General features: G+C 44.3%; 2 protein-coding genes across 3 annotated transcripts; both read right to left on the bottom strand.

Moving 5' to 3' along the window:
* Positions 1-25198: 25198 nt before the first annotated feature.
* On the bottom strand, positions 25199-53651 carry SNX15 (sorting nexin 15). The gene is made up of 8 exons (XM_056527065.1): positions 53438-53651; positions 50113-50148; positions 41192-41312; positions 40438-40553; positions 40166-40346; positions 36933-37073; positions 31515-31742; positions 25199-26359 (listed from the first exon to the last, which is right to left on the bottom strand). Exons 1-8 carry the CDS (start codon positions 53534-53536, stop codon positions 26253-26255), a joined length of 1029 nt encoding a protein of 342 aa, XP_056383040.1. The 5' UTR covers positions 53537-53651; the 3' UTR covers positions 25199-26252.
* Positions 53652-77487: 23836 nt separating this feature from the next.
* ARL2 (ADP ribosylation factor like GTPase 2) lies at positions 77488-95580 on the bottom strand. Of its 2 annotated transcripts, XR_008845317.1 has the most exons (6): positions 95423-95580; positions 93988-94098; positions 86163-86325; positions 83255-83335; positions 77992-78084; positions 77729-77865 (listed from the first exon to the last, which is right to left on the bottom strand). XR_008845317.1 is itself a non-coding variant. In XM_056527064.1 (5 exons), exons 1-5 carry the CDS (start codon positions 95485-95487, stop codon positions 77731-77733), a joined length of 555 nt encoding a protein of 184 aa, XP_056383039.1. In that variant the 5' UTR covers positions 95488-95580; the 3' UTR covers positions 77488-77730. The 2 variants fall into 2 exon arrangements, 1 of the variants encoding a protein (XP_056383039.1); XM_056527064.1 differs by lacking the exon at positions 77992-78084 and having other exon boundaries at positions 77488-77865.
* Positions 95581-137419: the final 41839 nt, after the last annotated feature.

Genomic DNA, 137419 nt, shown 5'->3' with positions numbered 1-137419 from the left:
AATTACAAAAAATTAATTAAAAGTTTTTTATATGCAAATGTGGTATCAAAAAAAAGTACAGATCATGGCGCAAAAAATGAGCCCCCATACCGCCGCTTATACGGAAAAATTAAAAAGTTAGAGGTCATCAAAATAAAGGGATTATAAATGTACTAATTTGGTTAAAAAGTTTGTGATTTTTTTTAAGCGCAACAATAATATAAAAGTATGTAATAATGGGTATCATTTTAATCGTATTGACCCTCAGAATAAAGAACACATGTTGTTTTTACCATAAATTGTACGGCGTGAAAACGAAACCTTCCAAAATTAGCAAAATTGCGTTTTTCATTTTAATTTCCCCACAAAAATAGTGTTTTTTGGTTGCGCCATACATTTTATGATATAATGAGTGATGTCATTACAAAGGACAACTGGTCGCGCAAAAAACAAGCCCTCATACTAGTCTGTGGATGAAAATATAAAAGAGTTATGATTTTTAGAAGGCGAGGAGGAAAAATTTAAAACGTAAAAATTAAATTGTCTGAGTCCTTAAGGCCAAAAAGGGCTGAGTCCTTAAGGGGTTAAAGAAGAACAATATACAGTGGTCCCTCAGCATGCGATAGTAATCCGTTCCAAATGAACCATAATGTTGAGGGATACGTGCAATGTAAAGTATAGGACAGTGGTCTACAACCTGCGGACCTCCAGATGTTGCAAAACTACAACACCCAGCATGCCCGGACAGCCAACGGCTATCCGGGCATGCTCGGAGTTGTAGTTTCGCAACATCTGGAGGTCTGCAGGTTGAAGACCACTGGTATTGAAGGTTATACTCACGTGTCCCCGCTGCTCCGGACCGTCACCGCTCGTCACCGCTGCCCTGGATATCGACTTCCATCGCTGTCACCGCGTCCCCGGGGTGTCCCCGAGGCTCCGGCAAGGCCTCTGCTTCCCCGGCATCCTCCCTCTCACGTCGCTTCCATCATCACGCCGCTACGCACGCCGCTCCTATTGGATGACGGGGTGGCGTGTGCAGCCACATGATGACGACGATGGAGAGCGCCGACGATGCAGGGGATCCCGAAGAGGACACGCCGGAGCCCCGAGGACAGGTAAGTGATCGTCAGCGGACCACACGGGGTACGGTAAACGGCTATCCGGTGGTAGCTGAAGTAGTCTGCGCTGCCGGATAGCCGTTTATGTGATGGTCCCGACATACAAAAGCATCGTATGTTGATGCTGCCTTCAACATGCGATGGCATCTGAGCAGGGCCAGACTGGGACCAAAAATAGGCCCGGGCATTTTACAATAAGCAGCCCATTTTATCCGTGGGTGTGGCTATGTGGAGGTTGAGCCACAAATGGGAAGGGACATATGTTAATCATAGTTGGGTATAATAGGGAACATAACGGGAGGGGGGGGGGAAGTACTGTAAGTGTATGCGTAAGTAGTTGTCTGTGCACACGATACGTAAAAAAAAAAGGACATATTTTTTAGAGCCGTGTGAGAAAGTGACGTCGCGGATTGTAAAATTATGTCCTTTTTAAAAAAATATTGTGTGCAAAACAACCACTTTTTCATAGACTTACATAGAGCATATTAATGTTAAAAATACTGACGCAACCTTTCTGTGATTTTGTGGACAAATTTTTTTATGAAATATGCCTGAAATACACTTTATGAATCTAGCCTGTTAAGATAAGACAATTTTCCATGATAGAAACACATGTCTCTTAACAAATCATACAGTTACCAAATAACACCAGTATATAAGGAGGAAAAATATCACCATATGTTTTACCACCATACTGTTACTGACCAAATCCAATATACTGAGATCAATATTACCAATAATACCAGTATACAAGGAGGTATATTATCACCATACATATTACCATCATACTGTTACTGACCATATCCTGTAAATTGAGAGCAATATTACCAATAATACCAGTATACAAGGAGGAATATTATCACCATACATATTACCATCATACTGTTACTGACCAAATCCAATATACTGAGATCAATATTACCAATAATACCAGTATACAAGGAGGTATATTATCACCATACATATTACCATCATACTGTTACTGACCATATCCTGTAAATCTAGAGCAATATTACCAATAATACCAGTATACAAGGAGATATATCGTAACCATACATATTACCATCATACTGTTACTGACCATATCCTGTAAATTGAGAGCAATATTACCAATAATACCATTATACAAGGAGGTATATTATCACCATACATATTACCATCATACTGTTACTGACCATATCCTGTAAATTGAGAGCAATATTACCAATAATACCAGTATACAAGGAGGAATATTATCACCATACATATTACCATCATACTGTTACTGACCAAATCCAATATACTGAGATCAATATTACCAATAATACCAGTATACAAGGAGGTATATTATCACCATACATATTACCATCATACTGTTACTGACCATATCCTGTAAATCTAGAGCAATATTACCAATAATACCAGTATACAAGGAGATATATCGTAACCATACATATTACCATCATACTGTTACTGACCATATCCTGTAAATTGAGAGCAATATTACCAATAATACCAGTATACAAGGAGGAATATTATCACCATACATATTACCATCATCCTGTTACTGTCCAAATCCTGTATACTGAGACTAATATTACCAATAATACCAGTATACAAGGAGGAATATTATCACCATACATATTACCATCATACTGTTACTGACCAAATCCTGTATACTGAGACCAATATTACCAATAATAATACCAGTATACAAGGAGGAATATTATCACCATTCATATTACCATTATACTGTTACTGACCATATCCTGTAAATTGAGAGCAATATTACCAATAATACCAGTATACAAAGAGATATATCATAACCATACATATCACCATCATACTGTTACTGACCAAATCCAATATACTGAGATCAATATTACCAATAATACCAGTATACAAGGAGGAATATTATTACCATACATATTACCATCATACTGTTACTGACCAAATCCTGTGTACTGAGACCAATATCACCAATACCAGTATACAAGTGAGAATAACACCGTCACATCATGACCACTACCATTACCAACACATATGTTCAGTGTATAAAGACCACAGAACATTGACCAATATCCCCCATACATAGCCCACATAGTAGTGACCCCTGCTCTATACAGGCTCTGCAAACCGTACAAGTGATTACAGTGCAGTTACATCGACTGACTCACAGGAGGCCTCGCTCTCTTCTCTCTTCTTCTCAGACCGTCATGAAGTCTTCTTCCAATCTTTCAATGAGTCGTCACCGCAGAATCTGCCAGACAACAAACATATTAGGCTTGCACTTTTTAAGATCATTCCCCACCTGTTCCCTACACTCAATGCCGTAGGTAATGCCCCCAGTAGACAGGGTAGAGAATCTACTCAATAAGGTAGAAGCCCCTAGTAGGGTGGTAATGCCCCCAGTAAGTAAGGCCCCCGGTAGGTTATGCCCCCATAGGTACCAAGTAATGCCTCCAGGTAGGTTGTAGCTTATGCCCCCAAAAGGTATGTAGTAGATAATTTCCCCAGTAGGTAGTGCCCCCCAGGTAGGTTATAACCCCAGGAGGTAATAGGTAAGGCTCAAAATAGGTAAGGTACCCATCAGGTAGTGCCCCAGGTAGGTAAGGTCCAGTAGACAGTGCACCCCGGTAGTTAATTCCCCTAGTAGGTAGTGCCTTCTGTAGGTAGTGCCCCCAGGTAGGTAATGCCCATAAAAGGTATTTTCCCTAGGTAGGTAATGCCCCCAGTAGGTAGTGTCCCCAGGTTGGGGTTAGGGGCTGGCGGTAGGCCACTTTTCTGCCGTTCAAGTAGGCTGAAGGTAAATTAAATTTAAAGGGAACCAATCAGCAGATTTTAGCATATATAAAGCTTGGCAATGCGTTATATATGATAAAATCGTTATCCTCACCATCCCCGGGGGACGTTTGTGCCCCTTACCAGCTCCATTCGCTGCGGCCATGCCCCCGCCCCACAGCTTGAATGACGGCCTGTGTCACAGCTCTGCTCACTAAGCAGACAGAGTGGTGATGTGAGCCATTATTCAAGCTGTGGGGCGGGGGCATGGCCGCAGCGGACGGAGCTGGTAAGTGAAAGTACCAGCCCCGGGGACAACTTGCTGGGTGCCTGGGGGGACTTTATAACTTAACATCTTCCACATCGTTGGGGGCACAAACATCTTCGGGGGATGGTGAGGATAATGATTTTAGCATATATAACGCATTGCCAAGCATTATATATGCTAAAATTTGGTGATTGGTTCCCTTTAAAAGAAAAAAGAAAAGGCTGCCCCCCTCTCAGGCACAGTCCCTCGGGTGCCCGGCTGCCCAACCTGTCAGTCTGCCCCTGAATATAAGATAGATAGATATAGAGGCATATAGAATAGATAGATATAGAGGCATATAGATAGATATAGAGGCATAGAGATAGATAGATAGATATAGAGGCATATAGAGAGATATAGAGGCATATAGAGAGATATAGAGGCATATAGATAGATATAGAGGCATATAGATAGATATAGAGGCATAGAGATAGATATAGAGGCATAAAGATAGATAGATAGATAGATAGATATAGAGGCATATAGATAGATATAGAGGCATATAGATAGATAGATAGATAGATAGATATAGAGGTATATAGATAGATATAGAGGCATATAGATAGATATAGAGGCATATAGATAGATATAGAAGCATATAGATAGATAGATAGATAGATAGATAGATATAGAGGCATATAGATAGATATAGAGGCATATAGATAGATATAGAGGCATATAGATAGATAGATAGATAGATAGATAGATATAGAGGCATATAGATAGATATAGAGGCATATAGATAGATATAGAGGCATATAGATAGATAAATAGATAGATAGATAGATAGATATAGAGGCATATAGATAGATATAGAGGCATATAGATAGAGATAGAGGCATATAGATAGATAGATAGATAGATAGATAGATACCAAGCAAGAAAAATTCTGCAGCACTCCAAATTGCAGTGAAAAAATGGTGGATTTATTTAGCCCAGCGGCATAGCTATGCCGTTGGGCTAAATAAATCCACAATTTTTTCACTGCAATTTGGAGTGCTGCAGAATTTTTCTTTCTTGGTATCTACAATTGACCCGTTACCTGGGACAACGACCTGCTGGCACCTGACACCTTCTTTCTATTTTGGGTTCAGCTGCTTCAATTTTCTACTTAGATAGATAGATAGATATAGAGGCATATTGCTCGATAGATAGATATGAGATAGATAGATAGATAGATAGATAGATATGAGATAGATAGATAGATAGATAGATAGATATGAGATAGATAGATAGATATGAGATAGATAGATATAGAGGCATATTGCTCGATAGATAGATATGAGATAGATAGATAGATAGATAGATAGATAGATATGAGATAGATAGATAGATAGATAGATAGATAGATAGATATGAGATAGATAGATAGATATGAGATAGATAGATATAGAGGCATATTGCTCGATAGATAGATATGAGATAGATAGATATGAGATAGATATGAGATAGATAGTTATGAGATAGATAGATAGATAGATAGATAGATATGAGATTGATAGCTGAGATATGAGATAGATAGATAACAAGAAAAAAAGAAGTTGCAGCACAGCTCTGCTAAACAAAAAAAAATGTGCCAGCGTCCAAACCTGATCAGGGTCATTCATAGACAAAAAGATTCCAATGGCGCAGCACTCCAGTAAAAAAGGTGCATTTATTCAAACATGTCTCAGTACAGCAACGTTTCTGCTCCTATGGAGCCATTTTCAAGCCTAGGCATTTGTAGATAGATAGATAGATATGAGATAGATAGCTAGATAGCTAGATAGATAGATATGAGATAGATAGATATGAGATAGATAGATAGATAGATAGATAGATAACTTCAAAAAAATGGTGCGGCACTCCAAATATCCAAAAAAATAACTTATTTATTCCACATGTCAAACAGTGCGACGTTTCAGCCCCTCAATGGAGCTTTTTTCAAGCATAGTGATACCACACACAGGCTGGGGTTATATACCCAGCTCAGTAATAAACAATAATTACATAATTAATCAATACAGTGATAAAAATACATAAAATGACCGTGCAATTTACAAAAAATAAAGTGCTTAAGAGTACCATAGGTACATATATAATGTGTACAGTGTCACAGTGAGAGTTTTAAAAGCAATATAGCTTGAATATACAAAACTCCATCATAATAATAGTTAATAATACACCACTGATGCATATAAACATTAATTAGATATACATATACAGAAAAGGCCTACCCGCTCTGTTGCCATGCCGTTCGCCACGTTTGGCTTGTATACAAACAGTATGCGCCTGCGTCAGAAGATCTCCTAATCTGTTAACATCCTGTTTCCGGGATGCCTGGCCAGTCACGTGGGGCGCCATGCGATCACATGACCACAGGAGCTAGCACGTGACCCTCAACCGAAAGTCTCCATGGCAACGGCGGCGCTGACAGCACCGCCGTCTCCATGGAGACCATCCACTGAGAACGCTTCTAACATGGATGCCCAGTACCCGTGTCCAGCCCACTGGCAAACAAACGCAGCAGCCGTGGACAAGGAAAACTAAATAAGTTAAAAAAATTAAAAAAATCCAATGTGCAATGAATGAATACATGTAGTGTGTCTGTGTCTGTATGGCTAAATATAACTAACAATGTGTGGGAAAGTGAAAAATGAAATAAATAAAATAGAAAAGAATTAATTCAGATAAAAAAAAAAATTTTAAAAAAAACATTTTTTATATATAGAAAAATAATGAGATAATAATAATAATGAAAATAAAACATAAAATGAAAATAATAAAAAAACACAAAATAAACAAAATAATATATATAAAAAGGAAAAGAAAAAGAAAGAGCTCTCTACATTATGAGAGCCGACTCCATTGGTCCCACAAGGGGTGTGGGTATCTATTAACTTATTAGCATTTCAGGATTGGGAGCCTCCCTGGTATAAAGAACCACCACTCCTCCCCCCCGTGTGTAGAGGGCATAGGTCTGGCAGTAACCGGGGGACCTGAGGCTGTGAGGCCATATAGCCCCCATGGCCCCTGGTCTACCCCCTGCATCCAATTCAGGAGTGTGCCAGCCATCAAGCAGCACCAATCCCATGCCTAGCATGAAGCAATTTACGTACCACATATGGAGGGCTATCTGAGGGGTAAAACACATCCCTACAGAACCCTAAGATGAATAATAATAAAAAGAAAAAAAGGGTAAAATGAAAAAAAACTTATTAATTAGAATGCAACAAAACAATATAATGATGATGAAATAAAAAAAGTTAATAATAAATAAATAAAAAAATAAAAAAATATGAAAATAAAAAAATAAAAAAATAAAATAAAAAATTGTTAAAAAAACAAAAAATGGTGAAAACTAAAAAAATACACTAGTGCAAGAATGTGTGTAGTCTTATCAGTGATATCCCTTCCACAGCAGCTGCGCTACATCAGTTACATGGGCTAGAACCCGAGAGCCGTAGCATCCATGAGCCCGGTCAGACTGGGTTACTACCATGAAAAAAATGTTTTTATTTTTTTAGATATAGAACAGTACACAAAACATAGTAATATAAATAGGCACAGAACGGGTGGCGTATTTCTTCACATTCCATCGAATCCTTCCTATCTTCCATATCTGAAAGGTATAAGAATAAGATATCAATATATAATATGGGTATCACCACCATATGTAAGAAGGAGGGAGTGAATGGCAGGTTAAAATGTCACTCAGGGTTCTATCTAAATGGCATTAAATTCAACGTTTAATCCATTGGGCTTCAAACAGTTCAATTGGTGTATCCACCAAAGTTCTCTTTTTCTAAGCTTGGCCAGTCTATTACCCCCTCTCGCTGGGACTGGCACATGATCAATGGCCATAAATCTGACCTGTTTTTCGTTGTGACCCTTTTCACAGAAATGTTTAGCAACTGGCAAGTCAAGTTTCGCTCGTCTAATTGAGTATCTATGGTTGTTCATCCTTGTCTTAAGGCTCCATGTGGTTTGACCCACATATAGGAGTTTGCAAGGACAAAACAACACATAGATAACCCAAGTAGAGTCGCATGTGAGATAAAACTTCAGAGAATAAGTCCGTTTGGTGAGAGGATGTATAAAGCTAGATCCTTTGACCATTAATGAACAGTTCACACACCCCAAACAAGAGAATGAACCTAGTTTAGGTGTGGCAAGTGTTGTTTGGGCATGATCAATATTAGATGGTAATGTACTCTGTCCCAGTCTGTCCTTGAGGTTCTTAGACCTCCTATATGACATTAGAACCTCAAGGACAGACTGGGACAGAGTACATTACCATCTAATATTGATCATGCCCAAACAACACTTGCCACACCTAAACTAGGTTCATTCCCTTGTTTGGGGTGTGTGAACTGTTCATTAATGGTCAAAGGATCTAGCTTTATACATCCTCTCACCAAACGGACTTATTCTCTGAAGTTTTATCTCACATGCGACTCTACTTGGGTTATCTATGTGTTGTTTTGTCCTTGCAAACTCCTATATGTGGGTCAAACCACATGGAGCCTTAAGACAAGGATGAGCAACCATAGATACTCAATTAGACGAGCGAAACTTGACTTGCCAGTTGCTAAACATTTCTGTGAAAAGGGTCACAACGAAAAACAGGTCAGATTTATGGCCATTGATCATGTGCCAGTCCCAGCGAGAGGGGGTAATAGACTGGCCAAGCTTAGAAAAAGAGAACTTTGGTGGATACACCAATTGAACTGTTTGAAGCCCAATGGATTAAACGTTGAATTTAATGCCATTTAGATAGAACCCTGAGTGACATTTTAACCTGCCATTCACTCCCTCCTTCTTACATATGGTGGTGATACCCATATTATATATTGATATCTTATTCTTATACCTTTCAGATATGGAAGATAGGAAGGATTCGATGGAATGTGAAGAAATACGCCACCCGTTCTGTGCCTATTTATATTACTATGTTTTGTGTACTGTTCTATATCTAAAAAAATAAAAAAATTTTTTTCATGGTAGTAACCCAGTCTGACCGGGCTCATGGATGCTACGGCTCTCGGGTTCTAGCCCATGTAACTGATGTAGCGCAGCTGCTGTGGAAGGGATATCACTGATAAGACTACACACATTCTTGCACTAGTGTATTTTTTTAGTTTTCACCATTTTTTGTTTTTTTAACAATTTTTAATTTTATTTTTTTATTTTTTTATTTTCATATTTTTTTATTTTTTTATTTATTTATTATTAACTTTTTTTATTTCATCATCATTATATTGTTTTGTTGCATTCTAATTAATAAGTTTTTTTTCATTTTACCCTTTTTTTCTTTTTATTATTATTCATCTTAGGGTTCTGTAGGGATGTGTTTTACCCCTCAGATAGCCCTCCATATGTGGTACGTAAATTGCTTCATGCTAGGCATGGGATTGGTGCTGCTTGATGGCTGGCACACTCCTGAATTGGATGCAGGGGGTAGACCAGGGGCCATGGGGGCTATATGGCCTCACAGCCTCAGGTCCCCCGGTTACTGCCAGACCTATGCCCTCTACACACGGGGGGGAGGAGTGGTGGTTCTGCATACCAGGGAGGCTCCCAATCCTGAAATGCTAATAAGTTAATAGATACCCACACCCCTTGTGGGACCAATGCCAATGGAGTCGGCTCTCATAATGTAGAGAGCTCTTTCTTTTTCTTTTCCTTTTTATATATATTATTTTGTTTATTTTGTGTTTTTTTATTATTTTCATTTTATGTTTTATTTTCATTATTATTATTATCTCATTATTTTTCTATATATAAAAAATGTTTTTTTTAAAAAAAAATTTTTTATCTGAATTAATTCTTTTCTATTTTATTTATTTCATTTTTCACTTTCCCACACATTGTTAGTTATATTTAGCCATACAGACACAGACACACTACATGTATTCATTCATTGCACATTGGATTTTTTTAATTTTTTTAACTTATTTAGTTTTCCTTGTCCACGGCTGCTGCGTTTGTTTGCCAGTGGGCTGGACACGGGTACTGGGCATCCATGTTAGAAGCGTTCTCAGTGGATGGTCTCCATGGAGACGGCGGTGCTGTCAGCGCCGCCGTTGCCATGGAGACTTTCGGTTGAGGGTCACGTGCTAGCTCCTGTGGTCATGTGATCGCATGGCGCCCCACGTGACTGGCCAGGCATCCCGGAAACAGGATGTTAACAGATTAGGAGATCTTCTGACGCAGGCGCATACTGTTTGTATACAAGCCAAACGTGGCGAACGGCATGGCAACAGAGCGGGTAGGCGTTTTCTGTATATGTATATCTAATTAATGTTTATATGCATCAGTGGTGTATTATTAACTATTATTATGATGGAGTTTTGTATATTCAAGCTATATTGCTTTTAAAACTCTCACTGTGACACTGTACACATTATATATGTACCTATGGTACTCTTAAGCACTTTATTTTTTGTAAATTGCACGGTCATTTTATGTATTTTTATCACTGTATTGATTAATTATGTAATTATTGTTTATTACTGAGCTGGGTATATAACCCCAGCCTGTGTGTGGTATCACTATGCTTGAAAAAAGCTCCATTGAGGGGCTGAAACGTCGCACTGTTTGACATGTGGAATAAATAAGTTATTTTTTTGGATATTTGGAGTGCCGCACCATTTTTTTGAAGTTATCAATTGGCTGTGATCGAGCCTGAGGAGCTGGCACCCGTCTACTGTGGTATAGTAGTGCTGCATTTTTTTGGAATATCTAGATAGATAGATAGATATGAGATAGGTAGATATGAGATAGATAGATAGATAGATAGATAGATATGAGATAGAAAGATGGAGATAGATAGATAGATATGAGATAGCTAGATAGATATGAGATAGATAGATAGATAGATATGAGATAGATAGCTAGATAGCTAGATAGATAGATATGAGATAGATAGATATGAGATAGATATGAGATAGATAGATATGAGATAGATAGATAGATATGAGATAGATATGAGATAGATGTGAGATAGATAGATAGATATGAGATAGATAGATGGAGATAGATAGATATGAGATAGATAGATAGATAGATAGATAGATAGATATGAGATAGATATGAGATAGATATGAGATAGATAGATAGATATGCGATAGATAGATAGATAGATAGATAGATAGATAGATATGAGATAGATAGATAGATATGCGATAGATAGATAGATAGATAGATAGATAGATAGATATGAGATAGATAGATAGATATGAAATAGATATGAGATAGATATGAGATAGATAGATAGATATGCGATAGATAGATAGATATCAATGTAGAAAGCAGGCAGCACAACCACGTATTCTGGCAAAATCTTGGGGTGCAAGCGAGAATAGCAGTCCCAATCGCAGACTGCACAAATAATCCAAGACGCAAAAAGATACATCAACACACCTGGTAGTAAAGTGCAAAAAAAATGGGATTTATTTAACCCATATCAAATCCGACATTTCAACGGCATCCCGCCATCTTCTTCAAGCATGGTACACAGGTTACAACATCCACATTATATCAGGTGTGCAATTAACAAACAATCAAATGTAAACATTGTCATAAAAGTGATCAAAAATACAATCATAAAATGTAAGTGTATACAATATATAAAGTGCATATATTACAAACCAATGCAATCATAACATCAAAATAATTGAGCAAAATCCTCAAAAAATACATATATATCAATTTTCCTAAACCGGAATCCCATGTGCGCCATATCAGCAGTCAATTAAAAACAAGTTAAAAACATGAAATCTACCTTGAGACAGATCCACATACTCCTGTACGCCCGTAGACGCCATATCGGCGTTCCTCACTTCTGCATCGGTACCCAGCAGTCACATGACCATGACATGATCACACAAGTCACATGGGCCTCGCCGGCTCCGGCCAGCAGATTCGGCGCATGCGCATATGTTGCTGCATATCGAGCATATTACTAGTGAATAGTTATAAAAACTCTATATATAATTCTCAAAATCTAATGAATATGTATAGATCTAACTACAGTGTGTATAGCTCTCTCTCATTTCAGTGTGTAGACTACTGGAGGTTTATGTGTGTCCTCCAACACTCGTGGGGAGCGCACAAAAACCGCAGTACAATGTGAACAAAGGCATAACTAAATAAACTAATAAAAGATTTATCAAATATAAAAACAGCGAATTAGTGTAGTGATAAGACACACGTGGATGAGCTCCCGACGCGTCCAACCAGATAGCTGGAAAAACGCATCGAAAGCGCATCCACGTGTGAATGATGTACAAATAAGGACAAGGGAAGGTGGAACTAACGATAGTGTTTGGGGGTATTTTATAACCCTGTGTTGATGAGGATGTGAAGATGAATTCTCACTGCGTCTCGCTAATAAAGACTAGAGACTACATGTGAAAAATAGAATTAAAAAGAATTTGCTACATCATGGTGATTAGTGAAAATGAATACTAGCTACACTACATGAAGAATCTAAATAAATAGTGTCAATAATAACACTGAATGTAATCATGACTGTAGTTGTGTCTTAAGATTATTGTAATTATAGAATTTCTTCACCAAATACAGGTGAACACCTCCTATAGCAGTTTGTCAAAGAATATATACATTTACAAAAATACACTCAAATCAATTTATCATCACCAACATTAAATATATCCAAGCGTCATAAAGTGATTATAGTTGGGCAGGAGAATTGTTGGATCTGTCTCTTCGGTATCATATTGCTTGAAATCTAGAAGAAAAAGAGAATAGTGTCAGTATACTGAGGTATCATCAATGCTTATATATACAATATATAGATTGGATTGTAATACATTCCTGTGAACTATTCTCCAATTATGGACACAGATTTAGGCTCTACAGATGGAGGGTGTAATGGCAAAGTCAACATTAAGTCCTTTGGGACGTAAAGATTCCAATTCAAATATCCAGAATAGCTCCCTCTTTTTTAACAGACTGACTCTGTCCCCCCCACATTTGGACAACAGGACATGATCTACCAGTATATATCTCAAGTCGCCCTCTGTATGACCCGTCTCAACAAAATGTTTCGACACCGGTAAGTCCATCCGGGCTTTCCGGATGGAGTACCGATGTTGGTTGAGGCGGGTACGGAAGTCACCATCCCCGCCCCATGGTTCGGTTCCTCCCATCAAGTCAGATGATGAGGGTCCGCCGTGTGGTGGGGATGGATGACAAGTTGGAACCTGCATTGGACACAATGATTTCTAACTTTACTAAAAGGGGTTATCCCCGTGACTTGTTACATGATAGCAAAAAGAAAGTTTTAACTATGGATAGACAGAAGCTGATACATGATAAGCAGAAAAGGGCTGGATCACCTAGAGTGGCTTTTGTATCCACTTACAATACCTATTCAGGCAGGATAGTGAATATCATCCCTAAACACTGGTCCATAGTGAGTGAGTGTCACTCGACAGTCCCTGAATTTAGGGCACCCCCATTAATGTCTTATCGTAAGTCACCTAGTTTAAAAGACAAATTGGTAAAAACTGATGTGTCCCTGAAACCAAGTGAACAACAAAAATATTTACCAGTCAAACAGAAAGGTTCCTTTCCAAGTCGGAGCTGTATTAACTGTCCCCGCATGCTCAAGGGACCGACATTTGTACATCCCCGCACTAATCGTGAGTATAAAATCAATCATTATTTGACATGCACTTCTAATTTTGTAGTGTACATTTTGACCTGTCCCTGTCGCCTTCTGTATTTGGGAGAAACAACTCTTGACTTCTGTACCCGCCTCAACCAACACCGGTACTCCATCCGGAAAGCCCGGATGGACTTACCGGTGTCGAAACATTTTGTTGAGGCGGGTCATACAGAGGGCGACTTGAGATATATACTGGTAGATCATGTCCTGTTGTCCAAATGTGGGGGGGACAGAGTCAGTCTGTTAAAAAAGAGGGAGCTATTCTGGATATTTGAATTGGAATCTTTACGTCCCAAAGGACTTAATGTTGACTTTGCCATTACACCCTCCATCTGTAGAGCCTAAATCTCTGTCCATAATTGGAGAATAGTTCACAGGAATGTATTACAATCCAATCTATATATTGTATATATAAGCATTGATGATACCTCAGTATACTGACACTATTCTCTTTTTCTTCTAGATTTCAAGCAATATGATACCAAAGAGACAGATCCAACAATTCTCCTGCCCAACTATAATCACTTTATGACACTTGGATATATTTAATGTTGGTGATGATAAATTGATTTTTGTAAATGTTTATATTCTGGCTTGCAGGTGCAGGCTGCTGGGCTAAATATACAGCAACAGGAGAATACAGCAGCACACTGCTAGCACAAAGATATAGATGAAACATGAGTATATAGATGAAACATGAGTATATGGATAAAACATGAAAAGCTATACAGCTGTAATGCAATAAATGAAGATATGGAACTATGAAATTATGAGGTACTTAGCTTGCAAATTTGGCGCCAAATAGCGTGTACCGTCCCACCACAGTAAGGTGACCTCATTCTGGGACGGACCCTACACTGTGAATATGCCTCTGTGTGAACAGTACAGCAGGCATTGCAAGGTCTGAAACATCCAAGGCACCTTATATACACCTGATAGAGGTGGGTGGGGTGCAGGAGCCAACATGGAGGTAGCCACTCCCCCATATGTGTAATACAACCTGTTGCTAGATAGATAGATAGATAGATAGATAGATATGAGATAGATAGATATGTGATAGATAGATATGAGATAGATAGATAGATATGAGATAGATATGAGATAGATAGATAGATATGAGATAGATAGATATGAGATAGATATGAGATAGATAGATATAAGATAGATAGATATGAGATAGATAGATAGATAGATATGAGATAGATAGATATGAGAGAGATAGATAGATAGATATGAGAGATAGATATGAGATAGATAGATAGATATGAGATAGATACATATTAGATAGATAGATATGAGATAGATAGATATGAGAGATAGATATGAGATAGATAGATATGAGATAGATAGATAGATAGATAGATAGATAGATAGATAGATATGAGAGAGATAGATAGATAGATATGAGAGATAGATATGAGATATATATATATGAGATAAATAGATAGATATGAGATAGATAGATATGAGATAGATAGATATGAGATGGACGGATAGATATGAGATGGATAGATAGATAGATAGATAGATATGAGATAGATATGAGATAGATATATAGATAGATAGGATCAGTGTTTCCCAACCAGGGTAACTCCAGCTGTTACAAAACTACAATTCCCAGCATACCCACACAGCCAAAGGCATGCTGGAAGTTGTAGTTTTGCAACAGCTGGAGGCACCCTGGTATGGAAACACTGAGATAGATAGTGACTTACTGTACATAGCACCAGCTGTGGGCAGGGGAAGGCTTCGTTTTCCAGTGGGCAGCTATATTGGTGAAGCAGGAAATACAGCATGGAACACAGGGGGTCATGTGGGGGAGGAGCTTCCATCTCTGCTGCTCTCTTCCTCTCAGTCTGTGCGGCCCCAGCGCTGATGTAAAGGACCTGAAGGGGAAAAATTATAACCTGTCAGTTGTTGTAAATCCCTGAGAGCAGCCCTGGGCACAGCTCTTAAAGCTGTGGCTGTAAACTGCTAAGTGTTCAGAGCAGGGAGGAGAACAGCCCAGCCCACGGACTGCTGCGGCCCACCGGGAAAATGTCTGCTTTGCCCAATGGCCAGTCCGGCACTGCCTCTGAGAGGCCATCGTATGTTGAAATGATCGTATGTCAGGGCCATCGTAGCTCGGGGGGGTCATTGTACATTTCTATCTGTAGGGGCGCTGCAGGAAAACATGTTTGAGTTTTGTTTGGTTATGGCTGGGCTCCATCTTGTTGGTATTACTGTAGTTTATGTTTTCGTCCTCTCAGATCGTTCTTATTGGACATTTTCTATCGGATTCCTATCAATGTCCTGTGTCCTATCACTGTTCTCCGACATTACTATAATACCTTTGTTCTGACAAGTAAATTGGCTGACTAGAAAATTGGTTTTATTGTCTTCACCTAAGTAAAATGGTGAGACCAACTGAAATTATTTTAACCTCTTAACGACAATGGACGTTGCAAAACTGGAACTCCCAGCAAGCACTGACAGACCATACATGCTGGAAGTTGTAGTTATGCAACAGCCGGAGGCACATTGTTTGCGAAACACAGAGTTTATTACTTAACTCAGTGTTTCGCACCAGTGTGCCTCCAGCTGTAGCAAAACTAGAACTCTCAGCATGTACAGTCTCTCATTGCATGCTGGGAGTTGTATTTTTGCAACAGCTGGAGGCACACTGGTTGCGAAACACTGAGTTAGGTAAATTCTGTTTCACAACCAATGTGTGTCCAGCTGTTGCAAAACTGCAACAATCAGCATGCATTGACAGTAAAAGGGCATACTGAGAGTTGTAGTTTTGCAACTGATGGAGGCACACTGCTACAACTCCCAGCATGCCCTTTGGTAGTCTGTGCATGTTGTGAGTTGTAGTTATGCAACAGCTGGATGCACACTTTTTCATAGAAAAAATGTGCCTCAGCTGTTGCATAACTGCAACCCCCAGCATGCACAGACTACCAAAGGGCATGCTGGGATTTTGATAGTTCGGACATTTACGCACGTGGACATACCAAATATGTTTATTACGTTTTTTATTACATCTTTTTTTTTTAACGCTTTTTGGGGATAAAATAGGAAAAAGGGCCATTAAAATTTTTATTGGAGAAGGGGCTTTTCCAAATTTTTGTAAAACTTTTTACAAAATAAAAAAAATAAACTACAACTCTCAGCATGCCCTTTGGCTTTGCATGCTGAGAGTTTTTGCTAAGCCTCACATCCTTCTGTATCCTGCCGTCGGGACCGCCGCCGCTGCTGTCACTGATCCAGCTACTCCTTTTGCCGGCTCCGCACGAGGGGACCCCCGCCGGACCATAGAGAGCTAAGAGACCCCGATTGCCTCCATGATCGCTGTCCCGATCACTGCTCAGCAGGGTCGTGATTGGTCAGTTATTCCGACCAATTAATCACGTGATTGCGAGGCGGCACCTGTGCCACCTCACTCCTGCTGGGTAAGGGTGAATGGGGCTGTCTGAATTGACCGGCGATTTCAGACATGGGGGGGTCTCAGGACCGCCCCCAGGGGTTTGCACGGGGTGCCTGCTGATAGATATCGGCAGTCACCCCGGTCCGTTCCCCGCTCGGCATGCGGCAGGGACCAAAATTCCCACGGGCGTACCCGTACGCCCTCAGTCCTTAACCCCGTAAGGACCAGGCCCATTTTGGCCTTAAGGACCAGACCAATTTTATTTTTGCATTTTAATTTTTTCCTCCTTGACTTCTAAAAACCATAACTCTCTTATATTTCCATCCACAGACCCACATGAAGGCTTGTTTTTTACGTCACCAATTGTACTTTGTAATTACTTCACTTCTTTTACCATAAAATGTACGGTGCAACCAAACAAATATTATTTATGTGGGAAAATTGAAAAGAAAACCGCAATTTAGCAAACTTTTGAAGGTTTTGTTTTCATGCTGTACACTTAACGGTAAAAATGACATGTTTTCTTTATTCTGTGGGTCAATACGATTAAAATGATACCCATGATATATGCTTTTCTATAATTGCACCCCTTAAAAAAATCTCAAATCTCTCGCCCTATTTTGACCACCTATAACTTTCAAATTTTTCCGTATATGGGGCGATATGAGGGCTCATTTTTTGCACCATGATCTTTAGTTTTTATCAGTACCACTTTTACTTAGGTTTTACTTTTTATACATTTTTTATAAAATTTTTTAGGAATAAGCAATTTTTGACTTTTTAAAATTTTTTTTACATTTACGCCGCTTACCGTACGGGATAATTAACAATATATTTTAATAATTCAGACTTTAACACACGCAGCAATACCAAATATGTGTATTAAATATTGTTTACGCTTTTTTGGGGGGAAAATGGGAAAAACTGACCTTTTATTTTTTTATTGGGGGAGGGGATTTTTCAAATTTTTGGACTTTTTTATTTTACATTTTTTTTAATTTAATAGTCCCTATAGGGGACAATTTATAGCAATCATTTGATTGCTAATACTGTTCAGTGCTATGCATAGGACATAGCACTGATCAGTGTTATCGGTCATCTTCTGCTCTGGTCTACTCGATCTCAGACCAGAGCAGAAGACCCCGAGACACAGCCTGAGCCAGGTGAGGGGAACTCCAGCTGCCATGCTGGATGATTAGATCCCCGCAGCAGCGCTGCGGGCGATCCGATCATCCATTCAAAGTACTGCACTGCCGTAGATCTGTATTGATCGCGGCATCTGAGGGGTTAATGGCGGACATCAGCGTGATTGCGAATATCCACCATTACCGGTGGCTGATAGCAGCCAGGACCTGCCGCGCATGACGTTCCGGTGCTCGCGGTCATGGTGGCGCATAAATGTACATCATGGTGCGTTAAGTACCACAGCACCATGAAGTACATTTACGTCCATTGTCGTTAAGGGGTTAAGGGCTTTAAAACGTGGGCGTATGGATATGCCCGGCATCCTTAAGGGATTAAATGAATGATCCCCCTTACCTGCCTCCGGCTGTCTCCAGGGTTTTTTTGCTCTGGTCTGAGATCGAGCAAACCAGAACAGAAGATCACCGATAACACTAGTCAGTGCTATGCATATGCATAGCACTGTTCAGTATATACAATTCAATGGTTGCTATAAATAGTCCCCTTTGGGGACTATAAAAGTGTAAAAAAAAAAATTATAGTAAAAAAGAAGTTTTACAAAAATTTGAAAAAGCCCCTTCCCCAATAAAAATTTTAATGGCCACTTTTTCCTATTTTAGCCCAAAAAAGCGTAAAAAAAAAAAATGTCATGAAAAAAATGTATAAACATATTTGGTATGTCCACGTGCGTAAATGTCCAAACTATCAAAATAGTGTTAATTATCCCGTATGGTGAACGTAAATTTTTTTTTTTTTAAAGTCCAAATTTGCAACTTTGTCACATTTTATGCCCAAAAAAGTGATTAAAAGGTTAAATATAAGCAAAAGTGGTACCGATAAAAACTACAGACGCAAAAAATTTGCCCTCATACCGCCCCATATACGGAAAAATTTGAAACTTAAATGGGCACGGTCACCAACTTTATTTTTTGATATGTACTAATATACTTTTATTATTATTTTTTTTTAAATTAAAATGGTTTAATTTACATTTGAAAACCGTCCACTAGGGGTCTCCCTCCTGAGGGAGACGGAGGGGACAGGCTAGCGGCGCAGCGCCGCCTGTAACTAACTAATAGTTTATCTACACAGGGTGCCTCCAGCTGTTTCAATACTACAACTCCCAGCATGCCCTGACAACCAATAGATGTCATGGCAAGCTGGGAGTTGTAGTGGTGAAACAGCTGGAGGCACCCTGTGTAGATGAACTAAGGGCGGAAGCCCCCCCCCCCCCAGCCAGGCATCAGTGACATGGTGCCTGCTGGGGAAGTCTGCCTGGTAGTGAGCACACTACCAGGCAGACAAAAGGCATTTTTAATATAGTAAAAATAAAAAATAAAAGCAGGGAGGGGGTTAGGGATAGATGGGCAATAGGCAGGGACAGAAAAAAAAAAAAATAGGATGGTGGGAGCTACCCGACAAAGTAGGGCAATTATAAACATACAAATTTTGGTCAAAAAGTTTAAGATTTTTTTAAAAGCGGTACAATTATTGAAAAGCATATAACATGGGTATCATTTTAATCGTATTAAATCTAATAAAGAAAATGTCATTTTTACAATAAAGTGTACAGCGTGAAAAAAAAACCTTCCAAAACGTGTTAAATAGCATTTTTCTTTTCAATTTCCCCACATAAGTAATATTTTTTGGTTGCACCGTACATTTATTGGTGAAATGAATGATGTCATTACAAAATAAAATTGGTCACACAAAACACAAGCCCTCATATGGGTCGGTTGATGGAAATATAAAAAAGAGTTATGATTTTTAGAAGGCGAGGAGGAAAAAACGAAAATGTAAAAATAAAATTGTCTGTGTCCTTGAGGCCAAAATGGAGTTACATTTATAAAACCACTCCACTATGCATTGTTTTCAATTAGAAAAAAAATATATATATCCTTTTTTTTTCCAGAAATAAAACCGTTTTTTTTCCATTGCTTTAAAATTTTCAGAAAAGTTACATCTCTTTTGTGGAAACCCTCACTGGTGGAGCAGAAGTGCAGCTTCTCCAAGCGCTCTGCTGTCTGCTCCACTGAGCACAGAGGGGAGATTTATCAAAACTTGTGTTAGGCTATAATTCCACTGAGGTTTTTGCCCTGTGTTTTTTTTAGGCTTATAAAGACCAGAAAAACTGCCACTGTTTTTCCCAGCGTTTTGGCGTTTTTTCTGGCGTTTTTACCTTTGTGTGGAATTTGCCATTTTTGGCCCCTTTGGCGTTTTTTTCCCAAATTTGTTGGGTACCAAAAAAAAAAAAAAAAAGGGTGCAGTAGGGATGGAAATTTTTTTTCTTTAACAAAATTTTTAATTTTTATAACAAGATTTTAATACATTTTTAATAAGGTGTGTGTGTGATTTTCACATGTGTGTGTGACTTTTTTTCTCTACTTTTCCATGATGGAAGGAGTAGTACCTGTACTAATAGAGATATAGCTCAATGCGATCGTACATAATATAGCAGAGATGCGGAGTGGCTCTTTACAGCGCTCACATCTCTGCTCTGTACTCCGGCCAGTGATGTGAATAGAACATCACTCATTAATATTTTCCGCCCAGAGTGGGGATTGGCCGGATGGTTGCAGCCAATCACAGCTCTCAGAGGGAAATCTGAACGAGTGATGTTCTATTCACATAACTGAGATTTATCCCCCAGCCCCTGCAGTCTATACATCCCCAGCCCCGTGCACTTTGTCATCCTCCCATTCAGTGAACACAGGCAGAGCAGGGGGAGGGGAGATGAGGAGCCGTGTACATCCTCTCTCCCCTGCTCTGTCTTCTTTCTTCCGTGCAGACCTGCATCCTCCAAAGGCAGAGCAGGGAGAGGGGAGATGAGGGGGGCATGTACCTCCTCTTTCCCCCTGCTCTGCCTTCCCTCTGCCCTCCCACCAGCTCTAACTTCAGAGAGCTAAGGGGAGGAGCGGAGGCAAGTCTGCATGGGGCACACATTTCCATCTCACACTGGCCAGAGTATAGTGCAGGGATGCGGAGTGCAGGAGAAAGCCGCTCCGCATCTATGCAATAGATAGGATGATCACAGTGGGTGTCAGGAGTGATACCTGCTGTGATCTGTCCTTTAAATGCAGGTACTACTACTCCCAACATGGAGCACACTCTGCTTCATGCTGGGAGTTGTAGTACCTGCATTAATACACAGATCACAGCGAGTGTCACTCCTGACACCCACTGTGAGCCTCCTGTATAATGTATAGATGCAGCAGCCGCTCTTCTATGGTCCCTGCACTGACGTATATATACACATATTCATATTTCCCACAGAATTGTGATTGGCTGGAACCATCTGACCAATCACAGCTCTCTGCAGGAAATATGAATAGGTGTATATATATACGGAAGTGCAGGGGACCATAGAAGAGCGGCCGGCCGCATCTATACATTATACAGAAGGATCGTAACGAACTGTCAATTAGTACAGGAACTACTACTCCCATCATGGAACAGTGTGTTCCATGCTGGGATTAGTAGTACTACCTAAAAAAAAAATGTGTAATTGATCCCTGTTTAAAAATGTATAAAAATGTAGTTATAAAAATGATACATTTCGTTAAATACTATTTTTTCCATCACTACTGTATCCTTTTTATTTTTATAATGATCCCTTTTTTTTTAATAACATTTCGTAGGGTATCTCCATCATTTTTTTGGTTCGCTAAAGTCCAGAAAAGAATAAAAACAGCTGGCAAAAGCGCCAAAGTTAAAACCAACATGGCGTTTTTCTTGTCGTTTTTTGCTCTCCCATGATCACCAATTTCATTTTTCACAGGCTTCTTTAAAAATGACAGAAGCAACCTGATTGGTTGCTATGGGCAACTGCAACCCTCATGACACCACAGGGATGAGAGAGGAGCCACAGCTAAAACAGAGGGTCTGCCATAGAAACCCATCGGCAATCATGCCATGTTTTGGACCCATTTCTGATATAGTCTAAAAATACTGAACAAATTACTACATGTAAACTCAGCCCAAGGATTGTGGTGTTTGGAAATCTCTATATAAGAAAATGTAAGCAGTCCTATATTTAGGGACCTAAGAATCAGACCAAACTTACACTACACATTACAGCTCCCACTAAAGTTTTAGAGAATTGAACAGTTGTAATGCACCTGTCCATGTGAATGAACACATACAGTGGGGCAAAAAAGTATTTAGTCAGCCACCAATTGTGCAACTTCTCCCACTTTATAAGATGAGAGAGGCCTGTAATTTTCATCATAGGTATACCTCAACTATGAGAGACATATTGAGAAAAAAAAAAAAATCCATAAAATCACATTGTCTGATTTTTAAAGAATTTATTTGCAAATTATGGTGGAAAATAAGTATTTGATCTTAATTAAAGGAGTAGTCCAGTGGTGACTCAGTGGTGAACAACTTATCCCCTATCCTAAGGATAGGGGATAAGTTGCAGATCGCGGGGGGTCCGACCGCTGGGGCCCCCTGCGATCTCCTGTACGGGGCCCCGACAGCCCACGGGAAGGGGGCGTGTCGACCTCCGCACGAAGCGGCGGACGACACGCCCCCTTAATACAACGCTATGGCAGAGCCGAAGCGCTGCCTTCGGCAATCTCCGGCTCTGCCATAGAGATGTATTGAGGGGGCGTGTCGGCCGCCGCTTCGTGCGGAGGTCGACACCCGCTATCTGGCCGGAGAGCCTGGCCCCTGTACAGAGAGATCGCAGGGGGCCCCAGCGGTAGGACCCCCCGCGATCTCAAACTTATCCCCTATCCTTAGGATAGGGGATAAGTTTTACACTACTGGACTACCCCTTTAAGTTCATCTAAATAACCTTTGTTGGCAATGATGGAGGTCAAGCCACTCCTTCGTTGCCCATGCTGAAAGACCCAGCCACATTTCATCTTCAATGCCCTTGCTGATGGAAGGAGGTTTTCACTCACAATCTCACTATACACGGCCCCATTCATTCTTGCCTTTACACAGATCAGTTGTCCTGGTCCCTTAGCAGAAAAACAGCCCCAAAGCATGATGTTTCCAATAGGTATGGTGTTCTTTGGATCCAACTCAATTCTTTTTCCTCCAAACACGACGAGTTGAGTTTTTACCAAAAAGTTCTACTTTGGTTTTTTCTGACTATATGAAATGATATTCTCCCAATCCTCTTTTGGATCATCCAAATGCTCTCTAGCAAACTTCAGACAGGCCCGGACATGTACTGGCTTAAGCAGGGGGACACGTCTGGCACTGCATGATTTGAGTCCCTGGCGGCGCAGTGTGTTACTAATGGTAGCCTTTGTTACTTTGGTCCCAGCTCTCTGCAGGTCATTCACTAGGTCCCTGTGTGTCGTTCTGGGAATTTTGCTCACCGTTCTTGTGATCATTATGACACCACGGTGTGAGATCTTGCATGGAGCCCCAGATCGAGGGAGGTTATCAGTGGTCTTGTCTTCCATTTTCTAATAATTGCTCTCACAGTTGATTTCTTTAAACCAAGCTGTTTGCCTATTGCAAATTTAGTCTTTCCAGCCTCGTGCAGTTCTACAATTTTGTTTCTGGTGTCCTTCAACAGCTCTTTGGTCTTGCGCATAGTGGGGAGTGTGACTGTTTGAACTTTTTTCCAGTATAAAAGACACCTGTCCACAACCTCAAACAGGTACCATTAATACAGGTAACAAGTGGAGGACAGAGGAGACTCTTAAAGAAGAAGTTACAGGTCTGTGAGAGCCACAAATCTTGCTTGTTTGTAGGTGACCAAATACTTATTTTCCACAATAATTTGCTAATAAATTCTTTAAAAATCAGACAACGTGACTTTATGGATTTTTTTTCTCAATATGTCTCTCATAGCTGAGGTATACCTATGATGAAAATTACAGGTCTCTCTCATCTTATAAAGTGGGAGAAGTTGCACAATTGGTGGCTGACTACTTTTTTTTTCCCCCAGTACTTTTGGATGGATTTACTCCGTGCCCTGTACTACTCTTTTTACTTGGGTTATTTCTAGGCGATTTTTTGCCTGGCAGAAATTCACTTAACCTTTTCCACAAAAATCATGTTTTGCAACACAAAGTTGCAAGGTGGAACTTTTGTAGGAAAACAATGACAAAAAAAAAAAAAAAATTACACTTTTACATTTGTCAGAAGGTCTGTGTTAAAGAAAGTTTTTAAATTTACGTTTAATTTTCACGTTGTCAAGTGGACCTTATTTATAGTGTCACCAAAGTTCTAAGGGTCTTAGATTACAATTTTGCAACCAACATAACTTGAAACCTAATTCAACACCTTTATTGCTCAAGTGCTCACACTGACCACTGAGGTAAAGAGGCTGGTAGACAGCTATGGTTTATATGCCCTTCATGGCTCTGTACCTGTGTCAGAATGAGCTCATCTTTTTGGAGATCTGATGAAGGTGGCTCTATATTTTTCTAAAAAAAAAGGGTGCATGTACCCGTATAAAACTTTCTTGAAGAAATGTATTCACAAGCAGCACAGCATAGTACAGCAGGTAGATCCAGAGGAGCGGCCTCACAGCGACACACTGTTTCCTGCGCCCAAGCACACTTCCTCGATGGGGCGCAGGAAACAGTGTGTCGCTGTGAGACCGCTCCTCTGGATCTACCTGCTGTACTATGCTGTGCTGCTTGTGAATATATTTCTTCAAGAAAGTTTTATACGGCTACATGCACCCTTTGCGCAGTCTGTCACTGTGAGGCCGCTCGTGAACACATTTCTTCAAGCAAGTTCATACGGGTGAGTGCATCCTTTTTCATATCTATTCATCGTGCCTTCAATTATATTGATTTCTGTGGAATGCACCCCAGTCTATGTCCCAAATGGTGTAGCCATTACCGTCTAGCTAATGGATGCTAGTATTAGCAGCAGTGCCGGACTCTTTTTCTACTGTGTTGGACTTCTATATTTTTTTGATCCACAATGTGTATTGTAAACCCTAAAGTTGTTTCTGTCCTCTACAAGTGATTGCAGCTTCCAGCAGCTAATTTGTTTTTATATGTATTAGGTTTCTGCTTTCTTTTTCTTTTGTCATTGACTAGGTTCCCATAGAGTAATGGTCTGGGATGAACATTGCAAGTTGAAAGCATTGTAACTTCAGAACAAATTCACATTGCCCATAGTAATTAGCAATCAATGCTGAAATAACCAGAACATTTATTATATTATGTTGGGGTAAATTCTCTTCACAGGTTGAGGCATAAGAGTTTTTAAAAATTTTCTTTAAATATGTATTTGTGCAAAATGTACACATTTACAAGTGCGTTGGATATTAACATGGCAGATTTAAATTGTCTTATATGAATTGTTCTGGGCGGTCAAAAAATGTCTTGGCCATCAAGAAATGTAATTTTAGCAGAAACTTCTAGAAGCTAAAGAGATCACATGAAACAGAGAATCCATATGAACTGATGATTTTCCATCTACAATAAGGCTGTGATACATTGTTACACCCCCTCATATGAAGTCAGATCCCTCATGCTTCTCTTAAAAAACATAAAATAAAAAAATGAAATATAATAATATTAGATTTTAGTCCCCCTGTGGGAATGTAAAAAACGCATATTGTGCTTTTTTCATTTGGTTTCAGACACTTTAAACAGGATTTTCTGTTCCAGTTATGACGCAAACAAGTATCACCAGGTAACATTCCTATGAAATAAATGTCCAAGCCCAAAAGCATGCAGACGGTAGGAGAAGTGTCCAAGAGGTTTTCAATGGTGATGGGCGGGCAACTGAGGAAGAAAATAAAATAGTATTGGAAGCACTCGGTTCACGATAGAAAGTGCACCATTTTCTTCTCTTAATATATATATATTATCTCTTCTGTACTAGCACAAGTCACTTAGTGTTTCCACCCATGTGATCCTGAAAAATTTGTTCTGCGTGATGAAGATATTCAGCTGTTCTGCATCTCACAGCATCTCGTCTGTCAGGACGGTGGTCATCTGGTGGAATAAAGGCATACACAGATGTCAGCATAGTACTAGTATATCAGTATAGATATTTTCCCTCATCTATTCTCAGCAAAATACACATTTAAAATAGAATAGCAAGAGTGGTACAAGAAAAGTAAATAAACAAATGGCTGCACAACCAAAAAAGTCTAAATCAGGTCACAACTTTAGATACCAAAATACCAAAGCACACGATACATGGACATACTCCTTTAATGGGAGCCGCATGATCAGACATTAAAACACAAGAATAATATAAACCAAAACATGTGCACTACAATTAAAAACATTCAGCATTATACCAAAAAGGTACTAACTAATACATTGCACAGGTTTTGGTTTATATCGTCCATGTAATTTAATGTCCATCTATATGGCTCTCATGAAAGAAGCATGTCGATATACACTGCTCAAAAACATAGTTGAACACTAAGATAACACATCCTGGGTCTGAAAGAATGAACTAATCGTATGAAATACTTTTGTCTTTACATAGTTGAATGTGCCGACAACAAAATCACACAAAAATTATCAATGGAAATCAAATTCATCAACCCATGGAGGTCTGGGTATGGAGTCACACTCAAAATCAAAGTGGAAAACCACACTACAGGCTGATCCAACTTTGATGTAATGTCCTTAAAACAAGTCAAAATGAGGCTCAGTAGTGTGTGTGGCCTCCACGTGCCCGTATGACCTCCCTACAATGCCTGGGCATGCTCCTGATGAGGTGGCCTCCTGAGGGATGTCCTCCCAGACCTGGACTAAAGCATCTGCCAACTCCTGGACAGTCTGTGATGCAACGTGGCGTTGGTGGATGGAGCGAGACACTCCAGCCACATGAGGTCTAGCATTGTCTTGCATTAGGAGGAACCCAGGGCAAACCGCACCAGCATATGGTCTCACAAGGGGTCTGAGGATCTCATTTTGGAACCTAATGGCACTCAGGCTACCTCTGGCAAGCACATGGAGGGCTGTGCGGCCCCCCAAAGAAATGCCACCCCACACCAATACTGACCCACCGCCAAACCGGTCATGCTGGAGGATGTTGCAGGCAGCAGAATGTTCTCCAAGGCATCTCCAGACTCACGTCTGTCACATGTGCTCAGTGTGAACATGCTTTCATCTGTGAAGAGCACCGGGCGCCAGTGGCGAATTTGCCAATCTTGGCGTTTCTGGCAAATGCCAAATGTCCTGCACAGTGTTTGGATGTAAGCTCAACCCCTACCTGTGGACATCGGGCCCTCATACCACCCTCATTGAGTCTGTTTCTGTCCGTTTGAGTGGACACATGCACATTTGTGGCCTGCTGGAAGTCATTTTACAGGGCTCTGGCAGTGCTCCTCCTTGAACAAAGGCGGAGGTAGCGGTCCTGCTGCTGGGTTATTGCCCTTCTACTGCCTCCTCCATGTTTCCTGATGTACTGGCCTGTCTCCTGGTAGCTCCTCCATGCTCTGGACACTACACTTACAGACACAGCAAACCTTCTTGCCACAGCTTGCATGAATGTGCCATCCTGGATGAGCTGCACTACCTGAGCCACTTGTGTGGGTTGTAGACTCCGTCCCATGCTACCAATAGAGTGAAAGCACCACCAGCATTCAAAAGTGACCAAAACATCAGCCAGGAAGCATAGGAACTGAGAAGTGGTCTGTGGCTTTATTGGGGGTGTCTTGCTAACTGCCTATAATTTCCACCTGTTGTCTATTCCATTTGCACAACAGTATGTGAAATTGATTGTCAAATCTGTGTTACAATTTAACTTGAAAATTTGAAAAGTACATTTTTTTTTATGTGCTATGCAAGGTTTGCAGAAATTTGAATGTGGTAGAACATAGGAACACCCCCCCCCCAAATGACCCCATTTTAAAAACTAGACCCCTCAAGGTATTCGCTAGGGGGTACAGTGAGTATTTTAACACCATAGTTTTTTGGCAGGAATTACTACAAGTCAGTGTTGAAAATTTGAAATTAGCATTTTTTTCACAAATGCATCATTTGTGGGGCATATTTTTTATACATCACTTCTGATATTGCAAGAAATGCACCCTATATTTTATTACGCTGCTCTGCCAGTGTTTGGAAATACCCCGCTTAGGCCATATTTGGTTCCTTGGCCGCGTGGTAGGACCCAGAATGAGAGGAGCGCCATTTGGCTTTCAGGGCATCATTTTAGGCACTTCATGCCTGCAAAGGGTTTTACCTGTCAGAACCATACAGAACCCCCACAAGTGGCCACATTTTGGAAACTACACCCCATAAAGTATTAATCTAGACCAAAAGTGAGCACTTTGAGTCCTTTTTGTTTGGCTGGAATGGATACAAAGTCAGTGGAAAAATAAAAATTCTCTTTTTTTTTCACAATATTTTTTGTACATTGCATCTGAAAAGTAGAAAATGCGCCCCATATTTTACTACGCTGTTTGTCCAATGTTCGGTAATACCCCCGCTTAGACCATATTTGGTTGCATGGCCACATGGTGGGACCCAAAAGGAGAGGAGAACCATTTGGCTTTCAGAATATCCTTATACAAATTATGGGCCGCACTTCATCTTGCAAAGCATTCTACCCCACCCCCAGATGTGACCCCATTTTCGAAATGACACCCCCTAAAGTATTCACCTAGGGCAAAAGTGAGTACGTTGAGCCCTTATTATGTGGTTAGAATCATTTCAAAGTCAGTGGAAAAAATAGCAGTTAGCTTTTTTCCCCACAAATTCTTTATTTGTGGGACATCATTTTGGTAAGTCGCTTTGAAATGGAGGAAATGCGCCCATATTTTATCACCCTGTTCGTCCTGGGCTGGGCAGTACCCCTACTTAGGCTATATCTGGTTGCTTGACCGCCTGGTAGGACCAAGGAGGAGAGGAGCTCCTTTGGCTTTCAGGGCATCATTATATGAATAGTCCCCATTCATACTGCGTTTCTGCAGTATAGGTCTCCGTTGTCATGTCAAAAAAGGGATGCCAATGTATACTGTATCAGTCTCATTCAGAAATAAATGGAGCTGCTACAGTATACGTCAGCATCACTCTTTTTGATGTGATGCTGACGGATACCTCTAACACTGCGGAAATGCAGTATGAACGGGACGCAGTGTAGAGTCACATAGAGTGCTCCCACAGCATATTTCACACCGCAGATGCCCCCAGCAGCAGTCACAAGGAGCGAGATCACTGCTGCGGCTGGGTAGCTCAGTGTATCCGCTCATGACTGCCATCGGGAAATCCGCCGCTATGGACACACAAAGCTACCAAGCCGCAGCAGTGAGCTCATTATTGTGACTGTTGGCAGGCATCCGCAGCATGTAATATGCTGCGGCTGTAAGGGTTAAACTGCCGGGACCGAAGTTTTCTTCAGTCCCGGCAGTGCGGCAGGTCCCTGGAGATTACACACAGCATGCCCCAATCGCGCTGTGGGGTGCTGCAGGGGTGATCGAGAGAGCTCCCTCCCTTAGAGCCAGCGGTCACTTCCGACCGCGGATGTAAGGGTTAAAGCTTCTTCAGGATCTTGTACAGTACACACAAGCTCCTAAAAAAGTACCATGGAGCCGCTCTCACCTGGTGTCCAAAGGAGCAACTAACTGTGTCATAGGTTAAGAGTACAGAACATGTAATACCTCCCTGTACTGTAGGGGGCGCTACCAGACACCAGTCAGTGCATGCATTTCAGTAATACAGGTGTTTTACCAGTGAATGTCCATTCTGATTGGTCGGTTCTTCCAGCCATTGACAGGTTTCACAGATCTGGACTGTCTGTACATTGTATGTTGAGTCTGGTTTCAAGTTACAATGGTCCAGAAAAGACCGTTGTATGTTGAAACGATTGTATGTTGAGGCCATTGTAAGCTGAGGGATCACTGTACCACATATACTTTGGGAAATATACTCAATGTATACTTCGAAAGGAACCAAAAAAATACAAAAAAATCTTGGGTAGTGATGTAAAACTATGTAAGCGATACATCATTCTGATCAGCATCTTTATAGCATAAACCTGGTGACGGTCTTGAAACAAAGCCAAATTCAATGTGCAAACAGCAATGGCTATCCTGTGAAATACTGTTGCTATAGACTTAAAGGGGTACTCCACTGGTCACGCCCCCTCCCATAGACTTGCATTGAGGGGGCGTGGCTGTGATGTCCTGAGGGGCATGGTCGACCCCCGCAGTGCCAAAATGGTGTTCGGATCATTTACTTCCGAAGGCTGGCCAGTGTTACTCCGCTGGAAAACAGTTTTTTTTTTTTTTTTTAAATCAACCGAAGTTAAGCAGAATTGTAAATTACTTCTATTAAAAATTCTTAATCCTTCCAGTAGTTATCAGCTGTTATATGCTCCACAGGAAGTTTTTTTCTTTTTGAATTTCCTGTCTGTCTCACCACAGTGCTCTCTGCTGACACCTCTGTCCATGTCAGGAACTGTCCGGAGCAGGAGAGGTTTGCTATGGGGATTTACTCCTACTCTGGACAGTTCCTGACATGGACAGAGGTGTCAGCAGAGAGCACTGTGGTCAGGCAGAAAGGAAATTCAAAAAGCAAAGAACTTCCTGTGCAGCATACAGAAGCTTATACATACTGGAAGGATTAAGATTTTTTTAATAGAAGTAATTTACAAATCTGTTTAACTTTCTGGCACCAGATTATGTCAAATTTTTTTTTCCCAGTGGAGTACCCCTTTCAGCTCTGTGCACACTGCCCCCTTGGCTTCCATTACAACGACAGCCATGATGGCAGTGCCGGACCCATTGAATGACAGACAACTATGCACAACAGATGCCACAAACTTATACTGGGGTCCATAGGGTTATGGCGCGGTGTCTGTCTTTGACAGGAAGAACAGCACAACATGCTGCACATTTTCTTTCCATCAAATTCAACAGAATTTTATTTTTTTCTGTCCTATTAAAAAAAAAAAAAAAAAAAAAAAAAAAAAGAGTCTCCCTTTGTCAATCCTGTATTAAAAAAAATACTGATAAAAACTTGTCAAATGGAAGCAAACACTTTAAAGCATGAGGGATTGAGGGATGTGGCACTAAAAACCAGAAGATCCTTGAAGGGATCCATATCAATAAATAAAGCAGGTAAGGCGGCATTTAACCAGGATGGCCAAACATCATGTGAAAAGGCCCTAATAATTCAGAGTCACCTTTTACTCCTTTTAACAAAATGTCCACAGCATTCCTGAAGAGTCTGAAGGCTTCTGGGTAGTCTCCAGCTGACTCGCTCTCCATTGCCTTCTGGACTTCAGCGGTCGCTTGTGAAAGATACAATGCTCCGTCTTCTTCAGTGATCGGGAGGGCAGGAGTCAGCTCCTCTACTTCACACCGCAAAGACAGCAGGTTCAAAGAGGACTCGGTCTCTAGCGATCCACCATCTACAGATTATATATAAAATCATGAGTAATAGTATCATATCCATGCACAGCAGATCAGACACTGGCAATCCACAGAGTCATTAAAGGGGTATTCCAGGAAAAAACTTTTTTTTATATTAATTGGCTCCAGAAAGTTAAACATATTTGTATACTTCTATTAAAAAATCTTAGTCCTTTAAATAATTATCAGCTGCTGAAGTTGAGTTGTTGTTTTCTGGCTGGCAACAGTGCTCTCTGCTGACACCTCTGCTTGTCTCGGGAACTGCACAGAGTAGAAGAGGTTTGCTATGGGGATTTGCTTCTAAACTGGGCGGTTCCTGAGACACAAGTCATCAGGGAGCACTTCATCAGCTCATAAGTACTGAAAGGATTAAGATTTTTTAATAAAAGTAATTTACAAATCTGTTTAACTTTCTGGAGCCAGTTGATAAGTTTTTCCCTGAATTACCCTTTAAATTTAGAGTTTTAGATGCAGTTTTTGAATCCAAAACCAAGACTGGATTTCGCAAGAGACATATCAGGCTTTTCTTTATATGTGTCCCCCATTTATAGTCCAGTGCATTATTCTGGCTTTAACCCTTTACCGCCCTATGGTGTATAATTAAGTTATAAGCAGGAAGCTATAAATAAGAAATGTGAAACTGTTAAATGTGAAACCATATATTTCTGTCATTTAGCGTTAACAGCCTATGAAGCGACATCTAATGCCGTACAGCGGCGATCGTGCTGATGCCCGACATTAACCTTTTAGATCCTATGGTCAAAATTTCTGCTGCCTGTGAGTTTTTTTTGGGGGTTGGGTTTAATGATCAGGACCACCCCAATCAGCTGGAATGATGGCCTCCACGGTGTTCAATTGGCACTGAAGATACAGGTGGCCTCAGCAGCCTGTATAAGCAGAGCACAAATATAACTAATCAATGCTAGGTCTAAGGCACAGCATTGAACAGTGTTAGAAATCAAAAGATTTCATGCAATAGTCCCTTCTGGGGCCTTGAAGGGGTTATCCAGTGGGAGTTCCCTCCAGCAGTGTCCCCAGTGTCCTGCTCTGGTCCCCAGCAGCACTCCTCTTCCTCTCAGAAATTGTGATGCCCGGGCCAGGAGTGACATCAGGGCCCACAGTGTCATATTGCCCCCTGCGGCAATCATGGCCGCAGCAACGTCCCATCTAGGCCAGTGATTGGCTGAGAGGCAGTGTGGCACCACTGGAGCAATGGAAAAGTTCGTCTTTTCATACACTATTAAGTGAGCAAAGTTGTAAAAACAATTTAAAAAAAAACTCCTGTTATATAATCCCTTGAAAAAAAAAAAAAAAAAAAAATCAACCTTTGGCAGAGCTGTATTTTAACCCCTTAAGGACCAGGCCATTTTATACCTTAAGGACCGGAGCGTTTTTTGCAATTCTGACCACTGTCACTTTAAACATTAATAATTCTGGAATGCTTTTAGTTATCATTCTGATTCCGAGATTGTTTTTTCGTGACATATTCTACTTTAACTTAGTGGTAAAATTTAATGGTAACTTGCATCCTTTCTTGGTGAAAAATCCCCAAATTTGATGAAAAAAATGAAAATTTTTCATTTTTCTAACTTTGAAGCTCTCTGCTTGTAAGGAAAATGGATATTCAAAATATATTTTTTTTGGGTTCACATATACAATATGTCTACTTTATGTTTGCATCATAAAATTTATGAGTTTTTACTTTTGGAAGACACCATAGGGCTTCAAAGTTCAGTAGCAATTTTGAAATTTTTCACAAAATTTTCAAACTCACTATTTTTCAGGGACCAGTTCAGTTTTGAAGTGGATTTGAAGGGTCTTCATCTTAGAAATACCCCATAAAAGACCCCATTATAAAAACTACACCCCCTAAAGTATTCAAAAAAACATTCAGTAAGTGTATTAACCCTTTAGGTGTTTCACAGGAATAGCAGCAAAGTGAAGGAGAAAATTCAAAATCTTCATTTTTTACACTCGCATGTTCTAGTAGACCCAATTTTTGAATTTTTGCAAGGGATAAAAAGGAGAAAATTTTTACTTGTATTTGAAACCCAATTTCTCTCGAGTAAGCACATACCTCATATGTCTACGTAAAGTGTTCGGCGGGCGCAGTAGAGGGCTCAGAAGGGAAGGAGCGACAAATGGTTTTTGGGGGGCATGCCGCATTTAGGAAGCCCCTATGGTGCCAGGACAGCAAAAAAAAAACACATGGCATACCATTTTGGAAACTAGACCCCTCAGGGAACGTAACAAGGGATAAAGTGAACCTTAATACCCCACAGGTGATTCACGACTTTTGCATATGTAAAAAAAATATATATTTTTTTTACCTAAAATGCTTGGTTTCCCAAAAATTTTACATTTTTAAAAAGGGTAATAGCAGAAAATACCCCCCAAAATTTGAAGCCCAATTTCTCTCGATACAGAAAACACCTCGCATGGGGGTGAAAAGTGCTCTGCTGGTGCACTACAGGTCTCAGAAGAGAAGGAGTCACATTTGGCTTTTTGAAAGCAAATTTTGCTCTGGGGGCATACCGCATTTAGGAAGCCCCTATGGTGCCAGAACAGCAAAAAAAAAAACACATGGCATACCATTTTGGAAACTAGACCCCTCGGGGAACGTAACAAGGTGTAACGTGAACCTTAATGCCCTACAGGTGTTTCACGACTTTTGCATATGTAAAAAAAAATTTTTTTTTTTACCTAAAATGCTTGTTTTCCCAAAAATTTTACATTTTTTAAAAGGGTAATAGCAGAAAATACCCCCCAAAATTTGAAGCCCAATTTCTCCCAAGTACGGCGATACCCCATATGTGGCCCTAAACTGTTGCCTTGAAATACGACAGGGCTCCAAAGTGAGAGCGCCATGCGCATTTGAGGCCTAAATTAGGGACTTGCATAGGGGTGGACATAGGGGTATTCTACGCCAGTGATTCCCAAACAGGGTGCCTCCAGCTGTTTTAAAACTCCCAGCATGCCTGGACAGTCAACGGCTATCTGGCAATACTGGGAGTAGTTGTTTTGCAACAGCTGGAGGCTCCGTTTTGGAAACAGTGGCGTACCAGACGTTTTTCATTTTTATTGGGGAGGGGGGTTGTATAGGGGTATGTGTATATGTAGTGTTTTTTACTTTTTATTTTATTTTGTGTTAGTGTAGTGTAGTGTTTTTAGGGTACAGTCGCACGGGCGGGGGTTCACAGTAGTTTCTCGCTGGCAGTTTGAGCTACGGCAGAAAATTTGACGCAGCTCAAACTTGCAGCCGGATACTTACTGTAATCCTCCGCCCATGTGAGTGTACCCTGTACGTTCACATTGGGGGGGGGGAACATCCAGCTGTTGCAAAACTACAACTCCCAGCATGTACGGTCTATCAGTGCATGCTGGGAGTTGTAGTTTTGCAACCGCTGGAGGCTCCGTTTTGGAAACAGTGGCGTACCAGACATTTTCATTTTTATTGGGGAGGGGGGCTGTGTAGGGGTATGTGTATATGTAGTGTTTTTTACTTTTTATTTTATTGTGTGTTAGTGTAGTGTAGTGTTTTTAGGGTACAGTCACATGGGCGGGGGTTCACAGTAGTTTCTCGCTGGCAGTTTGAGCTGCGGCAGAAATTTTGCCGCACCTCAAACTTGCAGCCGGATACTAACCGTAATCCTCCGCCCATGTGAGTGTACCCTGTACGTTCACATTGGGGGGGGGGGGGGGGAACATCCAGCTGTTGCAAAACTACAACTCCCAGCATGTACGGTCTATCAGTGCATGCTGGGAGTTGTAGTTTTGCAACAGCTGGAGGCACACTGGTTGTGAAACACCGAGTTTGGTAACAAACTCAGTGTTTTGCAACCAGTGTGCCTTCAGCTGTTGCAAAAGCTACAACCCCCAGCATGTACGGACAGCGGAAGGGCATGCTGGGTGTTGTAGTTATGCAACAGCTGGAGGCATACTACTTTGGCTGGGGATGCTGGGGATTGTAGTTATGCAATAGCTGGAGACACACTGGTTTACTACTTAACTCAGTGTGCCTTCAGCTGTTGCAAAACTACAACTCTCAGCAGTCACCGACAGCCAACGGGCATGCTGGGAGTTGTAGTTATGCAACCACCAGATGCACTACTACAACTCCCAGCATGCACTTTAGCTGATTGTGCAAGCTGGGAGTTGTAGTTACACAACAGCTGAAGGTACACTTTTCCATAGAAAGAATGTGCCTCCAGCTGTTGCAAAACTACAAGTCCCAGCATGCCCATAAGGGCATGCTGGGAGTTGTGGTGGTCTGCCTCCTGCTGTTGCATAACTACAGCTCCCAGCATGCCCTTTTTGCATGCTGGGAGCTGTTGCTAAGGGGCGCCGGGGATCGGGGTCCCCAGCACCCGGGGTGCACGTCCCGCACCCGCTCACGTCCTCCGGAAGAGGGGCGGAGCGGGTTGCGGGAGTGACACCCGCAGCAGGCGCCCTGATTGGTCGGCCGGTAATCCGGCCGACGAATCAGGGCGATCATGAGGTGGCACCAGTGCCACCTCACCCCTGCTGGCTCTGGCTGTTCGGGGCTGTTCGGATCAGCCAATAATTCCGGGTCACCGGGTCACTGGAGACCCGATTGACCCGGAATCCGCCGCAGATCGCTGGACTGAATTGTCCAGCGATCTGCGGCCATCGCCGACATGGGGGGTCATAATGACCCCCCTGGACGATATGCCCCGATGCCTGCTGAACGATTTCAGCAGGCATCGGGGACCGGCTCCGCTCCAGATGGTTGCGGGGGGCCGGTAAAACACATGACGTTCTCATACGTCATGTGTCCTTAAGGACTCGGAAATGGAGACGTATGAGAACGTCATGTGTCCTTAAGGGGTTAAGGAATTACAAAGAAATTGTGTAACATAAGAGTCGGATAGTATATATTGGTTACAATAAATCATGGCCTATATACTGCTGTGTCCCAGGATGGATATATATCCATATACACTCATCACCATACAATATTCTGCGTCTACTGTGGTGCTGCAGGAAATTTCCTTTTCCCTTTTCTCTTTATGAATAGAAAAGTTTTGAATGATACAGGAAGAACCCCGATAATACAAAAATATTGAATAGCTTGAAATAAGTTCCATAAATAAATAAGTAGGCCAATATATTTGAACAGACCATCCAGGACAGCTCGCCATGTTACAGAAATATAACAAGACATGTACCTTCTGCATAGCAAGGGTCAAAGAGTGCCAGGTCATTAGGAGCCAATGTTTTTGGAGCTGGAATTGCATTTGTTGTCTCTTCCTCTCTTGTCTGGTCCAAATCTTCAGTCAGCTCAAACAGTAAATCAAACTGACTTGGTTCTGCAAGAAATCACCTCCATTATAAATGGGCTAAATGTTAAATATTCTCATTGTCAAATACCCTATTAGTTCATTCCGAGTAAGCACAATTTTATCATTCATTGGCATCTATTAAGCGTCATGTTTTTTCAAACAGTGTGTTGCAATTCTACAACTCCCAGCAGTTTTGCAACAGCTGGAGACACACTGTTTGGAAAACACTATTAGCTAATGCATAGTTTGGATAACTTTGATGAAGTCATCCAGCCTTATAACCCATCCCCAAGATTAGAGCGGTGGGGGTTCAGTGCAGAGAAGTCTGTACTAACAGGTTAGTGTGGGTGACACTGATGACAGATTTCCTTTAAATGGTATTACAGCAGGAAAATAAAATAAAAAATATATGTAATTTTCTAATGTATTTTTCGTATCAGTTCTGTGATTTTGCTCATTACAAGATGCAGTTAAATGTGCCTCACATGACCAGGACAGATATTCATTCACTGCAAGAAAACATTGAGGAATTGATAAAGAAAGTGTAATGGAAAATTGTATAACATGTCATAGGACAAATAATGACAATGTCGAAATTGTAAGTGATGTACAAATAACAAAAAGCAATGTCCCTGAAGATCCCAGGGAAAATCAATGCTAAGTATTAAGGGGTTACACCCTGTGGGGAAGACCCCTTACTAGAGACCCACCCTAAAAATATGTCTTTATTGTGCTTCTTAAATTTTAATAATGCTTTAAATAAACTGTTAAAGTTACAGTGAGGCTTGTGTGTGGGTTATACAGGTGTGATGCTCTCACCAGCACCCAGTCTGTATTGTCCTATGACAGTGAAATGTAGGTCCATGGATTATTCAGTGCACTGCATCAACCTATATGACAGTCTCATTCCACTATCAGGATAGGCGCCCATCTCTGCCTAAGCTATTCACTGCATTTAAAAACATTCCTTTAACCAAACCACAAATGTGCACCAACTAATTGGGTGCACAGGGCCTGATACATCAGCACCCAGGTATGAACCTAGCCTAAGTATGTGTAAAGGTTACAACCCTCCCCCCCCTTGCCCATCTTTCATTGCCAGTTCTACCAAAATTAAAGGGTACCAGTCATGAGATTTTAACCCCTTAAGGACTCAGCCCATTTTGGCCTTAAGGACTCAGACAATTTAATTTTTACGTTTTCATTTTTTCCTCCTCGCCTTCTAAAAATCATAACTCTTTTATATTTCCATCCACAGACTAGTATGAGGGCTTGTTTTTTGCACGACCAGTTGTCCTTTGTAATGACATCACTCATTATATCATAAAATGTATGGCGCAACCAAAAAACACTATTTTTGTGGGGAAATTAAAACGAAAAACGCAATTTTGCTAATTTTGGAAGGTTTTGTTTTCACGCCGTACAATTTATGGTAAAAATGACATGTGTTCTTTATTCTGAGGGTCAATACGATTAAAATGATACCCATTATTACATACTTTTATATTATTGTTGCGCTTAAAAAAAAATCACAAACTTTTTAACCAAATTAGTACGTTTATAATCCCTTTATTTTGATGACCTCTAACTTTTTTATTTTTCCGTATAAGTGGCGGTATGGGGGCTCATTTTTTGCGCCATGATCTGTACTTTTTTTGATACCACATTTGCATATAAAAAACTTTTAATATATTTTTTATAATTTTTTTTTTAATAAAATGTATTCAAAAAGTAGGAATTTTGGACTTTTATTTTTTTTCGCTCACGCCGTTCACCGTTCGGGATCATTAACATTTTATTTTAATAGTTCGGACATTTACGCACGCGGCGATACCAAATAGGTCTATAAAAAATGTTTTTTACGCTTTTTGGGGGTAAAATAGGAAAAAACTGACGTTTTACTTTTTTATTGGGGGAGGGGATTTTTCACTTTTTTTTTTACTTTTACTTTTACATTTTTTTACATTTTTTTTTTACACTTGAATAGTCCCCATAGGGGACTATTCATAGCAATACCATGATTGCTAATACTGATCTGTTCTATGTATAGGACATAGAACAGATCAGTATTATCGGTCATCTCCTGCTCTGGTCTGCTCGATCTCAGACCAGAGCAGGAGACGCCGGGAGCCGCACGGAGGAAGGTGAGGGGACCTCCGTGCGGCGTTATGAATGATCGGATCCCCGCAGCAGCGCTGCGGGCGATCCGATCGTTCATTTAAATCGCGAACTGCCGCAGATGCCGGGATCTGTATTGATCCCGGCACCTGAGGGGTTAATGGCGGACGCCCGCGAGATCGCGGGCGTCGGCCATTGCCGGCGGGTCCCTGGCTGCGATCAGCAGCCTGGATCAGCCGCGCATGACACGGGCATCGCTCCGATGCCCGCGGTTATGCTTAGGACGTAAATGTACGTCCTGGTGCGTTAAGTACCACCTCACCAGGACGTACATTTACGTCCTGCGTCCTTAAGGGGTTAACCATATAAAATGTGTGGCAACGAGTTCTATATGGTAAAATCTTCTTCCTTACCATCCACAGGAATGGTGAGAATATGAAGTTAGTAAGTGTCCCTGACGGCTTGGTAAGTAGTTCCCCTGGGCAGGGAGCTATATTCACCTAATCCTGTCTGCTCCGGCTCTAATCACACCCCCTCAGCATGTTTGACAGTGTAGGCACCCCCTGCGTCATCGCTCTGCTCTGTATGCTTAGGTGACGCGGGCTGTTAATCATGCTGATGGGGTGCGATTACAACCCGAGAAGACAGGACTAGGTAAGTATTGCTCCTAGCCCAGAGAACTACTCACGCGGCCAGCGGGGGAGATTTACTATCTTCACCATCTCTGCCAGCAGGAACATCCCCCGGGGATGGTGAGGAAGAAGATTTTACAATATACAATGCGTTGCCACATGTTATATATGGTAAAATCTAACGAATCGCTCCCTTTATAATGAATCATCAGTGCAAGAACGCTACGTGTTGGATTATTATAAATAACATTGTCAAAATATAGCAATCCACACTAGGAATAAGGCAACAAACAAGAGAAAAAAGGAAGATCATGGAGAAAGAAAAAGTCTTCACCCTCTTATATCATAAGTATATGTCAATACCCTTACCAGCCCTACTGATGGTTTCATTGACTTCAGACAACACTGGTGTCTCTGTCTCATCAAAGCTGTCGAACTCTTCTTTTATTTCTATAGAAGAGCTTCTTACTGGTTCTGGGATTAAAGGTGGAGGCAACACTACTGTATCCCCCGAGTCCGGACCATCTGATCGCATTGCAACTTCTGCTGCCTGGTGATAGGACACACGCATCATCATAACAGAAGACACCAGACAGCAAATAGGCATTCATGAATTATTAGTCTATTCATAAGTGTTTTACCCTGAAGAACTCCTTTAGTTGTGGACTATTATTGAGGGCGGTGATGTTTACTGTGAACCTCAGCATATCTTCTGCAGCTTGCCTCCGTTCCTCTATAACAGGAGCTTCAAAACGTCCTAGAAAATGTACACCACAAATAAATAACATATTATAAATATTCATACAAACAGACGTGACATAGCTGTCGATTGTGAAGTAACTGTGGTAGTTTTTTTTTTTTTTTTTTTTTAAGTTAAGTCTCGGGAAACCCCTTTAAAGAGGTATTCCGGCCAAATACATCTTATCCCCTATCCTAAGAGGTTTCCAAGACTGGAGACTTGATGTCACGCCACACCCCCTCGTGCCGTCATGCCGCGCCTTGTGCAGTCACGCCCCCTCCCATAGACATGAATGGAGGGGGCGTGGTGTGACAGTACGAGTGGGCGTGACATGACGGCATGTGGCGTGACGTCACGTCTCCAGTCCTTGAAACAAAGACGTTTTAGAGACTGGAGACGCAGCCCTCGCATAGAATGCGGGAGCTGTACGGAGAAAGCAGGGGGAGGGGGTCGCAGCAACGGGCCCCCTGCAATCAGACATCTTATCCCCTATACTTTGGATAGGGGATAAGATGTAAGTGGCCGGAATACCCCTTTAACTGTAACTCTTTACACGTCTCTTTACAGAAACCACTGGAAAAAAAATGTGCAAGATCGGTTGGACTTCATAACAAAGTTACCATGATATTGTTTCACAAAGGCTTCTTACAACTCACCAAAAACCTGAGCACGGGGAAATGGAGGGAATTCCTGAGTGCGCTGGAAGAGATTTCTATGCGTATATGAGAGTTCTCCATGAAGTTTCTTAAAATCACTGTAGCGTTTCCAAACCACAATCTAAAATATAATGTAATGTAAAATATCATCAAAAAAATTATACATAATCCAGGGAATTTTGGACTCTAACCAGGGTTTCCAGCACATTATTAATAAAAGATAGCGCCTCCAGAGGTGAAATCTCAAAGAATATCTTAAAGGGGTACTCCGCCCCTAGACATCTTATTTCCTATCCCCCGTGATCTCTCCTGCAGCACCCACTGTCATCTGGTGCATGGAGCAAACTTCGTTCCGTGCCTGATGACTGGAGATACAGGGGCCGGACTATGCAACATCATGGCCCCCGTCCCCCTCGTGACATCATGCCCTGCCCCTCAATGCAAGTCTATGGGAGGGGGCATGACTGCTCTGTGCACCAGATGACAGAGGGTGCTGCAGGAGAGATTGTGGGGGTCCCCAGTGGCGGGACCCCTGCGATCATCCTTTGGAAAGGGGATAAGATGTCTAGGGGAGGAGTACCACTTCAAGTCACCCATAATGGATGGCCCATTGCAGTAGCTCATCTGCACATACTGTCAGCACTGAATGTCTACCAAAAGCACATTGATCGTGAGATGATCAATTTATAGGGCCAATAAAAAGCAAAAAAAAAAACATAAAACAAACAAAAACCTGCTCTTAAAACAGAAAGAAAAACAGCTAAAATAGAAAGGCAGCGTATTCTCCTCTTCTAAAGATGCCGATACACATAAGGCTATGTTCACCTCAGTTATGATATGTCCGTTATTGACACCTAATGGAGGGCACTCATAAATGTTAACAAAAGTAAAATGGTAACATTTTTTGAAAAACATGCATATAAAATAGCGGATCGTTATCATACGTTATTAGCCGATAAAACATCCGTTTATCTATGCTAATGTCTGTTATTCTTTGCCAGTTTTTTTTTCTCAGCATGCTCAGTAGCAATAATGGATGAAATAGCAGATAGAAATAACGGAGTATAATGAGTTACTTGCGTAATCATATACTTCAGTTTCAAATCACTACATCCATCATTTATAATGGAAGAAAAAACCTGCATGCCTGTCTTTTTTTCTGCTCAAAAATAAAGCAAATTTAAAGGAAAGGAGTTCTCCGGCACTTAGACATCTTATCCCATATCCAAAAGATAGGGGATAAGATGCCTGATCGCGGGAGTCCTGCCGCTGGGGACCCCCGTGATCTTGCACGCAGCACCCCAGTTAAAATCATGTTCGCTCCGGGTCTGATTACCGGAGACGACGGGGCCGGCGGCGTGTGACGTCACGCCTCCGCCCCCGTGTGACGTAATGCTCCGCCCCTCAATGCAAGCCTATGGGAGGGGGCGTGACTGTGGATAGGGGATAAGATGTCTAAGCGCCGGAGTACCCCTTTAATGCAAGGGACAAGAACAGAGTACAGTGGAGATGAAAAAAGGCTATTGACATGAATGGGATCCATTACCTTCTTTTATCATCTCCATTGCTCATTTCTATAACAGAATCATGTAAACCCAGCCTAGGAGGTCACCTGAACCTACCACTGTAAGGCTATGTACACATAAACTTTTTGGATTATATTTTATAGCTCAAAAATGTAAGTTTTAAAGCAACAAAAATACTTTTTTCCCCCCACAGTTTTTGCTTTTGAAATTTTTTCTAAGAATTAAAATAATGACCGTCACTTGGGACTTCATTTGGGATTTTTTTCTGGGCACTAGCAAAAGTGTCTGCTTTTAATCAGGACAAAATGTGAGCAATTTAAAGCCTACATTACTTACCAGATTATATGCCAAAATACAGCCCCAGGGGGGGAGATTTATCAAAACGTCCGCAAAGGAAAAGTTGCCCAGTTGCCCATAGCAACCACCCAGATTGCTTTTTTCATTTTGCAAAGGCCTTCTTAAAAATGAAAGAAGCGAGCCGATTGGTTGCTATGGGCCACCTTTCCTCTGGACAGGTTTTGATTAATCTCCCCTGCCCCCTTTTTTTTGGCCACATAATAAAAACTGTGTGTACAAATAACTTTTAAACTATTCAGTTCCAGCCGATGTATTGCCCAAAAAACAAAGTGTACCTGTACAGTTTTATTCACTTTTATGAAAAGTGAACTGTAGTGCAGCACTGTACCCTATTTCATTTAGAATTTGGCATCAGAATACCTCCAGCGACTGCCCGCTCCCCCCGCTTCCCACCACATGCAATAGACACTACCCCAATAGACCACCAGGGATGGTTTAAATGTCCCTTTAGACACCGCATGTCAGCTATTAACGCCGGCCGGTATGACGCAGGCTTGAGTCAGGAGCCCGCATCATACACCGCTTGCCGTCTCAGGACGAGCAAGCTCGTCCTGAGACGGCAACCAGTTAAAGGGAGTCCACCACAAGTTTTGGCAAGATTAACTCCTTAAAGAGGTACCAACTGTTGCCAGAAAGTTAAACAGATTTGTAAATTACTTTATTAAAAAATCTTAATCCTTCCAGTACTTATTAGCTGCTGAATACTACAGAGGAAATTATTTTCTTTTTGGAACACAGTGCTCTCTGCTGACAGCTCTGTTCATTTTAAGAACTGTCCAAAGTAGGAGAAAATCCCCATAGAAAACATGTACTGCTCTGGACAGTTCCTAAAATGGACAGATGTTAGCAGAGAGCACTGTGCTCGTGATGTCAGCAGAGAGCACTGTGTTCCAAAAATAAAAGAATTTCCTCTGTAGTATTCAGCAGCTAATAAGTACTGGAAGGATTAAGATTTTTTAACAGAAGTAATTTACAAATCTGTTTTACTTTCTGGCACCAGTTGATTTAAAAAAAAAAAAAAAAAAATTTCCCCCAGAGTACCCCTTTAACCTCTTAAGGACGCAGGGCGTATGGATACGCCCTGCATTCAGAGTCCTTAAGGACGCAGGGCATATCCATACGCCCGTGGGAATTCCGGTCCCCACCACTAGCCGGTTGGGGACCGGAGCCGGATGCCTGCTGAAATCATTCAGCAGGCACCCTGGCACATCGCCCAGGGGGGTCCTGAGACCCCCCCATGTCGGCGATCGGAGAAAATCGCATGTCAATTCAGACATGCGATTTTCTCCAATTCCGGGCTGATCGGGTCTCTGGTGACCCGATCACCCGGAAAATAGGGCTGATCGGAGCTGTCAGCAACAGCCCCGATCAGTCTAAAGGATTGGAGTGAGATCGCAAAGCTGCGATCTCCTCCTATCCCCTGCCATTACTCAGAACGGAGTTCTGACCAATGGCAGCGCAGGACAGGGGGTTGCCATGACAACCCCCCGTTCTGCCCGCCCCTGGATGTCGAGGGGCTCTGGGAAGAAGATGGAGGCCGTACCTGCAGGAGAAGATGTCTGGGGACCTGGGATCTTCGCTGGAGCCTGCAGGATCCTGATCAGGTAGGGAATCGACAGTGGGGGGGGGGGCGGAATTGAAAGTGAAAGTAAATCGATCTTTACTGTGGCAACCACTAGGGGGGCCAAACTGCAACTCCCAGCATGCCCAGAGAGCCAAAGGCTGTCTGGGCATGCTGGGAGTTGTAGTTTTGCAACATCTGGAGGGTCACAGTTTGGAGACCACTGTTACAGTGGTGCCCAAACAGTAGCCCTCCAGATGTTGCCAAACTACAACTCTCAGCATGCCTCGACTTCCCAGGCATGCTGGGAGTTGTAGTTCTGTAACATCTGTCCCTTCAGATTTAGCAATTTTCATGACATTTTTGAAAATTGCTGCTCTACTTTGAAGCCCTCTAATTTTTTCAAAAAGCAAAAATATGTCCATTTTATGATGCCAACATAAAGTGGACATATTGTGTTTGTGAAGAAAAATAAAATTTATTTGGAATATCCATTTTCCTTACAATTAGAGAGCTTCAAAGTTAGAAAAATGCTAAATTTTCAACATTTTCATGAAATTTTGGGATTTTTCACCAAAAAAGGATGCAATTAACGCCGAAAATTTACCACCAAAATAAAGTAGAATATGTCACGAAAAAACAATCTCAGAATCAGAATATTCGGTAAAAGTGTTTTCGCGTTATTAATTTGTAAAGTGACGGTGGTCAGAATTGCGAAAAAGGGCTCAGTCCTTAAGGTGAAAAAGGGGCTGCGTCCTTAACCCCTTAAGGACGCAGGACGTAAATGTACGTCCTGGTGAGGTGGTACTTAACGCACCAGGATGTACATTTACGTCCTAAGCATAACCGCGGGCATCGGAGCGTGTCATGCGCGGCTGATCCCGGCTGCTGATCGCAGCCAGGGACCCGCCGGCAATGGCCGACGCCCGCAATCTCGCGGGCGTCCGCCATTAACCCCTCAGGTGCCGGGATCAATACAGATCCCGGCATCTGCGGCAGTTCGCGATTTAAATGAACGATCGGATCACCCGCAGCGCTGCTGCGGGGATCCGATCATTCATAACGCCGCACGGAGGTCCCCTCACCTTCCTCCGAGCGGCTCCCGGCGTCTCCTGCTCTGGTCTGTGATCGAGCAGACCAGAGCAGGAGATGACCGAAAACACTGATCTGTTCTATGTCCTATACATAGAACAGATCAGTATTAGCAATCATGGTATTGCTATGAATAGTCCCCTATGGGGACTATTCAAGTGTAAAAAATAAAATGTAAAAAAATGTAAAAGTTAAAGTAAAAAAAAAAGTGAAAAATCCCCTCCCCCAATAAAAAAGTAAAACGTCCGTTTTTTCCAATTTTACCCCCAAAAAGCGTAAAAAACATTTTTTATAGACATATTTGGTATCGCCGCGTGCGTAAATGTCCGAACTATTAAAATAAAATGTTAATGATCCCGGCGAACGGTGAACGGCGTGAGCGAAAAAAAATTAAAAAAGTCCAAAATTCCTACTTTTTTAATACATTTTATTTAAAAAAAAATTATAAAAAATGTATTAAGTTTTTTATATGCAAATGTGGTATCAAAAAAAAGTACAGATCATGGTGCAAAAAATGAGCCCCCATACCGCCACTTATACGGAAAAATAAAAAAGTTAGAGGTCATCAAAATAAAGGGATTATAAACGTACTAATTTGGTTAAAAAGTTTGTGATTTTTTTTAAGCGCAACAATAATATAAAAGTATATAATAATGGGTATCATTTTAATCGTATTGACCCTCAGAATAAAGAACACATGTCATTTTTACCATAAATTGTACGGCGTGAAAACAAAACCTTCCAAAATTTGCAAAATTGCGTTTTTCGTTTTAATTTCCCCACAAAAATAGTGTTTTTTGGTTGCGCCATACATTTTATGATATAATGAGTGATGTCATTACAAAGGACAACTGGTCGCGCAAAAAACAAGCCCTCATACTAGTCTGTGGATGAAAATATAAAAGAGTTATGATTTTTAGAAGGCGAGGAGGAAAAAATGAAAACGTAAAAATTAAATTGTCTGAGTCCTTAAGGCCAAAATGGGCTGAGTCCTTAAGGGGTTAAGGGGTTAAGGACCAGGCCAATTTTCACATTTGCACTTTAGTTTTTTCCTCCTCCCCTTCTAAAAATCATAACGCTTTTGAATTTTGCACCTACAGACCCATATAAGCTTGTTTTTTGCATCACCAATTGTATTTTGCAATGACATCAATCATTTCATAACAAAATCTACAGCAAAAACAAAAATAAATTATTTCTTGGGTAAAACTGAAAAAAAAAAAAACGTGCCACTTTGTAAATTCTGTGGGCATCCGTTTCTACGCAGTGCACTTTTCTTTAGAAATTACACCTTATCTTTATTCTGTAGGTCCTTATGGTTAAAATGGTTTTATTTTATATTACTACTTAAAAAGAAATAAATAAAAAATTATATATATTTCTACATGCACCAATATTAGTATGCTTAAAATTGTCCTTTTTATTAATTTTATATGGTATATGAAGTGACAAAAAAATTAGCAATTTTGGACATTGGTAATTTTTTTTTTTTTTTAAGTGTACACCATCGACTGTGCGGTTTAACTAACCTTTTATTTTAATAGTTCGGACATTTACAAAGATGTCCCGATCAGCTCCCACGTTTAGACGCCGCAATCTTTGATAGCGGCCTCTAAAGGGTTAATACTAGGCATCGGCCTGATCGGTGATGTCTGCTGATAGCAACCGGGACCCACTGGGTATGAAGTATGCTCTGCTCGTGAGCATGCTTGAAAGTGCGGGAGCGGGACCAGGGCATAGAGGTACACGATTCACGACGCATGGGCCTACCTGTACGCCCTTCTTCCACATGTACAGTATTCTGCGCATATTTGATGCACAGGAATTCAAGCTGTGTTCAGTTTACATTGAAAATCCTGAGCATCAAATCTGCACAGAATACTGTACATGTGAATAGACCATTAAGGAGTTTAACAGTTTTTCCCTGCATTTTGGCGTTTTTTCAGGCGTTTTTACCTTTGTGTGGAATGTGCCGTTTTCGGCCCCTTTTGTGTTTTTTATTTATTTATTTATTTTTTTGTTTTTTTACAATATAGTTGTGTACAAAAAAAAAAAAAAGATGCAGTAGGGATGTAAAAATGCATTTAACTAAATGTTTATTTTTTAGAACAAAATTGTAATACATTTTTTTTTTATAAAGTGTGTGTTTAACTTTTTTTTCTCACATTTTTTATGTAGTACTACTACTCCCAGCATGGAAAAAGACTGTTCCATGCTGGGAGTAGTAGTACCTGTACAATAGACATATCGCCCTGGGTGTCAGTCTGATACCCGATGCGATCGTCCATTATATAGCAGAGAAGCGGCTCTATACACCGCTCGCACCTCTGCTCTGTACTCTGAGTGATGTTCTATTCATATTTTCCGCCCAGAGCTGTGATTGGTTGGATGGTTTCAGCCAATCACAGCTCTGAGGAAAAGATGAATGAATGAGTGGCCGGCCTGGAGTACAGTGCAGAGCAGGGATGCGAGCGATGTATACAGCCGCTCCATCTCTGCTATAGACAGGACGATCACATCGCATGTCAGTAGTGACACCTGCTGTGATGTGTCCTTTAGCAGGCACTACTACTCCCAACATGGAGCACACTCTGCTCCATGCTGGGAGCTGTAGTACCTGCATTAATAGACAGATCGCAGTGAGTGTAACTTCGGACACCCGCTGCGACCTGTCTATTAATGCAGGTACTACAGCTCCCAGCATGGAGCAGAGTGTACTCCATGTTAGGAGTAGTAGTACTTGTAGTTAAAGGGGTACTCCGGTGCTTACACATCTTATCCACTATCCAAAGGATAGGGGATAAGATGCCTGATCGCGGGAGTCCCGCCGCTGGGGAACCCTGTGATCTTGCACGCGGCACCCCGTTTGTAATCAGTCTCCGGAGCATGTTCGCTTCGGGACGGATTACCGACGACAACAGGGTGGGCGGCGTGTGACGTCACGCCCCCGCCCCCGTGTGATGTCACGCTCCACCCCTCAGGGAGGGATAGGATGTCTAAGCAGCGGAGTACCCCTTTAAGGAAAGATCACTGCGGGTATCTCTCCAGACACCCGCTGTGATGCTCCTGTATAATGTATGGATGCGGCGGCCGCTCTCCAAAGGTCCCCTGCACGATATATATATATATATATATATATATATATATATATATATATATATATATATATATATATATATATATATATATATATACATATATATATACATATATATATACATATATATATATATATATATATATATATATATATATATATACATATATATATACATATATATATACATATATATATACATATATATATATATATATATATATACATATACATATATATATATGCAGATAAGGTCAGGCTGCTCACCACTCTCGCGTTTGCTGCGCTATCTCGTGCTACGGACACCGGTACCTGCCTAAGCGTGTGAATAAAGCCATTGACAAGTTTTACCTGCATCTTCCCGAGTGCCGGACGTTTTCTTTTCTATATCTATCTATCTATCTATCTATCTATCTATATATACACACACATTCTGATTTCTCACAGAGAGCTGTGATTGGCTGGAACCATCTGACCAATCACAGCTCTGCGGGAAATATGAATAGGTGTATATATACGTCAGTGCAGGGGACCAGAGAAGAGCGGCCGCCGCATCTATACATTATACAAGAGGATCGCAACAGGCGATCTGTCAATCAGTACAGGTAACTACTACTCCCATCAAAGTGTGTTCCATGCTGGGAGAAGTAGTACTACCTAAAAAATGTAAAAAAAAAAAAAAAAAAAAAAAGTGAAAAACACACACACACACACACACACACACACACACTACATTTTTATTATTGTCGGCTACATTTTTAGCGCTTTACCCGCCCACATAAATTGATCCCTGTTTAAAAATGAATAAACATTTCGTAATAAAGATACATTATACATCACTACTGTATCTTTTTTATTAATTTTTTTTATGGTACCCTACGAAATTTTTATAAAAAAGGTATCTCCATAATTTTTTTGGATCGCTAAAGTCCAAAAAAGAATAAAAAACCAACATGGCGTTTTTCTTAGCGTTTTCGCTCTCCCATAGACTTCTATGGGATGAAAACGCCACGATTTCAGGGCAAAAAACGCCAAACTAGGTTTTTGCAGGTGTTTTGAAAATCCAGCCTCTGAGCCCGAAATTGCTGAAAAACGCCAAAAGGATAAAAAAAAACGCCAAACTGAAAAACGCCAAGTGAATCTGGCATTTTGCAGTTTACCATTGACTTGCAGCTAACATCTGGACGCGGGAAAATTGGCGTTTTTGCAAAAGAAAACCTCAGTGAAGTTCCAGCCTTACAGTAAGCAGAAATGAAGCAAGCTGTAGCGCACATAACGGATAAAATACCTCTTTAACATCCTGAGGGTTCTTCTTTGATATAAACTGTTGAAAAATGGAAAAATAAATGTATAGTCAGACACAAACACAGAAAACAGCAGATAAAGCCTAAAGTTATCGTACAGACTCTGCTGCATTGCAGGGAATGGTTAGATGGCGGACACCATCGCTGACTTCACTCTTTAGGGTGCATACACACCGGAAGGTTTAGAAGAAAGTTTCCTGCTGCCAGTTTGAGCCATGGTGGATTTTCTATGGTAGATTATCTGCAGCAGAAAAGTCATAGCAAAGGGAAACTCTACCTGTGTGAACGTACCCATACAGAGATCTTTCCATTTCAAAATGTTGTGATCTCAAAAGGTTGTCAGGAGAATAACCTCTAGGACAGTGGTCTCCAACCTGCGGACCTCCAGATGTTGGAAAACTACAACACCCAGCATGCCCGGACAGCCGTTGGCTGTCCGGGCATGCTGGGAGTTGTAGTTTTGCAACATCTGGAGGTCCGCAGGTTGGAGACCACTGCTCTAGGATATTTGCTTATCCCTTACACAGCAGCATTTGAAATCACCCGCAGTGCGGGGAAAATCTGCGGGCCTTCATTCTAAAGACTGGTGTGGTGTGCTATGCTACTACATACATTGGTGGGAAACCCTTTTAAAGGGGTATGCCGCCCCTAGACATCTTATCCCTTATCCTTTGGATAGGGGATAAGATGTTTTATCGCGGGGGTCCTGCTGCTGGGGACCCCCGCGATCTCCCTGCAGCCCTTGAGGCTCCTGACGTCACGACCACGCCCCCTCAATGCAAGTCTATAGGAGGGGAAAGTACCCCTTTAAATTCCCTCCAATGTGTATGCCGGCACTGTGGCAAGCGGTGTAGATGCTGGATGTAGACCCCTGCTGATCTCATACTGAGGACAGGTCATCAATAAAAGTCTCAGACACTGCTTTAATAGTAGACTTCAATAGAAAACCATGGTAATAGTAACCATCTAATGGGAGACACTAGAACAAAGAAAATGCTTTCTTGTACGGAAATAACTAAACACACAATTGTCTATGCTTTTGGTTGTCTATCCTCACCAGCATACTGGCCGAGAAGAGGTTAATACGGTCATGTGTTTGTCATCTCCCTGTATTGTGATCCTCAGTGACTGCTCATGTGAGACCATCAAAGCTATTTCTCCTCCAGGCAGAAACTCTTCTCACACTTCGGAATTGTGCTGAATTGAGTGAATTGTGCTGCTGAGCATATACCTTGGGGGCCATTAATGCTGGACTATAGTAACATAGTTCATAAGGTTGAAAACAGACCAGAGTCCATCAAGTTCAACCTATATCCCTAATGAGTCCGTACTGAGTTGATCCAGAGGAAGGCAAAAAAAAAAAAAAACCTCATACTAGAGGTAAAAATTCCTTCCCGACTCCAAGTCCCTATAAATCTAGTATACATAACCAGCAATGTTATTATTCTCCAAAAATGCATCCAGACCTCTTTTGAATTATTTTACAGAGTTCACCATGACCACCTCCTCAGGCAGAGAATTCCACAGTCTCACTGCTCTTACAGTAAAGAACCCCCGTCTGTGCTGGTGTAGAAACCTTCTTTCTTCTACACGTAGAGGATGCCCCGTTGTTATAGATACAGTCCTGGATATAAATAGATCATGGGAGAGATCTCTGTACTGTCCCCTGATATATTTATACATAGTTATTAGGTCTCCCCTAAGCCTTCTTTTTTCTAAACTAAATAACCCTAATTCTGATAATCTTTCTGGGTACTGTAGTTCTCCCATTCCCCGTATTACTCTGGTTGAACCCTCTCCAGCTCCACTATATCTTTCTTGTACACTGGTGCCCAGTACTGTACACAGTATTCCATGTGTGGTCTGACTAGTGATTTGTACAGCGGTAGAATTATTTCCTTGTCGTGGGCATCTATGCCCCTATTGATGCACCCCATGATTTTATTAGCCTTGGCAGCAGCTGCCCGACACTGGTCACTACAGCTAAATTTACTATTAACTAAGACCCCTAAGTCCTTTTCTGTCAGTCGTCCCATTTAATACATAATCCCAGCCCAGATTTTTCTTCCCCATGTGCATTACCTTACATTTGTCAGTGTTGAACCTCATCTGCCACTTCCCAGCCCAAGCCTCCAACCTATCCAGATCCATTTGTAACAGTGCCTTGTCCTCTGTAGTGTTTACCGCTTTACAGAGTTTAGTATCATCTGAAAAGATTGCTACTTTACTCTTCAACCCCTCTACAAGGTCATTAATAAATATATTAAGTATGTTTTCTGTATTGTATTTTTTACTCTTAATTGTTTTGTGACGGGCGATAGTAACAAGAGAATTAGTGCATGCACTTTTTCTCCCGTTCATTCGCCCATCAAAAAACAACGTCCATTATTAATAACGGGTTAAAACAGCTGTTAGAAAAATCCCATAGACTATAATGGTATTTTCTAATGGCCGGAACTTGTTTCACAGTGTGAACGCAGCCTTAGCCTAAGGGCACCAGTAGCAGTAACATTTATCACATGTGAACTGCACAAAGATATGTTTTTTGGCTACAATTCAACAATGTGCTCTTCTGTCCATCATATCGAGCTTTGACTTTCAACCACATTTACTTCTGTCCGCAGATGTTCTGCCAATTTTTGCATACTGAGACCTCAACACACCCATCAACTCAGCAACTGGGGTCACAAATGCCCTTATCAGGGACACACCAACAATCTACGTGACTAAGACTTTTGGCCGCTGTACAGATGTAAATGCCAGGTGCCTCTAGTGGTTTCCAAACTACAACTCCCAGCTGGCACGACGTTGTAGTTTTGCAACATCTGGAGGCACTCTGGTTGGGAAATGCTGCCTCAGAGGCAGGGAGCGGTCACCAGCTGGGAGTCCTAATGCCAACACCAGAATTATAGTGATCAGACCCAGTATATTCTATATCTGCCCCCTCCCTCCATCTTTGTATATCAGTGTTCCCCAACCTGTGGCTTTACAGCTGTGGAAAAACTACAACTCCCAACATGTTCTGGCATCTAAAGCATGACTGGAGTTGTAGTTATGCAGCAGATGGATAGCCACAGGTTGGGGAACACTGCTTTGGTACATGGTTCTCCAAACCGTGGACCTCCAGCTGTTGCAAAATTACAACTCTCTGCATGCCACTGGCTGTCCAGGAATGCTGGGAGATGTAGTTTTGCAACAGCTGGAGACCACTACTTCAAATGATATTTCCTGGATAATGGCTATTGACATAACACCCAATCCAGGGTGCTCTCTATCCATGGAGCACTATGGGAGGTGGTATACACTTACTTCAGCAGTGACCTTGTATTCTGTATACCCCTTGGGATTAGTCCGGGTCTCGGTCACGTGATACCTCCGATCATACTGATCCCGGACAGCACGGGACATTATTATAGGAGCGATGTTGCTGTCACTTCTGCCCCTTTAAGAAAGCAAAGCCTCACGTGACGTGAACGCGCATGCGCGACGCCTGCACAGTGCCAGCCAGCGCTTACGTATCAAGGGGTATTTGCTCGCAAGGCGGAAGTTTGCCTCTGCCATCCAACGGAGTGTGCGCATGCGTATTACTTATTCCAAGGCAAAGTGAAAACAAAAACAAACAAAAAAAAATTTCAGGCCGTCCCATTGTTGTATATGACGGGCGGCATACAGTTATTGTCAGGATAAGTATCAGTTTCACGCCTAGCTTTGGACATGGGTGTGGCTTGTTTATGGTTGGGGGCGGGTTTGAGCGTGAAAAGCAGAATTCCCATACAGGCAATAAAAACAAAGGCTATAATGCTGTGTGACGTCACATCTGACATCCACCTTTTTGTAGCTGAATGCTTTAACTCAGTGCATTGGTTCCCAACGAGGGTGCCTCCAGCTGTTGCAAAACTACAGCTCCCACCATGCCCAGACAGCAGAAGGCTGTCCGGGCATGCTGGGAGTTGTAGTTTTGCAACAGCTGGAGGCACCCTGGTTGGGAAACAATGACTCAGTGTTTCCAACCAAAGGCTATCCGGGCATGCTGGAAGTTGTAGTTTTGGGAAACATTGCATTGATTTAAAGGGGTACTCCACTGGAAAACATTGGAAAGTTAAACAGATTTGTAAATTACTTCTATTAAAAAATCTTAATCCTTCCAGTACTTATCAGCTGCTCTATGATCCACAGGAAGTTCTTTTCTTTTTTAATTTCCTTTCTGTCCAGCCACAGTGCTCTCTGCTGACACATCTGTCCATATCAGGGACTGTCCAGAGCAGGAGAGGTTTGCTATGGGGATTTGCTTCTACTCCTAAAATGGACAGAGGTGTCAGCAGAGAGCACAGTGGTCAGACAGAAAGGAAATTAAAAAAGAAAAGAACTTCCTGTGGAGGATATAACAGCTGATAAGTACTGGAAGGATTAAGATTTTTAAATGGAAGTAATTTACAAATCTGTTTAACTTTCCGGCACTAGTTGATTTAGACAAAAAGTGTTTTCCAGTGGAGTACCCCTTTAATTAAACTAATTTCTATGAAGTCATCTGCATATAATATTAATTTTTGCATATATATCCTTTATATATGCACTGCAATTCATACTATGAATTTTGGTTAATATTTTATTTATTTATATGCATTCCCAATATGCTGGACAAATGGACGTCACTTATTCTAACGCCCAGGAAAGCGTCGGGCACCAAGTAGCCCTATGGGATGGGACAAATTGGTGTCCTTAAGGCTATGAACATCTGTCATATATCGAACGGCCTATTTTTCCCCCTCAAGAACATTTTCTATGTGTGCATGTAGCGCCCTTATCTAATTTCCTTTCTCACACATCATTAAACAAACCAGGGTCTGATCCCATGAGCACAGAACATGCTGGGGGTTGTAGTTTTACAACATCTGATTGGAGTTATTAGTACGGGCCAGGTACAGGTCACCTTGGGCACTGCAAATGTTTTGGACTACATCTCTCATGACATAGCATCATAGGGGATGTAGTCCAAAACATCTGCAGTGCCCAAGGTTACCTACTAGAGATGAGCGAACTTACAGTAAATTCGATTCGTCACGAATTTCTTGGCTCGGCAGTTGATGACTTATCCTGCATAAATTAGTTCAGCTTTCAGGTGCTCCCGTGGGCTGGAAAAGGTGGATACAGTCCTAGGAGACTCTTTCATAGGAATGTATCCACCTTTTCCAGCCCACTGGAGCACCTGAAGACTGAACTAATTTACGCAGGATAAGTCATCAACTGCCGAGCCGAGAAGTTTGTGACAAATCGAATTTACTGTAAGTTTGCTCATCTCTATTACCTACCCGTATTTTTCATCAGATGCTCCGGCATATAAGACGCACCTAATTTTATAGGATAAAAATCTAAAAAATAAATATTCTGAACCCAATACAATGTAAATTATAGGACAGTGCTCTTCAACCTGCGGACCTTCAGATGTTGCAAAACTACAACTCCCAGCATGTCCGGACAGCCGTTGGCTGTCCGGGCATGCTGGGAGTTGTAGTATTGCAACATCTGGAGGCCCGCAGGTTGAAGACCACTGGTATAGGAGGTAATACTCACGTGTCCCCGCCGCTCCGGACCCGTCACCGCTGCCCTGGAAGTCGCCCTCCATCGCTGTCGCCGCGTCCCCGGGGTGTCCCCGTCGCTCCGGAACGTCTCTGCTGCCCGGTATCCTCGCTCTCCGTCGCCGTCATGACGTCGCTACGCACGCCGCTCCTATTGGATGACGGGACGGCGTGCGCGACGACGTGATGACGACGAAGGAGAGCGCCAGCCATGCAGGGGATCCCGGCATGGAGCAGACACCGAGGAGGCAGGTAAGGTCCCTCCCGGTGTCCTGTAAGCTGTTTGGGATGCCGCGATTTCACCGCGGCGGTCCCGAACATCCCGACTGAACAGCTGGGTTAGTGTTATTTTCGCTTCAGACGCGAAATATCGGTTTTTATCGGTACAACTTTTGTGTATGACTTTTTATGACTTTGTTTTTTTATGACTTATGAATTTACACTGTTCAATGTAGGGAATAATTAAAGGGGTACTCCGGTGAAATTTTTTTTTTTTTTAATCAACTCTTGCCAGAAACTTAACCCCTTAAGGACATAGGGCATATCCATACGCCCCCGTTTCCAAGTCCTTAAGGACCGAGGGCGTATGGATACGCCCTGAGCATTTCCGGCCCCCACCGCTAGCCGGAGGGGAGCCGGAGCCGGATGCCTGCTGAAATCGTTCAGCAGGCATCCCGGCATATCGCCCAGGGGGGGTCATTATGTCCCCCCATGTCGGCGATTGCCGCAGATCGCTGGACAATTCAGTCCAGCGATCTGCGGCGGAGTCCGGGTCAATCGGGTCTCCAGTGACCCGATGACCCGGAATTACTGGCTGTTCGGGGCCGTCGGAGACAGCCAGAGCCTGCAGGGGTGAGGTGGCACTGGTGCCACCTCACGATCGCCCTGATTCGTCGGCCGGATTACCGGCCGACCAATCAGGGCGCCTGCTGCGGGTGTCACTCCCGCAACCCGCTCCGCCCCTCTTCCGGAGGACGTGAGCGGGTGCGGGAAGACGACCCCCGGTGCTGGGGACCCCGATCCCCGGCGTCCCTGTTGGGATCGGGGCCCCAGGAGCAGCGGCGGCGGAGACGACGAGGGACTGACCTGTGCGGCGAGGATCGTTGGAGGTGAGTGACAGCCTCCTGCTGTTGCTTAGCAACAGCTCCCAGCATGCAACAAGGGAATGCTGGGAGCTGTAGTTATGCAACAGCAGGAGGCAGACCACCACAACTCCCAGCATGCCCTTATGGGCATGCTGGGACTTGTAGTTTTGCAACAGCTGGAGGCACATTCTTTCTATGGAAAAGTGTACCTTCAGCTGTTGTGTAACTACAACTCCCAGCTTGCACAAACAGCTCAAGTGCATGCTGGGAGTTGTAGTGGTGCATCTGGTGGTTGCATAACTACAACTCCCAGCATGCCCGTTGGCTGTCGGTGACTGCTGAGAGTTGTAGTTTTGCAACAGCTGAAGGCACACTGAGTTAAGTAGTAAACCAGTGTGTCTCCAGCTGTTGCATAACTACAATCCCCAGCATCCCCAGCCAATGTAGTATGCCTCCGGCTGTTGCATAACTACAAGACCCAGCATGCCCTTCCGCTGTCCGTACATGCTGGGGGTTGTAGCTTTTGCAACAGCTGAAGGCACACTGGTTGCAAAACACTGAGTTTGTTACCAAACTCGGTGTTTCACAACCTGTGTGTCTCCAGCTGTTGCAAAACTACAACTCCCAGCATGCACTGATAGACCGTACATGCTGGGAGTTGTAGTTTTGCAACAGCTGGATGTTCCCCCCCCCCCCCCCCCAATGTGAATGTACAGGGTACACTCACATGGGCGGAGGATTACAGTAAGTATCTGGCTGCAAGTTTGAGCTGCAGCAAATTTTCTGCCGCTGCTCAAACTGCCAGCGAGAAACTACTGTGAACCCCCGCCCGTGCGACTGTACCCTAAAAACACTACACTACACTAACACAAAATAAAAGAAAAAGTTAAAAACACTACATATATACATACCCCTACACAGCCCCCCTCCCCAATAAAAATGAAAAACGTCTGGTACGCCACTGTTTCCAGAACGGAGCCTCCAGCTGTTGCAAAACAACTACTCCCAGTATTGCCAGATAGCCACTGACTGTCCAGGCATGCTGGGAGTTTTACAACAGCTGGAGGCACCCTGTTTGGGAATCACTGGCGTAGAATACCGCAATGTCCACCCCTATGCAAGTCCCTAATTTAGGCCTCAAATGCGCATGGCGCTCACACTTTGGAGCCCTGTCGTATTTCAAGGCAACAGTTTAGGGACACATATGGGGTATCGCCGTACTCGGGAGAAATTGGGCTTCAAATTTTGGCGGATATTTTCTGCTATTACCCTTTTTAAAAATGTAAAATTTTTGGGAAAACAGGCATTTTAGGTAAAAAAAATTTTTTTTTTTACATATACAAAAGTCATGAAACACCTGTGGGGTATAAAGGTTCACTTAACCCCTTGTTACGTTCCCCGAGGGGTCTAGTTTCCAAAATGGTATGCCATGTGTGTATTTTTGCTGTCCTGGCACCATAGGGGCTTCCTAAATGCGGCATGCCCCCATAGCAAAATTTGCTTTCAAAAAGCCAAATATGACTCCTTCTCTTCTGAGACCTGTAGTGCGCTAGCAGAGCACTTTTCACCCCCATATGGGGTGTTTTCTGAATCGGGAGAAATTGGGCTTCAAATTTTGGGGGGTATTTTCTGCTATTACACTTTTAAAAAATGTAAAATTTTTGGGAAATCAAGCATTTTAGCTAAAAAAAAAAATATTTTTTTTACATATGCAAAAGTCGTGAATCACCTGTAGGGTATTAAGGTTCACTTTACCCCTTGTTACGTTCCCTGAGGGGTCTAGTTTCCAAAATGGTATGCCATGTGTTTTTTTTTTTTGCTGTCCTGGCACCATAGGGGCTTCCTAAATGCGGCATGCCCCCCAAAAACCATTTGTCGCTCCTTCCCTTCTGAGCCCTCTACTGCGCCCGCCGAACAATTAACATAGACATATGAGGTATGTGCTTACTCGAGAGAAATTGGGTTTCAAATACAAGTAAAAATTTTCTCCTTTTTACCCCTTGCAAAAATTCAAAAATTGGGTCTACAAGAACATGCGAGTGTAAAAAATGAAGATTTTGAATTTTCTCCTTCACTTTGCTGCTATTCCTGTGAAACACCTAAAGGGTTAATACACTTACTGAATGTCATTTTGAATACTTTTGGGGGTGCAGTTTTTATAATGGGGTCATTTGTGGGGTATTTCTAATATGAAGACCCTTCAAATCCACTTCAAACCTGAACTGGTCCATGAAAAATAGCGAGTTTGAAAATTTTGTGAAAAATTTCAAAATTGCTGCTGAACTTTGAAGCCCTCTGATGTCTTCCAAAAGTAAAAACTCATAAATTTTATGATGCAAACATAAAGTAGACATATTGTATATGTGAACCAAAAAAAAATTTATTTTGAATATCCATTTTCCTTACAAGCAGAGAGCTTCAAAGTTAGAAAAATGCAAAATTTTCATTTTTTTCATAAAATTTTGGGATTTTTCACCAAGAAAGGATGCAAGTTACCATAAAATTTTACCACTAAGTTAAAGTAGAATATGTCACGAAAAAACAATCTCGGAATCAGAATGATAACTAAAAGCATTCCAGAGTTACTAATGTTTAAAGTGACAGTGGTCAGAATTGCAAAAAACGCTCCGGTCCTTAAGGTGAAAAAGGGCTCGGTCCTTAAGGGGTTAAAGAGATTTGTAAATTACTTCTATAAAAAAAAAAATCTTAATCCTTCCAGTACTTATCAGCTTCTGTATACTACAGAGGAAGTTGTATAGTTTGTTTTTCTGACATGGACAGATGGGTCAGCAGAGAGTACTGTGGTCAGACAGAAAAGAACACCGCAACTTCCTCTGTAGTATACAGCAGCTGATAAGTACTGGAAGGATTAAGATTTTTTAATAGAAGTAATTTACAAATCTGTTTTACATTCTGGCACCAGTTGATTTAAAAAAAAAAAAATGTTTTCCACTGGAGTACCCCTTTAACATTATATTTTGATAGTTCTGACATTTACGCACGTGCTGTTACCAAATATGTTTATACATTTTTTTTTTTTTTTTTTACACATTTTGGGGTAAAATGGGAAAAAGGGGCCATTTAAATTGAGTACATTTTTTTTAAACTTTTTTTTTTAATACTTTTTATGTCCTCACAGGGGACAAATTTTTGCAATCTTTAGATTGCAGATACTGATCAGTGCTATGCATAGGCCTAAATTAACCTTATTTGTGGGAGGGGCCCAGCCTTTATATTTGTACCTCAGACACTGCCTTTCATGTCATCACATGGGCTTTCGGCAGTAACCTGCTACTTCGGCTTCCAGTCTCTGACTCCTCTTCACTCCATGGTGTCCGGGGTGGTAAGTGCACAGTTTGCTCTGCAGACATGCGATTTAGACTTCCACCACTGTAGCGGCTGGTCAGAGGAGTGTACAGTGATCCCTCAACTTACAATGGCCTCAACATACAATAGTTTCAACATACAATGTTTTTTTCTGGACCATCGTAACTTGAAACCAGACTCAACATACAATATACGGGCAGTCCAGATCTGTGAAATGTGTCACAACTGGAGGAACTGACCAATCAGAATGAGCACTTTACCGGTAAATCACCTCTATTACTGAAGTGCCTGCACTGACTGGCTGTCTGGTAGCGCCCCCTACAGTACAGGGAGGAACTACAAGTTCTGTACTACTCCTTACCTGTGCCAGGATAAGCTGCTCCTTTGGACACCACGTAAGGGTGGCTCCATTTAGGACACTGTGTACTGTATAGGACCCGGAAGAAGCTCCTGTCCTCTACATAAACCATTGTTTCCCAACCAGGGTGCCTCCAGCTGTTGCAAAACTACAACTCCCAGCATGCCCAGACAGCCAACAGCTGTCCGGGCATGCTGGAAGTTGTAGTTTAGCAAGAGCTGGAGGCTCCCTGGTTGGGAAACTCTGACATAGACAGTGATTTACAGCCCCCAGCTGATCTTTCTTACTTTAATATGTAAGGACTTGCTTTATCTATATTAGTTATCTACTTATTTTTCTTTAATCCTCACTTTTTCCTATTTTTAGATGACATTTTGGGGGCTTCAGAACCAATCACAAGGTTTCCATAGAGCTATGGTCTCAACATACAATGGTTTCAACATACAATGGTCGTCCTGGAACCGCTTAATATTGTAACTTGAGGGACCACTGTATTAGGCGGCATTTCCTCTGCTCTCAGCTGTGGTGTGGGCACCTGGTGTATGTGCTCTACCACCTCCAGTACGATGCCTGCTGTGACAGAAGAGGTCGCCAGTACAACATCCGGCGGCTGGTATCTAGAGGCATTCTTGTTCTGTCTGTTACCACAGTATCTATGGAGAGTGTGTAGTTATCTATGAATGGGATTAGTGTCTATACTTGTCATATAAGTCCATAACTTATCTGTGATTGGGGCATATTACCAGCAATGAGCAGTAAATCTAGATTTTCCTAGCTTGTGACGGAAAATATTAGTTATATGAAGACAGGAGGCGAGTATCTTATGCATTAATCTTTCTTTATTAATGCCCATAGCAGAATTTTTATAACTTCTTTTTAATAAAATTCAAACAAAAAAAACTACAACTCCCAGCAGTCCTAGCAATGCTGTAAGCCACGCTTAGGCTGGTGGCCCCTATATAATGGACTGCCTCAGGATGATCCTCCTCTTTCTTGATGCGATGAACTCAGCAACACTGGAACACGATAGCCATCCGGAGCACCGTACCGCCACTGGAGTCTTCGGCCAGCCGGCCCGCACTCCCCGACTCCAAGTCTGGAACCTCACCAACAATTCTATCCCAACGGGGATTGCATCGGAGGGACGTCATCCCAACAGGGGATGAAGAAAACCGAAAAGCTGCACGAACAGGTCAATCACCAACATGGACACGTCGTCGATTTTCAGTAACCTGAGGAGAGACAAAGACATCCGTCACAGGTTTGGGTCGGGAGGGAAGATACTCGCCTCCTGTCTTCATATAACTAATATTTTCCGTCACAAGCTAGGAAAATCTAGATTTATATATCAGACAGGAGGCTCCTATCTTATGCAAGTTCAAAGCTAACAGTCAAGAATGATACATCAATACATAAGATATGTAAGCTGTTATAAGACCGACATGGAAATATGTTCCTCCGGTCGGAAGTAGAAATGGCGAAAAGTGGTCTCAGAAGACCAATCCGCAGCCATTAACAGGTCGGAAAGGGAGCCCCCTGAAGAGACTACCTTAGTAGCCATCGCTCCCCTGGTGGAATGAGCACCAAACAGGGAAACGTCTATACCAGCCAGAGCCATGGCGGAACGCACCCAACGTGCCAACGTGGCTGACGAAACCGGGAGGTGCAGCTTAACGTACGAAACGAAAAGTTGGGAGGAATGCAAGGAGCGCAAGGCGGCAGTCTGCGATTCGTACGCCTGTAGGCAACGGACAACACAGAGCCGCGGATGATCTGGAAAAAACGGGTAAAAGACCGAGTGAATACCAGTCTTAGTCCTACGGACCACTGAAAAACTAACTCCCTGAGGCGAAAATTGTCACCTAGAAACGTCCAGGGCCCTTACGTCTGACACCCTCTTGACTGAAACTAAACACAAGAGCACCGTCAGTTTAAAGGACAACAGTTTCAGGGAAAGATCGATGTTGTCTTCCCAGGTGGAAAACATATCAAGCACCCTGGAAAAATCCCAGGTTGATTGGTATCTGGGCCGCGGGGGTCGTTGAAACTTCACGCCTCTCAACAGTCTACACACCAACGGGTGTTTTCCAACCGGTAAGGAATCCACCGGGCAGTGATAGGCTGAGATAGCCAACCGATAGACATTAATAGAGCTATATGACTTGCCGGATTCGAACGAATCAGCCAAGTAATTCACCACTACTGGCACAGGTGCCTGTACGGGATCAACCTGTCGTTGATCACACCAACGCACCCAGAGTCTCCAGGCTGATCGATATGCCGATCTAGTCCCGGGGGCCCAGGCCAAGGCGAGGAGGTCCCTAGCTGACTTTGAAAGGTCGCTATCTGCATCTGGGATCCCGAAACCAACCACGCCAGGAGAGGCAGGTTGCCCTCCATAATTAGAGGGTGAAGACCCTTGGTCGGGTTGGTGAGCAGCTGTGGAAAGTGGGGAAGCAATCTGGGGTAATCCACGACATTCCCAGAAGGAGGGGAAACCACGGTTGTGTCGGCCACCATGGGGTGATCAGCACCACCGTCGCATTCGAGTTCGTTATCTGTAAGAGGACCCTGGGAATCAACCGAAAGGGGGGAAACGCATAATGCGTGCCCCTCGGCCATATCTGGCGGAAAGCGTCCACCGCGTGCGCCTCCGGGTCCGGCCTCCAGCTGAAAAAGTGAGGCAGTTGGCGATTGAGGCGAGAGGCGAATAGATCCAGGTGGAACGGACCCCATAGTTGCCTCAACTGAAGAAAAACGGAACGATTCAGCCGCCAATCGCTGGAATCGAGCAGATAGCGGGAATTCCAGTCGGCAACCATATTGGAGACCCCCGGAATATACTCCGCAATTGGGATTATTTCGCGGGCTAGGCAGAAGTGCCAGAAGTCTTTCGCGACGTTCGCCAGGACCCTGGATTTGGTGCCCCCTAAGCGGTTGACGTATTGCACCGCTGCCACATTGTCCATGCGCAGTAATACACAGCAATTGGACGCGTGTGGTATGAGACTCCTGACGGCGAAAAACGCCGCTAAGAGTTCCAGTGCATTGATGTGAAGAGTAGCTTCGGAAGCGGACCATGTCCCTCCTGTGGAGGAGCCTCCGCATCGGGCACCCCAACCCCGTCGACTCGCGTCCGACTCGATGATAACGTCCGGACTGGAATTGAAAATGGTCTTGCCGTTCCATTCGACGGCATGACGAAGCCACCATCGCAATTCCTCGGTGGTCTCCGGACAGAGGGGTATCTCGTCTGCATATCTGAGACCCTGCCTCAGATGCATGATCTTGAGCCTCTGCAGGGCCCTGTAGTGAAGCGGGGCCGGGAAGATAGCCTGGATAGAGGCCGCTAGGAGACCCACCAGTCGTGCTAGCGCACGCAAGGATAAATAACCCTTTCGTAGCACCGCCCTGATTTCTTTGCGGATCAGGGTGAGTTTTGACCTGGGGAGACGGAGGACGGCCTGATTGGTGTCCACCAGAAATCCTAAGAACTCCATCTCCTGGGCTGGGATGAGAATAGACTTCTCTAGGTTGATTAGGAATCCCAGCCCTTGTAACAATGACATCGTCCATGTCATATGGAGATATGCTTGAGGTTTGGAATAAGCCATGATGAGTAGATCGTCTAGATAGATGATCAGACGAACACCTCGGCTTCTCAAGGACGCCACCACGGGTTTCATGAGTTTGGTGAAACACCACGGGGCGGAGGATAGTCCGAATGGAAGGGAAGTAAACTGCCACATTCGGTCCCTCCAGAGGAATCGAAGTAGGTGTTGTGATTCCCCGTGGATCGGGACGGTGAGGTAGGCGTCCTTCAAGTCTATTTTCACAAGCCAGTCCCCCGGCTGCAGAAGGTCCAGAAGGAAATGAATGCCTTCCATCTTGAAATGTCGATACTTGACATGTTGGTTCAAGTCCCGGAGGTTGATCACGGGACGATAACCGCCCCCTTTTTTCTTTACTAAAAAGAGGTTGCTTACGAAGCCCGGAGAGGACGGGTCCACCTCCATGACCGCCTGCTTGGCTTGGAGTTCTTGTAACTCTTTGTCTATGAGGGCAACGTTTTGGTTTGCGAATCGGATAGGGGGAGGGATAACATTTAGAACCGGTAGCGACTGGAGGTCTGTGAGAAATCCCGCTACTGTGTGTAGAATCCATGCGTCTGCCGTAATCGCAGACCAGGCGTGGATAAAATACCTCAGGCGCCCCCCCACAGGGATATGAGCAAGGGGAGTGAAAGGTGTACTCACCAGTAGGAGGTCTGGATCGAGGGTAACCACGTCCGCCGCGGCCACGCCAGGGTCTGCCCCTGGGTGGAAAGAAGGGCGCTGGTTGCGCCACGGGCATAGGGTAGGATGGAGCCTGAGAGTACTGGAACTGAGAAGGGGTTCTTCCCTGTGGCCTATATGGGGGGGTGCGGCCGGCAGATCAGCCTCCACCTCTGCCGGCCTTAGGGAAAACCTTATTGGTCCCCGATTTTTTCAAAGACGTTTGGGCTTTGTCTAAGCTTGTGAAAAGCCCAACGAACTTGTTGATGTCCTTTATTAAGGAATCCCCAAACAGCATTCCGTCTGCTGACGGGCCAGGCTCAGATTCTGCCAGGTGGGACAATTGGGGATCCAGGCGCATCAATATTGATCGGCGCCTCTCTATAGAGCAAGTAGTGTTAGCGCTGCCAGCTAGGCAGACCGCTCTCTGTGCCCAACCTCGCAGCTGTTGGAGATCCACAGGCTGATCAGATGCAGCTGCTTGCTCTGATAAATTTAGAATTTTCGTGAGGGGACCCATTAGGTCCAGAATACGGTCCTGGATAGATTTAAAGGACCTCTCAATCCCTTTTTTAGGGAATTTCCCTGATTTTAACAGGTATTTAGTGAGAATTGGGTCTACCTCTGGGGTAGCTACTGCCTTTCTAGGGATGAAGGGCCTAGGGCACTCAGCTCTCAATTTGTTTCGGCTAGTCCTATCCAGGGACTTACGTGCCCACGACTCTACGTATTTAGATACGTGAGGCAACGGTGTCCATTCACCAGAACGGGGATGAGAGATGCCGTCTGGGTGGAAAAATGGTTCGCCTAGGGCATCTAGGAGGACCTCGCCCTGCGTTGCAGGGTTGGCGTCTGTGTCGATCGCCGTGTCCCCAGCATTGTCATGAAAAGATTCAGACTCGGAATGATCCGATTCGTTGGAAGTATCCGAGTCCTCATCTGAGGTATCAACAAATGAGTCGGGTTTGGCCCGTCTAGAGGATCTATGCCCCTTCACATGTATCTCCCTGGGGCCCAGGGGTCGAGTGGTGTCTGAGGGATGCTGGGGTTGGTAGCTCGTGGTTGGAGCTGCCTGGAGCATATTGTTGTCTTCCCCTGCCGGGGAGTCATGTGCCGCCTGGGAATGTTTGCGTTTATGGGACGCTTTCCCTTTCTTAATAGGCGGTTCGCCACCTTGTGAAGGTAGCGGTAAAAAAGTCACTGGCTGTTGGGCTTTAGTGATCACAGTGACTGAGGCCAGAGCTGCTTGGACAGATTGATTAATGAGGTCCTGAATCTGGCTTGCACTCATAAATTGTGCTGAGTCTGTAGAGAATACCTCCCCTCTGAGGGGGGTAGCAGTAGGTTCCTCAGCCATGGATGTAAGAGAAGGGGTTAAGAAATAGAGTATATACATCACCTGCTAAGGGTGAGGTAAGTAGCTGAAGATCTCTTTTCCAGTAGGAGAAGGACCAATGAAAGGAGTAGGTCTAAATATATATAACTCTCTATCTATGGGGATAGCACTAAGTAGGAGAGTGGAATAAATTCCCTCTCTACACTGCTTACAGGCTCCGTCCTCTACGCCGTCCGCGCTGTAACTGGCGCAGCGGCGTGAGGGGAAACCGATAAGCTCCGACTCCCAGGGATGAAGTCTCGCGAGACTACGTCCCCTGGAGCCGATTGGACGCCGCAGGAACGCCCGCTGAATACGTCAGCAGGAGCGAAGGGGAAGAAGGAGGAGGAGGACCCGCCCCCCGCCCGCGCGCGCGAAGAGAGCGCGGGAAGAAGATAATGAGAAGGAAGAAAGGCGCAAAGGTAAAATGGTGCAGAGGATAGGAAAGAAAGAAGGGGGGGGGGAGGGGAGGAGAAGGAAAGGGAAACAGAGAAAGGAATGCGGCGATACCTGAACCGGAGGGTCGGCTCCGGCACCTGGTATAACCCCAACACAGGAAAAAGGGGGGAAAAAGGTCTACTATAGAAAGTAATGGAGAAAATGTAAAGCGAGGTATATATATATCTGAAAGAGGTACCTTAGGGTATCTGCACAGAATATGAAGTAAATATGAAGTAAATATAACGTTATACAATAAAAACCATATGAGAACTTATCTGTATGTATGCTGCTATGAGCAGAAAGAAAGAGGAGGATCATCCTGAGGCAGTCCATTATATAGGGGCCACCAGCCTAGGCGTGGCTTACAGCATTGCTAGGACTGCTGGGAGTTGTAGTTTTTTTTGTTTGAATTTTATTAAAAAGAAGTTATAAAATTTCTGCTATGGGCATTAATAAAGAAAGATTAATGCATAAGATAGGAGCCTCCTGTCTGATATATAATTAATATTGGCAGTAAGAAGGAGGGATATTGTCATATACATTATGGCAATATTTATGCAAGAGAATTTTATCACTGCAACATACAGTGACCCCTTGACCTACGATAGCCCCGACATACCATCATTTCAACATGCGATGGCCTTTCACAGGCCATCACATGTTGAAGGCAGCATCAACATACGATGGTTTTTTATGTCAAGGCTATCGCATAAACGGCTATCCGGCAGTGCAGACTGCTTCAGCTACCGCCAGATAGCTGTTTACGGTGCCCCGTGTGGTCCGCTGACGATCACTTACCTGTCCTCGGGGCTCTGGCGCGTCCTCTTTGGGATCCCCTGCATCGTTGGCGCTCTCCATCGTCGTCATCACTGCGCACACCGTCCCGTCATCCAATAGGAGCGGCAAGCGTAACACCTTAATGGCGGCGACGGAGCGCGCGGATGCAAGGGAAGCAGAGGCCTTGCCGGAGCGCCGGGGACACCTAGGGGATGCGGTGACAGCGATGGACGGCGACATCCAGGGCAGCGATGACGAGCGGTGACGGTCCGGAGCGGCGGGGACAGGTGAGTACAACTTCCTCTAACAGTGGTCTTCAACCTGCGGACCTCCAGATGTTGCAAAACTACAACACCCAGCATGCCCGGACAGCCATCGGCTGTCCGGGCATGCTGGGTGTTGTAGTTTTGCAACATCTGGAGGTCCGCAGGTTGTAGACCACTGTCCTATACTTTACATTGCACGGATCCCTCAACATGTAATGGTTTCAACAAACGATGGTCCGTTTGGAACGGATTACCAGCGTATGTTGAGGGACCACTGTATATGTATAAATATATCACTACCTTGATGCATCATGTAACGGTTTTGTAGATTCTTCATTAATTTCATCTTGTCTAAAACTCATTAACTGTAAGTATTAAGTGGTTACTTGGTTTGTTGTACGTTTTAGCAGATACACATTATGAGGCAGGTAGCCTCTTCTGCCCACATATGCCTCCATGATACTTTCTCGCTTAAAAATACATTCAACGGTACATTTCATGGTATCTGTTGTTTTTTCTACCCATGTTAGTCATCTCTGTTAGGAGTCACGTAACTTAAAAAGGCACGGTCATTACGAAAAACTTTATATTTTGTAGTACTACTGATGACTTTTTTGAAATATACATTTATTTAAAAAAAAAGTCAATATTACAAAAAAAAATCAAAAATGAAAATAGCCGCCACTAGGGGTCATCTATCTTTATGCAGACGGACTACTCTGTATTTTGCAGCATACTGAATACCGTCACCGGCCATAAAGCATGTTGGTATCCAGTATAGGAGATCACTGCTGCACCACTACAGCCTTCAGCTGTTCCTCACCTACAACTCCCATGATGTACAATCTTTGTAAAACTGTGTGTTAGAGCTGTGTAGTCTCCAGCTGTGTGCCTCCAGCTCTTGCAAAACTACAGACAAAGGATGTGTGGGCATGCTGGGAGTTGTAGTTTTGCAACAGCTAAAGGCAACACTGCTCGAACACAGTGCTTTATAAACACTGCAGCTCCAGCTGTTGCAAAACTACAACTCCTAGCATACTTGAACAGCCAAAGCTTTCAGACTCCTGAATGACAAAGAAGCTGATCAGACATTCAGGAGTCTGTGAAAGCTGAATAACACACATAGTAACAGCTATGTTGATTAGCATCCAGCTTTACTAGGAACAGATATAAAACGTATGCATAAAAACTACTGTGCAGTGATTTGCAGACTGCCAGGCTGCTCCCAGACTCCGAGCAGATGAGTCATCACAGTGAGGGAGAGAGATGGACCCCCCCCCTATATATATATAGGGATATATACTGAGTACTGATATACTAAGTAACATATCACTTTTTTTTTTTGCACTGACAGGTACGCTTTATGAGGGCATTCAAGGCATTGGATGCTTATTGTCACCACAGTTATCTTATGACCGAATTCATGTTAAAATTATCGGTCCCTGTATATTTGCTATTTGTTAGGTCATTGTCTTACAGATCTACGCCCTCAACTCATTAGCTGGAGTAAGTATGAGGCCGGTTTTATATGCTGTTATGTCATTGTACGTTTGTCCTTGTTAGAGGCTACTTGCCAGAGCAATCCACGATGCCCCATGTCATCTTGTTACCCTGTGTTCTTGGCATTGTACTAATGTCAGGGTATGTTACGCTCCTTTCTCCAGTAGGTAGGCTCTGGAGCTTCGTTCAGTATTTTTGTCAATCTTTGGGTAGATAATGATTTCCATTTGTTCCTATAGTCTATTTTAGCAGTTATGTCAGGTCACAATTTGATACCTTATCCTCTTTCTCTTGTCCAGGGTTCGTGTTCTAAGTTGTTCTCCTTCTTTAGTATTTTTATTGGTCAACCAGAAGCAGATTACTTGTCAATCCACAAGTCTCTTCTAGGTCCATAATATGGTAGTACCACTCACATCTGGTTCCCATTGCCCTTGTTAGAGGCAGATTGCTGTGTCAATCCACATAGCCTCATGTTTTTGGCACCAGCTTTGTTCGGGTTACCTCTTGTATATCATTAGTCTTTCTCCAAAATGGAAATGGGTTGGTTGTGCAGTGCAAATAGGTCATGTTTATTTTCTGTGATAACGTCCGATTACATCTCATTTTTCTGAGAGAGAGAGAGAACGCCTCTTTGCCACGTACCCCTTGTCTTCAAATCATGTACATTGGGGGAGATTTATCAAAACCTGTCCAGAGGAAATGTTGCTGAGTTTCCCATAGCAACCAATCAGATCGCTTCTTTCATTTTGGAAAAGGCCTCTGAAAAATGAAAGAAGCGATCTGATTGGTTGCTATGAGCAACTCAACAACTTTTCCTCTGGAAAGGTTTTGAAAAATCTCCCCCATTGTCTTTAAGAACATGGACCATCCCAAAAATGACCACGGAACTTCACCATCAGGGTATTTTTTCCTGGCTTAGGCGAGGAAAGCTAAACAGTCATATTTGCTGTATTCCTATACTGCATCCAGTAGCCACGGGCATGCCCCCATGGACGCTATTAATAACTCTCTGTGGACGCTATCATCGTTGATAGATTGTCCATCTCAATGTGAGACATTTAAGATAGGTTGATGGTGGTCAAATCTCTTAGGCCCACACTGCTACCATGGCAAGCCTGAGTGTTGATATTGTTGCCACTGTCATCAGACCAGGCCGGGTGTATCTTTGGCCCCAGCAGTGCTGATCCCAGGATATTAGTTTAGCCTTTCTTCTAATATCCTCCCTGGATGTTCTTGACAACAAAGCCTTTTCATGTGGTGAAGTATCAGTAATTGTAAAGCATAGTTTGAACAGGAAACTTAATAGATCATAGTTTGTTAGAGTGATGTGATTTGAGCTGTAAGCCCAAAATGGAGGAACTAGACCAGTATCTTTATAAACTTGTAGATTTTGGTTACTAGTATGAAGGTTTTTCTTTCAATTGTTACTTTTTTTTTTACTTGTTGAATTCCCCCAGATTCACACATTCTTCACCATTTTTTGAGGTCTACCCAATTGTTGTGCAGCAAACACTTGGGGCACTCTTGGTCAGGTCATACGGTGATAATTGTGACAAATAATATGGCTACATCAGGCAAAGTCTATAAAGGTAGGTCCAAGTCCTTGTTGGTCAGGTCATACGGTGATAATTGTGACAGATAATATGGCTACACCAGGCAAAGTCTATAAAAGGTAGGTCCAAGTCCTTGTTGGTCAGGTCATACGGTGATAATTGTGACAGATAATATGGCTACATCAGGCAAAGTCTATAAAGGTAGGTCCAAGTCCTTGTTGGTCAGGTCATACGGTGATAATTGTGACAGATAATATGGCTACATCAGACAAAGTCTATAAAGGTAGGTCCAAAACCTTGTTGGTCAGGTCATACGGTGATAATTGTGACAGATAATATGGCTACATCAAGGAAAGTCTATAAAGGTAGGTCCAAGTCCTTGTGGGTCAGGTCATACGGTGATAATTGTGACAGATAATATGGCTACATCAGACAAAGTCTATAAAGGTAGGTCCAAGTCCTTGTTGGTCAGGTCATACGGTGATAATTGTGACAGATAATATGGCTACATCAGACAAAGTCTATAAAGGTAGGTCCAAGTCCTTGTTGGTCAGGTCATACGGTGATAATTGTGACAGATAATATGGCTACATCAAGGAAAGTCTATAAAGGTAGGTCCAAGTCCTTGTTGGTCAGGTCATACGGTGATAATTGTGACAGATAATATGGCTACATCAGGCAAAGTCTATAAAGGTAGGTCCAAGTCCTTGTTGGTCAGGTCATACGGTGATAATTGTGACAGATAATATGGCTACATCAGGCAAAGTCTATAAAGGTAGGTCCAAGTCCTTGTTGGTCAGGTCATACGGTGATAATTGTGACAGATAATATGGCTACATCAGACAAAGTCTATAAAGGTAGGTCCAAGTCCTTGTTGGTCAGGTCATACGGTGATAATTGTGACAGATAATATGGCTACATCAAGGAAAGTCTATAAAGGTAGGTCCAAGTCCTTGTTGGTCAGGTCATACGGTGATAATTGTGACAGATAATATGGCTACATCAGGCAAAGTCTATAAAGGTAGGTCCAAGTCCTTGTTGGTCAGGTCATACGGTGATAATTGTGACAGATAATACTGCTACATCAGACAAAGTCTATAAAGGTAGGTCCAAGTCCTTGTTGGTCAGGTCATGAATGTAATGTACATTTTGTTTGCTTTGCTAACTCAAATTCATAGCTGCGGAACTTAAGCAAATATCATATGGGCCCAGATTTATCAAGCTGTGTGAGAGAAACATGGAGAGATTTTCCCACAGCAGCCAATCACAGCTCAGCTTTCACTTTACCTCAGCTTGTTGGCTGAGCTGTGATTGGTTGCTGTGGGAAAATCACTCCATTTTTCTTTCACACAGCTTGATAAATCTGGGCCATGATGTTAGACATATTGGCCCAGATTTATCAAACTGTGTGAGAGTAAAAGTGGAGTGATTTTCCCACAGCAACCAATCACAGCTCAGCTTTCACTTTACCTCAGCTCGTTAGCTGAGCTGTGATTGGTTGCTGTGGGGACATCCCTCAATTTTTTTCTCTCACACAGTTTGATCAATCTGGGCCATTGTGCTAGTTGACATATTAATAAGTACATACAAATATACACATACATCTAATAAAATGCTACTCTTTTTATTATTATTATAAAAAAAAACTATTGTTATGTACATGCAAAGCAAATATCTAGAATACATTTATACATGTTGATAGATTTACAGTGGTCCCTCAAGTTACAATATTAATTGGTTCCAGGACGACCATTGTATGTTGAAACCATTTTATGTTGAGACCAGAACTCTATGGAAACCTGGCAATTGGTTCTAAAGGCCCAAAATGTCATCCAAAAATAGGAAAAAGTGAGGATTAAAGAAAAATAAGTAGATAACTAATACAGATAAAGCAAATCCTTACATATAAAAGTAAGAAAGAGCTGCTGGGAGCTGTAAATCACTGTCTATGTCAGTATTTTTCAAGCAGGGAGCCTCCAGCTGTTGCAAAACTACAACTCCCAGCATGCCCGGACAGCCAAAGGCTGTCCGGGCATGCTGGGAGTTGTAGTTTTGCAACAGCTGGGGGCACCCTGCTTGGGAAACACTGGTCTATGTAGAGGACAGGAGCTTCTTCAGGGTCCTGTACAGTACACGCAATGTCCTAAAAAAGTAACATGGAGTCTCCCTCACCTGGTGTCCAAAGGAGCAGGTAACCCTGGTACAGGTAAAGTGTACAGAACATGTAATACCTCTCTGTACTGTAGGGGGCGCTACCAGACATCAGTCAGTACATTCACTTCAATAATACAGGGGTTTTACTAGTGAATGTCCATTCTGATTGGTCAGTTCTTCCAGCCATTGACATGTTTTACAGATCTGGACTGTCCGTAGCATTTTATGTTGAGTCTGGTTTCAACTTACAATGGTCCATTAAAGACCATTGTATGTTGAAACTATTGTATGTTGAGGCCATTGTAAGTTGAGGGATCACTGTATATAGATATAAAAAGCTGTATTACATTGAGAAAGTGAAAACTTAGATGCTGCCTGGAGGCAATATGCTTGTTCTAAAGTGTATTTACACACACAGATAACAGTGTCACAAATGCTTTAATGTGAGTGATCCATGAACACTCTGTACTGTGTAGAGATGAGTGAAGTTACAGGGATTAGATACGTCACGAACTTCTCGGCTCGGCAGTTGCTGACTTTATCCTGCATAAATTAGTTCAGCCTTCAGGTGCTCCGGTGGACTGGAAAAGATGGATACATTCCAAGGAAAGTCTCCTAGGACTGTATCCGCCTTTTCCAGCCCACTGGAGCACCTGAAAGCTGAACTAATTTATGCAGGATAAAGTCAGCAACTGCCGAGCCGAGAAGTTCGTGACGAATCGAATTACCTTAACTTCGCTCATCTCTAGTACTGTGCCTGGAGTCAGAAGTTGATGTTTACAACAGATAAGGTGGTTGGGCAGGTGAGCCAGTGCGCATGCGCCCACTAAAGCCACATGGCCTTCTGCTATGCAGTAAGGGAGTGACCTCAGCAGCGGAGCAGTGGTCGATAACCAAGACAACCATGTGTAAACAAGGGGCAGAGAGTAGCGCCAACAACAGGAAAAGTAGGCAAGTAAAAAAAATTAGGCGTACTTGCAAAAGTGGCACTATAACTTAGAATGTGATCTTGCAGAAGGAATACCCCTTTATTCACAGATGATAGCCCTGCTGTATCTCAATGACAGTATCAGAAGATCATAAAAAGGATCCATCTACACTGTAAAGCTGCCCATCCACATCTCTTCTGCCATGTTAGCTCCATTTGCTCTGGTCATTTCATGACATAAATAAATCTTGTAATTTGGGGTAAGCAAAGACAACAAAACATATCCGCACTCACCGCTAAATAAGCGACCAACTGCTCCTATGTAGAGATGCCGTGAGATCCGGGAGGTAGACTGTGCATAGCGTTCAGAGAGGCGATTACCGGTGATTTCGCGCACTAAGCGCTTCGTCCAGCCTTGAATAAGCGACCAACTGCTCCTATGTAGAGATGCCGTGAGATCCGGGAGGTAGATGGTGCATAGCGTTCAGAGAGGCGATTACCGGTGATTTCGCGCACTAAGCGCTTCGTCCGGCCTTGAATAAGCGACCAACTGCTCCTATGTAGAGATGCCATGAGATCCGGGAGGTAGACGGTGCATAGCGTTCAGAGAGGCGATTACCGGTGATTTTGCGCACTAAGCGCTTCGTCCAGCCTTGAATAAGCGACCAACTGCTCCTATGTAGAGATGCCATGAGATCCGGGAGGTAGACGGTGCATAGCGTTCAGAGAGGCGATTACCGGTGATTTCGCGCACTAAGCTCTTCATCCAGCCTTGAATAAGCGACCAACTGCTCCTATGTAGAGATGCCGTGAGATCCGGGAGGTAGACGGTGCATAGTGTTCAGAGAGGCGATTACCGGTGATTTCGCGCACTAAGCGCTTCGTCCAGCCTTGAATAAGCGACCAACTGCTCCTATGTAGAGATGCCATGAGATCCGGGAGGTAGACGGTGCATAGCGTTCAGAGAGGCGATTACCGGTGATTTCGCGCACTAAGCGCTTCGTCCAGCCTTGAATAAGCGACCAACTGCTCCTATGTAGAGATGCCATGAGATCCGGGAGGTAGACGGTGCATAGCGTTCAGTGAGGCGATTACCGGTGATTTCGCGCACTAAGCTCTTCGTCCGGCCTTGAATAAGCGACCAACTGCTCCTATGTAGAGATGCCATGAGATCCGGGAGGTAGATGGTGCATAGCGTTCAGAGAGGCGATTACCGGTGATTTCGCGCACTAAGCGCTTCGTCCAGCCTTGAATAAGCGACCAACTGCTCCTATGTAGAGATGCCATGAGATCCGGGAGGTAGACGGTGCATAGCGTTCAGAGAGGCGATTACCGGTGATTTCGCGCACTAAGCGCTTCGTCCAGCCTTGAATAAGCGACCAACTGCTCCTATGTAGAGATGCCATGAGATCCGGGAGGTAGACGGTGCATAGCGTTCAGTGAGGCGATTACCGGTGATTTTGCGCACTAAGCTCTTCGTCCAGCCTTGAATAAGCGACCAACTGCTCCTATGTAGAGATGCCATGAGATCCGGGAGGTAGACGGTGCATAGCGTTCAGAGAGGCGATTACCGGTGATTTCGCGCACTAAGCGCTTCGTCCGGCCTTGAATAAGCGACCAACTGCTCCTATGTAGAGATGCCATGAGATCCGGGAGGTAGATGGTGCATAGCGTTCAGAGAGGCGATTACCGGTGATTTCGCGCACTAAGCGCTTCGTCCAGCCTTGAATAAGCGACCAACTGCTCCTATGTAGAGATGCCATGAGATCCGGGAGGTAGACGGTGCATAGCGTTCAGAGAGGCGATTACCGGTGATTTCGCGCACTAAGCGCTTCGTCCAGCCTTGAATAAGCGACCAACTGCTCCTATGTAGAGATGCCATGAGATCCGGGAGGTAGACGGTGCATAGCGTTCAGTGAGGCGATTACCGGTGATTTTGCGCACTAAGCTCTTCGTCCAGCCTTGAATAAGCGACCAACTGCTCCTATGTAGAGATGCCATGAGATCCGGGAGGTAGACGGTGCATAGCGTTCAGAGAGGCGATTACCGGTGATTTCGCGCACTAAGCGCTTCGTCCAGCCTTGAATAAGCGACCAACTGCTCCTATGTAGAGATGCCATGAGATCCGGGAGGTAGACGGTGCATAGCGTTCAGTGAGGCGATTACCGGTGATTTCGCGCACTAAGCTCTTCGTCCGGCCTTGAATAAGCGACCAACTGCTCCTATGTAGAGATGCCATGAGATCCGGGAGGTAGATGGTGCATAGCGTTCAGAGAGGCGATTACCGGTGATTTCGCGCACTAAGCGCTTCGTCCAGCCTTGAATAAGCGACCAACTGCTCCTATGTAGAGATGCCATGAGATCCGGGAGGTAGACGGTGCATAGCGTTCAGAGAGGCGATTACCGGTGATTTCGCGCACTAAGCGCTTCGTCCAGCCTTGAATAAGCGACCAACTGCTCCTATGTAGAGATGCCATGAGATCCGGGAGGTAGACGGTGCATAGCGTTCAGTGAGGCGATTACCGGTGATTTTGCGCACTAAGCTCTTCGTCCAGCCTTGAATAAGCGACCAACTGCTCCTATGTAGAGATGCCATGAGATCCGGGAGGTAGACGGTGCATAGCGTTCAGAGAGGCGATTACCGGTGATTTTGCGCACTAAGCGCTTCGTCCGGCCTTGAATAAGCGACCAACTGCTCCTATGTAGAGATGCCATGAGATCCGGGAGGTAGATGGTGCATAGCGTTCAGAGAGGCGATTACCGGTGATTTCGCGCACTAAGCGCTTCGTCCAGCCTTGAATAAGCGACCAACTGCTCCTATGTAGAGATGCCATGAGATCCGGGAGGTAGACGGTGCATAGCGTTCAGAGAGGCGATTACCGGTGATTTCGCGCACTAAGCGCTTCGTCCAGCCTTGAATAAGCGACCAACTGCTCCTATGTAGAGATGCCATGAGATCCGGGAGGTAGACGGTGCATAGCGTTCAGTGAGGCGATTACCGGTGATTTTGCGCACTAAGCTCTTCGTCCAGCCTTGAATAAGCGACCAACTGCTCCTATGTAGAGATGCCATGAGATCCGGGAGGTAGACGGTGCATAGCGTTCAGTGAGGCGATTACCGGTGATTTTGCGCACTAAGCTCTTCGTCCAGCCTTGAATAAGCGACCAACTGCTCCTATGTAGAGATGCCATGAGATCCGGGAGGTAGACGGTGCATAGCGTTCAGAGAGGCGATTACCGGTGATTTCGCGCACTAAGCGCTTCGTCCGGCCTTGAAGGCCGGACGAAGCGCTTAGTGCGCGAAATCACCGGTAATCGCCTCTCTGAACGCTATGCACAGTCTACCTCCCGGATCTCACGGCATCTCTACATAGGAGCAGTTGGTCGCTTATTCAAGGCTGGACGAAGAGCTTAGTGCGCGAAATCACCGGTAATCGCCTCTCTGAACGCTATGCACAGTCTACCTCCCGGATCTCACGGCATCTCTACATAGGAGCAGTTGGTCGCTTATTTAGCGGCGGGTGCGGATATCTTTTGTTGTCTTTGCTTACCCCACATTTGATACCTCTATCCTTTGTTTTATCCGTTGCACCATTTTTGTCTATATTGGCCTCCATGTCAGCTACATTACAGTCCCATGGTTGAAAGATTTCATTGCTGCATAGATCTAATAGTAGCCACCTCCATATTCTTTTTCACTTCGGAAATCTCGTAATTTATTCACAGAAGCTACATCACAAATAAAATGTACCGGAAGCATTTTAATAAACTAGAAAGATAACATTAAACGGCATGGGCTAATAGAGAACATTGTTTTCTGCCTGACCGTGTATTAGGCGTATTAAAGACTTAGTTGTGTCAGTTGTTTCAACCATAGTATTTACTTTATACCAGTCTCTCTGTGGGAGGCTTTTCCCAACACACCTTCAGGTGGATAAAACTGCATCTCTCAACCTTCTTTTTATTATTATTATTTTTTCCAGTATCGTTCAGTCTGCTGTAAAAATACGACTGGATATATCATCCAGTAACCAGTCTATGCCTATAAGGAGGTTTTCTCCAGTCACTGCACTACATCCTTGTATGCACCAGTGATGTGTCTTGATGTTCTCCAACTCCAATGCCTACAGAAAAATACAGAGCCACATAAAACATCAAAAAAGAACAAAGTAATGCTTGTGTCTTTATTAGATCATACATACAAAATTAAACTTTCAAAAGAGATATAAAAGCCAGCATGGTTTTGTTACCTCAACCCTTTAGAGCGGTGATACGGTGAATTTAGTGCTGCCATTATTGAGGTCCTAAAATCCTCCTTCAGGGTGTACTGCTACGCCGCATTCCTTTATTTCAGGAGGTATGACCAGAGCGGAGTTGTCTGTTAGTAGTATTCACACAGGGACTTTACACAGCACATTACTATAATTGTCATGTGGGAGGGGAAAAGGGGGTTTACTGATGAACTGGATTAGGGTGGGTTCACACCACGATTTTCTATACAGTTTTTGGATACGGTTTAAAAAAAAAAAAAACGTATGCAACTGTACAGAAAACCGTGCCCATAGACTTTCCATTCAAAACTGTATGCACCATATTGCATACGGTTGTCTCCGTTTTTCACTTTTTTTTTTCCTGGACAGAAAACCATGGCCTACCACGGTTTTTGGTCCAGGTGAAAAACCGTATAGACCCGTATACATTTTTTTTTTTTAACATGGGAGTCAATGGGAACCGTACAGACCTGTATGTGCGTACAGTTCCATCCAGTTTTTACCATAAGGTTTTTGACTTTGTACAGTTTTTTTTCTTGGAATTTCAATCAAACAAGTGAAACTTTATTCATAATGGAGTGAAAAGTTCAAAACGTATGCAGGTTTTTTTCTTAAAAAACGGATGCAACCGGACATCACTTTTCAAACCGTATTACAGATAAAACTTTGTACACACGTTTTGATACAGTTTAGTCAGGTTTTGAGGAATCCGTTTTTTTTAATCAAAAACCTGAAAAAAAAAACTGTATTGCAAAAACGTGGTGTGAATCCAGCCTTAGTGGCAAAGAAAACAAACTGCAGCAACACAGCAAGGAAAGATGATATATCACAAAAGCTCCCATTCTAAACATTGAACTGCTGCAGATAAAATGACCGACTAAAAGGGAGAAGGGAAAGGGGGATTACATTAGGTAAGCAGCACTGTGTACATAGTAAGGACACAAGTAATTATACAAGGGATAACAGCCCAGAACTTTATGTATGGTTAGAAGCCTTGATTTACCTTTTAGACACAGTGTGGACTCTCTAAAGCATAAAATAGATCCTATGGAGGAGGCAGACTGACTCAGACTGCATGCACACTGTCCAGGCTCTGTTCTGCACGATCTAACTTTTAACTTCCTGTATTTTGTCTTCGTCTTCCCTTAGAGTACCTGCCACCATGTCTATTTCTTCATATTATGCTGCTGTTATGTTGCCCTATTCATTACCTGCCCTCCGCAGTTTTTCTTTTTCACTTTCGCTGTATATTTCCTTAAATAGCTGTAGCTTTCTCGGGCAGAAGTGGGCGTTACCCGGCAGGTGTGACGTCAGCTGAAGCCTGCCGAATAACACTTCCGCCCTTCCCTGTTCTATGCTGTACTCGGGAGCGAGCATAGAATAGGGAGCACTGGCGGACGGATTACTAGGATTCTCAGGGGGGCAGGGGATGGATGATAACTTGTTTACAAATACGTGCACAGTGCTCGTGCCCACCTGCCTGATTGACAGGCAGGGAACTAGAGCAGAGCAGGACCACACTCATGTCCCGCCTCACTCTAACTTCCGGAATTTGGACTTGTGCCAGTCCCGCACAAGTCCAAAGGCTATGCGGAGAGTGCAGGGAGACATGAAACAGAGACCTCTAGTGGACAGAACTTCAAAAGGAGAAAAAAACAAACATAAATAGTGTTTTTTCTTTTGTTTTGTTTTTATCAACGTACATTGCAAAGATTCATTGAATTACATGAGGAACAACATATAAAAAGTTTTAGTTCATGACAGGTACTCTTTAACAACAATCAATGGACAAAATGCAGGAAATTGAGACAAATACTGGCCAAGATGTAAAAAAAAACAATTTTATCTGGGGTAAATAACGTAATTTATACATATGTTAAAGAGTTACTGTCATTAAATGCATATATATAAGCCGACATGTCTTTGCTTAAGGCTTATACTAATGCACCCTTTTATCTTGCTGGGTAGCATTAGGGTTTCACCTGTGAGGCCGGCTATAAATGAACCAACCAGGGTGGGGCTTGTAGCTTGTCTCCTCCCTCCCATTGTATGTGTGCCTAGTCCACACTGGAGGTGACTGAGGAGCAATCTGCAAGTCGGACCTATGGCTGCCGTAATTTTGTTCCTGGTTTTATTTATCTGGCCAGGTAGGTTAGTTGATAGGTCCGCACCATTTGAGAAACCTTGGCGTGGTGTGCGGGCTCAAGTGTGTCCTTCATATAAGGATATACTGGCTAATGTCTCAATTTTACATCAGTTTTGAGGGTTAGCTAATGTCATTGTTTACATTAACCACAGCAGTGAAACCATATTGTGATCCATAGGTGCAGGTCCTCCACTCCAATGTATGTGCACAACTGCATTTGGGGTTGAGCACCTTGTATCACGTCAATGTAATTGTTTACTGTCATTAAATTAAACTTTTGACCTGTCCATCAAACATATCAAAAGTTGTTGATCGCTTATGAGACCCGCTGCTATTTTGAGTTATATGCTGGGGAAGCGGGTGGCATTGTGCTCCACTCCCTGCCTGACCGAGAGATCCATACGCTTCAATGCAGATAAATGTACCGCTCTCTTGACTGGCTGGAGAGAAAATCGCATTGCCGCTGGTCTGATCAAAATGTCAAAAGTTGCTTTTAACCCGATAACGACCATGGACGAGTATAGACGGCCAGGTTGGCGGGCGTTCCCGCACCTGGACATCTATACTCGTCCATTATTCTCGTGGGTGCTGCCCAGTGCACCCACGAGATCGCGGCAGGGACTCGGCTGTATCACACAGCCGGGACCCTGCTGCACTGCCAGGACCAAAGTAAACTTCGGTCCCGGCAGTTTTAACCCTTACAGCCGTGGTCGGAAGTGACCGCGGGCTGTAAGTGTTATGACAGAGGGAGGGAGCTCCCTCTGTCTCCTCTGCAGCACCCCGCATCGCGATCGCGGGGTGCTGTGTGTGACCGCGGCTGGCCGGGACCTGCCGCACTGCCGGGAGTGAAGTTCACTTCACTCCCGACAGTTTAACCCTTACAGCCGCGGTCAGAAGTAACCGCGCGCTGTAAGGTGTTCGGACAGAGGGAGGGGGCTCCCTCTGTCTCTCCTGCAGCACATCGCAGCGCGATCGCGGGGTGCTGAGTGTGGCCGCACTGCCGGGAGTGAAGTTCTCTTCATTCCCGACAGTTTAACCCTTACAGTCGCGGTCAGAAGTGACCGTGCGCTGTAAGGAGTTCTGACAGAGGGAGGGAGCTCCCTCTGTCTCTCCTGCAGCACCCCGGAGCATCGCGGGGTGCTACTGCATACCTGGGCAGCCGGGGGTCCTACAAAGACCCCCAGGTCTGCCCTGGGTATTGCCTGTAGGACGTGCCAGAGGCACGTCCTAATATGCTGCCTGCTAGTGAAAACTGGCAGGCAGCATATAACTGCAATGCTTTGGAATACTAAGTATTCCAAAGCATTAAAAAGTGTAAAAATAAATAAAATAAAGTGTAAAAATGAATAAAAAATGTAATAAAAGTGTAAAAAAAATATATATATATATTAAAAATACATTTATTCAATGAATCTAATAAAAAAAATGTATAATGTGTAGGATCGCATTGGCGGACATCCGCAGCATGTAATATGCTGCGGATGTCCACCATGTGATCCTACACATTATGCAGCAGTCACTGTATTGAGCTCCCTGCTGGGTAGCTTTGTGTGTCCACTCATAGCGGCGGATTTCCCGCCGGCAGTCATGAGCGGACACACTGAGCTACCCAGCCGCAGCAGTGATGGATATATTTGCCATGAGCGGGTGCTTATTCACACAACATGGCGGATATATCCATCAGGAGCCTTAACTGTCACAGACAGACACGTTATACTGCCAACCGACCAAGGACCAATCAGAGAGGTCCCTGGTCCAGCCAATAACTTGTAGGGGTGCGGTATATAAATGGGGTCACTTGTGGGGGTGGGGGTACTGTTCTGCCCTGAAAGCCAAATGGCGCTCCTCTCCTTCTGAGTCCTACCACGCGGCCAAGGAACCATATATGGCCAAAGCGGGGGTATTTCCGAACACGGGACAAGCAGCTAAATAAAATATAGGGTGCATTTCTTTCAATATGAGAAGTGATGTACAAAAAATATGCCCCCCAAATGATGCATTTGTGAAAAATTGCAAATTTCGAATTTTTAACACTGACTTTGTAATAATTCCTGCCAAAAAACTATGGTGTTAAAATACTCACTGTACCCCCTAGCGAATACCTTGAGGGGTCTAGTTTTTTAAAATGGGGTCATTTGGGGGGGTGTTCCTATGTTCTACTACCTTTTAATTTCTGCATAGCACATAAAAAAAGATGTACTTTTCAAATTTTCACAATTTCAAGTTAATTGTTAGGCTTCTAACTAATTTAAAATGTTAATTAAAAACAAAAATGATGTCAAAATAAAGTAGACATCTGAAAGTATAAGTTTCATAAACTATTTGGTCAGTATGTATAAATATATGCAACCTATTAGTGTTAAAATAGCAAAAAAAAATCGTAATTTTTTGCAAAAATTTCATTATTTTTTACATTGTAAAAAAAAAACTACAAATGATATCGGCTTACTTTTCCTATGTACATAAAAGGACGACTTGTGACAAAAAAACAATGTCAGAATTATCGTGATTGGCAAAACTTTACCAGAGTTATTCTCTAATAAAGACAGACATCCCCGATTTGAAAAAACAGGCCTGGTCTTTCAGGGGCGTACAGGTTTACTTGTATTGTTCCTTAAGGGGTTAAATAACAGTAACACTTTAAGGCCATCTCATGAGGGGAAGTTGTTTGTAATGACAGTGACCATTTATCCTCTATTTGCAACAAGAAGCAAGATTGGTCCAGTGTCTGGTTGGTGCTTTGTTTGCATTATCCGCAGGGCTCTGAGCTCACTGTGTCAGTGTCCGCTCTAAACACTGAGAAGAATTATCAACTAATAGCTCTGAAAGAAGGCTCGGATATATACCACAGGTTGATCATAAACCATTGTCTAAACATGTATACCGAACAGTACACTTTGGCTTTGGTAGATTGTAAGTAAAGTATGATGACACGTACCAGCCCTCACGAAGGACAGTCTTTGGGCCTCAGTCAGGGTAACTGACCTCTATGGATAATTTCTATGACAGTGTCATGTAACAAATCAATTTGACATGTTTTAGGCCAATACCCTCCATTAGACAAGACAGACCTAAAAAATAAAAGAAAGAACCCACCTCTCGAATTGCATCTTTAGACAGTGCACCGGGTAAATCCTGTTTATTAGCAAACACCAATAAAGTTGCTCCAGCCAATCTCTGAATTAATGAAGTAAACAAGAAGAAACATTACACATCATCATAACTAGTATCCTGGTAAAACATGGCCACCATGAATCACTGCAGCTAGCTTTACCAGAGGGACAGAAGCCATGGATTCTGTGTGTGATTAAAGTTCCTTAGTTTTATATATATATATCTATATCATCATAAATAGCTGCCTCTGGATATCGTTTTGGAATTTCTACCTCTAAAAACTAATAAATAATTTACTAAAACCCTTAGGCTTAGTTCACCTGTCGCCCGAGTGACAGGTGTCCATTCAGGTCAGACTTGTGGTTTGGCTGGGACTTAAATAGGCACTGTCACAAATTTTTTTTTTTTTACAACTGATTAGTGCATCTCCAATATATTTGTTACGATGTCCCAATCCCTTTTTTTTTTTTTAAGATTTAAGACAGAGACATTTTCTTAAGTACTCTCCGATACCAATTACCGATACTTTTTTCAATGTCATGTGACAGGTTTTATTTTTCCCCCCTTAAGGGTACGTTCACACGGGCAGATACACAGCGTTTTTTACGCTGCGGATCTGACGCTGAAAGACCGCAACGTGGTGCATTTAGATGTGCCTGCTCGGAGCAGCAATATGCCTCTACGAGGAGACACACTGCGAGGTGTAAGGTTTTTTTAAAGGGGTACTCCGCTGCCTAGTGCTTATTTCACCAACTTTTTACCTCTTACTTGATGACTTCACATAACACCCCTGTACTGTATGCGCCTTAACCATTAGCGTTGTCGTTCCCTGAGTTGGCGTTCTGTCTGGCTCACGTTGTTGCTTATTCCCTGTTGTTCGGTCCGTGAAAACTACCATTCCCCTAATATTTTGCGGCCTGGTTATGCGCTTAGGGGCCACCTATTTTTCCTTGTTATTCCGCCCATCCTTTTTTTTTTGTTCACGCCTATGTGCATGCCCCTTTTTTTTTCTTTTCTTTTTTCTTTCCACCCATAGGCGTCCTAGCTTCCGCCCCTTGTTTCTTCTTTCCACGCCCATTATGTTCCATTGTTCGGTAGAGATATGTGCGCCTGCGCATCCCTACGCTGCCAGCGTAGTGCTAACGTAACATACGTTAGTAGCGTATCCATGCGCATGCGCTGTTCTCCTTCCAGTTCAGGGCTTGCGTTCCTAGCGTAGCCCTGCGCATGCCCAGTTGTCCTTACAGCTCAGGGCTACGCTACTAACGTAAGCCCTTATCTGTAAGGACTACTGCGCATGCGCAGGGCTACGCTACTGACGTAGCCGACATTAGCACTACGCTGTAAGCGTAGTGCTGAGAACGCGATTCACAAAATGACCAGACATGCGCACTACGCGCCAAAGACTACTCTCAAAATATACATGACGCATATGCCTGGCGCAAAGGACGATTGGACAAGGCTAGGACGCTCACACAAGGGGCGGCAAAGAAAGTGAAAAACGTCATTCCCACACAATTTCAAAGAATGAATATTCAAGAAGTGGGCCGGCTTGACTACGGACACGGGAGGAGGGAAATGCGGACGTCAACGCCGACACTGCCGGGCGGGCTGACAACAACATGGCCGCAAACGTTGTCAGCAGTCACGAAGCACCAAAAAACTACACTACTTCCTGCACATAGGAACAGTAAGTATAACAGAAATAATATGCATTATTGACACAGCAAGCATATTAGAGAGTTAAACAACTTTACACAATGGGCAAATGTATTGATAAAGTCCTAGCAGCGAAGTACCCCTTTAAGTTTTTATAAGAGAAAGGGCTTTTTTTTAGATTAAAAAAAATATTTTTTATTTACATTTTAATTGAAAAGGGGGCAATTCTAATTTTTTATTGGGAAGGGGTTAAGTCACAATTTTTTTTTTACTATTGCATGCAATCTGTAAATTTCAAACACTGATCAATGCAATGCCATAGCTTAGCATTGATCAGTGTTATCGGCTGACAGGAGGTAACGTTGCCGTCTCTCTTCTCCCTGACAGAGCAGAGGCTGTCAGCAGTGTGTGCCATCTCCTACACAGACAACTCTCTTCATAATGCAATACTAGAGTAAGGTTATTGGGGGGGGGGTTTGGATAGTTGGAGCCATCTGTTGTGCCTCTGCTCTGCGTATCTCTGAGGTAAACAGAGGGGAGAGCTGTAAGGGGGGGGGGGGGGGACTAAATCTGATTGGCTGCTGCAGTCAACCAGGAAACTAAGAGACAGGGAGTTTACAGCAGTGAGGGCGAGCATCATCATTGCCTGGGAATGCCCACAGAATTTAAGAACACAGCAGATGCCTATACAGGAGATCAAGGCTTCTTACAGCCATAGGAAAAACAACATAAAAAAAAGGCTGGAAATGATCAGAGACCATTACTAAGTATGGCGGCAGTGTTTTGTTTCTTTATGGGCTTAGTGACGACAGGTACACTTTAAGTAAAAATGCGTCAGCATCTGTGTCATTGCTGTGTGAACCCAACCTTCGGCTGAGGCTACACAGATTATTATTTTTCATGTTCCAATTTTAACTGTATAACTGTATACCTCTGTTGCTGTCCAAAGTAACACAGTACATTTAGGAGTACATTCACTTGGAAATCTGCAGTTAATCTCATTGCATATAAAGTTTGTGTGTGTGGGATCTGCACTCAAACATTGCCTAACGTTCAGATTTTAAACGTGAAGACGAACCGATTACATGCAGTTTTTTGTGCGTTAAATCCACTGCAATCACTTGTGAAAATACCCTAGAATAGGAAAATAATGCTACATAAAGTCTGTGCGTAGCCCGAGCCATAAGTCATTTGAAGTAAGGAACTACATACTGAATACTCATGATCCTACCTCTTCCAACAAGAGTCCGGATAGTTCTTGAGCACAGTCTTGTAAGCGAGCACGGTCAGCACTGTCTACAACCCAAATCAGTCCATCTGTGCTCTCAAAGTAATTCCTCCAATACGAACGCAAGGACTTTTGGCCTCCAACATCCCACATATTCAGCTTGAACCTACATGAAAATAGACATAAAGCGTATAAACAAGCAATAAATAAAGATGGGGAAAGTTCATATAGACAGAATATTCTGTTCCTCCAGCTGTACATAAAAAAATGTATGTGTAGCAAGATTTATCAAGCGGGATCATATTTCATAATATAATTCTGTATCCTACTGTTCCCCTTTGGCAGAGTTAAGAAAATGTGAAATGTGAATTCTGCCCTGCAAATCCACAGCAAAGTACAGAACAATACATGTTTATACACAGCAGTACAACAGTCTCTAAGAAAATGTGGCCTTGTTCATAACAACCAATCTGAGTTAAAGGAGTACTCCGCTGCTAGACATCTTATCCCCTATCCAAATGATAGGTAGGGGATAAGATGTCTAATCGCGGGGTCCCGTGATCTTCCCGCAATCCAGCTGGGTTCCTGCAGCTGTGGTCATGATGTCACAGCCACGCCCCCTCCATTCATGTCTATGGGAGGGGGCGTGTCGGCAGACACGCCCCCTCCCATAGACATGAATGGAGGGGGCATGACATGACATCGCAAGGGGGGCGTGGCTGTGACAACACGATCACGGTGTCCGGAGTACCCCTTTAAAGGGGTACTCCCGTGGAAAACTTTTTTTAAATCAACTGGTGGCAGAAAGATAAACAGATTTGTAAATCACTTCTATTAAAAAATCTTAATCCTTCCAGTACTTTTTAGGGGCTGTATTCTAAAGAGAAATCCAAAAAAGAAATGCATTTCCTCTGATGTCATGCCCACAGTGCTCTCTGCTGTCCATTTTAGGAACTGTCCAGAGCAGGAAAAAAAATCTCCATAGCAAACATATGCTGCTCTGGACAGTTCCTAATATGGACAGAGATGTCAGCAGAGAGCACTGTGGTCATGACATCAGAGGAAATGCATTTCTTTTTTGGATTTCTCTTTAGTATACAGCCCCTAAAAAGTACTGGAAGGATTAAGATTTTTTAATAGAAGTGATTTACAAATCTGTTTAACTTTCTGGCACCAGTTGATTTAAAAAAAAAAAGTTTTCCACGGGAGTACCCCTTTAAAAGGCAGAGTTAGAAAAGCACTGATGCTTTCTTCCAAAAATAGCACCCACTTGTCCTTAGGTTGTGTGCGCTAGTGCAGCTAAGCCTGATGGGAAATAATATTATGGGTGTAAAAGGTTTTTCTTTTAACAAATAACTGATAATTACATTTCAAGATCATAAGGATTCATGGGAGAAGTGTGGGGCAGAAACGCATGTAGTTTACTGTAAATGGTTACATTTTCACAGCAAGTACAAATGAGACATATGTTTTTGGCTCAGGTGTACGGGCACCCTTTATGATAAAACAAAATGATTTGTACACAAAAAAACAAAGCATGATGGGACAAATCGTAGTCAGTGCCACTGATGCTGGACCCTGCATGTCCCAGCAGTCCTCTGCTATCTTACGCAATATTTCACAATGTATTTTCCCCCCATGAAGAAAACATGATTTGTCATTTACAGTATTCCAAGTAGGTACGCACAATCGGTAATATGCATTCTACTGTTTTCAATGGGAACATGTGCTGTAGTTTACACCAGGGCTGTGGAGTCGGTAGATAAATGTTCAGACTCCGACTCCCGAGTTTTAGGTACTTCCAACTCCGACTCGACTCCCCGACTCCTCTGTATTAATATGCAAATGTATTTTTTACATTCCTTGAAGGAAAGAAAGGTAACATACCTGTTATTACCACAGGACTACTGGCTGGGAAGCCAACAGTCTACTGTATTGAACAGTTTGTGTGCTGATCTGCTGCTGAAGATAGGGCAGTGGGAGGATCAAGGAAGGGGCATTTATTATAGAACATGATTTCCCTAGTAGAATCCCATAGTCATGTTTAAAGTTTAAATGGGTACTCCGCCCCTAGACATCTTATCCCCGGGGTCGCCACTGCGGGACCGCGCTTTCATTACTACACAGAGCTTGTTCGGGGGGCGGATACAGAGCGATACAGTGGACGGAGCAGCGTAAAGTCATAGCTCCGCCCCTCATGACATCACAGCCCGCCCCTTAATGCAAGTCTATGGCAGGGGGCGTGAAGACCGCCACTCCCCCTCCCATAGACTTGTATTGAGGGGGCTGGCCGTGACATCACGAGGGGCAGAGCCATGACGTAACGGTGCTCCAACCCCTGTATCGCCCGTCATTACGCACAGAGCGAACTCGCTCTGTGCAGTAATGATAGCGCGGTGCCGCAGCGGCAATCCCAGGGGTGCCCAGCAGGGGGACCCCGGCGATCTGACATCTTATCCCATATCCTTTGGATAGGGGATAAGATGTCTAGGTGCGGAGTACCCCTTTAAGCTAACAATCGAGTTTACAAGTTTTAATAGCCTTAGCTGAATGGCAGCAGTTTTTCCCAATGGTTTACAGCTTCAGTCTTGAACTATTGCCCCTCCATTCCCTTCACTTATACAAGTGTCTCTGGTCCTGCAAAAAACATATTTCCTTAACCCCTTATCAGTGAGAGGCTGGGTTACCCATGGGTTCCCTGTAACAGCAGAACACAACACTATGGAAAGTATAAGTATTGCCGCTCCTAATTGTGCGTTGTGTGCCATATAGTAAAGCACATGAAAAGCATGCTTCTTCACGGTCACTTAATGTGTTCGTTTTGCCGTTACGTGAGGCACTGCATGCATTGGTCTTTATTCTTAAAGTAGAGAAGTCATTAATTATAACTTTTTGTGAGTTGGGACATTTAAACTTTTTTTATTTTTTTATTCCAATCTAAATTTAGTCGGAGTCGGAGTCGGTGCATTGTTTGCCGACTCAGACTCCAGGTACCCAAAATTTCGTCCGACTCCACAGCCCTGGTTTACACTATGCAAAGCATTTGAAATATGTATTGTAGAAAACGACATGACACATATTTATGTCACCGTCCATAAGAATGAAAGATCAGGGCATTCACCATTACTGCTACAATGAACTTTATTGAAGATCCAGGTTTCACATCACAGGTACGAATCAGACATCTGCTTTAGCAGGGGTGCTTCTCTGGGCGACGGTGCCGTTTCGCGCTTGGATTGCGCTTCGACTGACCCGGTGTGCCAGTCCAAACGCAGTCCAAGCGCGAAACAGCAGGAACTGGAGTGAATGTGTCTATAGTGACGAATGTGTCTATAGTGAGGATTAGGGGAAACCCACAAAAGGGGTACCCTAAACTAAAAATATTACTTTTATTTGGTGCAAGTTAAAATATGTGTTGATGCTTATATAAACACTTAGTAGCTAATAGACTGTCCACTAGATGTCAGGACCACACTATAATTTAAAACCACAGTTCCAGTCTATCTCCTATATATGCTGTATAATTCCCATTTTGCTTATGAAGAAGGACCAATAATATAGTAAGGCCCCTCTGGATCAGCACAATTTGTGGTTGTATGGGCTATGACTGGTAGACTGCTGATTAAAACTTCCAGTTAGCCAGTTCCTTTGACGTTTCGCTGGAGGCCCAGCTTCATCAGAAAGGACTGGTGGATAATGGCCAGCGAGCGTGCATGTTCTTTTTAAATAGACTGGAGTCTGATGTCAGTCAATGCTGACAATGTTCCTGCTCCAATCAGAAGTTGATACCGCGGCCATGTGATACCGATGTGCCATGTGAAGGCGCTGCGCATAACTCAAATGAATGTTACTACGTAGCTGCGAATCGCCCCAGGAAGGTGTTGTTCTGTCATGCAAAAATGCGCATCTGCAAATAGCTTGCACATGACATCTGACTTAGTCGGAATCATGAATCTAGCTGTCCGATCGGACAGCTAGATTCATGATTCCGACTAAGTCTGATGTCATACACAAGATCTCGCACGTCATTACAGAACGCGATCCCAATGAAGTCCAGTGTCATGCACAAGCTATTTGCAGCTGTGCAGAAACACCTTCCTGGGATGATTCGCAGCTGCGCAGTTACATTCATTTGGGACAAAAATCCCATACGTTAGGAGTCATGCGTAGCGCCTTCTGATGCAATCAGGATCGCATCGGAATCACATGGCCGCGGTTTTAACTTCTGATTGGAGCATGGTTAACTGGAAGTTTTAATCAGCAGTCTACCAGTCATACCCCATACAACCACAAATTGTGCTGATCCAGAGGGGCCTTACTATATTAGTGCACCGAACCGTATACAACCGTATAGACCTCTGTACGGTTTTAAACCGTATACGGTTTGAAAACGGATGTCCGGTTGCATACGGTTTAATAAGTTTTTTGGAAAAAAATAAAGTTCTTCTTGTTCTATTTGTGGGAAGAACTTGCGGCATGCACTGCGCATGTGCAAACTGCAAAACCGTATTGTGCAAACCAGATGGAACCGTACGCACATACAGTTCAGTACGGTTCCCATAGACCACCTTTAAAAAAAAAAATAAATATACGGGTTGTATCCGTTTTTTCACCCGGACATAAAACCATAGTAGACTACGGTTTTGTGTACGGGGAAAAAAAAAGACGGATAAAACCGTAAATTACGCAAAACATACACAACCGGATGTTACAGTTAGCATATGGTTTTCTATGAAATGTCTATACATACGATTTGAAATACGGTTCCATACAGTTTATTTCACTGAAACCGGATACGGGAACCGTATTGCAAAAATTAGATGCGAATTCAGCCTAAGCGGCAATGTGATGATTTTGCCACAGCACTCTGGTGGAGTAGTACCTCAGTCACAGACACATACCAAATGCAGCACATCAGACCCCAACACTGTTTTGCTGTGAAGGCTTCCTCAGGGAGTGCTCCCTGAGGAAGCCTTCACGGCGAAACGGCGTTGGGGTCTGATGTGCTGCATTTAGTATGTGTCTGTGACTGAGGTACTACTCCACCAAAGTGCTGTGGCAAATCTTTACATTGCCACTTACAGGTGGATCTGTGTTAGGCTGTGTTGAAGTTTTCTGCATACATGCCCATAGGTCCTAGCATTGCTTTCTGCATACATGCCCATAGGTCCTAGCATTGCTTTCTGCATACATGCCCATAGGTCCTAGCATTGCTTTCTGCACACATGCCCATAGGTCCTAGCATTGCTTTCTGCATACATGCCCATAGGTCCTAGCATTGCTTTCTGCATACATGCCCATAGGTCCTAGCATTGCTCAGCTCACTGGTTGATCAGGTATCCAGAAGATTTCTTGCTGTCTTCTTGTCATTTGTTCATTCGCACAACTTTCTGGCTTTTGCCAAGTTATAACTGTTATATTGAAGTGTGTATATATATACTGCCTATATCTATTGCATGCTGCACTGTGGTAGCCTTATATATAGCACATGTCACTTTAATATACATCTTTTTGCTGTACACATACCATGTCCATGTGGCATTCAGAATTTTTCTGATTGCTCTCTCTTAAAATGTTTTTATCCATGTATTTTCAATAAAGTATGAATATTGTTTTATTAATATTTAGTGTCCTGGTGTGTTTAATGGGTATTTCTGTATATAAGTTACACACCAGCTGGTGATTTTCTCTTTATATAGCCCAATGTTTTGGATTGTATAGCACCTTCTTCATAAGCAAAATGGGAATTATACAGCATATATAGGAAATAGACTGGAACTGTGGTTTTAAATGAAAGTGTTATCCTGACATCTAGTGGACAGTCTAGTAACTACTAAGTGTTTATATAAGCATCAACACATATTTTAACTTGCACCGAATAAAAGTTATATTTTATAGGGAGGGTCTTAGTTTAGGGTACTTTTTTGGGGGGTTTCCTCTAAAGTTGTTGTTAAATTGTTACCCTGTAGAGATGAGCGAAGTTACAGTAATTCGATTCGTCACGAACTTCTCGGCTCGGCAGTTGATGACTTATCCTGCATAAATTAGTTCAGCTTTCCGGTGCTCCGGTGGGCTGGAAAAGGTGGATACATTCCTAGGAGAGAGCACCTGAAAGCTGAACTCATTTATGCAGGATAAAGTCAGCAAACGCCGAGCCGAGAAGTTTCGTGATGAATCGAATTACTGTAATTTCACTCATCTCTATTACTCTGGTACCTCCTGGGGGGTTTTGTTGTGAAAATATCGTGAGGATTACACATATTGATGTTTTTTTTATGTGAAAAATACACCTGTCAGCCTGGACATGGATTAGTCTCATTAAAGGGCCACTTACTCCCCAGCAGTAACATACCGTATTTTTCGCCATATAAGACGCACTTTTTCTTCCCCAAAACTGGGGGGGGGGGAAAGTTGGTGCGTCTTATACGGCAAATACACATTAAAACCGGCGGTCCCTGCGGCCATCAACGTCCGGGACCCGCGGCTAATACAGGACATCACCGATCGCGGTGATGCCCTGTATTAACCCTTCTGATGCGGCGGTCAGCTTTCGGTCTGAAGCGAAAGTAACACTAACCCGGCTGCTCAGTCGGGCTGTTCGGGACCGCCGTGGTGAAATCGCGGCATCCCGAACAGCTTACAGGACACCGGGAGGGACCTTACCTGCCTCCTCAGTGTCTGCTCCGTGCCAGGATCCCCTGAATGGCCGGCGCTCTCCTTCGTCATCACGCCGTCGCGCACGCCGTCCCGTCATCCAATAGGAGCGGCGTGCGTAGCGACGTGATTGTGGCGACTGATATCGAGGATACCGGGCAGCAGAGACGTACCGGAGCGACGGGGACACCCCGGGGACGCGGCGACAGCGATGGAGGGCGACATCCAGGGCAGCGTTGACGGGTCCGGAGCGGCAGGGACACGTGAGTATTACCTCCTATACCAGTTGAAGATCACTGTCCTATACTTTACATTGTATTTGGTTCAGAATCTTTATTTTCTAGATTTTTATGCTTTAAAATTAGGTGCGTCTTATATGACGAAAAATACGGTAATACTAGTACACAGCACACTGCTCCTTTACTTTCCCAGCATGACGCTGTTTCAGTTCTGCTGCTCCACTACGTCATGTAGTCTGATTCTCGCCGCTACTTAAGTGACTTTCTTTATGCATCTGTATAAGACTTACGGTACATTACATATTTCATACAGATGCATAGGAAAAGTGACTTCTGTTCCCAGAGCTATAGAATCAGAGAGTGACGGCACCTGTCAGGCACCACAAGTTTGGGGACTAATGCACCTGGTAAGATATCCATCTTCTCCAGGGGTGGTCCCACTATTAACCCTTATTCCCTATACTGTTCGGAATTGTATAGTGATCATGCATGTCTATGGGAGCTGCCAAAGACAGTCCTGTACTCTCTAACAGCTTCCAAAGACAATGAATGATGCAGCAGTGCATACAAATGACTACCATTACATTGCGATGGAAGATTCAGGACCCTATGATTATACCTTTACCCCCTAAAAGATAAGGGATACGTGATAATAATGGGACAACCCCTTTAAGTAAGACAAAATCTGTAGTAACAGAAATAATATAAAATACAAAACAAAAATCCAATCCAAGTAGGTCTCAGATTTCTGCCACGTATTCTGTAGCATATTTTCCGACAGAACAGTGCACCCTGGGAGCTGCAGCTCATCACTAAAGCCATTAGACATGATCATGGGGGGCGGGGGGGAGGGGCGCATAAGGAGAACAAACATTGGATGCTACAGAAAAAAGGGAAATAGATGATTCAATCATAACTATATTACAGAACGTTACCCTCTGTGTTCCAAAGTTTTGATGTTGAAGCCCAAAGTCGGTGAAATTGTGTTTATATCTTCACCATTGAATTTCTTCAGGATTGTGGTTTTACCAGCGTTATCTAGACCTCTAAGAAAGGGTTAAGAAAAACGAATGGCAGAATACCAGTATGTGCAATAAACATAATGACAAATACCATGCAGCCCTCCGACTATTCATCACAGAACATACAGGCTGAGCTCCAGGACCAGGCAATGGCTCCTGTACTGATGTGTCCCTATGTCTGACCTCAATGGTAATACTGGGTGATGGCGCCCCCCCCCCCCCCCGTATTCTACGAGATACATGAGCGCTGTACTAGTATCTCTAGTGCTCCCATAGACCGTGCATGGAGCATATGCCGACACACTGCCCAGGGGGTAATGAGGACCTGTTCTGGAGATCGGGGGTAAGATTTTAATTAGTGGTATACCCCTTTAATGTGTTTCTCCCAAGATAAAAAGCTATGCCCAAAAAGCTCATTGGAGAATGTCCGACCACTAGGACCTCCACCTATCACCAAAACATAAGTCTGCTGTCAGGCAAGTGACTAGAGTGGAGGCACAAATGCTTGGTCCCAGCAGAGATCAGTGCTTGGCTATGTTGGGAAGTCCCATAGACAGTGAATATAGTGGTGTCCCAACTCCTGTACTGCAGCTCCACTCACGTGATCAGTAGGAACCCCAGAGATCAGCAAGATATCCCCTATCCTGTAGATCACTGTTTTCCAACGGTGCCTCCAGCTGTTGCAAAACTACAACTCCCAGCATGCCTGGACAGCCGAAGGCTGTCCAGGCATGCTGGGAGTTGCAGTTTTGCAAGAGCTGGAGGCACCCTACTTGGAAAACACTTTTGTAGATAATAGGAATATACGAAGATTGAAAGTTATCCCATCATCAGAGGCACAAATGGCAAACAACGGCTGGTCCCTGAGCATCTCCAGCAGCCAAGATGGCTTCATGTCAGGACTGGGGCAGATCCCAGAGGTGGAACCCACATCTACTGGGCATATAAGACACATCCTGTGGCTATGACAGAAACGTCAAAATATCAATGCCCCTTTAACTAAACATCCTTAAAGGGAAAAGTATTGCCTATCCAAAATATAGGAATCGGGTCAGACTGATGTAGTCCCAGGGAATGTAGGTCCTAAACATTCCCTTCTATAGGCCAAGCAGTGTACCGGACATCACGTGACCCACACAGCTGAATGGAGCAGCATCCACACAAGGCTCTGGTGATCTCCTCCCCTATTATGTATGGGTACCCCCACATTACATTCATAATTAACCCCTAAGTCTAACACTGCACCTCTCTATACCAGTGTGCCTACAGCAGCTGGAAAACTACAACTCCCAGCATGCCCGGAGGCACTGCCCTATAATGAATATACAGTCGGCCCTCCTCAGGATACAGCATGAGCAGCCGGACCTCCCGCTCCTTCTGCTTCATCTTCTTCAGGATCGTTAGCAGCCCCATGTCACCGAGAGATTCCTTCCCTGACAATCGCCGGTGAAGTGATAAGCAGCCAATCAACTAAAGCGCAGCAATCACGTGATCAACCGCTGTCAGCTTCCTGGACTGAGAACCAATCGGATGCTTCGTAAGCACGGAGCCGGAGTGGGTTGATTTTGAAAAAACTTTATGTGTACAGTGACATTTTTGTGCTGTCACTAATACCATGTGATGCGGTGAGCTCAGGAGGGATGTCAGCAGAAGTCCATCCTGGGTGTATTTGTAACAGTTGTCGTGTCGGGGCCTGTTCACTTGTATTAACTGTGATGTAACCCAGGGGGCCTCCAGCTGTTGCAAAACTACATCTCCTAGCATGCAACGGCTGTCCCGGAGTTTTAGTTTTGCAACAGCTGGAGGCACCCTGGTTGGGAAACAGCCTTAGCCACATGGTAGATGCGGTTTCCTAAAGGAGAACTGTAGTGCAATATCACTTATCACCTATCTGACCGCTGGACCCCCACGATCTCCTGTAGGGGGCAGTATGCTGGATGGGCGTTACGTCCCCGCTAGTGGCCAACATGGGATACATGGAGGGGGCGTGGCTTCCTGCAGACAGGTAGGTGATGGGGGCCCCAGTGGTCGGACCCCCACGATCCTTCGGATAGGGGATAAGTTTCTGCACTGAATTCTGCATGATTCACTTTAATAAAATTCCTGCAGCGGAAATTCTGCTGTATGAATGGGACAGTGGAATCCCATTGAAGTGTGTTGGCTTTAAAGGGGTACTCCGGCGCTTAGACATCTTATCCCCTATCCAAAAGGATAGGGATAAGATGCCTGATCGCGGGGATCCTGCCACTGGGGACCCCCGTGATCTTGCACGCCGCACCCCGTTTATAATCAGTCCCTGGAGCGTGTTTGCTCCGGGTGTGATTACCGACGACCACGGGACCCGCGGCGTGTAACGTCACGCCTCCGCCCCTGTGTGACGTCACGCTCCGCCCCTCAATGCAAGCCTATAGGAGGGCGTGACAGCTGTCATGCCCCCTCCCATAGGCTTGCATTGAGGGGCGGAGCATGACATCACACATGGGCGGAGGCATGACGTCACGCCGCCTGCCCCATGGTCGCCGGTAATCAGACCCGGAACGAACATGCTCCAGGGACTGATTATAAACGGGGTGCGGCGTGCAAGATCACGGGGGTCCCCAGTGGCAGGACCCCCGCGATCAGGCATCTTATCCCTATCCTTTTGGATAGGGGATAAGATGTCTAAGTGCTGGAGTACCCCTTTAAATTAATGCAGAATTCAGTGCAGAAATTCTGCCATGTGAAAGGGTCCATTTACACAAGCGGATATTCCGTTACCAAAAATCTGATGTGGAGAGCCCCCATTCTAACTCTCAGCGAGAAACATGCTACAATCTCGCAATAAAATCTGCCTGTGTGAACGAGCCCTTAGGTGCATTCACACACACATGATTTACTGCAGATGTGAAGCTGTAAAATGCGGATCTGCATCTTCAGATTTTACAAAGCAATTTGTATGTATATTTGATCGCTTTGTAAAATCTACAATAACAGATTTACAACTTCAAATCTGCAGAGGATTCAGTGTGCGAATACACCACAGATCATACTGCCCCATGAATGTTAGTGTCAGAAAAGTGCCCTAATTATTCTCATATGGACATTTATGATTGTGCCCCCTGATGTTGGACAGGAAGGTGCCACACTAATCATGCTTCATGTAAGTTACGTATACTGAATAACCCCTTAACCCCTTCAGGACCAAGCCCATTTTGGCCTTAAGGACCAGAGCGTTTTTTGCACATTTGACCACTGTCACTTTAAACACTAATAACTCTGGGATGCTTTTAGTTATCATTCTGATTCCGAGATTGTTTTTTCGTGACATATTCTACTTTAACATACTGGTAAATTTTTGTGGTAACTTGCATCCTTTCTTGGTGAAAAATCCCCAAATTTGATGAAAAAATTAGAACTTTGAAGCTCTCTGCTTGTAAGGAAAATGGATATTACGAATACATTTTTTTTAATTCACATATACAATATGTCTACTTTATGTTTGCATCATAAAACTTATGAGTTTTTACTTTTGTAAGACACCAGAGGGCTTCAACGGTCAGCAGCAATTTTCCCATTTTTCACAACATTTTCAAACTTGATATTTTTCAGGGACCAGTTCAGTTTTGAAGTGGATTTGAAGGGTCTTCATATTAGAAATACCCCATAAATGACCCATTATAAAAACTACACCCCCAAAGTATTCAAAATGACATTCAGTAAGTGTTTTAACCCTTTAGGTGTTTCACAGGAATAGCAGCAAAGTGAAGGAGAAAATTCAAAATCTTCATTTTTTACACTCACATGTTTTTGTAGACCCAATTTTTGAATTTTTGCAAGTGGTAAAAGGAGAACATTTTTACTTGTTTTTGTAGCCCAATTTCTCTCGAGTAAGCACATACCTCATATGTCTATGTAAAGTGTTCGGCGGGCACAGTAGAGGGCTCAGAAGGGAAGGAGCGACAAGGGGATTTTGGAGAGTACGTTTTTCGGAAATGGTTTTTGGGGGGCATGTTGCATTTAGGAAGCCCCTATGGTGCCAGAACAGGAAAAAAAAACACATGGCATACTATTTTGGAAACTAGACCCCTCGGGGAACGTAACATGGGATAAAGTGAACCTTAATACCCCACAGGTGTTTCATGACTTTTGCAAATGTAAAAAAATAATAATAATTTTTACCTAAAATGCTTGGTTTCCCAAAAATTTAACATTTTAAAAAAAGGTAATATCCAAAAATACCCCTCAAAATTTGAAGCCCAATTTCTCCCGATTCAGAAAACACCCCATATGGGGGTGAAAAGTGCTCTGCTGGCGCACTACAGGTCTCAGAAGAGAAGGAGTCACATTTGGCTTTTTGGAAGCAAATTTTGCTCTGGGGGCATGCCGCATTTAGGAAGCCCCTATGGTGCCAGGACAGCAAAAAAAAAAACCCACATGGCATACCATTTTGGAAACTAGACCCCTCGGGGAACGTAACAAGGGGTTAAGTGAACCTTTATACCCCACAGGTGTTTCACGACTTTTGCATATGTAAAAAAAATATATATTTTTTTACCTAAAATGCTTGTTTTCCCAAAATGTAACATTTTTAAAAAGGGTAAAAGCAGAAAATACCCCCCAAAATTTGTAACACAATTTCTCCCAAGTACGGCGATACCCCATATGTGACCCTAAACTGTTGCCTTGAAATACGTCAGGGCTCCAAAGTGAGAGCGCCATGCGCATTTGAGGCCTAAATTAGGGACTTGCATAGGGGTGGACATAGGGGAATTCTACGCCAGTGATTCCCAAACAGGGTGCCTCCAGCTGTTGCAAAACCCCCAGCATGCCTGGACAGTCAACGGCTGTCCGACAATACTGGGAGTAGTTGTTTTGCAACAGCTGGAGGCTCCGTTTTGGAAACAGTGGCGTACCAGACATTCGTCATTTTTATTGGGGATGGGAGGGGGGCTGTGTAGGGGTATGTGTAGTGTTTTTAGGGTACAGTCGCACGGGCGGGGGTTCACAGTAGTTTCTCGCTGGCAGTTTGAGCTGCGGCAGAAAATTTGCCGCAGCTCAAACTTGCAGCTGGATACTTACTGTAAACCTCCGCCCATGTGAGTGTACCCTGTACATTCACATTGGGGGGGGGAGAAACATCCAGCTGTTGCAAAACTACAACTCCCAGCATGCGCTGACAGACTGTACATGCTGAGAGTTTTAGTTTTGCAACAGCTGTAGGCACACTGGTTATGTATCACTGAGTTTGTGACCTAACTCAGTGTTTCACAACCAGTGTGCCTCCAGCTGTTGCAAAACTACAACTCCCAGCATGTACGGTGCATGGTGTACGGTGACTGCTGAGAGTTGTAGTTTGCAACAGCTGGAGGCACACCGGTCGTGAAACACTGAGTTAGGTAAAAAAAAAAAAAAAACTCTGAGTTTCACAACCATTGTGCCTTCAGCTGTTGCAAAACTACAAGTCTCAGCAGTCACCGACAGCCAATGGGAATGCTGGGAGTTGTAGTTATGCAACCAGCAGATGCACCACTACAACTCCCAGCATGCACTTTAGCTGTTTGTGCAAGCTGGGAGTTGTAGTTATACAATAGTTGAAGGTACAATTTTCCATTGAAAAAATGTGCCTCCAGCTGTTGCAAAACTATAAGTCCCAGCATGCCCATAAGGGAATGCTGGGAGTTGTTGTTGTCTGCCTACTGCTGTTGCATAACTACAACTCCCAGCATGCCCTTTTTGCATGCTGGGAGCTGTTGCTAAGCAACAGCAGGAGGTTGTCACTCACCCAACTCCTGATCCACGCTGCAGGTCAGTCCCTCGCCGCCGCCGCTGCTGCTCCTGGGGCCCCGATCCCAACATTGACGCCGGGCATCGGGGTCCCCAGCTCCCGGGGTCCACGTCACCCCTCCTGGCTATGGCTGTTCGCCAGTAATTCCGGGTCACCGGGTCACTGGAGACCCCATTGACCCGGAATCCACCTCAGATCGCTGGACTGAATTGTCCAGCAATCTGCGGCCATCGCCGACATGGGCGACCCCCCTGGGCGATATGCCGCGATGCCTGCTGAACGATTTCAGATGGCATCGGGCGACGGCTCCGCTCCAGATGGCTGCGGGGGGCCGGGAAAGCACATGACGTTCTCATACGTCATGTGTCCTTAAGGAAATGGAGACGTATGAGAACGTCATGTGTCCTTAAGGGGTTAAGGACCAGGGGTTTTTCCATTTTTGCACTTTCGTTTTTCCTCCTTAGCTTATATAAGACTAGGACTCCACTGAGATTTTTGCCCTGCGATTTTTGTGGCATAAAAACGCCAGAAAAACTGCCACAGTTTTTCCCTGCGTTTTGGCGTTTTTCCTGTTTTTTTTACCTTTGTGTGGAATTTGCCGTTTTTGGCACCTTTTGCTTTTTTTTATTTTTTTATTTTTTTTCAAAATAGTTGGGTACCAAAAAAAATAAATAAATAAATAAAAGGATGCAGTAGGGATGTACAAATGTATTTAACTAAATGTTTATTTTTTTATAACAACATTTTAATAATTTTTTTTATAAAGGGTGTGTTTAACTTTTTTTTCACTTTTTTTCAAATTTTTTATGTAGTACTACTACTCCCAGCATGGAACAAGACTGTTCCATGATGGGAGTAGTAGTACCTGTACTATTGACATATCGCCCCGGGTGTCAGTGATCGTTTATAATAGAGCAGTGATGTGGTTCTATACAGCGCTTCCATCTCTGCTCTATTCACATCACTGGCCGTTCATATTTTCCGCCCAGAGCTGTGATTGGTTGGATGGTTTCAGCCAATCACAGCTCTGAGGAAAAGATGAATGAATGAGTGGCCGGCCTGGAGTACAGTGCAGAGCAGGGATGCGAGCAATGTATACAGTCGCTCCATCTCTGCTATAGACAGGACGATCACATCGGGTGTCAGTAGTGATACCCACTGTGATGTGTCCTTTAGCAGGCACTACTACTCCCAACATGGAGCACACTCTGCTCCATGCTGGGAGCTGTAATACCTGCATTAATAGACAGATCGCAGCGAGTGTAACTTCTGACACCCGCTGCGATCTGTCTATTAATGCAGGTACTACAGCTCCCAGCATGGAGCAGAGTGTACTCCATGTTGGGAGTAGTAGTACTTGTAGTTAAGGAAAGATCACTGAGGGTATCTCTCCCGCTGTGATGCTCCTGTATAATGTATGGATGCAGCAGTCGGCGCTCTCTTATGCTCCCCTGCACGCCGTATATATATATATACACATTCTGATTTCTCACAGAGAGCTGTGATTGGCTGGAACCATCTGACCAATCACAGCTCTCTGCGGGAAATGTGAATATGTGTATATATACGTCAGTGCAGGGGACCATAGAAGAGCGGCCGCCGCATCTATACATTATACAAGAGGATCGCAACGAGCGATCTGTCAATAAATGCAGGTAACTACTACTCCCATCATGGAACAGTGTATTCCATGCTGGGAGTAGTAGTACTACCTAAAAAATGTAAAAAAAAAGAAGTGGAAAACACACACACACTACATTTTTATTATTGTCGGCTACATTTTTAGCGCTTTACCCGCTCACATAAATTGATCCCTGTTTAAAAATGAATAAACATTTCGTAATAAAAAAAGATACATTTTGTTAGGTACAATTTTTTTCCATCACTACTGTATCTTTTTTTATACATTTTTTTTATGGTACCCTACAAAATTTTTATAAAAAAAGGTATCTCCATAATTTTTTGGGATCGAAAAAAGAATTAAAAAACGCCTGCAAAAACGCAAAATTTAAAACCAACATGGCGTTTTTCTTGGCGTTTTTGCTCTCCCATAGACTTCTATGGGATGAAAACGCCACGATTTCAGGGCAAAAAACACCAAACTAGGTTTTGGCAGGCGTTTTGAAAATCCAGCCTCTGAGCCCGAAATTGCTGAAAAATGCCAAAAGGATTAAAAAACGCCAAACTGAAAAACACCAAGTGAATCTGGCATTTTGCAGTTTACCATTGACTTGCAGCTAACATCTGGACGCAGCGTTTTTTCAGTGCGGTAAAATTGGTGTTTTGACGGCGTTTTTGCAAAAAAAACTTCAGTGGAGTTCCGGCCTAAATCATAACCCTTTCAATTTTGCACCTAAAATTCCATATTATTGCTTATTTTATTTTTTTTGCACCACCAATTCTACTTTGCAATGACATCAGTCATTTTACCATAAAATCTATAGCGAAATGGAAAAAAAAATTCATTGTGTGACAAAATTGAAGAAAAATGCCATTTTATAATTTTGGGGGCTTCCGTTTCTACGCAGTGCATTTTTCGGTATACATGACATCTTCTCTTTATTCTGTAGGTCCATTGATTTTGATTTTGTCGTACTTCTGGAAAAAAATCATAACTACATGCAGGAAAATAAATACGTTTAAAATTGTCATCTTCTGACCCCTATGACTTTTTTATTTTTCCATGCATGGGCCATTTTGAGTGCTAATTTTTTGCGCCGTGATCTGAAGTTTTTATCGGTAACATTTTTGTTTTGATTGGACTTTTTGATCGCTTTTTATAAAAAAAATGTTGTGCTATAAAAAGTAACCAAAAATATGCTATTTTGGACTTTTGATTTTTTTTTGCGTGCATGCCATTGACCGTGCGGTTTAATAAACAATATATTTTTTATAGTTCGGACATTTCCGCATGCAGCGATACACATGTTTATTTTTATTTACACAGTTTTTTTTTAAATGTGAAAAGGGGGGTGATTCTAACTATTATAAGGGAAGGCGTTAATTCATTATAAGTAACTTTTTTCCACTTTTTTTTGCTATGTTATAGCCCCCCTGGGGGCTATAACATGCATTACATTGATTCCTAACACTGATCATCGGTAGAGAACTACATGCGGGTGATCAGTGTTATCAGGGCTTGACTTCTCCTACATGAAGAAGTCAATTGCCGATCGGACGCCGAAGAAGCAGGTAGGGGACCTTCCTTCGGCATCCTAGCTGATCAGGACACCGCAGTTTCACCGCCGTGTTCCCAATCAGCCCGACTGAGCAGCCGGGATGCAATTTCTTTAACTTAAGACGCGGCAATCAACTTTGATCGCCACGTCTAAAGGGTTAATTGCGCGCGGCACAACGATCAGTGCCCTGTGTCCTTAAGAGGATATAACAGGTGGCCAAACCATGGCTCACGAGCCACACCTCTCTGTTAGGTGACATGTGGCTCGAGGCTCATCCCTAGGTCGCCCTGATCAGGCCCGGACTGGCCTACCGGGATACCGGGAATTATCCCGGTGGGTCGCTGGGCCTGGGGCCGCTTTGGGGCCGGATTAACGTAGGGGCTCCAGGCACCTACATGAAAATAGGTCAAGCAGGCTTCAGAGGCGGCCCGCATAGGCCGCCTGGCGCCGACGATATATATCTTAACAGAAAAAGAGGGCCGGCCCTGCACTGTCCCAGGCCGGCCCTGCTTATAACTTACGTCCCTGGTGGTTGGCTGCCTGGGAGAGGCGCTTTGAACTCCGGCGTGGTGCGTTGCTGCGCTTAGACTTGAGGTCACGTCCCCGTGGGGGTGCCAGCGATCAGTGCGCCCGCCACCCTGGCTGCTCTCTCTCTCGTAGAGCCCCGCTTGTCCTCAGGTACAGAGCCCCACTTGTCCTCAAGTACAGAGCCCCGCTTGTCCTCATGTACAGAGCCCCGCTTGTCCTCAGGTACAGAGCCCCACTTGTCCTCAGGTACAGAGCCCTGCTTGTCCTCAGTGTACAGAGCCCTGCTTGTCCTCAGGTACCGAGCCCTGCTTGTCCACAGTGTACAGACCCCTGCTTGTTCTCAGGTGCAGAGCCCTGCTTGTCCTCAGGTACAGAGCGCTGCTTGTCCTCAGTGTACATAGCCCTGCTTGTCCTCAATGTACAGATCCCTGCCTGTCCTCAGTGTACAGATCCCTGCTTGTCCTCACTGCACAGAACCCTGCTTGCCCTCAGTGTACAGATCCCTGCTTGTCCTCACTGCACAGAACCCTGCTTGTCCTCAGTGTACAGAGCCCTGCTTGTCCTCAGTGTACAGAGCCCTCCTTGTCCTCACTGTACAGAGCCCTGCTTGTCCTCAGTGTACAGATCCCTGCTTGTCCTCAGTGTACAGATCCCTGGTTGTCCTCACTGCACAGAACCCTTCTTGTCCTCAGGTACAGAGCCCTGCTTGTCCTCAGGTACAGAACCCTTCTTGTCCTCAGGTACAGAGCCCTGCTTGTCCTCAGGTACAGAACCCTGCTTGTCCTCAGGTACCGAGCCCTGCTTGTCCACAGTGTACAGACCCCTGCTTGTTCTCAGGTGCAGAGCCCTGCTTGTCCTCAGGTACAGAGCGCTGCTTGTCCTCAGTGTACATAGCCCTGCTTGTCCTCAATGTACAGATCCCTGCCTGTCCTCAGTGTACAGATCCCTGCTTGTCCTCACTGCACAGAACCCTGCTTGCCCTCAGTGTACAGATCCCTGCTTGTCCTCACTGCACAGAACCCTGCTTGTCCTCAGTGTACAGAGCCCTGCTTGTCCTCAGTGTACAGAGCCCTCCTTGTCCTCACTGTACAGAGCCCTGCTTGTCCTCAGTGTACAGATCCCTGCTTGTCCTCAGTGTACAGATCCCTGGTTGTCCTCACTGCACAGAACCCTTCTTGTCCTCAGGTACAGAGCCCTGCTTGTCCTCAGGTACAGAACCCTGCTTGTCCTCAGGTACAGAGCCCTGCTTGTCCTCAGGTACAGAGCCCTGCTTGTGTGGTAGGCCTCTGGGGTAGGGGTAGTGTAGTCAGGGTGTTGCTTCAGAATATCAGGGGTTAAGGTTAACCCTTTCACTCGTGACGCCAGGCTGAGGGCTAGTATGCTGAGGTAATTCTCCGGCCTATCGCCGCCCTTCCCAGTAACGATAGGTGCATGCATATAATGACTGAAGGTCCACAAGGTAGTTGAACTTAATAAACTTTACTTAAAGACTTGCGGTACATCCATTGAACAGTAACAGTCTCATTAATACAGTCTCCATACATCTCAGTGACTGACAGTTGTTGCGGAGCTTGACTTTTTATATAAGTCTCAGAATTTAGGGTAATTTGCGAAGATCTGTCCGGATTTAGGGGTTAGATACGGTCCGGTGATCTTGCAGAGTGCGTAGGGATTGATTATACTCACAGTCTAGTAAAGATCAGCCGTCGCCGCAAGGCTCGGGCCTAAACTCACTGATGACAGCAGCGCAGATCCTTCCCTGGAACAAGAGAGCGAGCCATGGCCGCCGCGCCCTTATATGGGTTGGTCCATGGTCAGCTGTCACTCACCGTTATATAGCTTGATGGGTGAACACCTGACTTCCTCCAAAGGTCCTGTACACAGAAACCATAGAGTCTTTGGAACGCATCACGTGACCCGCAGGTCCTGTGACACTAACTAGGTAAGTACACTTACTATACAAATATATACACATTAAATTTAAATAATTTTAATTACAAAAGGGGTGACAAGGGCTAGCTAGGGACATTTAAGAAGGCTTCTAAGACACTTATGAAGTTATCTAAGCAATTATGAAGCTATCTAAATAATTATGAAGCTATCTAGACCTTTAGTTTCTAGCTTCTAAATTTTTTTTATTAAGCTTACTATACATTTTAAAGCTTACTAGACAATTAGGCAGCTATCTAACATTTAGTTTCTAGTTCCTAAGACATTTGATTAGCTCTCTACACATCTTTATGAGGCTAACTAAACATTAGCACAGCTCTCTATATCTTCAGTTTCAAGCTGACTAAACAATTTTATTATCTCACACATTATATTCGCCAACAATGAATTTCCTGTTAGTACACATAAGGTATACTGGCTAGCCGGAAGCTAGGTCACAGTAAGATTGTCTGCTAGGGTCTATCGGCTACACGCTACTTACCCCTAGAGCACTTCACATTACCTACCTAGGTTACTTTAAGAATTACATGTTTCATTTGTTAGCTCGCAAGAGCACCTACTGGCCAGGTAGAGCATCTCACACACGCAAGAAAGAGAAGAAGAAGTGTACCTAACAGTGGCAGGAATTGAATTACAATAGGCTGCAATCCCTAAAGTGTTTCCTTAAGTGAGATATATTTTATTTTTGTGTATGTACTGAAATAGATCGAAGTAGTACATTTAAGTGAGTAATCTAGAGTACTATGTGTGCAAGTACTATTTAAAGGTTAATCTTCCCTATTATTTTTGTTGAGACATGTGCTAGCGATGGGTGACAGCAATAATACTACCCTCAGAGGAGCTGGGGTGTCACCTATTTAGCATACATTTGTATGTACAAGAATCATTTACGTTTTTAGTGTTGAGTGTACACATGCCCATTTTTCGTGTACAGCTCTGACTCACTTTTTATGTACATAGACATTAGACTAGCTTTCTATGTACAACCCTTACCTATTTATTTTTGTACACAGACACGAGGATACCTTTCTGTGTACAAAAAAACATATACATATCCATTATACAATTTACACAATTATCAACACTCCAACAGGGTTCGGGCGCATTCACCTGATAAGTGCAACATTTAGCATAAGAGTTCTTATGAAGCTGCTGGTGTATACATAAAACGAACGTGTAAGGATCAGCAGTCAACCTACACTAGGAGTCCAATTAAAGGGAAATATACAAAGTGGCGTGTAAGGATCAGCAGTCCAACTACACTAGGAGTCCAATTAAAGGGAAAGGTAAACACGGCCTTAACCACAACTCAGCCGGGTACAGTCCTTAATGAATCTCCTACTGGCTAGGAGTCTCTTGACTTAATAGTCAGGCACAAGCTTAGTGGTTACGTTGTTGAACTTTAAACTGAAACAATCTTAGCACAGTCCTGCTAGGCACAATTCTTGAACTTGGTAGTTGGGGTGTTGTTTCGGTAGATGAGGGGTTAATGTTAACCCTATAGTTCGTGATGCCAGGCTGAGGGCTAGTATGCTGAGGTACTTCTCCGGCCTATCGCCGCCCTTCCCAGTAACGATAGGTGCATACATAAAATGACTGAAGGTCCACAAGGTACTTGAACTTGGATAACTTTACTTAAATGCTTGCGGTACATCCAATGAACAGTAACAGTCTCAGGAATACAGTCTCTATCTAGTGCAATGACTGACAGTTGTTGCGGACCTTGACTTCTCATAAAAGTCTCTGAATTAGGGAATATTGCGAAGATCCGTCCGGATTTAGGGGATAGATAAGGTCCGGTGATCTTGCAGAGTGTTTAGGGATTGACACACTCAAAATTTAGCAGATATCAGCCGTCGCCGCAAGGCTCAGGCCTAAATTCACTGATGACAGCATCGCAGATCCTTCTCCATCAACAGCCCACGAGGAAAAAGAGTGAGCAATGGCCGCTGCTCCCTTATATGGGCAGGGACGTTTTTACTGGTCCAATCAACTGTCACTCACCGTTACAAGGAGTGATGGGAGATAAACCTCACAGGGACCTCCAAAGGTCCTCAAGCATAAAACCATAGAGTTCACCCAGTCACGTGACCCGCAGGTCCTATTACGCTATGCATAGGTAATTAACCATTTATATACACTTGTACAATCCTATATATATATACAAATCCTGAAGATTTATTTGATAACTAATACCTAGATGAGAGGTGACTAGGGGCGGGCTAGTTAAGAAGAACCCCGATGTCCTAGGGACTCTGACTATGAGGACTTATATACAAAGGTACCGGATAGGATGCGGTACCGGGACACCACAAACCCCCTTACTTAAGATAAGTCGACCTCGACGCCTGTCCCCTAAAACAGAGGGACTAGGACTAGAACAGGATGATCTATAAATTTGCATTTGCTATACATCCTAAATAAACATTGAACACATTTACATTCTCTGACACTCTCACTAGTATCTGGACTAGACAATAGAAATCTATCTAGACATTAGTGCTATCTAGACATAAATGCTATCTAGACATTAACGAAGCTATCTATACTTTAGTTTCTAGCTTCTTAAACATTCTATTTAACTTACTATACATTTTAAGGCTTACCAGACAATTAGGCAGCTATTTGACATGTAGTTGCTAGCTCCTAAGACATTTTATTAGCTCTCTACACATTTTTATGAGGCTAACTAAACATTAGTACAGCTCTCTATACTTTTAGTTTTAGTTATACTGGCTAGCCGGAAGCTAGGTCACAGTAAGGTTGGCTGCTAGGGTCTATCGGCTACACGCTACTTACCCCTAGAGCACTTCACATAACATACCTGGGTTACTTTAAGAATTACGTGTTTAATTCTATATTCGCAAGAGCACCTACTGGCCAGGCAGAGCATCTCACACACGCAAAGAAGGAGAAGAAGTGTACCTAACAGTGGCAGGAATTGGGTATCAATATGCTACAATCCCTAAAGTGTTTTCTTGTGTGAGATATTTACTTTGGTGTATGTACTAGAGAAACTTGAGGTAGTACATTTAAGTGAGTAATCTAGATACTACGTGTGCAAGTACTATTTAAAGGGGAATCTTCCCTATTATTTTTGTTGAGACAGGTGCTAGCGACGGGCGACAGCAATAATACTACCCACGGAGAAGCCGAGGTGTCACCTGTTGAGTTACCTACTAAACATCTTTAGCATTCTATACATTTGTATGTACAAGAATTATTTACGTTTTTAGTGTTGTGTACACGTGCAGCACGTCGATATTTTCTGTGTACAGCTCTGACTCACTTTTTATGTACATAGACATTAGACTATTTTTCTATGTACAAACCTTACTTATTTTTTATGTACACAGACACGAGGATACCTTCCTGTGTACAAGAACCATATACATATTTACTACACAATTTACACAATTATCAACACTCCAACATGGTTCAGGCGCATTCACCTGATAAGTGCAACATTTAGCTAGCATAAGAGTTCTTATGACGCTGCTGGTATATACATAAAATAGACGTGTAAAGATCTGCAGTCCACCTACACTAGGAGTCCATTTGAAGGGAAATATACAAAGTGGCGTGTAAGGATCAGCACTCCACCTACACTAAGAGTCCATGGAAGGGACAGGTAAACACGGCTTTAACCACAACTCAGCCGGGTACAGTCCTTAATGAATCTCCTACAGGCTAGGAGTCTCTTGACTTAATAGTCAGGCACAAGCTTAGTGGTTACGTTGCTGAACTTTGAACTGGAACAATCTTAGCACAGTCCTGCTAGGCACAATTCTTGAACTTGGTTGCTGCAAAATAAATGTGGTTAACATAAGAAACAATAGGACATTACTTTAGAGTCTCTTCAAAGAATATTCTTCTTTACTCTTCTAGTGCCTCTCTGGGTTCCTCTCTATCTGCCAACATCAGGGGCAGGATTAGATTTGACATAGCTTTGCCACACCACATTGTTGAGGATGGAGTGGTGAAAAGCAGCATTAGCAGGGGTTATAGGCTTACTAGCCAGGATCAAAGTGGGGCAATAGGGCTTGAGTACCATCTCCAAACTAGGATGGACCCATGACTCTTTCGTTGGTACCCTGGAAGCAGGCAAACTCTCCATGTCAGAAGAGGGCCTTGGTACATACGTTGGTACCTGTGCAGGAGGCAAACTCTCATTGCTCCGAGAGGGCCTAGGTACGGTCTTTGGTGCCTGCAATTTGGGCTTACTTTCCTGAACTTGAGCAGGACTTGACTCTCGCCGATCTGTAGAAAATGATGAACTTGGCTCTATGCTGTACATAGAAGATGATGAACTTGACTCTTTGCTGTACATAGAAGATGATGAACTTGACTCTTGAAGCTCCTCCTCCTTGGGTACGCTGGTGGAGGCTTTAGGAGCAGACCTTTTCGGCCTCAAGTTGAAGGGATCGGACTCCCAATCTGTTGACGGGAAATATTTGAAGGGAAGCTGTGTTGGGGCTGTTGGTCTGGTGACCGCCGCAGCCCATTCTCCACGAAGGCTCTGGATGGGGGTGTACTCCACAATTTCACCCACCTCCAAGGTGTAGAACTTCTTATGGAGATATGGCCTTTGCACTGCTCGCCGGTTTACGAGGTTGGTCTGCCCAGTGTGGCAGTCAAGGAGTGTCCCATAACCTCTGACCTTGTTGAACTTGGCCACAGTTGCTCTTCTTCTTTCTAATGGCTCCTCCCCTTCTCGGGGGTGATCCATTTACGTATGTACAATGCCTCCATTTCTTTGGTATTTTCTTGATACCGCACTTTTTCTTCATAAGGCAAATGCACGTGCTTAGGGGCATAGAGTTCTTTGTGTCGGGCCTTTAGCTTTTCCATCAATTCGGCCAGCTCGGCTTCTTGACGGGCCCTTTCCCTTTCTGCAGTTGGGATTGGTGGGAGTGGCTTCCCAGGTAATGGTTGAAGTATTCTGTGCATGTACTCGATCAGCTCCGGCTCAATTTTGGTGAGCACGGTTGTGCACTTGGCAAGCTTGATCGAGGTATGACCTCAGGGCTGGAGGAGGAAGAATAGGCCACCTCTGGCGGGGTACTCACAGCAGACTCCTCCGACGGGATCTCGGCCCACGAGCCCCAGGTTCTGTGGTGAGGGGACAATCTCACCGGTGATGCACCTCCAGGTGTCCCTGCACACTCCGCTGGAGGTGCCTCTGGCCAATCGTCGTCATCATCAGGCAGTGGGGGAAGATTGCAGGCCCCCTCTTCGTCTAATGACAACCGCTGCAGACGGTCAGCAAGTTCTTGGAAAAGTCAGGCTGCGACTGCCTCAACTTTCCGCTTTTCCGGCACCATTTTTCCAACTTCACCACGTGGAATGCTGCTCTCCGCCATGTCTGTAGTCTCCGGCTCTCTGTGCAGACTGAAGAGGTCACTGTGCGTGGCGTCTTTTATAGTGGGCTTCTTCAAAATGGCGCCCGGCAGAAAGGACGTCATCGGTGCAGCCCCGACTTCCGGTCCCTCCAGAAATGACTCCTGTATCTCTGAGTTCCCTTTTGGCTGCGACACTGCAACTTGGTGGCCACGCCCAGGGGCAGGGCATGGCGCAGTGTGGGCTTTCTTCGCGCGCTTTTCCGGCAGCAGTTCGGCTCCGCCTGTGCTGACCGGACCAAAGGATCGCAGCATGAACTCATTGAGCAGTTTACACATTTCAGTTGTAGATAAATCTTTGCCTCCCCCCTTACTTTTTTCATGGCCCCCTTGTATGGTGCACCACGGACACCGCTCCAGCACACAGCAACACGGTTTGCAGCACATGAATAAAGTTTGTTTTCTGGAGGGGAGTACACTTTCACTAGTGGCGACTGTAGTAGAAACACACCCGAATCCTGTTCATGCAACACCAAAAAGGCTTTGTGGTAGCTCTTGGGGGGTGAATGGTAGTTGGGGTGTTGTTTCGGTAGATGAGGGGTGTTACGCCGAGCGCTCCGGGTCCCCGCTCCTCCCCGGAGCGCTCGCAGCGTTCTCTCATTCGCAGCGCCCCGGTCAGACCTGCTGACCGGGTGCGCTGCGATATTACTCCCAGCCGGGATGCGATTCGCGATGCGGGACGCGCCCGCTTGCGATGCGCATCTCGGCTCCTGTACCTGACCCGTTCCCCGTCTGTGTTGTCCCGGCGCGCGCGGCCCCGCTCCTTAGGGCATGCGCGCGCCGGGTCTCTGCCATTTAAAGGGCCGCTGCGCCACTGATTGGCGCAGCAGGCCTAATCAGTATTCTCACCTGTGCACTCCCTACTTATACCTCACTTCCCCTGCACTCCCTCGCCGGATCTTGTTGCCATTGTGCCAGTGAAAGCGTTCCCTTGTGTGTTCCTAGCCTGTGTTCCAGACCTCCTGCTGTTGCCCCTGACTACGATCCTTGCTGCCTGCCCTGACCTTCTGCTACGTCCGACTTTGCTCATGTCTACTCTGCTTCTCCACGCCTTACTGTGCCTGTGCGGATATCTTCCTCTACCTTCTCCTTCTCTGCTACGGCCTTCTTGGATTCCGGATCTGCAGGAAATTTTATTTTGGCCTCTCTCATCAACAGGTTCAACATCCCGGTGACCAGTCTCGCCAGACCCCTCTACATCAATTCTGTTAACAATGAAAGATTGGACTGTACCGTGCGTTACCGCACGGAACCTATCCTAATGTGCATCGGACCTCATCACGAAAAAATTGAATTTTTGGTCCTCTCCAACTGCACTTCTGAAATTCTTCTTGGATTACCGTGGCTTCAACGCCATTCCCCAACCCTTGATTGGTCCACAGGAGAAATCAAGAACTGGGGTACTTCTTGTCACAAGGACTGTCTTAAATCGGTTCCCAGTACTCCTTGCCGTGACCCTGTGGTTCCCCCTGTATCCGGTCTTCCTAAGGCTTATATGGACTATTCTGACGTTTTTTGCAAAAAGCAAGCTGAGACTTTGCCTCCTCACAGGCCTTATGACTGTCCTATTGACCTCCTCCCGGGTACTACCCCACCCCGGGGCAGAATCTATCCTCTGTCTGCTCCAGAGACTCTTGCCATGTCGGAGTACATCCAGGAGAATTTAAAAAAGGGGTTTATCCGCAAGTCCTCCTCTCCTGCCGGAGCTGGATTTTTTTTTGTGTCCAAAAAAGATGGCTCCCTACGTCCTTGTATTGATTACCGCGGACTTAATAAAATCACGGTAAAAAAACGCTACCCCTTACCTCTTATCTCGGAACTCTTTGATCGCTTACAAGGTGCCCACATCTTTACCAAACTGGACTTAAGAGGTGCTTATAATCTCATCCGCATCAGGGAGGGGGACGAATGGAAGACCGCATTTAACACCAGAGATGGACACTTTGAGTATCTGGTCATGCCCTTTGGCCTATGCAACGCCCCTGCCGTCTTCCAAGACTTTGTTAATGACATTTTTCGTGATCTCCTATATTCCTGTGTTGTGGTTTATCTGGACGATATTCTGATTTTTTCTGCCAACTTAGAAGAACACCGCCAGCATGTCCGCATGGTTCTTCAGAGACTTCGTGACAATCAACTTTATGCCAAAATGCAGAAATGTCTCTTTGAATGTCAATCTCTTCCTTTCCTAGGATACTTGGTCTCTGGCCAGGGACTACAAATGGACCCAGATAAACTCTCTGCCGTCTTAGATTGGCCACGCCCCTCCGGACTCCGTGCTATCCAACGTTTTTTGGGGTTCGCCAATTATTACAGACAGTTTATTCCACACTTTTCCACTATTGTGGCTCCTATCGTGGCTTTAACCAAGAAAAATGCCAATCCCAAGTCCTGGTCCCCCCAAGCGGAAGACGCATTTAAACATCTCAAGTCTGCCTTTTCTTCCGCTCCCGTGCTCTCCAGACCTGACCCATCTAAACCCTTCCTATTGGAGGTAGATGCCTCCTCAGTGGGAGCTGGAGCTGTCCTTCTACAAAAAAAATTCTTCCGGGCATGCTGTGACTTGTGGGTTTTTTTCTAGGACCTTCTCCCCGGCGAAGAGAAACTATTCCATCGGGGATCGAGAACTACTGGCCATTAAATTGGCGCTTGAGGAATGGAGGCACCTGCTGGAGGGATCAAAATTTCCAGTTATCATATACACTGATCACAAGAATCTCTCCTACCTCCAGTCTGCCCAACGACTGAACCCTCGCCAGGCTAGGTGGTCGTTGTTCTTTGCCCGTTTTAACTTTGAAATCCATTTTCGCCCTGCTGACAAGAACATTAGGGCCGATGCCCTCTCTCGTTCTTCTGATGCCTCTGAAGTAGAGGTCTCTCCGCAACACATCATTCCTCCGGACTGTCTGATCTCCACTTCTCCAGCTTCCATCAGGCAAACTCCTCCAGGGAAGACCTTCGTTTCTCCACGCCAGCGTCTCGGGATTCTCAAATGGGGACACTCCTCCCACCTCGCAGGCCATGTGGGCATCAAAAAATCCTTGCAACTCATCTCTCGATTTTATTGGTGGCCGACTCTGGAGACTGATGTTATTGATTTCGTGCGGGCCTGTACTGTCTGTGCCCGGGATAAGACTCCTCGCCAGAAGCCTGCTGGTCTCCTTCATCCTCTGCCTGTTCCTGAACAGCCTTGGTCACAGATTGGTATGGACTTTATTACGGACTTGCCCTCATCCCGTGGCAACACAGTTGTTTGGGTGGTCGTTGACCGATTTTCCAAGATGGCACATTTTATTCCTCTTCCTGGTCTTCCTTCAGCGCCTCAGCTGGCAAAGCTATTTTTTGTACACATTTTTCGCCTTCACGGTTTGCCCACGCATATCGTCTCAGATAGAGGCGTCCAATTCGTGTCTAAATTCTGGAGGGCCCTCTGTAAACAGCTCAAGATCAAATTAAACTTCTCTTCTTCTTATCATCCCCAATCCAATGGGCAAGTAGAAAGAGTTAATCAGGTCCTGGGTGACTATTTACGGCATTTTGTTTCCTCCCGTCAGGATGACTGGGCAGATCTTCTACCATGGGCCGAATTCTCATACAACTTCAGAGTCTCCGAATCTTCTGCTAAATCCCCATTTTTCGTGGTGTACGGCCGTCACCCTCTTCCTCCCCTCCCTACTCCCTTGCCCTCTGGTTTGCCCGCTGTGGATGAAGTGACTCGTGATCTTTCCACCATATGGAAAGAGACCCAAAATTCTCTTTTACAGGCTTCATCCCGGATGAAAAGATTTGCTGATAAAAAAAGAAGAACTCCCCCCATTTTTGCTCCCGGGTATGACAAGGTATGGCTCTCCGCTAAATATGTCCGCTTTCGTGTCCCCAGTTACAAACTGGGACCACGCTATCTTGGTCCTTTCAAAATCAAGTGCCAGATCAACCCTGTCTCTTACAAACTCCTTCTTCCTCCTTCTCTCCGTATTCCCAATGCCTTCCATGTCTCTCTCCTTAAACCACTTATCCTTAACCGCTTCTCTCCCAAAGTTGTTTCTCCCACTCCAGTTTCCGGATCTTCTGACGTCTTTTCTGTGAAGGAGATTCTAGCATCCAAGACGGTCAGAGGTAAAAGATTCTTCTTGGTCGACTGGGAGAATTGCGGCCCTGAGGAGAGATCCTGGGAACCTGAGGACAACATCCTGGACAAAAGTCTTATCCTCAGGTTCTCAGGCTCCAAAAAGAGGGGGAGACCCAAGGGGGGGGGGTACTGTTACGCCGAGCGCTCCGGGTCCCCGCTCCTCCCCGGAGCGCTCGCAGCGTTCTCTCATTCGCAGCGCCCCGGTTAGACCTGCTGACCGGGTGCGCTGCGATATTACTCCCAGCCGGGATGCGATTCGCGATGCGGGACGCGCCCGCTCGCGATGCGCATCTCGGCTCCCGTACCTGACCCGATCCCCGTCTGTGTTGTCCCGGCGCGCGCGGCCCCGCTACTTAGGGCGCGCGCGCGCCGGGTCTCTGCCATTTAAAGGGCCGCTGCGCCACTGATTGGTGCAGCAGGCCTAATCAGTATTCTCACCTGTGCACTCCCTACTTATACCTCACTTCCCCTGCACTCCCTCGCCGGATCTTGTTGCCATTGTGCCAGTGAAAGCGTTCCCTTGTGTGTTCCTAGCCTGTGTTCCAGACCTCCTGCCGTTGCCCCTGACTACGATCCTTGCTGCCTGCCCTGACCTTCTGCTACGTCCGACTTTTCTCTTGTCTACTCCCTTGTACCGCGCCTATCTTCAGCAGTCAGAGAGGTTGAGCCGTTGCTGGTGGATACGACCTGGTTGCTACCGCCGCTGCAAGACCATCCCGCTTTGTGGCGGGCTCTGGTGAATACCAGTAGCAACTTAGAACCGGTCCACCAGCACGGTCCACGCCAACCCCTCTCTGGCACAGAGGATCCACCTCCTGCCAGCTGAATCGTGACAAGGGGTTAATGTTAACCCTATAGTTCGTGACGCCAGGCTGAGGGCTAGTATGCTGAGGTAATTCTCCGGCCTATCCCCGCCCTTCCCAGTAACGATAGGTGCATGCATAAAATTACTGAAGGTCCACAAGGTACTTGAACTTGAACTTTGATAACTTTACTTAAATGCTTGCGGTACATCCAATGAACAGTAACAGTGTCAGGAATACTGTCTCTATCTAGTGCAATGACTGACAGTTGTTTGGACCTTGACTTCTCATAAAAGTCTCTGAATTAGGGAATATTGCGAAGATCCGTCCGGATTTAGGGGATAGATAAGGTCCGGTGATCTTGCAGAGTGTTTAGGGATTGACACACTCACAATTTAGCAGATATCAGCCGCTGACCGGGAGCGCTGCACTAACACTGCCGGCGGGGATGCGATTCGCATAGCGGGACGCGCCCGCTCGCGAATCGCATCCCAAGTCACTCACCTGTCCCGGTCCCCGGCTGTCTCGTCCTGGCGCGCGGCTCTGCTCCTTAGGGCGCGCGCGCGCCAGCTCTCTTAGATTTAAAGGGCCAGTGCACCAGTGATTGGTGCCTGGCCCAATCAGTCTAATTAGCCTCCACCTGCTCCCTGTCTATTTAGCCTCACTTCCCCTTCACTTTCTTGCCGGATCTTGTTGCCTTGTGCCAGAGAAAGCGTTTATAGTGTTTGCCTTACCAGTGTTCCTGACCTCTTGCTATTGACTACGAACCTTGCCGCCTGCCCCAACCTTCTGCTACGTCTGACCTTGCCTCTGCCTAGTCCTTCTGTCCCATGCCTTCTCAGCAGTCAGCGAGGTTGAGCCATTGCCGGTGGATACGACCTGGTTGCTACCGCCGCAGCAAGACCATCCCGCTTTGCGGCGGGCTCTGGTGAATACCAGTAGCAACCTAGAACCGGTCCACCGACACGGTCCACGCCGAATCCTAACAGCCACTACTCTAACACAATATATAGAACAGCAAATGATTCCTAGAGGGCTCAGGATCAAAAAAAGATCCACAGCAGTCTATGATGATAATTTCCAGGAGGAATGGAACAACATATTGAGTGACTGCTCCTTCAAACTGATGAGACTGATAGTCGACAGAGAGCACAAGAAAATTACACAACTGGAAACGAATATAGCCTCTGTGACTCAATCCCTTCAACAATACAATAATTTACCGGAATTAACAGAATTGCAAGACACAATGCATACCAACATAGCTAAATTAGAGGAATCTATTACAATACTTAAACAAACAAAATTTACCAGAGATGTGAAGGACTATACAAATAATGCAGTATATACGTGGTATATTAAAGAGCGTACCCCCAGATCAATACTGAGAAATACTTCCTATCGGACTTATGTTCCAAAGAAAAATGTGAGTTTTACTTCATCTGACTATGAGTCTACTGACTATGGAACGGATTATTCGGATGTGGAAGATGAACACAGACATCCCACTGTAGTTCCATCTTCAGCTCACCACCCGCAGAATCAATTGCAGCAATCTTGTCAGCACATGGCTTCTAGTACGACTCACCATTCACACAACCAACCACAACAATACAGTCAACAACAGTAAAAATTTTTAGACCTAGGTACCAAGTAGAAGAGAGGCAAAAACAAAGGTTATCCAACACCAACAGGTTCAAGAAATACAGGCGATCGGGATGGAAACATAAGAAACACACGATATCAGGCCAAGCAAAAATAACCTCACAACAACAGTCAGAGTGCTCAGTAATCAATTTGTCAGCGTCTATCCTAAGTCTAGAACAACTGGAAGTATTGTCAGTGGGAATGAACTTTGTACCCACACTCAGAGCAGACTTCTATCAAACCATCAAGGATGTTAACAAATTCATTAGACTTATCACGGTTAAAAAAAAAAAAATTCATGAAAGACAATCTGGACTCCTCACAGGCAGCATTTACTCACCACACAACATCGAAAAAAATATCTCATCTTAATGCTAGAGGTGAAGGTTGCCTCCCCCTGCATATGTCATTCCACGATCTTGTAGCGACTTTTACACTTAATGAGCTACAAGTTCTCACTATGGATGACACTGCAGACACAAGGCACAATACAGAGGACACTTTTTCCACCAGCAATTCTCAATTTTACCCGATTAATTCACGTACTGATTGCATGGGCCTATTCCAAAACAGAGTGGAACAGGACCTAAACAGACTGCTTAATAATGACATCACTATGACACATAACCTCAATAAACGACAACGCCTGGCTCTGCAACAACTCTCAAATAACAATAACATCATAGTGAGACAAGCGGATAAGGGAGGATCTGTGGTCGTACTGGACAGTCTCTTATACCAAAAATTGATTCTGCAATTGCCAATCCTAGCAAATATGTGGCAAAGAAATTTGAAATACTACTACAAGAAGGAGTTAGCCTTGGCATAATTAGTGACAAACAAAAGGAATATATGTTACCTCCTCCCAAATGTGCCGTCTTTCATGGGTTCCCCAAAACTCATAAAAACATCTTTTCTCCGCCCCTACGCCCCATAGTGGCGTGGATCGACTCTATATTAGAACAAGTTGGGGCATGGCTTGATCACTTATTACAGCCCCTTGTAACCCGGACTTTAGCGTACATACAAGACACAAAAACGCTGTTATAAGCTATGGACAGGATGACTTGGAATCAACATAACAAATGGATGTCATGCAATGTAGTTGCGTTATACACCTGTATACCCCACAACAAAGCAATTGATGCAGTGAAATATCATATGGATAAATACAGCAACTACTCACCAGACCTTATTCATTATGTTTTGGATGTTTTACATTTTGTGTTAACCAACAATTTTTTCTCGTTCAATGGCAATTACTTTTTACAATTGGTTGGATGCCCAATGGGGGCCACATTTTCTCCATCCCTAGCAAATCTTTACATGTCCCACTGGGAGGAGGTCTACCTCTATGCGGCCGTCCACCCTCACTTGTCCTTGGTGGGGTGGTACGGCCATTATATTGATGACCTCCTCCTAGTGTGGAATGGGTCTCAGGAGGCGGCAGCCTGTTTTTTTCTCTATATCAATGAAAATGATTTCAACTTTCGTTTCACTTATAACCTAGAATGTCATACTATCAATTTTCTGGATGTTACTTTGGTAGGAGACAGCATCACCAACACCATTGTCACGAAAATCTTGATACATTAATTTAATCAGTTTAATCATTAAGTTAATGTTAATGTATCAAGATGCCACTGCAAAAGTTAGTATAGATGGATGTAACTCTGGCAGCTTTCGCTTGTCCAGAGGAACAAGACAAGGTTGTCCTCTCTCCCCCCTGTTATTCCCGCTAGCAATAGAATCATTGGCTGCGCTTATAAGAAGGGATGATGCTGTTGTGGGCTTTGGTACAGGGGGGAGAGGGGACAAAATTGCACTTTACGCAGATGATATGTTGTTATTCTGGGAGGACCCCTCAAAATCTCTTCCTATAATAATGGACATAATAAAAGAAAACGGTAAATTATCGGGACTAGCAATTAACTGGAAGAAATCTGTGCTCATGCCACTAGGCAAAGGCACAATAGATAAATCATACGGATTAAGAATAATAACTCAAGAAGAGGGATTTAAATATTTGGGTGTTATAGTTTCAGGGGATACAGATAGATTCCACCAAATAAATACCTCAAAAGTCCTTAAAATAATGGAAAAAAAGGAAAAAATATGGAATGAGATGAACCTGTCAAGAGCAGATAAGATAGTCCTGATTAAATCTGTACTCATGCCTAAAATTATGTATATATTCAGTTCTGTTTCTATCTGGTGTGAACTGAAGTTATGCAAAAAAAAAAAATCATAGCTATCTTTAATTCCTTGATCTGGGGCAGGAAGAGAGTCAGAATCAAACTAGATTATTTATGCCAACCTAAGGAAAAAGGAGGTATTGAAACACCGGATATATTTAAATATTTCTTGTCAAGTCAGATTTATTTTTTATTAGAATAGAGAAAATTTCCCTTCTTTGCACATTTGTTATCAGGAAGTGGTGGTATGTTTGAAGACCCGTTCCAGCTACTGGAATCAGGAAAGCTGTAAGAGGGACTCTGGAAAAAAAATACCCTGGTAACGGGGATAGTTAAAACATGGAAAACATTAAAAAAAGAATTGGATATAGAAGGTATACTAGGCATTGCCCCACTTTTTGATAACAATAAAATAGATAAAATCTATTTATTGGATAAAGTAGGTACAATCGGTTATAGAGATAATATAGCGATCAAAGAAATTTGGGAAAATGACAATATAATAGATTGGAAAGTATTCAAAGAGAGACTAATTGTAAGAGAAGGAGGGTGGTTGAATTATAATAGTCTCAAAGAAACTCTCAGGGAATATAAAAATAGTGTGGGAAATAGTGTTAATATCGGACAGGGCACAATGAATTTAAACCATAAGTTAATATAATTCAACTTAGTCCATAGAATTTACTACACCCCCTTATTTTTGGAAAAAATAGGATTAAGAAATCACAGTAAATGTAGTCGGTGCAAACATAGTGGTGCTGGACAGCTCCATGTGTTATGGGACTGCCCTGTTCTGTCCAAATTCTGGAGAGAAGTTTTTGAGTTGATTAACAGAGAGTCGGGGGTCCTACTTGATTTCTCACCAAAAGTAGCAATATTGGGGATCATAATGGAGGACCTTGGGGGAAAAAAATGGTGTATGAGAATGCTTTTCTATGCCAGATTAATGATTGTTAGGAACTGGAAATCCTCAAAAAGTCCCAGCAGTTTAGAATGGTATAGGAACATGTGTACATTTGAGTCGTATATTAGGAGAGAAGCAGACTATTAGGGAAAGGGAAGGGAAGGAAGAGGGAGGAGAGGGGATGTGGGAAAAAAGGAAAACATTTTTTTCTTTTGTACTACTGTAATAGGTTCTGGGAAACTGGGGTATGGGCCACTTATAAATTTAAACGTGGTATATAGGCTTAATTGTAATATGTAATGTTCCTGTGAATTTCCTTGTAGCACGTGGAGGGGTTGTATTTTATAGTCTAGAACTGGAAATGGTTACTGGCTATATCCCCCCGTTTCCCATTACCTAAAAATATGGTTTTGTGGTGCCTGTGGAGGATGCGGGGGGGGGGGGGGGGGGGGGAGGGGTACGAGTAGGAGATGGACAACTTAAATAATGTTTTGGTACATGTTTCCTTTTTATGATTGTGTATAAAAAAACTTAAATAAAAAATAAAAAAAACACCATTATCACGAAAATGTACAGTTAAAGACATTGACGCACGGTTACTAGCACGGGGATATAAACAGAACACACTCCATCGAGCTAAAGCAATAACAGATGCCAAAACAAGAATAGACTGTCTAACAAACCGTTGAAACTGGGCCAAAAATCACTCTCTAAAGATTGTCACCAGATTATTACTTTTTCAACCCCATATTCAGTTGATTTCAATAACATGGACAACTTAAATAATGTTTTGGTACATGTTTCCTTTTTATGATTGTGTATAAAAAAAACTTAAATAAAAAATAAAAAAAACACCATTATCACGAAAATGTACAGGAAACCTACATCAGGCAATACCCATGCCAACAGTTGTCATCCAAACCATACAGTCAAGAATTTACCCATAGGAGAATATGTCTGGGCAAAAAGAGCATCCTCTAATGACATCTATAAAAATACAGTTAAAGACATTGACGCACGGTTACTAGCACGGGGATATAAACAGAACACACTCCATCCAGCTAAAGCAATAACAGATGCCAAAACAAGAATAGACTATCTGTCTAACAAACCGTCGAAACTGGGCCAAAAATCACTCTCTAAAGATTGTCACCAGATTATTACTTTTTCAACCCCATATTCAGTTGATTTCAATAACATAAAAAATTTATTACTCAAACACCTGCCCATTCTCTATCAAGATGCAACCATCTCTACTATTTTACGACATGGAGTGAGAACTGTCACCAGAAAGGCACGGTCTCTTAGAGACCGACTGTCACCCAGTGAATATCGTTCTCCCCAGGCTTTAAGTACCTGGCTGTCCACTGTGGGATGCTACAAATGTAGCCAACCCAGATGCCCGATGTGCAAATACATGCAGAACACTAAACAATTTACATTGTGTGCTATTAATTGCAGCTACCAGATCAAAAACCTCATCAACTGCAACTCAGATCATGTCGTATACCTAGCAACTTGTACTGACTGTTCATTACAGTATGTTGGGTGCACTACCCGTAAACTCAAGACTCGCATAGCCGAGCATTAGAGATACATCTCACCTACTAAGACAGCACCTAACATCTGATCTTCCTCTGGCCTCACGAGACACATTCGTGAAGCACATGGAGGAGATCCATCTACCATCAATATCATAGGGATAGAGTATCTGCACACTAAGGAAAAGCAAGGCTCTGTACACTGAGAGCAAAGGAATGGAGGTCGGGGGTCCAGCTCACAAAAATAGGTAAAACGTAACTTTTACTTTTTTTTTTTTTTTTACATACTTAAAACATGGAACAAAAAACAATAAAAAACCTATAGGTGCATTAAAAATAAACGCTGACACGTTTCGAACTTGCTAGGAGTTCTTAGTCATGGCAAGTGATACATATAAAACTGAGGTTTTTATAGATATGTACCTGAGTATGTAGGAGTGGCTCCTGCAGCAGTCGGCGTGTGATGTCAGTCCTCAGTGTGCAGAGCCCCGCTTGTCCTCCGTGTACAGAGCCCTGCTTGTCCTCCGTGTACAGAGCCCTGCTTGTCCTCAGTGTGCAGAGCCCCACTTGTCCTCCGTGTACAGAGCCCTGCTTGTCCTCAGGTACAGAGCCGCACTTGTCCTCAGTGTACACAGCCACGCTTGTCCTCGGTTACAGAGCCCTGCTTGTCCTCAGTGTACAGAGCCCTGCTTGTCCTCAGTGTACAAAGCCCTGCTTGTCCTCAGGTACAGAGCCCCGCTTGTCCTCAGGAACAGAGCCCTGCTTGTCCTCAGGTACAGAGTCCTGCTTGTCCTCAGTGCACAGAGCCCTGCTTGTCTTCAGTGTACAGAGCCCTGCTTGTCCTCAGTGTACAGAGCCCTGCTTGTCCTCAGTGTACAGAGCCCTGCTTGTCCTCAGGTACAGAGCCCTGCTTGTCCTCAGTGTGCAGAGCCCTGCTTGTCCTCAGGTACAGAGCCCCGCTTGTCCTCAGTGTGCAGAGCCCCGCTTGTCCTCCGTGTACAGAGCCCCACTTGTCCTCCATGTACAGAGCCCCGCTTGTCCTCAGGTACATAGCCCCGCTTGTCCTCAGGTACAGAGCCCCGCTTGTCCTCAGGTATAGAGCCCTGCTTGTCCTCAGGTACAGAGCCCTGCTTGTCCTTAGTGCACAGAGCCCTGCTTGTCCTCAGGAACAGAGCCCTGCTTGTCCTCAGGCACAGAGCCCTGCTTGTCCTCAGTGCACAGAGCCCTGCTTGTCTTCAGTGTACAGAGCCCTGCTTGTCCTCAGTGTACAGAGCCCTGCTTGTCCTCAGTGTACAGCGCCCTGCTTGTCCTCAGTGTACAGAGCCCTGCTTGTCCTCAGTGTGCAGAGCCCCGCTTGTCCTCAGGTACAGAGCCCCGCTTGTCCTCAGTGTGCAGAGCCCCGCTTGTCCTCTGTGTACAGAGCCCCGCTTGCCCTCCGTGTACAGAGCCCCGCTTGTCCTCCTTGTACAGAGCCCCACTTGTCCTCAGGTACAGAGCCCCGCTTGTCCTCAGGTACAGAGTCCCGCTTGTCCTCAGGTACAGAGCCCTGCTTGTCCTCAGGTACAGAGGCCTGCTTGTCCCCAGTGCACAGAGCCCTGCTTGTCCTCAGTGTACAGAGCCCTGCTTGTCCTCAGGTACAGAGCCCTGCTGGTCCTCAGTGTACAGAGCCCTGCTTGTCCTCAGTGTACAGAGCCCTGCTTGTCCTCAGTGTACAGAGTCCTGCTTGTCCTCAGTGTGCTTGTCCTCAGTGTGCAGAGCCCTGCTTATCACCCCGCTTGTCCTCAGGTACAGGGCCTTCTTGTCCTCAGTGTACAGATCCCTGCTTGTCCTCAGTGTACACAGCCCTGCTTGTCCTCAAGTACAGAGCCCTGCGTGTCCTCAGTGACTGCACCTAATGTATCTCTGGACACGGTGATCGGAACGGGATGACTGCTGATATCTATCAGCAGCCATCCTGGCATACCCCCATGTTGGTGATCGCTGCAAATCGCCGGTCAATTCAGACCGGCGATTTGCCACTATTCTGGGTCAATTGGGTCTCTGGTGACCCGGAAAAAAAGGGTGAATGGGGCTGTCCGAGACAGCCCCATTTACTCTTACCCAGCATGATGAGGTGGCACAGGGGCCGCCTCATGATCACGTGATTGATCGGTCAGAACGACCGACCAATCACGACCCTGCGGGGCGGCGATCAGGGCCGGAGGGGTCTCCTACCTTGCCCTGGGCGGCGGGGGTCCCCTCGTGTGAGGTGGTGGTGACAGGAGCAGCAGCATTGGTCCCAGCGGCAGGATACAGCGGTGGTGGCCTGGGCGGCAGGATACAGCAGGAGGTGAGGTCTGTTCACCTCCTGCTGATGCTTAGCAACAACTCGCAGCATCCAAAGCCAAAGGGCATGCTGGGAGTTGTAGTTTTTCAACAGTTGGAGTTCCAACTTCAACTCCCAGCATGCCCTTTGGTAGTCTGTGCATTCTGGGGGTTGTAGTTATGCAACAGCTGGAGGCACATTTTTTCTATGAAAAAGTGTGCATTCAGCTGTTGCATAACTACAACTCCCAGCATGCACAGACTACCAAAGGGCATGCTGGGAGTTGTAGCAGTGTGCCTCCAGCTGTTGCAAAACTACAACTCTCAGCATGCTCTTCGACTGTCAATGCATGCTGATTGTTGCAGTTTTGCAACAACTGGAGACACATTGGTTGTGAAACCGAGTTTGTTACCTAACTCAGTGTTTCGTAACCAGTGTGCCTCCAGCTGTTGCAAAAATACAACTCCCAGCAGAGAGACTGTACATGCTGGGAGTTGTAGTTTTAAAACAGCTGGAGGCACACTGGTTGCGAAACACTGAGTTAAGTAACAAACGCTGTGTTTAGCAACCAATGTGCCTCCAGCTGTTGCATAACTACAACTCCCAGCATGTATGGTCTGTCAGTGCATGCTGGGAGTTGTAGTTTTGCAACAGCTGGAGGTTTGCCCCCCCCCCCCCCCCATGTGAATGTACAGGTGTTTTTTTTTAGTTTTGTGTAGGTGTAGTGTAGTGTTTTTAGGATACATCCACATGGTTGGTTTTACAGCAAGTTTTCTGCTGTAAGTTTGAGATGCGGCAAATTCAGCCGCAGCTCAAACTCCCAGCTCAAACTCACTGTAAACCCAACCATGTGAATGTATCCTAAAAACACTACACTACACAAAACAAAACAAACAGTAAAACACAACATAAACACATTACCCTACACAGCGCCCCCCCCCCCCCCCCCCCCCAGTAAAATAAAAAAAAATGTCCTGTTTCCAAGACAAAGCCTCCAGCTGTTGAAAAACAACAACTCCCAGTATTGCTGGACAGCCACTGACTGTCCAGGCATGCTCTGAGTTTTGCAACAGCTGGAGACACCCTGTTTGGGAAACACTGCCGTGGGGTATTTTTGTGTCGGATTCAAATCCCCAATTTAGGCCTCAAATGCGCATGGCGCTCTCTCGCTTTGGAGCCCTGACGTATTTCAAGGAAACAGTTTAGGGCCACATATGGGGTATTTCCGTACTCGGAGAAATTGCGTTACAAATTTGGGGGGCTTTTTCCTCCTTTTACCCCTTATGAAAATGTAACGTAAAGCACATGAACATCTCAATGACATACCGTATTTATCGGGGTATACCCACGCACCGGCCTATAACACGCACCCTCATTTTACCAAGGATATTTGGGTAAAAAAAGTTTTTTACCCAAATATCCATGGTAAAATGAGGGTGCGTGTGTGCGCGTGTATACCCCGATATACCCCCAGGAAAGGCAGGGGGAGAGAGGCCGTCGCTGCCCGCTTCTCTCCCCCTGCCTTTCCTGGGGTCTAGAGCGCTGCTGTCGGCCCTTCTCACCCCCTGGATATCGGTATCAGTTCTGTCCCCCTGACTATCGGTACCGGCGCCCCATTGCCGGCGCCGATAGCCAGGGGGAGAGAAGCGGCGCCGACAGCCAGGGGGAGAGAAGGGGCAGCGGCACCCATTGCCGGAGCCGCTGCCCCGTTGCCTCCCCCCATCCCCGGTGGCATAATTACCTGAGTCGGGTCCGCGCTGCTGCAGGCCTCCGACGTGGGTCCCCTGCGTCGTTGCTATGCACGGTGCGGCGCACTGACGTCATGCGCCGCGCCGTTCAGCGCATAGCAACGACGCCGGGGGACGCACGCCGGAGGCCTGCAGCAGCGCGGACCCGACTCAGGTAATTATGCCACCGGGGATGGGGGGAGGCAACGGGGCAGCGGCGCCGGCAATGGGTGCCGCTGCCCCTTCTCTCCCCCTGGCTGTCGGCGCCGCTTCTCTCCCCCTGGCTATCGGCGCCGGCAATGGGGCGCCGGTACCGATAGTCAGGGGGACAGAACTGGCAGCGGCGCTGATAGCCAGGGGGAGAGAAGGGCCGACAGCAGCGCTATAGACCCCAGGAAAGGCAGGGGGAGAGAAGCGGGCAGCGACGGCCTCTCTCCCCCTGCCTTTCCTGGGGGTGTATCGGCGTATAACACGCACACAGACTTTAGGCTAAAAATTTTAGCCTAAAAAGTGCGTGTTATACGCCGATAAATACGGTATCTAGCAATGCTATTAGAAATCGCTCAGCCGCATCTTTGCATTTTAAAACCGTTCATGGTGGAAGCACTAATGGTTTTCAAATATATGCAATAGAGCGTGTTCGCATAGGACCTCGTGGTGGTTGTATGTGGCGAAAATTGCTTGAACGTGAAGCATATTGGCAATTCACCTTGGGTACGAGTGCACCCAAAGGGATAAATCTAAAAAGGGAACTGCTATTCCACTATTAACACCGCATTGCAACCCACACGATTAGAATTGCAGTTTGCCATATGAAACGTAGTTATGTATTCTTTCGTTTCACTTTGTCATATATTATATTTACATGTTTAATGCTTGATTTTATGGCATTGTTCTATGCTACTGTTTTTCTAATGCCTCCTAGCCATCTATGTCTACATCGCCCATTAGTGTACTGTTTTAGCAATTTTTGTACTTTTACTTACATTTTATATTTTGTATTGTATCAGTATCCTCCACCTGCACCGCTGTCAGCGGACTTAGAGGAGTTTGATTGGTAGTAAGCAATCCTCCCATTACCTGTCCGGTATTTAACTGACACCTGTGCAGAGGGCTGACATCACTGACGAAGGGCGCATGCGCCTGAAACGCGTCTGATCTGCTGGTTGCTTGTACCGTTTTTACCGTGAGTTAATAAAGTCTGGATTTTTTACTTACCCACGCTGGATTGCCGTTCTTGCATTTGGAACGTTGGGGTCTACAGCATGTTAGTGTAAAAAAAAAATATTTTTTACACTAACATGCTGGTGTTATATACTTTTGCCCCATACTTTTAATTTTCACAAGCGGTAAAAGGAAAAAAAAGACCCCCAAAATTTGTAACGCAATTTCTCTTGAATACGGAAATACCCCATATGTGCGCGTAAAATGTTCTGCAGACACACAACAAGGCTCAGGAGTGAGAGCGCACTATGTACATTTGAGGCCTAAATTGGTGACTTGCACAGGGGTGGCTGATTTTACAGCGGTTCTGACATAAACGCAAAACAATAAATACCCAGATGTGACCCCATTTTGGAAACTACACCCCTCACGGAATGTAACAAGGGGTATAGTGAGCCTCAACACCCCACAGGTGTTTGACAAATTTTCGTTAAATTTGGATGTGGAAATGAAAAAAAAAAAGATTTTTTCACTAAAATGCTGGTGTTACCCTACATTTTTCATTTTTTTTTTTTAAACACGTTTTATTGAAAAGTAAGGAACAATCGGCTCGCAGGCCCACTAAAGTGTCAACATGGTAGTACACGTTACATTGATTCAAGGGCGCCTGAGCAAAGTACAGTCTGACAGAATGTAAACGACAGGGTTACTTGTCTTAGAGTGCAAAATAAAGAACATTAAACAGGCAACCGCAAACCGGGAGAACCCGGGATACTCTAGAAACTAGGAATTGGAGCACCCCCACGGAGCATACCCTGGGTAAAGTTGTGTACCATCATAGTTAAGAGAAAAAGGTAAGAAATGGAGAGAGAGAAGGGGGAAGGTGGGAAGGAAGAGAAAGGAAAGAAAGCAGACCCGTGCAAGAAAAGAGAGCAGAGAGGACCAGCTAACATATCACATAAAAGAGAGAAGACGACAAGCGCACCATGCAATCACACACGGTCTCCAGGAATCGGAGATGGAGGCCCACGAGGAGACATAGAGTATGAGCATTGCGTGGACGGGGAGGAGCACCACTCACCCCACACTGAAAGAAATTTACCGGGACATTTCCTATGTTTATATACCAAATGGGAGAAGGGTATCACTGCATTCACCAAAGCCTTCCATTGAGATAAAGTAGGAGGGCCGGGGTCCATCCTCTTAAGTGCAATAGCCTTCCTGGCCATGAATAATGTTTCCCTCAAGAAGACGCGGACATGATGAGTCCACATCTCCTCATCTAAAACACCAAATAGACAGATTAAGGGGTCAGCAGATAAGGGAGGCTGGGCAAGCGTGTTGAGGAATCGAATAACCTCCCCCCAAAATGCCTCAATATTGGGGCAAGCCCAAATAAGATGCCAAAAGTCCGCTCCGGCATCACCACAGCGATGACAGGCATCAGAGTCGGAACGACCCATTCTAAACAGTCTGAGAGGGGTAACATAGCTGTAATGAATGACATTCAATTGAATCAATTTATTATTAGCCGCTGGGGACACCAGCATATGTGAAGAAAATATTTCCTCCCAGATCTCTGTAGACAAATTGGGGATGTGAGACTCCCAATGCCGGACCGCCGGCAGCTGGGAACCGGAAACCTTGGCCTGAATGAGGTGTGTATACAGGATGGACACCAGCCCCCTAGGACCCTGAGATCGCAGCACACCTATTAGAGGGAAGGCTGAGATAGGGGCGCTACCTACAGGGAACTGAGCATTAAGCGCATGGCGCAACTGTAAATACCTAAAAAAAAAATGCCTGGGCAAAGCATAGGTGGATTGCAACTGATCAAAGGAACACAGTACATTGTCACGGTACACATGGTCTAAAGTAAGAATCCCGAGTCCCCTCCAAAAGGGTGGGTCCAGAGAGACAGTAATGTGTGGGAGGAAGGGGTTGTCCCACATCGGGAGATCCAATGGCACACCAGTATAACCATAAAGCACCTTAGCTGCACGCCACACCTTGATCGCCAGTTTATGAAGGGGTAGGTAAGCCCGCCCGCCAAGGGTGGGACTCTCCAGTAGAAGTCTCAGGGTCAAGAACAGGACAAAGCTAGTTAAGGATCACTCCGGACCTATTCCAACATCCTCTCCTACCCATTGCCTGAGATATCGCAGCTGGCCCGCCAAATAGTAAAGGTAGAAGTCGGGTAATGACATACCTGCCGCTAATTTAGGGCGTTGCAAAGTAGAAAGTCGAATTTTGCGTCTATTCGGGCCCCAAATAAATGGGGACAGAAGAGAGTGAAGGGAGTCAAAGAAACATTTAGGGACAGGCCCAGAAGCGTGTTCCAACATATATAGGCATTTAGGAAGGATAATGAGTTTAATAAGATTAACACGCCCAGTAACAGATAGCGGTAGCGTAGCCCAAACTCTAAATTTGGATTTGACATATGGGATCAGTGAGAGGATGTTAGACGATAGGTCACCAGCTGGGTCCCTGTGGATGAAGATCCCCAGGTACTTAAACTCCGTGACCACTGGAAGGCCACACATAATGGGGGGCCAAGTTTTACGCAAGAGGGGCATAATAACGGATTTAGACCAGTTAATAAACAGCCCAGAATAGAATCCGAACCTATCCAGTAAGGCCATAGCATACGGCAGTGTCGCCAACGGGTCTGAGAGAAAGAGCACTGTATCATCCGCGTACAGACCAATGCGTTCTTCCCTATCTCCCACCGGCATACCACGGAAACCAGGGTCCTGGTGGATACGCAGTGCAAGGGGCTCCACCGCCACCGCAAACAGAAGCGGGGACAGAGGGCACCCCTGACGCGTACCCTTGCCCAAGGGAAACGGGCGCGAGCAAGTACCATTAACCAGGACCTGGGCCCGCGGACACCGGTAGAGGAGGGAGACCCACTTCCGGAAAGCAGGACCAAAACCGAACCTAGGGAGCACTGCCTGCAGGTACCCCCACTCCACCGAGTCAAAAGCCTTGGCAGCATCTAAAGACGCCAAGGCCCAATCACCACCCAGAGCCCCTCCCACCTGGACGGCAGTTTGAACCCTACGGATATTGTCCGATGTGGACTTGCCCGGCATGAATCCTGTCTGATCTGAGTGTATAATGGACAGTACTACCTGATTCAACCGTTTAGCTAAAACTTTTGTGAGAATTTTATAGTCCAGATTTAATAAAGAAATCGGCCGATAGGAGCCACATTCTAAGGGATCTTTGTCAGGTTTCAAGAGGACAACTATGGTCGCCTCGTACATAGAGTCAGGTAGAATATCGTCTATAAATGCCTTTTCAAACATAGCCAACAGGGAAGGAAGGAGAATCTCTGAGTACCGAAGATAAACCTCCAAAGGGAGGCCATCCGGGCCCGTAGACTTACCCCTAGTCAAATCAGCTACTGCTTCCTGCACTTCCAAGAGCGTAAGAGGGGCATCCAACATGTCTCTATCACTATCAGATAAAACAGGGAAATCTATGCCTTCCAGGTAAGAAGCCAGCTCCGCATCATCATATTGAACCTGCGAAGAATAGAGGTTAGTATAAAAAGCAGAAAAACTTTGTGCCATCTCCTCCACCCCCAGCAGCATAGACCCATCTGGGGCTTTAAGTCTAAGAACCTGAGCAGCTGTAGTAGATTGCCGTACTATGTGAGCTAACAGTTTACTGGATTGATTACCATGTTCGAAATAGAATTGCTTGGTGAAAAATAATTTCCTATTGGCCTTTTCGTGAAGATGTAGCATATATTGTCTGCCCTCCCGCAGCCAAGCCGCCTTATTAGACTCTGAAGGGTCTGCCACATATCTGGCCTCCAGAGCGGTGCAGGAACTGGCCAGTTCCTCCTCCCACCGAGATGCAGATTTCTTAATAAAAGAGATCGTAGATCGCAGACAACCCCGCAGGTATGCCTTTAGAGTCTCCCACACCAGCACAGGAGAACCTCCAGGAACATTGGCTTGAAGGAACACCTGAAGCTGGTCCGGGATACGGTCATTGGGGCCAATCTGATCCAGCCAGAAAGGGTGTATTCTCCATCTATGCGGTGTACCAGAATCGGCCACGCGAATGTCCAGCAATAATGGAGAATGGTCAGATACAGCACGCGGTTCTTTCGAAACCGCCGAGACCTGAGACATGAGAAGCGGATTACCATAAGCAAGGTCGATTCTGGACAGCGCATTGCGACCCAGAGTGTGACAGGAGAATTGTCTAGTATGAGGATGGCGTTCCAGAAAGATGTCCACCCAGCCAATTTCATCTACCAACAAAGAGAGAGGAGTGGTCCCAGTTCCCAAAGGAACCCCCCTGGTACTGTGGCGATCCATGACCAAGTCAGGCACCATATTAAAATCTCCCATACACAGCACACGCGCGGAAGGGTAGCCAGCAGCAAAAGTGACAGCACTATGCAATACCTCCATGGAGGCCGGCGGGGGATTATAAATACATAGCAGCACATAAGGCACATTGTTAATGTAGGCATAGACAAAAATATAAAACCTTGTGATTCCCTACGCACAGCTACAGGATCCCATCTCACTGACCTAGCAACCAAAAGTGAAACGCCCCTAGAAAAAGATGTATGGAAGGAGTGGTGAGACCATTGCACCCAAGGTTTGGTAAACTGGTGGGCCCTGTCCGGGGTGAGATGTGTCTCTTGTAATGCTATCACATGAGGGCGAAACTTCCTAATATGTGCAAAGACCATTGTACGTTTACGAGGGGCCCGGGCCCCCCGTATATTCCACGACATTACTCTAAGGTGAACACAAAGAACACAGCAAGAGACACATAAAGACAACACAAACATCAGCCATCCACACCAACAGAATGTTACAAACACACACGGGTCCATGAAAATAGAAAGGGCACCAAGGTGGTGAGAGGTAGAAGTGGTACAAGATAAGCTCCATTGGGAATGCACATTCTGACAAGAGAAACCTCCCCTAAACATGGGGAACAAACATAGAAGAAAACAAGAAAAGCACACATAACCACTGCAGGAAAAGCAGTGAAAGAGCAACAGCTCCATCTAGTGGGGAGTGCCTGCTCAAACATGGGGTAGATGAGAGCCTCTGGATTATATAAACTGCAGAAGGGGCAAGGGGGACAACAGATAGAAACAGGAAGGAAAAACAGGAAAACAAATAAAGAAGAGAGGGGGGGGGGGAGAAAATGACCACCAATGAAGCAAAGAGGCAAGGGGAAAAAAGGGGAGGAGGCTTAAGGTATGATACTCAGGAGGGGGAAGAAACCAAGGCAGGAAAGAGGGAACAGACGAGGATACATCAGGAGACAGAGCGAGAATTGGAGGAGTAGAAAGCATAATAAACAGTGCAAAGTGACCACCATTAACACCAGTCTCCCGCCACCCACCCAGCAGGAGAGCAGTCATCATACCCACACCCTATTCAACCCATAAAGGGCACATGGACGTGACCTCGCTTCAGAGGTCAAGCAGGGGCATAGGGAGGGGGGGAATTAAGCATTTGGAATGTCCAGGCAGGGGGATCCAATTTGTGGGGGGAACTGGAAGAAAGTCTTGAAAGTTCCATCCAATGAGGGTAACCAAAAACAATGGGGAGAGCAGTCCAGGTATGGGGGTCCAGCCGACCGGAGGAAAGACAGAGGGGCATGCTCCCCACAGAAGTCCGGCCCAGTCCCACGTGGGCAAACTTAAAACGTCCCAGGGGTAACAGTGATCGGTGGGGGGAAAAAAGAAAACACAGGGCAGTCTGGACTGGGGGGGAGAGGGTGGAAAAAAGGTGCCAAATAGGTGGGATAGCAGGGAAATACACAGTACCTCAAACACTGCAGGGAACCAGGGTAGACAGGAGATGTTGAAAAGGGACACATGCTGGGACTCCATGGCTGTCACCCACATCAGTCCGGTCAGACAGCTAGGTCCCGCCAGGGGCAGCAGGTTCACCTCCGCCTACTCAGCCATTCATCTGCGTCCTGCGGGGTGGCAAAGAAAATCGCCCGGTCTCCATCCACCACCCGGAGTCGGGCAGGGTAGGCCATGGAGTACGGCACCCCCCGTTCACGCAACCGCGCCTTAACAGAAGTGAAGGAGGCCCTCTTGCACTGGAGATCGGAGGAGAAGTCCGGGAAGATGGACACCTTGGCATTCTGGACCTTGATCTCCGTTAGCCGGCGGGCAGAACGGAGTATCAGGTCCCGGTCATTGCAATTGAGGAATCTTGCTAGCAGCGGGCGAGGAGGGGCCCCCGGTACAGGTGGTTTCGCCGGCACTCGGTGCGCCCTCTCCACCGCATAAGCAGCAGAGAAGGGAGCATCTAGCATGAGCTCCCGAATCCATGTTTCCACAAAGGCCCCGGGATTCTGGCCCTCTGCGCGTTCCGGGAGACCTATCACCCGTATGTTGTTCCGGCGCAGCCGGTTCTCGAGGTCGTCATTCTTCTGGCTGGCCGACTCCAGCTGCTCCTGCACCGCTCGTAAGGAGGAAGGTAAGGGCTGTACCGTGTCCTCTAGAGTGGAGATGCGAGTCTCCGTCTCCCCAACCCGTTCCCGGAGACTCTGCAGATCTTGCCGGAGAAGGCCAACATCCACCCTGACCTCCTCCATCTTGCCCGTAAGGGAGGTCCGGCACGTCTGAATGGCCATCAAGAGGGTGTCGCTCAACTCCCAGAGGGTCAGCTCAGGGCCGGCAGAGTCGTCATCGGGTGACAAGGCCTCGCTCCTCCGCTTCCTCCGCTCGACCCTGCGGCCCAGCCCGCCCAGCGCCATCTTGCTTCACCGCGCGGGCATAGTCTCGCAGCTTCTCCACCGCAGATCTATCCTTCTGTTTTGTAGGATCCAGTTTAGGTGCCATCGTTCTGGTCCTGAGTCGGGTCAGCGGAGTCAGAGGCTCCAGGATTCAGTACAGGATAGGTAAAATGCAGGCTCTAAGCGGGAGCACCTACAGTGTGCGACCGCTCATCTCAACCGCCAGGCCACGCCCCCCCCTACATTTTTCATTTTAACAAGGGAGAATAGGAAAAAAGACCCCCAAAGTTTGTAGCCCCATTTCTTCTGAGTAAGAACATACCCCATATGTGGATGTAAATTGCTCTGCTGGTGCACTACAATTCTCAGAAGAGAAGGAGCGCCAATGGGATTTTGGAGAGAATGTATCCGAAATTGAAGGCCATGTGTGTTTACAAAATCCCCATAGTGCCAGAACAGTGGACCCCCCCCACATGTGACCCCATTTTGGAAACTACACCCCTCACGTAATAAGGGGTGCAGTGAGCATTTACACCCCACAGGTGTCTGACAGATTTTTGGAACAGTGGTCCATGAAAATGAAGCCCACTGTTCCAAACATCTGTCAAACGCCAGTGGGGTGTAAATGTTCACTGCACTCCTTATTAAATTCTGTGAAGGGTGTAGTTTCCAAAATGGGGTCACATGTGGGGGGTCCACTGTTCTGGCACCACGGGGGGCTTTGTAAACGCACATGGCCCCCGACTTCTATTCCAACCAAATCTCTCACCAAATGCTCAATGGTGCTTCTCCTCTTCTGAGCATTGTAGTGCGCCAGCAGAGCACTTTACATCCACATATGGGGTATTTCCATACTCAGAAGAATGGGGTTACACATTTTGGGAGGCTTTTTCTCCAATTACCCCTTGTGAAAATGAAAAATTTGGGGTAACATCAGCATTTTAGTGAAAAAAATAAAATTTTTCATTTTCCTGTCCAAATTTAGCGGAAATTTGTCAAACACCTGTGGGGTGTTATGGCTCATTGTACACCTTGTTACGTTCCTTGAGGGGTGTAGTTTCCAAAATAGTATGCCATGTTGTTGTTTTTTTTTTTTTTTTTTTTTTTTTTGCTGTTCGGGCACCATAGGGGCTTCCTAAATGTGACATGCCCCCCAAAAACCATTTCAGAAAAAACTTACTCTCCAAAATCCCATTGTTGCTCCTTCCCTTCTGAGCCTTGTAGTGCACCCACAGAGCACTTGACATCCACCTATGAGGTATTTCCTTACTCGAGAGAAATTGGGTTACACATTTTGGGGGGCTTTTTCTCCTTTTACCCCTTGTAAAATTTCAAAAACTGGGTCTACAAGAACACGAGAGTAAAAAATGAAGATTTTGAATTTTCTTCTTCATTTTGCTGCTATTCCTATGAAACACCTTTCTGAATGTCATTTTGAACACTTTGGGGGTGCAGTTTTTATAATGGGGTCATTTATGGGGTATTTCTGATATGAACACCCCTCAAATCCACTTCAAAACTGAACTGTTCCCTGAAAAATTCCAATTTTGAATTTTTTTTTTAAATTGGAAAATTGCTGCTGAACTTTGAAGCCTTCTGATGTCTTCCAAAAGTAAAAACATGTCAAATTTATGATGCAAATATAAAGTAGACATAGGCCCTCATTTACTTAGAAAATCGGGTTGTAAGTCTATCTTGCTTTCTTACCCGATAGCTTTTTTCCCCTGGTATTTATTATTATGTCGCATCATGTTTGTCGCACGTGGGTTTTGTAGGTTTTGGTTTCCAACTCCTCTGAGTTGTCGGGAAAAAATCCACAACAATTCAACAAATTCGGGTTGGAAACCTTTATAAATACATGGGAAAGCTCAGAAATGTCGGGTTACGCCCCTTTTTCGGGTTTGGGAGAATCCACATCGGGTCCGTCGGGAAAAAATGTTGCATCGTGTCGCAGACTGGCGCACGATGTCTGCAACATGTCGCAGACAAAGATGCGCCAAAAAACCCGACAAAACAAGTCGGGTTTAGAATAGTAAATGAGGGCCATATTGTATATGTGAAACAATATATAATTTATTTGGAATATCCATTTTCCTTACAAGCAGAGAGTTTCAAAGTTAGAAAAATGCAAAATTTTCATGAAATTTGGGGATTTTTCACCAAGAAAGGATGCAAGTAACGCCAAAAATTTACCACTGTGCTAAAGTAGAATATGTCACGAAAAAACAATCTCGGAATCAGAATAATCGGTAAAAGCATCCCAGAGTTATTAATGCATAAAGTGATAGTGGTCAGAATTGCAAAAAAGGGTTGCGTCCTTAAGATTAAAAATGGGTTCAGTCCTTAAGGGGTTAAATGTCGACGGATATTTCGCGTTGACACTGATGCTCCCTAAGCCTGCAGGACAGCTTGAATACCTTTGGAACTTGTTTGGGGCTGCTTATCCAACATCCGGACTATGCTGCATTGATACCTTTCATCAATTTTTCTCTTCCACCCATGCCCAGGGAGATTAGCTATAGTGCCATGGGTTGCAAACTTCTTGATAATGTTGCACACTGTGGACAAAGGCAAATCTAGATCTCTGGAGATGGACTTGTAACCTTGAGATTGTTGATATTTTTCCACAATTTTGATTCTCAAGTCCTCAGACAGTTCTCTTCTCCTCTTTCTGTTGTCCATGCTTAGTGTGGGACACACAGACACACAATGCAAAGACTAAGTGAACTTCTCTCCTTTTTCCTGCTTTCAGGTGTGATTTTTATATTTTTCCACACCTGTTACTTGCCCCATGTGAGTTTAAAGGAGCATCACAATTTTGAAAGGGTGCCAATAATTTTTTTCCAGACCATTTTTGGAGTTTGGTGTGACATTATGTCCAATTTGCTTTTTTTCTCTCCCTTTTTTGGTTTAGTTCCAATACACACAAAGGAAATAATCATTTGTATAGCAAACCATGTGTTACTGCAATCCTTTTCAATGAGAAACACAAAATTTTCTTGAAAATGCCAACATTTCCGGCCATGACTGTATATATGTTAGGAATCACGCCAGGTGGACAGCAGGTGGTGGATTCTCTGGGCCTGTGTGGAAGGAGACTTGAGCTGTGCCAGGGAGCGGGGTCTAATGTGCCACTGGTTTTCACCAGAGACCGCCACAAAGCGGGATGGTATTGCTGCGGAAGGTGGCACCCAGGTCTCTACCCCATGGCACGACTCGTTCACACAGGTAGCTGGGTGGTGACGTGGCACTGAAAGGGACTGGCAGGACGTGGTTGGCAGGATGTGGCAGGATGGCAGAAGGTCAGGCAGGTAACACAGGTATAGGTTAGTTAGGGTAGCTAGGAACAGAAACACAGTAACAGGA

The sequence above is a fragment of the Hyla sarda genome, chromosome 6 (genome assembly GCF_029499605.1).
Source record: "Hyla sarda isolate aHylSar1 chromosome 6, aHylSar1.hap1, whole genome shotgun sequence".
Taxonomy (NCBI): domain Eukaryota; kingdom Metazoa; phylum Chordata; class Amphibia; order Anura; family Hylidae; genus Hyla; species Hyla sarda.
The sequence above is the reverse complement of the archived record's forward strand: the minus strand, read 5'-3'. Positions and strand labels throughout refer to the sequence as shown.

Excerpts from the sequence above, each read along its gene's own strand:
- SNX15 (XM_056527065.1), bottom strand. The coding sequence starts at position 53,536 with ATGTCCCGTGCTGTCCGGGATCAGTATGATCGGAGGTATCACGTGACC. Across the intron at positions 40,347-40,437 it reads AACTAAAGGAGTTCTTCAGG|GCAGCAGAAGTTGCAATGCG; the intron begins GTAAAACACTTA and ends TCCTATCACCAG. Across the intron at positions 31,743-36,932 it reads TGACCCTTGCTATGCAGAAG|ATGGTGGATCGCTAGAGACC; the intron begins GTACATGTCTTG and ends TATAATCTGTAG.
- ARL2 (XM_056527064.1), bottom strand. The coding sequence starts at position 95,487 with ATGGGGCTGCTAACGATCCTGAAGAAGATGAAGCAGAAGGAGCGGGAG. Across the intron at positions 86,326-93,987 it reads AAAACTTTGGAACACAGAGG|GTTCAAGCTGAATATGTGGG; the intron begins GTAACGTTCTGT and ends ATTTTCATGTAG. Across the intron at positions 77,866-83,254 it reads CTAAAGATGCAATTCGAGAG|GCATTGGAGTTGGAGAACAT; the intron begins GTGGGTTCTTTC and ends ATTTTTCTGTAG.